The following is a 131,774-nucleotide window of genomic DNA, read 5'->3' as shown; positions in this document are numbered from 1 at the left end:
GATTCGATACTTGGTGTATGCGGTCCTGTAGGGTCAGGAAGCTAAGGGGATCGATACAGATATAACAATACCTTAGAGTGGGCCCCGAAGAGAATGCCACATAAATGGCTAAGTTAGGGGTTAAGTGATCACATGTTGTGAGACATAAGTTTAAGATAAATATCCCTAAAGAAATACTCAAGAGAAGTTCTGTCGTGGATCTTGTAAAAGCAAGCACTAAGTTATGTGATTATAAAAAGGAAGCTATAAGCTGAGAGTGATATTAGTATTAATATTGAAAAGAACTTGAGGAGAATCTAGTTTTAAGTCTTGCAATTTGAAGTACAATTTGTAAATTGGTTAAGGAAGAATGATGTTATATTCGTATGAAAGAGTGAAACTTTATCAAGATAGCGTATGAAAAAGCATAAAAGAATATATTAGTTTGACTTACTATAAGAGGGCAAAAGTTGGATGGCCATGAGTGGCTTGTAGGTAACCCAGGAATGTATAGGTAAGTGTGTAAGGGAGCTATGATCGATAAATAACGGTAGAACTTTAATGATGAGACAATGTTTGCTGCGTTAAACCTTGAACTATAAAATATGGATATGTATCCACCTTATGAATACTCTGATGTGATAAATTCGAAAGACTTTTCGCAATGAGAAAACATTAAAGCTTAAGGAGCAAATGGCTATACAGTCAAGTTAGACTCATGACTGACATGTCACATAAGTATGAGGATGGGATACAAAGCAATATAGAGGCATGAAAGATGATTGAGGACAAAGGAATGACTCTGAGAAATTGTGATACTGCATCGTATTCAATGATCAAATCAAGGTAGATCTTGGAAGCGTAAATGGGATTATAAGGCATATACACATATGTGGGGTTGATATTGTGATCAACTAAAATGAAGAATGATTTTTAATGAATTAAGATTCAAACTTAATAAATGATGTGTGATGTAGGTAGTACAATGATAAGAAATTTTATCAGAAATTGAACTATGTGAACATAAGAGACTTTGAAAAATAGTCAAGGAGATAATATCAAGGAAATATGATCTATAGCATGGTTAAGCTGTACGAGATGGATTAATATGATTAAGAAGATTGATATTTTATACTTGTGAGATAAACAAGAAGTATGTGGAAATAATGGAAGAAAATACCTCACATTTTCTTTGAGTTTGATAAGTGAAATTTTGAGGATAAAATTTTATTTTAAGGGGGGTAGTGTTGTCAAACCCTGTTCTATAAAATAATTACGACGCCATTTACATGCTCAATAGAATGGTTACATATTTAGGAAGTTTGAGAAATCGTTAAAAGACGATATTGCCCCTAATGGTACCATTAAGTCGATTAAGCCTCGAACTAGTTCAAATAGGAATTTTAAGGTGAAATTAAGAGTTTCACAGCTCATGGATGACTCAAAATGGTAATTCGAAGTTCGAGGATCAATTTGGAGTCAAACCGAAATTTTCACTATTCAAGGGCAAAATTATCATTTGCCACTTAGGGACAAAATTAGAATTTTTAGAAAAGATTTTTTGGCCCCATTTGACTTATTGGAGTATGATTTGAAGTTTAGAAGTGAAAAATTTTAATTTCGATATAATTTAGAGTATAAAGGTAAAATGGTAATTTGAAGTTTTAGTAGAAGTCTTTTTCCCTGTGCACCAAGTTGTGTGTTTCAACTGAAGAGGGGAGTGGGCTTTTAGGTAGTTGCGGGCATCCCCAAGGTCCAACCCTTTTGGGCTAATCTTAGCCTAAGCTTTAGTATGTTATGGACTCTTGTTGGGCTTGAACTTTTGATATTGGTTTTGAATGATTTTATTTTTAGAAAATAAAAATAGTGTTTTATGAAAAATGATATGGAAAAATCTAAAAAAAAGTTTTTTTTTCTTTTTTGTAGTATAAGTTTTAGAAGTATGAGAAAAAAAATTACTGAAATAGGAAAATATAAAAATAGATAAGAATAAAAATATAATATTTAGTAATATAAAATAGATTTGAGTAGATAGAAAATAATATATATATATATTCAGTTATATATAAAAAAGATAAAATTAGGTAGAAAAAATATTTAGTTATAAAAACAGATTTAGGTAGATAAAAAATAGAGATATAAATAAAAATTTAATTACAAAAAAAGATTTAGGTAGATATTAAATATAGGAAAAGTAAATATTTAGTGGTAGAAATAGATTTATTTAGATTGATATATATATAGAAAGGAATGTATATTTAGATATAGAATATGTCCGGGAAGAAATATAAAACATGGGAAAAGGTGAAATGTTAGACATAATAATAAAATACTTAGTTATGTAAGTTTATATAGATATAAAATGGGAATGAAAATGAACTAGGAAAAATTAAAATTAAAATGTAATGAAACAAAATATGGTAGTATCAAATTGGTTAAAATAGATAGCTTTATGTAAAATAGGGAGAGAGAGAATGAAAATAGTATAAGATAAAAAATTACTGATATAAATAGGATGATTGTTTGACTTAATACCGATGATAGAATATTCGTTTGAGACACAAGAAGTCGTAATCTTGAATTAATTCTCCTAAGTGAGAGATTTTAATTAAGACTTCACTAGTACGATAGGAGGGATTTAATTTCAAATCTCAATATTATAATCCTAAATAAACATGAAAAACATTAATAAAAAATGTTAATCAAATGAAAAAACATAAGAACAAAATAAAATAAAATAAAATAAATAATAATGATAATAAATACAAAAAAAAACTATAGGTGTGTAGCTCTAAAATAGTGTAGAGTTGCTTTAAGAGAAAAATTAAAACAAATTAAATAATAATAATAATAATTTAGGATAATTAAAAATTAAAATTAAAATCTTGCAAACGAAAAGGGTAGACAAAAAGAATAATAGTAAATCCATTAGATAGACATAAAGAAAAAACAAAATAATAAGTAAGCGAATGGCTTTGTTATTTTAAGAAAAAATATATAATAATATACATATATATACATACGTTAAAAAGGGATAAAAAAATAATAAAAAAGCATAAGATGAATAACAATAAAATAATAAAAGGAAAGCTACAAAAAAGGATAAATTATAGTAATAGTAAATATATGGAATAAATCATGATTAATATTGAAATTTATAAGCACATCATGCACCATCATTGCATTATTTAAATGTCATGGCATATTGATATGTTGTGTGCGCAAGTCAAGGCTCCGATGATGGGATTTTTTTAAGGGACTTACAAAGGCGAGTTCTTTTTGAAAATTCTTTAGGTGAAAGAACACCTTCGAGTCCCACCAATATGATGGGAGGGCTCAGAGAATGTTCTTAATAAAATGCTTTCACTCATATTAGGGTTTGTATTCACAAAACAATATTTTTCACTTATCTACAAATGACTACCCTAATGATGAGATTTACTTGTTAAACTTGTGAGGGTGAAGTTCTCGAGCATTTCCCTAAGTAAGAGAGTATCTCTGGATTTCACCAGTTTGAAGGGCAGATTTGGAAAATATCTTCGATAAAAGGTTTTCATTTGGCATTGTTTAGATTTTGCACCATGTATTTCATACTTGCATCATATGCACGTCACACTCATAAAATCAAATAAAACACTTTTAACTTGCTAATAAAATAAAGAATAAAATCAATAAACAATGATTAAGGAAACAGAAGAATAAAATCAAAAGTTAATCTTAAAATAGGATAACATATGATTAAATGGTACTGTTTATGGAATAAGTGTCACGATGGTAGTAATCTTTCATTGTGCATAACTGTACTCTCGAATCCCAACTCTAAAATTTATAAATTAGGTTATTATTCTTTAGATGGACCTAAAATCGATTTAAGATTTCATCTAATAAAGCAAATTTAATAGGTGACCAATCGCACTTAGATAAAAAAAGATTAAAGATGACTTTCTAAAATTTCACATATAGCGGTCAAGTTCACGGATCTGCACATTACGAGAGCTACGTACGGATTGTATTTATGAGTTTTGTAAAACAATTTCTAATGAGATTATTTTCTTCCTCTTAAGTATTTTGTTTAGGCTTGGCCAGAAGGGTGGGGGGGTGGGGGGGGGGGGGGGGGGTTTGATGACTCAAGCCATAAAGTACTTGCATCAAAAGTGTTAGATATAATCAAAAGAGAATACAATATTGCAACTTCCATTGATTAAGATGATAATTTGATGTACGTACCTGATGTGTTCGCAACTTGCTAGTTGCCTCATAGATGAATTAGTGGTGGAAAGGGCTTTGGGGCGAGAGCTGCAAGAGATGAATAACAAGGGTTTTTTTTTTTCGGTTTTCTATTTTATTTTTATTCTTTTGTAGATAAAATATGAACTTTTTATATGGTTTTTCGAAATTATGCTGACCTCCTGCCTGAATGGGCATTTTTGTCCACACATAAATTTTACCTTGAATTTATAATTTTTTGCCTTGTAGTTATGTTCTCCCTTCTTCATTTATTAGGAGTCTGTATGGATGGGATGCCTTAGCAAGGAGGAAGTTATATTATATTTGGACTCCACTGGGATATTTCTTGGTGTGTTTTGATTTTGAATACATTAGGTGGCACATGTTGTGCTTGATCTGGAATCGGTTTGGTGGAATAGAGTTCAGATTGCTTTGTTTTCCTAATTTGGCGGGATAATGACGTATGGGATAATGATAAAGTTCTGAATTCATTTAAATAAGATTCAGACATCTGTATATGGGTATTCGAACTTTCGGACAGCATTGGTCCGTGTGTGGGAGATAATTACTCGGAGCGTTAATTTGGGGTTTTTGCCCTGGCTTGGACATTTTTAAGCGGCGTTAAGCGGAACACTAAGAATTCAATGGAATGAGGTTAAGACATTGGATTTGGCATTTGAACTTTCGGGCTGCATTGTAGTCCTTGTGTGGGAGATTAATTGTTCAGGTTTGAACATTTATCCACCGCTAATGCGATTTTTTGGTAAGCTTGGACACTACTAATTAGTTCTTTACGTGTCTTGGTCCAGGGTATTAGACCTTGATTAACAACGATTAGGATAATTGATTGTTCTAGATTGGAATATGCCTTCCACAGTTGAAAAGCCTTTGCATAATTGATTCCTCTCAATTACAACAAATATTCAGCACTGCAAAGGAGAAGGATGAAAAGGATATTGTGCTCTCACAGTTGAAATCATTAGTGCTTCAAAATTTGATGCATTTGAAGAGTTTCTGTCCGGAAAACTGTTTTATTACATTGCCGTCTTTGGAAAAGTTGAAAGTGTATAGGTGTCCCCAACTGACTCATTTTACTGGTCAACTACCAGCTACGATGTTCGCTCAACTAAACGTACTTCCTTCTCTCTCACACTCACTGAATGATTTACCTCATTCTGAATATCAAGCTTGCAATCTACTTTCTGCAGAGATCTTCAAAGATGACTTGATTCATCTTAATTATTTAGTTAAAGTTCAAAATTAAGCTCTTTCTATTTTAAATCATAATGATCTCAAACCATTCTTACTCTAATCACTTCGATTATATTGATCCATACAACTTTCAATACATATATGATCTCAAAATTTGTATGCTTATTAAATTCAAGCAATCAAATTGAGTCAGGAATTCATGTTTGAAGGAAGGCAAAAAAGAAATCCTTGCTTAAGGGCTACATATGAGCTTTTGTTAGAGTTCTTGAATTCTGGTCTAGTATTTACTTCTTAGATAAAAAAAGAAGTATGTATTTACATCCAGCATTCACAATCTAGTCTAATTAGAGCATGTTTTTACAGGAGCTGGGCCTCTTTAAGGTTGGGAATAATAGCCAATTGTACAATAGAGTTGGCCCCCAATTGAGACAGAGGTCATCCGATTCAGAATATTTGACAATTGGGAATTGTCAAGAGATATTTAAACTCCAAGGTGGATACCTCCTTCGCAATCTAAAGGCACTACACTTAGAGGACTTATCTGAGTTACAGGTTATATGGAAAGGTCCCACTGAATTAGCAAGCGTTCAAAATCTCACAATTTTGATGTTGATTGACTGCAAGAGTTTGAGATACGTTTTCCCACCTATGCTTGCCCAACATTTATCAAATTTGAGCTTCCTGTGTGCGAAGGGATGTGAGGCATTAGAGCAAATAATTTATGAGGGCCAAAGTTCAACATCGACATCAAATGTTCCTCTTCAACCTACAAGCTTCCCTAATTTAAGAAAAATATGGATCATAGGTTGCAACAGCTTGAAAACTCTCTTCCCTATTAGTGTTGCTCATTGTCTTCTCAAACTCGAACAGTTCAAAGTAGAAGGAGCTTCTAAATTGGAGCAACTATTTGGACATGAAGATGAGACAGGCCTCAAAGATGAGAAAGAGATGTTACTTCCTCAACTGAAACGGTTATTCCTTAAAAGGCTACCTAGCCTCACGAGGTTCATACCGAAGTGTTATCATTTTGTGTTCCCAACACTGGAATACTTGGAAGTAAAAGAATGTTCGAAGATCACTACAAGTTTTCTTGTTGATTCAGAATTTTCGACACATGCCCAAACGAAGGTATCCAATAGGCATTCTTCTAGTTCTTTTTTTTTTTTTATTGTTGATGATGATAATAGCCAAAGCTATCTAAGAAGATCAGAATAGTTTGAACATTTTGATCATAGACATTAGAATTGTTATACAGGTTTCAAAACAAAATTCATAGACATTACCCTAAAGATTTTTATTTTGGTAGGAATACATATATAATGGTACTGGGTTTATTATGTATTCACACGAGTTTTTTCTCTTTAATATCAGAAATAAGAACCAGCAGTGTGCGACCATTGTCCCTGACTTGGGACAAAAGTAACCAAATTTGGAATATTTGACTGTTTGGAATCATGAGAGAACATGTCAGGCTCGAGGTGGACATACTCATTCAAGTTTAAGGGTACTGCGATTGGAGACTCTACCTGAATCGTGCATTATATGGAAGGATCCTCTCCAACATGTAACCCTTGGAAATCTTATTAAATTGAAGGCCATCGGTTGCAGGAGCCTGAGACATGTTTTTTCACCTACGATTGCTCAGAATTTGTTGCACCTGAAATATCTGAAGATTTGGGAATGCGAAGCACTGGAGCAAATCATTACCGAGGATCAAATTTCATCATCCAAAGTTCATCTCCAAGTACGTTTCCCCAATCTGATCAGGTTGCAAATTGGAAAGTGCAAAAACTTGAAACGCCTATTTCCTGCTAGTTTTGTGGGTTATCTTTCAAAACTCAGATATCTCATACTTCAAGAGGCCTTTGAATTGGAGCATCTATTTGGACATGAAGATGAAGCAAGCACCAAAGACGGGGAGGAGAAAAAGATGGTCCTCCCTCAGTTAGAAGTACTATTCCTTGGGAATTTTCCAAGCGTCTTGAGCCCCACCCCTGAGGGTTATCATTTTATATTCCAATCCTTACGGTCTTTAACAATAGAAGAATGTCCCAAGATGGTTCAACTTTTACAGTTGATTCAAATCTTTGTGTTCACGCCAAAACAGAGGTATCCATCAACACTCTTTACCCTATTGCTAGTTTTTTTTTCCTTTATTTATTAAATAATTAAAAACATGACAGCTTCAAATACATTCTAATAATAGAAAGGCTAGTTCATTATTTTTACGTATTTAATTTTTCTTATTGATTACTAACATTAGAATTAACACGCTTTTTCTCATTGTCTCCTTCTAATTAATTGGTTTTAAAGGCATTCCCACTTGTTGAGAAAGATACGAAGAAAAGTACTACCACAATCCACAGAATCGAAGATGCAACAAACAGCCATACCAGCAAAGACATTTATTGGTATCGTTGGTGTCAACCGAATGTACTACCTCCGTACATGGAAGAACCAAGAGAAAATTTCTCACAATAAAGTACAAAAATATTGCCTTCGGAACATAAGGTAGATGTGCCTACTTCTTATTGATTTATTTCCTTTCGTTCATTAATCTAATAGATTTCAAATTGTTACTTTGGATTTTCTTTTTTGGATAGCTAATTAGGCAAGTATTGCTTTTAGCACTTTTACAATTGCTTGTTAATTCTTGGGAGGAGATTAGGCACAAACTGTCAAAGGTGACTTTGCACAAAATTATCCGGTTTCCATACCATATTACAAGACACTCTCATTGCTTGGATGGCAATTCTGGACAGATTACCTATTCTCTACAGAGAATTAGCTCCTGAAACAATGTTCAATCTCTGATACAAATTGTTTTTTCAGTGGTTAGGCTCCAGAGTTCAGAATGCAGAGATCATAAATTCTTCTCCTGTCCTTTTTCTCATCAAGTGTGGTCTGCTATTTTGCAACTGGCCCGTAAAAACAGATCAGTTGGTACTTGGTTCAATGGGCTATGATAATCTCAAGGGGAAGTCCATTGTCCTACATCCAGTTTGCCACTACTTTGCAATATCAGCTCTTTGCCACCTTTTGCAACATTCTGTTTCAGTTCAATGTTCTGTATTTGTAAACTTCGGTTGTTCCCTTCCTTTGGTTTTTCCTAGCAGGTTGTTTTTTTTGCAGCAGGACTCCTTTCTTTGGATGAATAAAATAAGCCTTTTCTTAAAAAAAGGAAAGTTGAAGCCAAATTGTTCGTCCTAAAATGAAAATAGTTTTGCATTGATGACGTGGATAAGTTATTTTAATATTTAATATTTTTTATTTAGTATTTAATATTTAAGATTTTTATTTTATTTTATTTTACTTGGATGATAAGTAAAAATGTGTTTAAGAATTTACTTTTCTTGTACTCCAAAAAAGTCTAGGGTAACATACTTCTTTATTTGAATTTACTTTACTTGCACTTCAAATTTAAGTCCTGTAAGATTAGGTTATTATAAATAATAACTTTAGGTTTAGTTTGTAGACAACTTAATGTCGTAACGTGCGGGTCCGGGAACCCGACCGCCAGACGCGAACGTGAAAAAAACTTACTAAAAAATTAAACTAGGAGTCGCCACCAATCTTTTTTACTAGGTGTGATTGGTCACCTATTAACTTGATTTTAATCGATGAAAACTTAAATTAATTTTAAGCCCACCGAAAAGAACCTTAAACCGGTCTACGATTTTTTAGATCTAGGTTCGGGAGTACAGTAACGCCCGGGAAAGGATTAGCACCCCTGGGATGCCCGTTTCATGAACGGTACCATTTTTAGATTATCCTATTGGGCTTTAATTTTTAATTTCACTATATTTCCTTAATTATTATTCTTTTATTTTATCTTATTTAACTTAAAATGGAATGCAAATTGGTGGCAAGATGAAATGCATAGCGTGAGATAAAAATGCCGGACGAATAACCTTTTATCGAGAATATTTTTCCAAATCCGCCCATCATACTGGTGGGACTCGGGATATTCTCTCACCTAGGGAATTATCCGAGAAACTCGCCTTCGCAAATTCGACGAATAATTCCCGTCATCAGGGTCATCGTACATTTTCTTTGTAAAATAATATTTTTGTGCATAATGAACCTAATTCGGGCAAAAGCCTTTTATTAAAGATGGTTCTCGAGCCCTCCCATCATACTGGTGGGATCCGAGGATATCTTTTCACCTAGGGAACTTTTCGAGAAATACCCGCCTTCGCAAGATCTTCGGAAGATCCCATCATCGGGGCTTAAACTCAAAAACAGAAATATTTATATGCAATAATATGTATAATGCAATATATATATATATATATATATATATATGCTATGCTAATGCAATTATCTATATTTTTAGTTATTATTAATTAATTATTTTTATTATATTATATTTTTCATTATCCTATTTTCTATTCTTATTTCTTATTATTATTATTTTTTTATACTTTACATTTTTTTGTTCTAAGTTCTTATGTTTTTCACTTATAGTTAGACAAATTGTTTATAATTCTATGTTATTTTAGTGAACAAAAATTTTATATTATTTTTTTATATACTATTTTTTATTTTATATATTTTTATATTTTTATTATTATATTTTTTGTAAGCAATCTTTTATTCAAACCTAATGTCTAAGATCTTATTATATATATATATATATATATATATATATATAATTTTTTTAGTTTCTTATCTTTATTTTTACATTTTTTATAATATATATATTAATTTGTAATTTGTGTCATTTGATATTTAATGCTTAATTTTAAATTAGTTGTTGTTTTAGATATTTTTATTTGTTTTATGCCGTGTATATTGCATTTTCACAAATTGATTACTTACTATATATTCGAATTATTATTTTTATTTTCCATTTTTTATATTTTTATATTTTTTTATTTTTATCTATTATTTGTTTATTTACTTTTTTTAATGATTTCGTGTTGTTAATTTTTTTATTTTTTATAAAAAATTTCAGAATCTTGAAATCGAGACCCTCCCATCGTTCTGGTAGAGTCTGAATTCGAATTTCGAACCTAGGGAAAATCGACCCGAGATTGCGACTTCTCGTGTCCCGATCGATTGTCCCATCATCGGTATATTATTTTATTAATTATATTTTTTTTAAAAGAGTTAACTTTCTAATATTGATTCTCATACCTATTTTATTATTTTAATGCTTAATCTAATAATTTTTAATTTCTTAATTTAATCTTTTAGCCTACCATTTGTTTCATTCGTTTATATTATTATTTTATTATTATTATTTTTGTTATTTACCTATTTGTTTATGTTTTCTATTTTAATGATTTTGAATTTTTTATATTTTTAATTTATATTACCATGTTAACATACTATGTTCCCATTATTTTACTAACAAAAGGCTACATTAAGAAAATCATCATAACTATCACAAACAAAAGCCCAAGATTTAAAACTTACCCAAGATTCAAGCCCAACTTAGCCCAATACGCATCAGTCTGGCAGAAAGCCCGTGAGCATGCCCCAAGTATTCAGCCTTCCTGAGCCAAAACACAGTCGCTTTGAATGCCCTTGAGCTGCCCAATCTTAATCCCCAAAACGGCACCGTTTAGCTTTAAGCTCTAACTATAAAACCCCTTCTTCTTTCTTTTCTTCCCATTTCTTCCCTTCACTTTCTCTCTCTACCCACAAACTCTCTGACTTCTCTCTACACTCTTCCTCTGCTGGATTTCTCCTTCTCACGTCGGCGAACTCCCCTTGGCGGTCGATCTGCAGGAGGCCTCACGCCGGCGAACTCCTCCTTGCAGCCGATCTGTAGGTGGCCTCACAGGTTCCCTTACGGTCGGCTCCCCAACTGGTGGTGTCGCTCCCCACCTGGATCGGCTCTTCCTTCCAACGTCGACAGATCTGGTGGCGCGACGGTCGAGCTTCTTCTCTCTCTCCAACTGGAGTCACTCCTCTAACGATCGGCTCTCCCACCGGTGGCTGCTGCTACCTATTAGTCGACTTTTCAATCAGTGGTTGCTGCTCCCCAATCGGTCAGCTTTCTCTCCAATCGGTGTCGCTCAAGTCGGCTTTCCAACCGGTGGCTACTGCCCCCTAACAGTCATCTTTTCAAACGGTGGTTGCTGCTCCCCAATCAGTCGGCTCTCTCTCCAATCGGCGTCGCTCAAGTCGGCTTTCCCCAACCGACGACAAACCCTCAGCCCCAATCGGTCCTCTCTGGCCGGACTTTCCCTTTCACTCTCACTGAACACGTTTCTTTCTTTTTTGGGTATTTTTTTTTTTTGTGGACTGTTTCTAGCTGCTAGAGAACTAAGATGTTTTTGATTTTTCATGTTCCTTTGGGGTTTTTGATTGCTTGTTTTCTTTTGCTTGCAGGATCTGGGATTTTTCTCCCGTTTTTTCTCCTCCCGAATGCTACAGTGCCCCTCCCCTTTATACCCGGTTCTTGGGCTCTGGAGGGGGCACGCTCCACTGCCTTGTCCTTGGGCACTGGGGGGCACGCTCCACTGCCTTGTCCCTGGGCACTGGGGGGCATGTTCCACTACCCTGCCAGACACGAATTTTTCGCGTCTGGCAGGGTGAGGGAGGTGCCTGGCAGGGTGCGTCCGCACCCTGCCAGTCGTACCTCTCTCCCTTATTTTTTCATTTTTCATTTTTTTAATTATTTTTATTATATATATATTTTTTGATTCATTTTTGTGTTTATAATTTTAGTGTCTACAGTTGCCCCTCTTTGCGTATTTCAAAAATTCGAAATAGTGCAAAGACGTAGACACTGTATTTGACTAAATTCTTTAATTCTCTTACCGAATTTTTTAGTAAACTCCTCCAAACTGAGGCCACGAGACTTTTAAAATGAACTCCTCAAAATTGAGGCAAGAGACTTTAAAAATGAACTCCTCAAAACTAAGAAACCGAAACTTTAAAATGAACTCCTCAAAACTAAGGCAACGAGACTTTAAAAATGAACTCCTTAATACTAAGGCAACGAGAACTTTTAAAAGTGAGCTCCTCAAAGCTGAGGCAACGTACCTTTAAAAATGAACTCCTCAAAACTGAGGCAACGAGACTTTAAAAATGAACTCCTCAACACTGAGGCAACGAGACTTTAAAAATGAACTCCTCAAAACTGAGGCAACGAGAACTTTTAAAAATGAATTCCTCAAAATTGAGGCAACGAAACTACTAAAAAATGAACTCCTCAAAACTGAGGCAATGAGACTTTGAAGATGAACTCCTCAAAACTGAGGCAACCAAAGCTTTTAAAAATGAACTCCTCAAAGCTGAGGCAACGTATCTTTAAAAATGAATTCCTCAAAACTGAGGCAACAGAACCTTTTTTTCCTTTTTTGAAATGGTGAAAAATAATCAACTCCTCATCTGAGGTTCTATGATTTTAAAGATGAATTTCCCTCTTTTTCAATTGTTTTAAAATTTTGAACATGGCAATTTATCTTCATTAGTTTCCCCTTTCTTTTTTTTTTTGAGTGTTTTAGAGCCTTCTCTTTGATCAATGGGTAATGAACCGATCACGCTTTCGATCTCTCGTCTTCCCCAGTTCATTGCTCACAACTGTTTTCTTCTTCTATCATATGCATGGTCCAATCATTCTTCACATTTTTACTGTACTCCATGCTATTGCTGTTTCCATTTCTTTCTCTCTTTTTTTAGTATTTTCTCTTTCTTTTTTTTTACATTACCAGACTCCATTTTATTCCCTGTCAATTACGATCCTTTTTCAAAATATTGCAAACATTTCTTACTTTATCATGCTCTTTATTAAGTATCATTCCAATTTTATGACAAATACAATGCAATGTACTCATATCTCCTCTTTTGGCAGAATGGAAATGATGGCATTGTTGGGAGCAGAAAGACTACTTTTCATTAGAAAAAAGTGAAGTTTCTATAATCAAGCATAATGACAAGGAACAGGGGAAAATTGATTAATTTTAAAGGGATACAGTCCTTTCTTAATGACTGTTTCGATAGATATTAACAGTAATCTCAAAATTTTATCCCGAAATAAGCACATTTGTCAGCTCCCTTGTCTTTTGTATGAACATCTCGGATCATGATCTTCACCTTTTCTGTGTTAAGCTTTTGTAGTACTTGGACCTCTTTCGTGTCTAGACCGCCCTTTCGGGTTTTCGCCCTAAGCACATCTCCCAGATTCAAGCCGCCTTTTCAGGTTTTCAACTTGAAATTTTTTTTTTTATGCAAAATATTTCTTGACAGCATCGGCATTCACCGGGTTGGAAAAACTCCCTTCCGTCCATCTCCGCCAAAATTAGTGCTCCTCCTGAAAAAGCTTTCTTCACCACAAATGGTCCTTCCCAATTCGGTGTCCATTTCCCGCGAAGATCATGCTAGTTCGAGAGAATTCTTTTCAATACTAATTCTCCTTCTCGGAACTGTCGAGAATGTGTCTTCTTTCCATATGCCCTCATCATTCTCTTTTGATATAACTGCCCATGGCAAAGTGCCGTCAACCTTTTTTCTTCTATGAGATTCAATTGCTCATAACGAGCATTAACCCATTCGGCTTCTTCCAACTGTACTTCTTTAAGGACCCGAAGGGAAGGAAATTCTACTTCAATTGGCAAAACTACTTCCATCCCATACACCAAAGAGAATGGTGTAGCTCCCGTGGAAATTCGGACTGTTGTGCGATAAGCATGCAAAGCAAAAGGTAACTTCTCATGCCAATCTTTGTATATATCTGTCATCTTTTCAATTATCTTTTTGATGTTCTTGTTGGCTGCTTCCACTGCTACATTCATCTTTGGGCGATAAGGCGTTGAATTGTGATGCTTGATCTTGAACTTGGCACAAACCTCTTTCATCATCGAACCATTGAGGTTACTAGCGTTATCCGTGATGATCCTTTCCGGGAGACCATAGCGGCATATTATTTCCTTTTGGATGAACTTACATACCACTTTCTGGGTCACATTGGCATAAGATGCTGCTTCTACCCACTTAGTGAAGTAGTCAATTGCCATCAGAATAAACCGATGCCCATTTGATGCCTTCGGGGTTATCAACCCAATCACATCCATGCCCCACATTGAGAATGGCCATGGTGATGTCAATACATGTAGTGAATTAGTAGGGGTGTGGATTCTGTCCGCATATATCTGACACTTGTGACACTTTTTAGCGAAGTCTATACAATCCGTTTCCAACGTGAGCCAGTAATACCCTGCCCTTATGACCTATCTTGCCAACTTATGTCCACTTGCATGTGCTCCACAAACTCCTTCGTGAACTTCCTCAACTATTCTCCGAGCTTCGGTTGAATCCACGCATCTCAAAAACGTTTGATCCCTACTTCTCTTGTATAAGATGTTCCCATCTAAGAAGAAATTCATTGCCAACCTTCTAATGGTTTTCTTATCATTTTCTGAGCTTTGATCCGGGTACTGCTGAAATTTGAGATAATGCACAATATCATGGTACCACGATTTCCCGTCTATTTCTTCTTCTACACTGGAGCAGTGTGCAGGGCACTCTCGAAGATTAATCATGATGGATTGGATCTTGACATTGGTACCAACTTTGAACATTGTCGCCAGCGTGGCTAATGCATCGGCCATTTCGTTCTCCTCTCGGGGCAAATGGGTGAAGCAAATTTTATCAAAATTTTCAATCAGCTTTGAAACATACTTGTGATACCGGACTAACTTCGAGTCACGTGTCTCCCATTCTCCTCGCAACTGATAAATAACCAAAGCAGAGTCTCCATACACTTCCAAAATGTGAATTTTCCTTTCGATTGCTGCCTGAAGACCCATGACACAAGCTTCATATTCAGCTACATTATTGGTGTAATAGAAGTTAAGTTTAGCTATGACGGGATAATGATCTCTGTCTGGTGACACTAACACGACCCCTATGCCATGCCCCAAGGCATTCGAAGCTCCGTCGAAAAACATCTTCCAATTCTCTTTCTTTGATTCTTTCCCACTTGTTTGGCATATTGACATCAAGTCTTCATCTGGAAACTTAAACTCCATTGGTTCATAATCCTCTTCCACCCTTTCTGCAAGAAAATCTGCGATTGCACTTCCTTTGATAGCTTTTTGGGACACATATACAATATCATATTCAGACAATAATACTTGCCATCTTGCCACTCTACCTGATAAGGAAGGTTTCTCGAAGATGTATTTAATAGGATCCAACTTTGCAATGAGCCAAGTGGTATGATATAGCATGTACTGCCTTAGTCGATGCGCCGTCCATGCTAAAGCACAACACATCTTTTCCAACGAGGAATACTAGGACTCGTATTCAGTGAACTTTTTACTCAAGTAGTAAACTGCCCTTTCTTTCTTACCAGTTTCATCATGCTGTCCTAACACACATCCCATGGATCCTTCATTTACCGTTAGGTATAAGAGGAGGGGTTTCCCGACCACAGGTGGTACCAATATTGGCGGACTCAACAGATATTCTTTAACCTTGTTAAAAGCAACTTGGCACTCCTCATTCCACGCCCCCGGATTATGTTTGTGAAGGAGTTTGAAGATCGGGTCACATTTGAGTGTGAACTGTGATATGAACCGGGCTATATAATTTAATCTCGCCAAAAATCCTTTAACTTCTTTTTGCGTTTTGGGAGGAGGCAAATTACGGATTGCTTGAACCTTATCTGGGTCAACTTCTATTCCTCTTTCACTGATGATGAAACCCAGTAGCTTTCCTGAAGTGACTCCAAAAGTGCACTTTGCTGGATTTAATCTGAGCTGATATTTTCGTAACCTTTTAAATAATCTTTCAAGATTGGTTGCATGGTCCTTTGTTTTGCGAGCTTTTACAATCATATCGTCCACATACGCCTCAACCTCTTTATGCATCATATCATGGAAGAGAGTCACCATAGCTCGCTGATAAGTTGCCCCAGCATTCTTCAAACCAAATGGCATTACCTTATAACAAAAGGTCCCCCACATAGTTATGAAGGTAGTTTTCTCTCTATCCTCTGGTGCCATCTTAATTTGGGTTATACCTTGAAAAGCCATCCATAAAGGAAAACATGGAATGGCGGGCAGTATTGTCAACAAGGGTGTCAATGTGGGGAAGAGGAAAATTATCTTTTGGGCTAGCTCTATTCAAGTCTCGATAATTCACACACATTCTCACTTTCCCGTCTTTCTTAGGTACTGGGACAATATTTGCAACCCATTCAGGGTACTTAGCTACTTCCAAGAATCCTGCATCGAACTACTTTTTCACATCTTTTTTAATTTTCAACAGCATTTCAGGTTTCATTCTTCTCAACTTTTGCTTAATCGGTTTACATTCAGGTTTCAAAGGCAGTTTATGGGCTACAATGTCTGTATTGAGTCTTGGCATATCTTGATAAGACCATGCAAACACATCTACATATTCATGGAGTAGCTTATTAGTTTTTCTTTTTCCATTGACACCAACGTCATACCAATTCTAACTTCCTTCTTATTTTCTTCATTTCCCAAATTAATCGTTTCAAGTGTCTCTTGATATAGGACAATTTGCCTCCCCTCTTGTTCTACTAGTCTTAACAAGTCCGGAGTTAAATCATAATCCTCCACGTTTTCTGTATCGTCAAGTTCACTGACACTTGTACCTTTTTCAAAATTAACTTCAAAACCACTGTCATTATCATTTTCGCATTCATTATTTGGAATCCTGGAAGGTAAAAGGAATTGAAATATGTAGAGCTATTGTATAGGTAAATAGTTAAAATAAAGGGATGAAATGACACGAATGGAAATGATTAATTATGAGAAGAGATATGAGAAATGCACTACGCATGCCAATTTATTAAAATGATAAATGATAAAAAGCCCGATACATAAAATTCCAATGCTTTTGAGCATAAGCATGGATGTTTAGTTTGCATTACTTTGAAATTGAATCACAAGTGACTGGTAAACTCATGGTGGTCCAGCTGCTCAACTTTAGATTCGGTGGCCCGAGGTATGTAGTAGGAATCCCATCCACATTTCCTGACTGTTCTTCACCTTCCTCTGTTGCACATATTGATAAATCAGAAAAGGCTTCCCCTAAAGTTGACACTGATTCTCGGCTCCCAACGGTGAGTAATTCAGGAAAGATGCAACCTCCAGATCGGAATGTCTCGTAAAGATGAGGATATGTCATTCCTTGGATTTCCAACTCATGCCCCTTAAAGCGAGCCAACCTTTCCTTTCTTCTTTCGGCTATCATTTTTTCTCTTTCCTTCTTAGTTGGCTTATACCCCAGGCCAAACCTTTCTTCATTTTTGGTAGTACGTATAGGACTTCTAATGCCTTGTAGTTCTTTTCCCAATCTTGCCCCTGCTCGGTATCTTTTTCCTAATATCTGACTGACAACCATCTTGGTGGTTTTGGAAAGCCTTGGAATAGGCGATGTGGTTCTTTCTCTAACATATGTGGTGTTAACAAACTCGAAGGATCGAAAGGAACATTCAGGCACTTCTTCCGTCGCTTCCACGTAAGGAGTATCTGCTGGCTTGCTTATGAGTAAGTCCTGTTCCTCGTTAACACAGACAATCTTCCCTTCCACGATGAACTTGACCTTCTGATGAAGAGATGAAGGTATGGCCCCAGCCATATGGATCCAAGGTCTTCTTAACAAATAATTGTATGAAGGAGCAATATCCATAACCTGGAATTCAATGGTAAAGGTACATGGGCCAATTTCTACTGGTATCTCAATGTCTCTTACTACTTCTCTCCTTGTTCCATCGAAGGCTCTCACGATCATCTGACTCTTTCGCATGTAGGACATGTTGATGGGTAAACGGGCCAAGGTCCTTATGGGCATCACATTTAAGGACGATCCGTTGTCAAGCAGTACCATTGCGACGGCACAGCCTTTACACTTGGTAGTGATATGCAAGGCTTTGTAATTTCCTCTACCTCCAGAAGAGATTTCTTCATTGCTAAAGGATATTATGTTACCCACCGAAATGTTCCCAACGATGTAGTCCAAATTTTCAACTGAGATATTGTGATCCATATATGCTTGATTCAGAATTCTCATCAGAGAGTTCTTATGTGGTTCTAAGCTGAGGAGCAAAGATAGTAGTGAAATACGAGTGGGCGACCGGTTCAATTGCTCGACTACATTGTACTCACTATGTTTGATGAACTTGAGGAACTCGGCAACTTCTTTTTTCGTCACCGATCCTTTTGAGTCATCTGTCGATTCCGGAGGTTGTACCTTTTTTTCTATCGGACTTCGCTCTTTTTCCTTTCCCTTTTCATTCTTGAGATTCTCGAATGCTTCCGATGAATAGCAATGTCCGCTGCGGGTAATACCTCCAACACCAGTTATATTTGCAGCATCATCTTGAGATTCAGCTATCCATTTCTCTGTTTTTGAAACTTGTACACTGCAATTGTAGTTCCATGGGACAACTTTGTCGTCTTTGTACGGGAAGGGTTTAGGGACTTCGATGATCATCTTAGCATGGGTTTTGTCCTCCACAAACTCTCCTTTTGGTTCGTAGAAAATGGTTAAAGGTTTTATCTTCATTGGGTGAGTGGACTCCTTGGATATCATGTTTACTGCTAACTCTGAAGCTTCCATATAAAACTCAATCTTTGATTCGTCCATCATTCTTTGCACTTCCTTCCGGAAAGAACTACAATCCTGGATTAAATGCCCCACAGATCCTTTGTGATACAAGCAACATAGTCTTTGGATATCTCCTGAGTCATTCACATTAGGACATTTCGGCCAAACCTCTAGCATATTGGCTTTTACCAAGGCTTCAAATACTTTCTCCATGGAGGTTTCCACTTCCCGAATGTTCCTTTTAACATACACCTCCCTTTCGATTGCATTTACCCCTGCCCCAACATGATTTGGCAGTGGGTTGTTGTTAACATTCTGTTCAGGCTTTTTTTCAAAGTTCAAGATTCCTGCCTTGATCAACCCTTGCACCTTATGCTTAAATGCCGTGCAATTCTCGATCGAGTGACCTTCGATTCCATAATGATAATCACAGTGGGCGAAAGTGTCATACCATCTCGGGAACGGAGGTTTTAATGGCTCTATGTATAAAGGTGCCACTAGATGGTTTGCAACTAACTGAGTGAAGAGTTCAGCATATGGATTGGGATTGGGTCAAACTGCACTTTCTCTTGCTTGTTTCGCCATCCTCTTGATTCACCGGTAGTATGGTTGTTTGAAGGTATTGTTTGTTGTGTGGTTGAAGCTGTAACAGGTGTGGAAGTAGGTGGGTGAATATTTGTGGGGTAAGCTGTCCGTTGGATGAGATTATATGGGTACGGGTTAGGGAAGGCATTTGGCATAGGTGGGTATAGGTATGGGCTTTGTGAAGTGTTGTTCACAGCTGGGTAATAGGGGTATGGTAGGTATGGCTGGTAAGGGTTGTATGTTCCTCCTTAGTGTTGTCCTGAAGTGATGGCTTGGGCTTCTCCCTTTTTCCTCTTGAAAGTTCCCCCTTTCCTTGTGTTTGCCGTATCACCTCCTTCTATCTTCCCTTGCTTAATGGCAGTTTCTATCATTTCTCCCGAAATCACCATATCAGCAAAGTTCTTTGTGGCACTACCAACCAATCGTTCATAGTAAGGGGCTCGCAAGGTGTTAACAAACATTATAGTGGTTTCTTTCTCAGTCAATGGTGGCTGAACTTGAGAGGCCACATTCCTTCATCTTTGAGCGTATTCTTTGAAGCTTTCAGTGGTTTTCTTCTCCATGTTTTGTAAAGAAAGGCGATTCGGAGCCATATCTGTAACGTGCTTATACCGAGCTACAAACGCCCGAGCAAGGTCTTTTCACGTGTGGATTCGATTGCGGTCCAGTTGAACATACCACTTTGCTGCAGCACCAGTAAGGCTATCTTGGAAGCAATGTATCAAGAGTTTGTCATCATGAGCATATGCGGCCATCCTTCTACAATACATGGTGATATGTGTGACGGGGCACTTGGTTCCATCATACTTCTCAAAGTCTGGAACTTTGAACTTTGGGGGTATAACCACATCTGGAGCCAGACAAAGCTCAATTGCATCCATAGAACAATACATTCCCATTCCTTCTACCATGCGCAGTCTTTCCTAAAAAAGGTCAAATTTTTTATGGGTATCGGGATTATCTTTCGATTCAACGGATCCACATTTGAGCTTCTCTTGTTCCTTTGGATCATCCAGATCAGGTACAGAGATGGGATCTGAAGGATTGCCCCAATTGGCCTTTGTTGAGCATAAGTTGGTGGTGGTCCTATTGGCATCCCAAAAAATGGATATTGACCCATGGATGGCATGGGAATAGACGCATTCCTTGCAGGTGGAGGTGTAAATCCTGGTGGATACACAGGGTCTGTATTGGTTTTTGTCTGTTGAACGTCTTCTGGTGTACCAAAACTCCCTGCCGCTCTCTTCCCTTTATCTGTAGATATTAACTTCAAAATTTTTGATAACTGACCCATGATTTCTTCTTGCTTCTTCTCAATCTTATCCATCCTCTCTGAATGCTCGTCCCCCATGATCTTAGAACGGGCTTTTGTATTGTATCTGTGGAGAATTTGTTTTTCTGGAATTTTGTTCTATTAGTTCAAGGAATAAGTTAGAATTTTATGTTGAGTGCATTATTATTTATTACTTTTTTTTAAATCATGCATTATGATGAAAATGAAATGTATTTGAATAGGAGAAATATTGGCCATCCAACATTTACCATAAGAAAATTCGCATCCATAAAACTTAAATATCCGATTACATCATTGTCTAAAACCATACATAACTATCAAAAAGAAAAACTGACTTTGTCATATTGGTCCCTAACCATCTTGAGGTGATCGATCAACCGCTTACTCAATTCATCCTTGGGAAGAATCTCTAGCCTGAGTTCTTCGGTCTTGTCTGCCATTACTCGAGCTCTAAATGCCACTTCTCTCATCTGTCTCAGTATCCATTGCATCTCAACTTCTTTCCTTTGAAGGCTTTGTGTGCATGAATCGTTTCTTTCCCTCATTTGAAAATATTCTTGCCTTACTACTTCGTACTGTGCCTTGTAGCCCTCCACGGCAGTTTTCAACAAGTCGTAGTCATTTTTCAACTCTTGGATGGTTTGTCCTTGTCTTCGTACCTCGTGCTGCAAAGCATTGTTGGCACTTTGGAGTTCTTGTATTCTGGTTAACAGAGAAGAATTTGCCACGCTCACTTCCTCAAACTTGCTTTGCCACTCATCCGGCTCTTTCAAAGCCACTCGTACCTTTCTTGCCGTCTCTTTCTTCACTTCTTCTAGCTCATCCTCATGTCTTTGCTTCATATTCATCATCTCCTTTCCAAGTCTCTTTCTCGTCAACTCACTCTCTAGCAAGACGTTTTGAGGTTCTGGGTTTATGGGATGTTTTGATAGATTTTTCGGGGGGCGTATGACATTTTTCACCCTTTGGTCGTGCCAAGTATGATATCCTGTGGTGACTTCATCGGTAACCCTTCCCTGATCTACTCGACAAGTTTTCTTCTAGTCCTGTGCAATTTCCTCAATTCTCTTTAGCGTTTTCGACTCTCCATATGTAAACTCTAACTGGTCGAGCTGGTGAGTCATGGGCACGAATTGCTCAGATCCGAACTGTCTCCGTACCATTATCGAGGCATAGCTGATGGCTCCCCATGGTTCCATCAGTGGTACCCACGGCTTGTCCCCACATTTATACATTACTTGCATTTGTGGCATCCATGGAGCTCTCTAAGTCACTTCAATGCTCATTAACCTCCGGAGCCTTGCGACCCACTCTTCTTTTCTTTTACAGTCGGGCCATTCGCTTTCGCAAAACTCAAGGATAGGACAACTCGCAAACAGATAAAGCTTTCGAAATTTGCTCTCTTTGCATTCGAAGTGGCTTTTGATCCATATGGTTAGGAGTTGAGCACATCCGATGAATCGTCCCTCAACTTTGCGTCGACAGAAATTCAAGGATCTGAAGGTTTCAGCTAAGATGGATGGGACAGGGTTGATGCTCCTTGTCACCTGATCAAAGAAGTCTATGACTGACACCTCCACATGACCTAGAACCTTCGGGAAGACCACAAAGCCGTAAATTACCATCGCAAAAGCCAAGAGACCTTGTTCATCCTCCATGTGTTTTTTAATATATCCGTTCAAGAAACTCCACGGAAGGCATTATGTGTCTTCTTTCTTCTTCAAATGCTGATCCACTTCTACCGTAGTCATTCCTAACAACTTGGCCAACTTTCGTCGGTGTCCCGTCTTCTGGGCCCTCCAATAGATCTTGTCAGGCTGCATGTGGTCTATCCGAAGCAGAGAGGAGTACTCTTCTATGGTAGGGGTCATGTCCACCTTATTAAAGACAAAGCAACGGTATGAGGGATCCCAAAACTGGACAATGGCTCGGAGCATCTGGTCATCGACAGATACATATAGGAGCCATGCAATGTGTCCATACTTGTTCTGAAAATTATCTCGGTGAGCACGTCTCCACTGTTCCCAAATTCCTACCATCTCTGTAAAGTCATTCTGCTGAAGGTCTAAGTGAACTCTCTCAGGTAAAATTGGGACATGTCCTTGGGTCAAACAGTCTCCTTTTTCTTGTTGGATATGCCCCATCTGTAACTCTATCTCATAGTCATTTCTGTATATGTTGAGCGGACCTGCCGATGATGATGCCATGGATATAACCGGGATCTCTTAGGTTGAATGTTGTGTAGCCAATATTTCTCCTATATGCAATTACGATGCATGCAAATGAACATGTAACATGCGCATGACAAGCAAAATAAACTTAAGTTAGTATGGTAAAAAGAAAGAATGGAATGTTAAAAATAATGAGAGAATAACAAGCAATATCATGGGTATTATTGTCTACTCCACGATACTTTATTATCTCATGGCATAATTTAAAATAGAGGGAGTGGAAGAAATTCCTTCATGTGTACCTACTTATAAGGCATATTCTCACGAGTATGGCCCTTTCTAGGGTTAAGCTGCTCTCGGTACTCTATATGCTGAGCGGGGTTTATAAACAGAGCTAAGGTTCCCAAATCGTTCCTCACTGTCGTCCACACGGACTAGTAAGGCACCTCGGTCCTCACCCATTACAGGCTTCAAACGGACTAGGTTCGATTTGAGTGGGAGTCTTCACTATCCCGTGCGGAGGTTATCACCTCACGAGAGCGTAGCTACTAAACTCCCTCCTAAAAAGGACATAACCCGGGTGGAGGGTTTATGCATGAATGCAAAATGTGCTGTGTGTGTGAAGGAAGTCATGAGTTCAAGGTAACAATCTCACATCCCTCTATCCTAAATCCCCACAATTATTAAAAGCAATAAAGTAACAAATGCGAAATAAACTAATGTACCAAACAAAATATGCAGAACAAATCATTAACATTAAGGAAACATTGGATTATTTAAAGCCTTGGATAACCTATTATTATTTAATGGTTCGACTCTCGGAGCGTGATCCACAATGGAGTCGCCAGCTGTCGTAACATGCAGGTCTGGGAACCCGACCGCCAGACGCGAACGTGAAAAAAACTTACTAAAAAATTAAACTAGGAGTCGTCACCAATCTTTTTTACTAGGTGTGATTGGTCACCTATTGACTCGATTCTAATCGATGAAAACTTAAATTAATTTTAAGCCCACCGAAAAGAACCTTAAACCGGTCTACGATTTTTTAGATCTAGGTTCGGGAGGACGGTTACGTCCGAGGAAGGATTAGCACCCTTGGGACGACCGTTCCATGAACGGTACAATTTTTAGATTATCCTATTGGGCTTTAATTTTTAATTTCACTATATTTTTTTAATTATTATTCTTTTATTTTATCTCCTATTTAACTTAAAATGGAATGCAAATTGGTGGCAAGATGAAATGCATGGCGTGAGATAAAAATGCCGGACAAATAACCTTTTATCGAGGATATTTTTCCAAATTCGCCCATCATACTGGTGGGACTCGGGATATTCTCTCACCTAGGGAATTATCCGAGAAACTCGCCTTCGCAAATTCTACGAATAATTCCCGTCATCGGGGTCATCGTACGTTTTCTTTTTAAAATAATATTTTTGTGCATAATGAACCTAATTCGGGCAAAAGCCTTTTATTAAAGATGGTTCTCGAGCCCTCCCATCATACTGGTGGGATCCGAGGACATCTTTTCACTTAGGAAACTTTTCGAGAAATACCCGCCTTCGCAAGATCCCCGGAAGATCCCATCATCGGGGCTTAAACTCGAAAACAGAAATATTTATATGCAATGATATGTATAATACAATATATATATATGCTATGCTAATGCAATTATCTATATTTTTAGTTATTATTAATTAATTATTTTTATTATATTATATTTTTTATTATCCTATTTTCTATTCTTATTTCTTATTATTATTATTTTTTTTATACTTTACATTTTTTTGTTCTAAGTTCTTATGTTTTTCACTTATAGTTAGACAAATTGTTTATAATTCTATGTTATTTTAGTGAACAAAAATTTTATATTATTTTTTTATATACTATTTTTTATTTTATATATTTTTATATTTTTATTATTATATTTTTTATAAGCAATCTTTTATTCAAACCTAATGTCTAAGATCTTATTATATATATATATATATATTTTACTTTCTTATCTTTATTTTTACATTTTTTATAATATATATATTAATTTGTAATTTGTGTCATTTGATATTTAATGCTTAATTTTAAATTAGTTGTTGTTTTAGATTTTTTTATTTGTTTTATGCCGTGTATATTGCATTTTCACAAATTGATTACTTACTATATATTCGAATTATTATTTTCATTTTCCATTTTTTATATTTTTTCATTTTCCATTTACTATATAAGATTGGGCTGCCCAATCTTATTCCCCAAAACGACACCGTTTAGCTTTAAGCTCTAACTATAAAACCCCTTCTTCTTTCTTTTCTTTCCATTTCTTCCCTTCATTTTCTCTCTCTACCCACAAACTCTCTGACTTCTCTCTACACTCTTCCTCTGCTGGATTTCTCCTTCTCACGCCGGCGAACTACCCTTGGCCATCGATCTGCAGGAGGCCTCACGCTGGCGAACTCCTCCTTGCAGCCGATCTGTAGGTGGCCTCACGGGTTCCCTTACGGTCGGCTCCCCAACCGGTGGCGTCGCTCCCCACTTGGATCGGCTCTTCCTTCCGATGTCGACAGATCTGGTGGCACGACGGTCGGGCTTCTTCTCTTTCTCCAACCGGGCGTCACTCCTCCAATGATCGGCTCTGCCACCGGTGGCTGCTGCTCCCTATCGGTCGACTTTTCAACTGGTGGTTGCTACTCCCCAATCGGTCGGCTCTCTCTCCAATCGGCGTCGCTCAAGTCGGCTTTCCAACCGATGGCTGCTGCTCCCTAACAGTCAGCTTTTCAAACAGTGGTTGCTACTTCCCAATCGGTCGACTCTCTCTCCAATCGGCGTCGCTCAAGTCGGCTTTCCCCAACCGGCGACAAACCCTCAGCCCCAATCGGTCCTCTCTGGCCGAACTCTCCCTTTCACTCTCATTGAACACGTTTCTTTCTTTTTTGGGTATTTTTTTTTGTGGACTATTTCTAGCTGCTAGAGAACTAGGATGTTTTTTATTTTTCAGGTTCCTTTGGGGTTTTTGATTGCTTGTTTTCTTTTGCTTGCAGGATTTGAGATTTTTCTCCCGTTTTTTCTCCTCCCGGATGCTACAGTGCCCCCTCCCCTTTATACCCGGTTCTTGGGCTTTGGAGGGGGCACGCTCCACTGCCTTGTCCCTGGGCACTGGGGGGCATGTTCCACTACCCTGCCAGACGCGAATTTTCGCGTCTGGCAGGGTGAGGGAGGTGCCTGGCAAGGTGCGTCCGCACCCTGCTAGTCGTACCTCTCTCCCTTCTTTTTTCATTTTTCATTTTTTTAAATTATTTTTATTATATATATATATTTTGATTCATTTTTGTGTTATAATTTTAGTGTCTACACTTAATTTATCTGTTTTTGAATTATTGAAGGATATTAAATTTTTTTTTCAAATTTCGATTGCAAGTTTTTGCGTTTGAAACTTAATTATCAATTTTAAAATCTCTGTCGAGTGCTAAGTTTTGTTTTCACGCTAACTCGCTGCGTCAATTGATATGTTTGTTCATCAACAATTTGCCATCAAATATTTCTTTTTTGCTTTTGTCAATCATGATTTCTATTATATACTGTAAATAAAATTTCATCATTATTTCATATCTTTTACCCAATGTTTCATTTTCATCAATGATATTAATTAAAAACTCAATTTTTTATTTTCTACTAGCGAACTTAAAAGATGGTGGATGGAAAAATAGATTTTTTAAGTCATAGATGAAAATTAAACATTACAAAAATATCATGAAATAATGATGCAATTCACTCTATAGAGTATAGTATATGTATAACGCATTGAACCGTAACAAGACAGAAAAGCGTTGAACCTCTTCTAAAAGGTATCCATTCATATGATCCAGAGGAAAATAAAAGTAACCAAATAATAGGAATTACTTTTGAGTAATCAAAAGCAATATCATAGTGTATGTACTAGTGGTTGTTATCGTACTCTAAAATAATTTTTCAATCCCAAATTTGAGGACATTAAAAGAATGAAAAAAGATTTTAAAATTTCAAGAAATATTTGTATATATTATCAGACTAATCTGTGTTTGTTTTTTCTTCAAAAAGAAAAATACTATAGGCAAAAAGATGGAAAACGCATATTTTAGATTTTCAGAAGAAAATACACCGTAAGGCATCTAACATCTTTTTTAGGTTGTATATTAAAGGAACTTCAAGGAATAAGGGGAAGAAGCAATTCAGACTTAAGTTCTTAACCCAAAAGTAATATCTAACTAAATCTAAATTTGCAACTTTTTTTCTTAACTAACCTAAAGTAAAACCATCAATCCTTTTTTTTTATTTTACATGTGATAGTAAACTATACAATGAGAGATTATCCTATTTCATTTCATAATTAATTCCACCTGTCCATTCCATACTTACGAGCATCCATCATTTATCATTCAAATATAATTCACTATATAAAGTTCATATTAAGGACATAAATTAACATCAAGTTACCTGTCAAAAGAAACTGTCACCTATAAATTATAAGGATAAAGTTGGGTAAGACAAATTCATCTTTGTTAATGTAAGGCTAAAACTAAATTATTAGTATTTTAGCACGTCACACAAAGAAAAGTCTTAATCATCATATAGTCTAAAATCATATAAAAAAGAGCAATAATTACTTAAAAATAATTTTATTCAATGGAAAATCTTTTGTCCAAAGCAATATGTCAGATTATCCATAGATGATATAATTTGCAGCCATTTTTTAATATTTTTCAATTAATTTTTGATGAAATTTCTCAACAAAAAAGAATTGATTGGAAACATGATAGAATGTGACTCGCAATCAGAGCCGGCCCTTGGGTGAAGCCACCCAAGCAAGGGCTTTAGGCCCCCAATTTGGAGAGGTCTCAAATTTAGGAAAGATTTATAATTTTATAATAATTATAATATAATTAATTATAATAAAAAAATATAAAAGTAAAAATAATTAATAATATTATTTGTTCTCTCATTTTTCTAATTATGTGCCTAATAAATTTTAATTTTCTATCACTTCCTTATTTCTAAAATGTTATTAATTCTCAATTATATTTTCTTATTTCAATCAACTAACGGTCATATGTATTTAATCATCTTCAACAATTAGTTTTTTCTTACTTATTTCTCTTATTTTCAATCAACTCATTTAATTATTTTCAACAGTTATTTTTTTTCTATATATAAAACCAATTTTTTTTGTTTTCTATATAGAGGTAAAAAGTTGAAATCATTATATGATAATAGTTTGAAATAATATTGCCTTAATCTTGAATGTTCCTTAAAATATAATAACTATTATGATATTGATAGTTTAGATTTATTTTCAGAATTAAAAATTTTAAAAGAAATTATACAGGAAGAAAACAATCCAATTGACATACTTAATCATATAAGAAGACTCGATTCTTTTTCAAATGCATATATTACTTTTAAAATAATGTTAACAATTTCAATAAGTGTTGCTTAAGGAGAAAGAAGTTTTTCAAAACTAAAATTAATAAAATCTTATTTAAGATTAACAATGTCTCAAGAAAGATTAAATGGATTGACTATATTATCAATTGAAAAAGAAATATTATAAGAACTTGATTATAAAACTTTAATTAAAAATTTTGTATCTCAAAAGGATAGAAAAATAAAATTTTAATAATTTTTTTTAATTTTAATAAAAAAAATTTATTTAAATATTTTATTTTAAACTTTTGAACTTATTAAGCCTCTGCTCGTAATCACGTGTATGATTTTAGGATTAGAATGCCTGGTGGGTCTTTGCTTGTACCGACATCAGAGCTTGCATGTGGAGGTTCGGTGGTGAATGTTGCTCATCCTGATCCTCTCCAATAAAAGGTGTAGCATCGAGAAGAGAACATTGTTGACATTCGCGACACATTGAACAAGAGTAATGAGAATGTTCTCCAGATGCCATAGAAAATAAAGAAGAACAGTGCGACGACGAAGACAGTTTAGACCTTGATGGAACAGATGATGCGGATTCAGTCCCTCCACCACAACAAGCGAGCACTTTCAATTCGAGGGAGAGTCTGCAAGAGGTGACGACAACACGTTGTGAGGCATTGGACTTCTTTTATGTCTATTTACATTATTTTTAAAACATTGAAACATTGTATACTTTGAATATAAATTAATATATTTTGTATTTTTTAATATTTTTAATTGTATAATAATATTTATTTTTAATTATTTTAAATTCCATAATAATATTCTCCAAATATCTGATAATTGTATAATACATAAGTTTGCATACATACATATTTTGTAGAATTATCAAAATATCCTTTTATCACCTATAAAATACCGACTGAATAACCAAAAATTTTTTCGATTGATTTTCTAACCAACATCTAATGGAATTGTCGATGGATTACTAACGGAATATCTCAAATCATTGACGAAATACTCTACCAGAACGGTGACAAAAGTAAGTCAATAAATGAACCGTCATTTCACCTTTTTAATGATGAAATATTACAAAAAATTGTCTACCAATTTGAGTTTCATTACTTTTTTCGATAGAATAGTTTACCTATTAATGTATTTTCGACAAAATTTAACCATCAACAATTCTATCAGTAGTTAATTTTTTATAAAAATTAAGTTTTTTTTTATAAAAATTTTCATCGTAAATAGTTATATATTTTGTAGTGAATCGGACTAATTTTTGGAGTTATGGAGGCACAAGTGATGCCTCCGTGGAGCGATTAGTGAGTAGGGACAACTTATCTCAATGCTCTGGCCTCAAAAGGACAAAAACCAAAAGCAAAGGATAACGGGATAAAGCTAAGCAAATTAGAAAAAGTGCATCAATAATGCAAAACATAGCAATCATGCATGAATAAATTAGAAAAAAATAATCCAGAATTAAGGATAAAAGGCTAAGTCATATGTTAATTTTAAAAAAATGTTGAAAAGTGAAAAGGGATAAAACAACATAATAATCAGACATTTTATTGAGAAAGAGAAGACACGACCATGCAGGATATACATCTGGAATATTGCTGGGATCCAAGATAACGATATTAAAAAAAGAAACTTTGCCTTTATGCGGAAGAGAAAATGGTGGTGCCCCTCAGGGGCCGGAGCGTCCCTTTGTAATGAGGGGCCATGGCTCCCGCAAAATTTTTGAAAATTTTTATATATTATATAGTTTTAATAATTTTTTAAAATAATTTTTTATTAAATAATTAATATAATTAAAAAATAATAAAATGACCTTACAAGTTTCATTTAATTTTATTCAAATTCTTAATTTTTTTTTAATTTTTTAAATTTCTCCACCCATCTTTCTCTCTTTTCTTTTTTGTCCTTATATTGTGAAATTATAAAAAGATAAAGTTTTTATTTAATTTTTGTATTTATATTATTATTATTTATATTTTTCAATTATATTCTATTTGCTCATATATTTTAAGTTTTATAGATTTTCTGTTTTAAATTTTCACGAATCATCAACTATACTCTTTTTTTGTTATGTAGGTTATATCTCCTAATTATCATGATTTTTTTTTGGTTATGTAGATTTTATTTTTAATGATTTTAATATTTAAAAATTAAAAATTATGTATATGTAATTCTCAAATATAAATTCTAATGTTGTATTTTTGGTTGTTGTTTAAAATTTTATTAATATATTATTTTTTATTAATCCTAATTATATAAGAAAAAATTATCTTGAGTATATGTTTTTAATGTGGTTTACGTTTTATATTTAGTTGAAAGGAAATTATCTTGAGTATAAGAAGAAATTATTAATTCTGTATATCGTATTTAACTATTTATATTTTATGCATTATAGTTTAATATTTAGTATTATAAACATAAATATAGTAAAATAAGAATATTAGATGTTGACTACATTAATTTTTTAGTCGTTTATATTGAGCAAGATAAGATTTCGAAATAAAATGGATGATAAGTTTCTTACAAATAATTTAGTTATTTATATTAAAAAAGATATTACCATTGTCAAACAAAACTTTTCTAAAGTACTATTATAAATTTTTTTTTTACATGTTATATAAAAGTATTATCTATTATAAAATTTTTAATTAATAATGATTAAATATAATATATTAATTTTAAAAATTTTTAATTTTTATTCTTCTTAATCTTTGACCCTCTCAATAAAAATACTAGCTCCCCCCCTTGCCCCTTTAGGTAAAGCGGAAAGAAAAGTTGCAGCAAGAAATAGTATTACAGGTCAAATTCGTTTGTCTACAATAATGAAATTATGGGAAATATTATGTTATTGTATCCAACATAAAATAATTTCTAATAAGCGTTGTAAGATATTTTAATAGAGCTTTAGGAAATGTCATATCACCCTCTAATAGTGGTGAACAGTGATAGGCTTTATTGTATGATAAAGATAAAATTACCCTTCTCAATATATTGAAAATCTACTCTTTCCCCTTAAATAAATTTCAAGCCGCAAAAGATAAAAAAACAAGCAAATTGATCTTTCCCCTCTCGACCGAACTTGAAAATGGCTAATGTAACGGAAATCGACGAAGAAATAGTAAAGCCTCGAACAGACAAGAGAGAGTACAGGAGGATCGTCCTCGGAAACTCCCTTCAAGTTCTCCTCATCAGCGATCCGGACACCGACAAGGCAAGTGCAATTCCCAAAAATTAATTTCTATCTTGTTCTTTTTCTTTGTTCCAATTTAATTTAATTAATAAATCCAAAAATTTCTGGCTTTGATGTTGCAGTCTGCTGCATGTATGTATGTCAGCATTGGCCACTTATCTGATCCTGATGGCTGCGAGGGCCTTGCTCATCTTCTCAGTACGTACATATATTTTTCTTCTGATAGAAAGTCAAATATACTTAAGGAGAAGTAGTCATTTCTATGCTATAAACCTTACCTGCTAGACGCTCAAGGATCGACTGGGTTTGGTAAAATATGTAATGCGTTTTCTGACTGGAAATTTGATGTCTTATTAAGATTTTGGCTATAATTTCAGGGTCCAACTTTATTTGATCTTGAGCATTTCTTTGGGTAGAAGAGGGACTCGTATGATTTCATTTGAGCAACTCAACAATTCTTTTTCTTATTCCAAATGTTTCTTTTTTTTTTTTGTTTCATTTTTTGTAGTGCGCGTGCTACTGCTGGCTTATGCTAGTGAAAAATATCCTGGGAAGGATAGTTACTGTCAGTACATAGTCGAGGTACTGTTCATCTCAAATGTACTCTTCTATATGTCATTATATATGAGTTTAGTTACTCAAATTATAATGTTTTTGAGTTTCTAACCGTGGTAGATCTTTTATGCACACGAGTCTATTTTTGTTGATTATCTTAAAAAAAAAACAAAATAAACAATCACTGTTTGGTTAATTTTTTTTTGCTGTTTAAATATTTATCACGCAATAAAGATAACAAATAAAATGTAAAATTATAATTGAATAAAGATGAAAAATAAATAAATAAATAAATAAGGCATAATATCAGTTCAAATTTAATTAGTTTATATAATTAAAAGTAAAATCGTATATTTTTCCTTATATTTTCCCAAAAATATTACATTTTTTGCTTAATTATATATGCTTGGTTTACTTTACTGATATTTAGCATGGAGGCTACACAGAAGGCATTCTGTATCCCAACCGGACCGACTATCATTTTAACATTAACAATGACTGTTTTGAAGAAGCTTTGGAACGGTAAGTGTTGTTTTCTCAGCTTTCTTTGGTGTTATTTCCATCAAATTAATGTTCATGTAAAGTTTGTGAATTTCGTTGTTGTCCTGTAATTTTCCCCTTTTTTTTTTTTTTTTCTGATTGGTGCAATACCATTCAGCTTTTCCCAGATCTTTATTAAACCGTTGATGTCAACTGAAGCAGCCATGAGGGAAATTAAAACTGTTGAGTCTGGTGAGCCTTTTATTTATCTTTGTTTTTTAATTTGTATAATATCATGTTTAGTTTTTATATTTTAAGAAAATGTCTAATATAATATAAGTACTAAAAAATTATTGAGTGTGATATTTTTATTTCATATATCGACGCATCCCAATTCTTAATTCCGTTTTAAAAATTTGATGACACATCAATTATATGTTAATCAAAATCCGTGCATGATCAAATACTCTCAACACGGAACAGTCATTGTGACTCTATTCCCAAACTACACTATGGCTCTTTATGACCAAACCTACTCTCAGCATTGAAAGTTCATATCCAAATAGTAAGTGCTCAACAAGTTCCCTCAGCCATAATTGCCACACTCCATTACCAGATGATTTATAAGATTCAAGACCATACATTCAATCTTTCCAGACTCTAAATCAACTCTGATGATGCTTTGGTCCTCTCCATAAATACCACTTAGGTCCCTACCTATACTTTTGTCCCCAAAAGAATTCCTAAGTAGGACCTCGCCATACTTTTGCCAAAAAAGTGGGTGACTAATGATGAGAAGCTCCATGAAACAGCAAACTCCATCCAATCCACAGAAACTCATTTCACTAGAAAGTCGGATGGGATAGTAGAAATCAAATTTGATCACTCTCATTTAAAGGAGCCTTTTGCACCATAAGGGGCGGAGTTAGAGTATTTTTAAAAGGAGACCAAATAGAGAGAGAGACACTAAATAATTAAAGAGAACTTTATATATAATTCAATTATCACTCATCCAAAGGCATAAATAAAATTCAAAAAACATTAGATATATATATAAAAAATACACATTAACAATAATAATGATATCATTTATAAATATGATTGAATGAAACTATAAATAGAGTCTCTTTCATTCTTTACGGGCAACAGTGAAAGAGAAAACAGTTTTTCGAACTCAAATAAATTACCTCTTTGCTTTGTGTGTTTTAACTCTCCTTTTATTTTTTATTTACCTCTTGAATTGTTAATTAACATATCAAGTTATTGGGTTGAACTATTAAAATATAATATATTCTGATAAGCTATTAGGTTGGATTGTTAAGATATAATATGTTATGATAGGTTTCAATTTATATTAAAACTTAATGACTTGGATTAGTAGACTTACTTTTATATTTTTAAAAAATTTGATAAGCTTAACATATTAGTTTAGAATTTATTTGCTAAGCTTAACTAGCAATATGCTAGCCATAATGACTTTAATTTTATCAAACAGCTTGACGATTAAAACTAATTATTAAATAAAAAATAATTTTGAGAGCCATTAAAAATATATAATCAATAAAATTGTATTGAAAAAAATACAATTATTTTTTTTGATCAATATGTATGTATATCCTTATTACTTAAAGTTTGCATCATACATGCCAGAATGCATTGGTTATTTTAAATAAAAAATGATATATTGATGAAATTCTAAGCAACTGTGCAATATTGCAACTTATATTTGAAAATTATATAATAATTTATTTATTTTTAACGATTAAAATCATAAAAAATAAAATCCACATAACACAAAAAAAATATGACAAGTAGAAGATATAATTCACATATGGTATAATAAAAAAGAAAGAAAAAAAATATGATTGATAGTTCATAGAAATTTGTAAAAGAAAATCTATAGAGATTTTAAAATATATGAGTGAATAAAATAAATAAATAAATAAATAAAAATAAAAATAATATAAATTGAAAGGAAAAATAAAAAAATCTTTAAAATTGAGTCAAACATATGAAATTATTTTGTTGTTCTTCATTTGTATTAATTATCAAATAAAAAATTATTTTACGGGGCCATTAAGAAAATTTATAAAAAAATTAAAAAATTTTATATAATATGTAAAAAATTCTTAAAATTTTGAGGGGGGAGGGGGGGCGCCCATCCCATAAAGTGGCTTTACCCATATGCACCACCCATTTTCCTTACCATGTTCATGCTTAAAATAGTATAAAGTGAAACTAGTCCAAAACAAGCCCTCATCCAAAGTTTTGATTTGGAGGGTAACCTTATTTTCCATTTCACATATTCGTCCACTGGACACTGTCCATGGGACATCAACTATAACTGCAAAGGATGCCAAAAGACAGTCTTGAGGCAGACTATGAGTTAGATCATGGCCTTGCCAAGAAATCAAAAAAGAAAGAGCAAAGTTGTTCCTCTGACAAAGTTATGTGCAGGAGATATCAAGACAAAAATCCTTCAATAGGACCTTTGGGAGAACATGGAGGAAAATACCAGTATTTAGTTAAATATTCTCCTCTGGGCACAAAGAGAACCTTTTGCACCATGAACCACCATCTCCAAAATCTCTAAAACCTGTTTTACCATGTTACAAAAAGATCCAAAGGTGGGTACAAAAACGAAGTTGCTTTCAAACTTATCACCAATCTCAGCAACCTCCACTAGTACACTAGGTTTGCCTGTTTCAACCAATAAGTCCTTCTTATGACCATGATTTTCCTCCACTAGAAGAATTTACAGAAAAGGAATTCAAACATGCACCTAAAATTCTGACCCCTCTCCAAGCTGATGCTATGGGAAGACTAGTCAAAATCAGTGCAGCAGAAGCTACACTAAACTAGCAAACAATAAATTCTCTCGTCCAAAATTCTTTGCTGAAAGGAATTGACCAAGAGCTCAGCAGCATCTTAGGACAAAATCCAGAAGGTGGAAAATAAAGTGGATGAAAATGCCAAGACCACCAACGATATGATCAAACTTCTCCAAAATAGACTTAGACAACTCTCCAAGGAAATACCAGAACAAGGTGTTCCATTCCAACTATATATGGAACAAAAGAAAGCAGAAATTTAGAAGCTTAAAGCTCAGATAAAGCTCCTTCAAGAAACCAAGAAAATCCAATCTCCAAACGGGAATGATCCATTCCTACTATCAACTTGCACTCCAAAAATACCAGAAAAACTGCCACCTCTATCCAAAGAATTGACTCTTTTTAATCTTTACGAAAAACTCAAAGCCTAAAAAGAAGAAGAAAAACAGAGGAAATGAAAAGAAGTCGAAGAATCCTCTGAAACATAAAAGCTTGAAACATTGTCTGCAAAAGCCCAAAGGAAAAAACCTGTACGGTCACAAGAAGAAATAGAAGTTCCACAATCAAAACCAAGATTTGAAATAAACATCAGAGGCGTTGAACCCAAAACATTGATGATCAAGCAAGAAAATTCTTTGGTTTTTTTCCTCAAAGAATACAAAGAAAATACAATTCCCAAGATCTTTTCTGCTCAAGCAATCCAAGACGAGCCAACATCTCCATCATCCTACTCAACGTCTTTTAAAACTTTAGAAGCTATGACCAGTAGTGATGGAGAATCTCATCCTTATCTTGAAGACCCTTTGCCAGAACCAGAAAGATCCCAATTCATGGCAAGCTCAAAAGTAAAGGTCGAGGAGATGGATGAAGATGACACGGAACCCAATAATGCTCTAAGAAAAGCAACTCCAACAATCTCAAAGTTGACATTCACCATTGACGATATCCCACCAACAAAGTGGGCAGAACAATTCTAAGAATTCTATGCATGGTTAGAAACCAGGAGGCTAACTGAAGATAATCACTATACTATCTTGATGGAATTCGTGTCAAGGTTTACTGGAGTCCTAAGATACTGGTGGAATACCTTCAATCAAACTGGCTAAATGCAGTTTCTGGTCATGTAAGATTTCAGCCAAATAATCCAAATCCTTCGTAGATATTTTATAGGAGACATTGAAGATGTCAAGATTCTCCATAGGAAGGAATTTTCCAAAAATAATGTTGCTCCCATAAGAAAGAAGATCTGGATAAATATTTCCAGAAGATGATGAAACTCTTCTATACCCTTGGTGCCTCTCCAAGTTTAAAACAAGTTTTTGTCTCCTTAATCCCAAAGCCCATCCAGACAGTAATTACAAGGTCTCTTCAACAACAAAGAAAAGACATTTTGTTTTTAACCCTTGGAGAAATCCAATAAGAAGTCCACATTGCCCTTGAGGATATCTGCAATAAGCTCAAAGTGGTAAAAGATTACCTTAAAGGGAACAGAGACCTAGATAAAGCTTGTGAAAAAACTGATTAGTTGATAAAATGTCACAAAACCCAAGATTGTGACTACAAATCAAAAAGAAAGAAGCATTTAAGGAAATTCAGATTTTTCAAACAAGTTGCTTCTCATCACAGATACAGAACAAAGTGGAAATATCTGAAGAAGAGGAGGCTAAGCAAGAGGACTAAGTCAACCAAGTGTTATATCTACAACCAGCAAGGACATTGTGCAGAACAATGTCCTAACAATAAAAGGAAAGGAGCAAAAATGTTCTAGGAGATTGAATGAAAAACAAAGGAAAATCTTAAGGATGATAATCTGGAATCCATTTTTCCTCTCGAAGATGAACCTACAGACAGAACTTTGTTTGCCATCCAAACTATAACCTCAGACTTTGTCTCTAACCTTGAAGACATGTTCATAATCCAACCCTGACCAAATATTCCTTCCTAACTTAAAGCACAAAAAATCCCTGCACCACTAATAACCTCAGTACCAGTCTCAATCTATCCTTCCAAATATAGCCAACCGATAACAGTCATTACCTTCTTTGATGTAGGCGGTGTTGAAACAGTCATGAACCCAAATATCCTTCCATTTGAATGCTAGATACCTTATGAAAGGCATTTCAAAATTGCTTCAGATCATATTTTCACTACACACTTGATAAACGAACCTATCACTATCCAGTTATTCCCCTAGTGTTCTATCACCACCCAAGTACTAGGGTCTGAAGGAATTGGAAAAACATAGTGATTGGATTTGACATTTATCATGAATGCCAACATTCGAGGATTCTCCCTGAAGGAATAAGGTACAAATATTCTTTCAAACCATGTGTACAAATTCCGTATCTTTATCCTATCCAGCAACTGTCTGACCAGGGGCTGCTTACAATTGATCTACTTAGAGAAAAGGCATGTGCCAATTCTCATTCATAATTCATGCTTAAATGCAACAATCCCCTGTGGAAGAATCTAGAATTTTTTGTTAGGTTACCATTCAAGCTTAACGAGGATATTAATCCCACAAAGGCTAGCCACTTATCAATAAATCTTAAACAACAAAAATTAGCTGAGCAAGGATGAAATGTGTTGGAATAATAGATATTTATTGAGCTTTCAGATTCTCAATGGGCGTGTAAAACTTTTATATCAGTAAAAGAGCTGAGCAAATTAAGGGAATGTTAAAACTAGTTATCAACTACCAGCCTTTCAACCATTTTCTCCTAGATGACAAGTTCCCACTTCTAAACAGAAACTCTTTATTCTCACGTCTTGCTAATGCCAGAGTGTTTTCTAAGTTCGATCTGAAAGCCGGGTTCTAGCAATTGGGCATCTATCTTGAAGATAAGCCCAAAACAGGTTTCTATATACTTAATTACCACTATCAGTGGACTGTCTTGCCATTTGGACTCAAAAAAGCACCATCATCTTGGTTGGCTCATGATTTGGCTCATAGTCTGCCTCAAGACTATCTCTCTAGCATCTTTTGTAACTACAGTTGATGTCGCATGGACAGTGTCTAGTGGATGAATCTGTGAAGTGGAAAATAAGGTTACCTTCACAATTAAAACTCTGGATGAGATCCTGTTTTGGACCAAGTTCACTTTTTACTGTATTTTAGGATGAACATGGTAAGGAAACTCTTTTAATGAAGGAGAACTCTTGAAATGAAAAGGCAAAACACCTTTGAGTAATAAAAATCCAATGTTTCTTCAACAAACTTTCTAAGCCTCTTTCTTCTTTCCTAGTAATTATCAAGGATATGTAAGTATAGATCTCTCATGAGTTCAAATCCTTAAGTATGCTCTGTACTTGTCATCTTAGATGAATCTTGTGCACCAGAAAAGGAATTTGATCTCAAAGATGTCTAAGTATCAGTATTGACAGGGTTGAGCAAAAAAGATAAGTTGCTCATATCACTAAGGTTGTCCTTGTTGCTAAACGGCCGTGCCATCCAGAAGGTAGTTTTTGACTCCTAGTAGCCACGCGTATGTTGCATGGTAGCCCTATCAAGTGGCGTAATATTTTTCCTACCACCCTTCATTTTTTGATTGGTCAAAAAACATGTCAAGTATTGGGGTATATATGGAATTAAAATTCATGTCTCCACAAATTAATGTAGATATCTCATTAGATTTTTTTAAAGTTTAGTATAAGGACTATATTTATTTATTTATTTATAAACACAATGTTTTCTAGTATTTAGACTTTAATTCATTAGTACCATTTTTCTTTTTGTCTCAGCATACCAGAATTACTTATTGTCTGATAAGTGGAGAATGCGCCAGGTATTAGTTTTACTTTGATCTTGAATCGTTTTTTTAAACTAACCGAATGCCTAAATATGTTAAAGTAGCGATAAAATAAATTTTATATCAATTAAATTTTAGATATTTTAGAATTTTGAATATAATAGAGATCTTTCTTCTTGGTTAAGCTTGTACTTGTTAATGTTACTTCGTACATGTGTTGCGTGACAGGTCGATAGGTTCATGATAGATTTCTTATCCCTATATTTAAAGAAGAGTATTAATTAGTTATAGATTGAATATTTCACTGGAAGATTTAACTATTTTATTGAGGATATTTTCTAATTTATATATAAGCTAAATACATACATAAGTGTCAGTACTATATCAAGAAAGTCAATTTGCTCCATGTCTTTATTTTGTGTTCAAATAAGCCTCTGAATTTTTATTTTAGATCAAAGAATTATCTCTCATTAATTGTTAACTAACTTTCGTTAGTCAATGGTAAAATTAGCAATTTTTGATGCGTTAACGTGTCATCTTGATGATGTCAATGTCACGTGGTAGATGACGTGACATAAAAAATTATTAACTCAAAATTGGGTTTTTTCCTTTTCAAATGTTCAAAAATCATTGGCTAGGAATTTGAAACAAAAATTTTAAAAAAAAAACTAATTGTTTCAAATTGATTACCATAGTTTCTTAACTGATTATCATCTTCGTAATTGAAGTCATCCTTCCAAGCAAAAAATCTAATCCAACTTTTTCTATTTGATTGAAGCCCTTGTTGCTTGATTGAAAGTTGGTGTAGAGAAATCCGAAAATACCCAAAAATGATTTTGAGAAAAGGAATAGTAAAGGTAGGACACATAACAATATTGTGTTGGTCCCAAATGAATGTGCTAGAAGGGGTGAATAACACTTTTTGGCTCTTACTCAAATTGGCTCTAAGTTGAAGAAAAGTTTTAAGATCAATAAAGACTTGTTCTATGCAAGATGCGGAAATGATTTAAGAAGGAATAAAAAAAAAATCAGAGTAGACAATACACTAGAATTTAAAGTGGTTCGGTCCAAAACCTACATCAATTATCTTGATTATTCAGCCAAAGATTTTCCAAATCAATCTACTATAAAAGGTGAAATTCACAAGCTTTCACCAAAGCTTTAAAATGGCTTTTACTAGGCTTAGCCAAAACCTTTCACAATATTTTTTACTAGGATCAAGTAAAACCCAACACCTAGCTTTTCAAGGCTAAGTTAGAACCTATGCTGAATCAAGCAATCCTAGCTTGAATCAATCCCTTAGAGTGATCTGTTTACTCTAAGAATACAAGAAGAGAAGTGATAAGAGTGTACCTATGATCACAAGGTTGATTTAAGTGGCACAAAGTGAAGTGCAGATCACAATTACAAAGATAGGAGTTGAGTGCAGTAAATAAGAAGAGAGTATTTTCTGGTTTTTGAGCTTTTTTTTGTTCTTGGAAGCCTTAATTACATTTCTAGCCATTGGAAGCTTCTTAAATACTTGGAAAATCAGCTCTGATAGATGTTAGGCAGTTTTTTGACCGTTGAAAATAGTTTTGTTGCAGTTCTATCCATTAATCTGTCTTTTAGTGCCAATTCAAAGTTTTTGGCAGAATGCTCTTAGTCGACTAACTGTGCTCTTAGTCGACTAAGTTGTTTTTGTTTTCTGATCCCAATTTCTGGTAGTGAGCACTTAGTCGACTAACTTCCTTTTTAGTCGATTAAGTTGGTTCTATCTTGAAATCCAGATTTTTGGCAGTAGGCTCTTAGTTGACTAACCCATTTCTAGGTCAACTAAGTCTTTTCTATTTCTCAATACTCTTAAGCCCGCCAACTTTTGATTCGAATTTTAGCTGACTAACCCTTCATTATTCAACTATGGAGCTTCTGTTTGTTGATTAGTTGTGGCTTCTTATTCATATACCTTTTTGATATGTCCCATGGAATTATTTAATTATCATTGACATACAATTCTTGTCCTGCACACTCAAGTAGAATTAGTAGATACAAATGAATGGAAATGTTTTACTATCATCAAAAACTAATGGAGCCAACATATTGTTCCATAATAAAAGAAAAATCCTTCTTTTCTCTTTCCTAAAAGTTGTAAAGGAAATATGATGCTATTCTCTTCTCTAGAATCTGTAAACGAAAGTCAAATCCTTTTATTCTCTTTCCTAGAATCTATAAGGGAAATCTAATACTCTTCTCTTCCTTAAAATCTCCAAGGGAAATTTGATGGTATTGAATTTTATTTACTAACAATAATAGATTCTCTCCCCACATTTTTTACAGTTTTTGAAAATTCAAGACTACCTAAAGAATGATTTTTAAAAGAGGAACAGGAATTTACAAACAAGGAGAGAACATTCTAATTATAAGGTAGTTGGGTTTAGGGAATGTTGAAGAAAGTGAAGGTTTTTTTTGTTGGCAAGGATGACTTCAATTAAGAAGATGGTAATCAGTTAAGAAATGATGGTGATCAGTTTAAAACAATTAGTGTTTTTTTGGTTAATTTATGCAATTAGTCTTTGTATTATACAAAAAGTATACATTTAGTCCTGATACAATAATTTGTATGAACTGGTTCCTTATACTTTATCAATTTATTAATTTCAGTCTTTAACTGTAACACCATTAAATTTGATCGTTAAGTATGCTGATATGACATTTTCACCAAGCTGACATAACACTAATACAGATGATGTGGCATAATGCTGACATGGCACAATGTTGACATGGCTCATCTTTTGGGGAGATCTCAAATAGGTTTCCCTTTTCCTGAGTAATTCAAAAAGAAATATGAAACTCTTCCCTAAGTAAACCATACTGATAGAAAAAAGGCAAAAAAGATTTGCATTATTGTTGTAAATGTGTTCTTGGCATTCATAGCAAATCTGGAAGGTGTTCTTTTGGGTGATTATCTCCAACTCAACTCCCTCTATTTCATCTATAATATTGATTTCAAATTTTATAAGAAAGGCGGTAAATCTCTCCACCCAAGCCTAGCCTGACTTAAGTTGTGGCATGGACAAGATCTTTTAGGCTTAAGTTCGACTAGGCCAGACTTGAGATATTTATTATATGAATAATTTTATTTATTTATTATTTAATTTAATTTGAAAATATATTTACAAATATTAAAAATATTTATATAAAAAATAATTTTTTAATATTTTAATAATAAATAAAATTTAATTAATCAAGCTAGGTCTAAACTTGAATCTAAATTTTAGAGGTGTCAATCAAGCTTGACTTGGTCCATAAGCACCTCTAAAAGGGGGTAGTTAAAATTTTTGTAGGGTCAAAGCAAGAGTTTCCCTTTGTTATGTTGAGAAGCTATAGCGTATATAAGACCTTCAAAAGCAAAGGCATTCGAGAATTAAATGGGATAATGCCGACAACAATTTGTTTTAAAGAAAATTCTAAACACTAATTGTTGAACCAACAGAATAATGGTACATTTGTAAATAGCTATGCATTCTTGGGCATTTATGATGCAAGAGCATCTACGATTCTATTTAGTTTTTCTAATTGTAGTTGATATAGGATTTATTTTCTTTATTCTATTTAGATTAGGATTCTTTTCTTATTTTTATTAGAATTTTAATACTTTTAAGAATTCGTATTTGATTAGGATAGTCATGTTCTATTTAGGAATAGAACACTTATTTTATTTAAATCTTTTGTTAATTATTCTAATTGTATTAAGCAACTAAAAGTAAAGTTTTATTAAGATGTGGGCCTATAATACTATAAATAGGACCCTTAAGCTTAGTTATGAAATATTACAGTTGAGAGTTAATAAATAATATTTTTTTAAGTAAGAGTGTTTATTCCTCTAGGCTCTTTTTAAAGAGTAAGAGGTTTTTAGTATCTTTGTCCTAACCAACCAAAGTGAGATTTTAGCTATTTTTCACCTTAGTGGAGTTTTCAACCTTGTCAAGATTGGTAATTCACCTTAATGAGGTTTTCAATCTCGCCACGATTGGTGTCTTTCACAACGTCCAGATGTCTTTACAATGGTCCGGCATCAATTTATTATTCTTGTAATTTTGTTAAGTAGTGCAACTTATTATAGGATTGATATTCTTTTATTCTTGTTTATAAAAATAAAAGATACACTGTACAATTTTTTTTTATTCAACACAGATATGAAAATTCTTCCCATATCATTTTCTCTCCTAACTTTTGACATGGTATCAAAGCAAGTTGGGATTCTTCGTTGAATTCCTTGCTTGGATCCATTTGTTTGTTTAATCCTTTTATCACAGATATGAAGGAGGCTTACTATCTAATGATAGGGGAGTAATCATAGAGGAACTAACCTTTCAATCACTGCCCAACCTTGAGTTATCTGCCATAGTTGTTACACAAGGTACAAAAAAGAAGCAAAGGCCTTATGTTGCATGTGCACACTACAATAAAAATGTCATACAAAGGAGAAGTGTTATAGACTAATAAGATTCCCCAATGATTTCAAATTCACTAAACGTAAATTTGATCCAAAGAGATGAAAGGCAATGGTTAATAACGTGATGTGTAACCCTCAAGATGATGAATCATAAGAAATGCCTATCAACTCCACTTTACCTATTTCTTTCATTAAGAATCAGTTCAACAAAATTCTAGCACTAATCAATGAACCTGCTACAAACTCAATTGATGGTGGACAAGCCTCACCAAATCAGCAAAACAGATCCTGTCTTGTTAATTTAGTGTTGGTTGGTATATTTCTCATCCATCTTATTCATTAAATTCAATTAAGTTTCATAATGATTTCAATTTTCATGGTAAGAATGATACTTGGATAATTAACATAGGTGCAAGTGATCATATAGCGTGTTTCAGTAAGTCTTTTATTTCTTCAAAACCTATTTATCAAATGTATGTTCATTTACCAAACAAAGTCAAAGTGCCTGTATCACATATAGGGATAATCAAAATAAACTCAAGGTTTATCTTGCACAATGTTTAGTGTGTACCCTCATTCAGCTTCAATTTTATTTCTATTAGTAAGATAACAAATACAAAGAATTTTTATCTTTTTTTTATTGATACATATTATGTAATTCAGGACAGCAAGTCATGGACAGTGATTGGGCTTGTTAAAGTGACAGTAGGTCTATACCTCTTGCAAGATAGCTGTGATGCACAATACTTTGATAAATTTAGTATTGAAAAGTTTGCCAATTCCATTTTTACTGGTTTTGTTAGCTTTGTGAACAATTGTGAACCAACAATTACTGGTTCAATTTCCAAGGATTTTTGTGAAACAGTTTCTACTTGTACAATAGCTCCTAGCTATTTTGACCTTTGGCATTATAGATTAGGGCATGTCTCTTCAAATAGGATAAATCCAATAGGAAAAGTTTGTTTTAAAGTTCATTGAGTTGATGATTTACCTTGTGAAATTTGTCCACTAGCAAAGCAAAATGTTTACCTTTTCTTGTTCATGTTCAAAGTTCAAAATTTGCATCTTATTTAGTGCATGTAAATATTTAGGGTCCATATTTTACACCAACAATTAATGGTCATCGATATTTTCTTACAATTGTAGATGATTACAATAATTTCAAATGGACTTTTCTTATGCATGCTAAATCTGACACAACAGGTTTGATACAATCCCTTTACTATATGATATTCAACAAATTTCGTAAATCAATTAAGTAATTAAGATTTGATAATGGTCAAGAATTTAAACTTGTTGATTTATTCTTCTAAACGAATTGTGCATCAACGATCATGTGTAGATAGACCATAGCAGAATGGTGTGGTTGAAAGAAAACCGTTGATAGACCACAACAGAATGGTGTGGTTGAAAGAAAACACCAACATCTGCTGATAGTTGTTAGAGCTTTGATTTTCCATTCCTGTCTGCCTTTAAAATTTTGGGGTGATTCAATACTTTGAGCAGCCCGCATTATCAATCGAATACCTACACCAATCTTGAAAAATAAAACTCCATATGAGAAATAATTCAAAAAACCACTTTCTTATTCACATTTCAAGGTATTTGGTTCCTTTTGTTTTGCTATCACTTTGTTACATAATAGAAAAAAGTTAAACCCTGGAGGTATTTCTAGGATATCCTACAGAAGTGAAGGGATACAAGTTTTATGATTTGAGCACTCATAAAATCTTTATATGTAGGGATGTCATCTTCCATGAGAGCATTTTTCCCTTCCAAAAGCCAACATAAACTATCAATAAAGAAACAGTTCGTCAAACATCTTGTGAGTATAATTTTATCACCAATAATCTCAATATCAATATTGATAATTATTCAAACTTTAATATTTTTGTTCATGATTATAATCTTGTTGGTAATTTTCTGTCATTGACAGATTTTATCATGACATAAATAATTCAAGTCCATTAAATTCAGAATCTATTTCCAATACAAATACTGTTTCATCCTCTTTAAATATCTAATTCCTATGATGATCATTTTGTTGTCTTTATTAGTGATCATGAAAACTCTCCATCGAGGAGAAGAGATAGAATAAGAAGACCTTTAAAATACTTAGAGGCATATCATTGTGATTTACCATCTGCATCATCACATAGTGTCATTAAATATCCTATTCAAGATTTTCTATCTTTCAATCTATTATTTGATTCTCATAAAACTTTTATTGTTTCTTTGTCCGATGTTGATGAGCCAAAAACTTATCATCAAGTGATTCAGTTTATCATTAAAAGAATGCCATGAAAGTAAAATTGATGCCTTGGAAGACAATGGCACTTGGAGTGTGGTACCATTGCCTTCTGATTCACATTTTATTGGTAGTAAATGGGTATATAAAGTGAAGGTGAATGCTGATGGCAATGTGGAAAGATATAATGTTAGGTTCGCGGCTAAAGGTTACAATCAACGAGAAAGCTTTGACTATCAAGAGACGTTTAGTCCAATGGCTAAACAACCTATTGTCAGAACGTTTTTAGAAATAACATCATTGAAAAATTGGCATCTATAACGTCTAGACCTCAATAATGCTTTCTTAAATGTAGACCTTGATGAGATTATTTACTTGGACCTGCCTTAAGGTTATCTCATCAATGGGGAGTATCCTAGTGGTGTGAAGTCTGGTAGCAAACTACACAAATCACTCTACGAGCTCAAACAAGCATCATGGCAGTGGAATTGTAAGTTCACTGAGGCATTACTACTTTATGGTTTCGCACAATCAAAATCAGATTATTCCTTATTTACTTACACAACTAAAAATAATGATTTTGTGCGATTACTTGTGTATGTTGATGACATAATGATAGGGAGTTCTTCTGTGAAGGCTACAAATGATGTTACGCAATATCTTAGTTCCAAGTTTAAGTTGAAGGATTTAAGATGTGTGAAATATTTTCTTAGTCTAGAAGTAGCAAGGTCAGACACTAGGATTACAATCTACCAGCAAAAGTATACTCTGGGTTTATTGAAGGAACTTGGTTTACTAGGTGCTAAGCTTGTATTTGCACCTATGGACTATAACCAAAAGTATCTAAGGCTAATGAGAAAGATAAACTAGTAAATGCTATAACTTATAGACAATTGATAGGTAAATTAATTTATCTAACCTTTGCTCGACCAGACATTACATATGCTATTCAAGTACTATCACAGTATATGGACAAGCTTGGAAAATCTCATTTTTATGCAGCACTTAGAGTACTTAAATACCTAAAAGGAACTTTAGGGAATGGCATTTTGATGTCTTCACATTTAGAACTCATCTTAACAGCTTATGCATATAGTGATAGGGAGACTTGTCTAGACACAAGAAGGTCTATTATAAGAGTCAGTATATTCCTTGGAAAATCCTTGATGAGCTAGAAAGCAAAGAAACAAGCTGTGGTAGCTCCTTTTGTGGGGGGAGTATTATAGAATTAAATAGGATGATGCCAGCAAGAATTTGTTTTAAAGAATTTCCAGACACTGATTGCTGGACCAACAGAATTATGGTACAATTGTAAATAGCTATTCATTTTTAGGCATTTATTATTCTTGTAATTTTGTCAAGTAGTGCAGCTTATTATAGGCTTAACATTCCTTTATTCTTGTATATAAAAATACAACATACATTGTACAGTTTTTTTATTCAATACACAGATAAAAATTCTTCCCATATCGTTTTCTCTCCCAACTTTGAGCATTGTGGTCTCTGACAAGCCCTTATAGCTTTGCCTCTAAGTACATGATTTATTGTTTGTTTTTTGAACTTTTTGGAAAAGAAAAATAAATAGAAATAAATATTAAAATTATTATAGAGTTTAATATAACAATCACTAGAACTCACAATTTTTTCCTTAAATTGCATGCCAATTAATTAGTATAGACATTCAATTTAAAATAAAAAGAAAGATGCTAATCAAAATAGTTTGAACCAGAAATACTATGATCATTCGAAATACCTTAGAATCAAAGTGATTTAAGTATGAAACAAACTAGACTTTGAGAAACCCTAATAGGAAATAATCATATTCAAAGTGATACTATTATCTTTCAAAGTCAATTTTTAACTTTTAAATTATTCAAAAAAATTTAATTTTAATTTAAAGTTATTTTTTACTTTTTATTTCCTAAGAAAATATGATAAGCAAGAAGCATAATAAAATGAAGTTTAAAGCTATCCATAACTATTTCGTTTCCATTGTAACTCTTTTTCTCCTATGCAGCTTCAAAACCATCTCAGCTGGGAAAGTCATCCTTATCATAGATTTGGTATAGGTAAAGCTTTTATGTAATTTTATCTTCCCCCTACTCTTGTTTTCTCTTTCATTTTTTGAAAATAGTATGTGCTTTGGCAAATGACATGGTCATTTGGCATGCATTGTGCTTGTTGACATTATGCAAATTGAAATATTGAAAAGACTTGTAGTAAAATAGAGCATTTTGTTGGTTGTTTTAAGTAAACTATATATACATAGAGAATTGGTATACCTTGATTATTAATTTAAAATAGAATTCTTTTGTATAGCAAATAAATTTGATTAATTTAAAAACAAAATAAATGATGGTGTCCTTTTCTTTTCCAACAAAGATTTTACATACATATATGCATCTTATATTGTGTTTGTTTAACTTGTTAATATATATGTAGGGAATTGGTATACCTTGGATGTTAGACCAAAAGCAAAAGGGTTGGATATAAGACAGGAGCTTTTAAAGTTCTACGAAGAAAATTATTCAGCCAATCTCATGCATTTGGTTTTATATACAAAAGGTTAGTGAGGTTTCATTTAGTTTGTTATATATGCTAGTTACATTTTCTTTTGAAAGCATAGAGGAGTTTATTATTGATATAACGGGGAGTCCAAATGTTTCAAGAAATTGATATAGTCACAAAATAACCTTAATTGAAAACAAATAGAAGCCCAAAGCTCAAGTATATAAAAAATTTGCCTACCTCAAGTGAAAAAAATGACCCTAGGAAATCTACAACTGAAACACCCGTAACAATATAGACTTTGAGAGTAGACAAATGAAGATTGTAACTAATCCAACAATAACAAATAATAAGGCATATGATACTTTTAATAGCACTAAAAGAAAGCCATGGAGAATCTAGACTTTGAACAAAGGAATGAACAATACTATAAGATTTTGAAATAAAAGGTCAAATGCATCATTAGACAACAAGAAATACCTAGTTACAATAGCAACAACAAAAACACCTAGCATTATGTACCCTAGGTTGTTCACTCTAGATAGAAGTAAAAAGGCAATGGTTAGTGAAAGTTATGAGGAAATGAGAAAAATAAAGTAGGAAGATAGAGTTTAGTAAAGGCTTTTTGCACGAGAAAGGAGTTAGAGAAACAATTGATGATGAAGCTTGAGGGTATAAGGTGAGTGGGAAAAGAGAAGATAAATTGGTTTTGAAATTTGATGAGCATGAAAAATTTTCAATTAAAAAATTAAGCAAACTTTTAGGAGATTTACCGAGCCATGGAGTAAATGAGACATTAATGTGGGCTTGGAAATTCAAAGTACCTCTTAAGGTACAATATTTTTTGTGGTTTGCATACTTAGGAAGGATACCCATAAAAAAGTTCCTAGTTTCGAAAGGGTTAAATTTAGGGAAAAATAAGTAAAAGTGTTTTTGGTGTGCATCAAAAGTTGAGGAATATAATCATCTTCTTTTTAATTGTAAGGGGAATTGGGAATTTTGGGGAGATATTATGAAGTGTTAGGGAGTGTTTGGGTGACTACCAAATTCGGTACCAAACTTTTTCAAACAATATGGGTGAATTGAGGAGTATGGTTTATGGAAGATTTCTGTTACAGTGGCTATGTTTGAAAACCTATATGTGTTTGTAAGTCTAATTATGCTGAAGTAATGGCTATCAAAGTGGCTTTGGAAGATTTCTATCAATCGAAGCAGGTGGTGAAAAATGCATTAATGGTGGAGTTTAATCATTGTAAGTTGGATTTTGAATCCCTTAAGGTAGCTATGGAAATGGTGGAGAATCTTTCAATTGGTGGACAAACTAAGGCAACTGATCGAGTGTGTCTAATTTACAAACATCTTTAGGGAAGCAAACAATTGCATTAAGGCATTTGCAAAAAAAGGTGTGGAAAAAGAAAATTTCTTTGTGGAATGAATCTAATAGTAGGTAACATGTATAGTTCTGGATTTGAGGCTAAACGTGGAAAATGATGCTTGTGAACTTGTGTTTTGTGGACGAATATGTGGATATAGTTGAGATTTTTTTGTTTCTTGGACAATGACATTTTTGTAACAATTGTAACTATAGGGATGACAAAGTGAACGAGTTAGTATGTGGGTGTATACGGATTACATTGGGAATGAGGAAAATCTTGTGCATAGGGATTGAATGAATGGTTTTTTTATGCAAAATGACATAGGCCCATTAATGATGAAATCTTGACGTAATTTCAATAATCAATAAATTTAGGCTTATAAAAAAAAGAAGAACATCAATTTAAATGAAACCATAAGCCAAAACAATAGCAAGGAACATTTTTCACCACATGTTAGTCCTCAAAACAGGCATATAGATACCATATGTTTTGTAAATCTGGAATCAAACCTCCAAAATAACACTTTTTCTTCTAATCAAAGTGTTGTTTTCTTTTGTATTCAAAATAGTCACAAACCAACTAATACAACTATTCAAAAAGTTTAATATAAAAAAAGAAATTAGATAATATTTAGACATTTAATTTTGCTAGGTCATTGGCTAACTCATTAGCAAGGTGAGGGATATAGTGAATTTATCATTTTCTCAGTTAAATTTTTAACGCTTCAATATGCAAGATAAATTTTCTTAACTTCCATTGAGCTGAATGCGAATTCAATACCAATTGATCGCATTAAGAGAATTGCTTTCAACCATTGAGCATTATGAGTTAGCTCACTTTGAAACTGTAAGGATTATAAAAACTTCTCTAATATAGCAAGCAACTTAGTGATATTTGAGTTAAAAATACAAACAAACTTGGAAAACATGATCTTAACAAAACCAACCTCATCACATAAAGCCTTTCCAATTCCGGCATCACCAAGTTTTCCTCTTGACGAACTGTTGACATTAAATTTGAGGAAGTTGCACTAGAGGTAAGCCCAAACAATCCCAAACTTTTGTGGTTTAACATTTTAAGGAGCTAAAACAACATTAGGAATCTAAAGATATTAATAATCAAGTTATAGTCTGTTGGTCATCTTATTTGAAACCACCAAGCAATTCTACATTTAATGGCATCAATGAGTTACCTCAGACCAAAACTCTAACCTTTGAAGGTTGTTGTGTTTTTAATAATCCAAAACAAATAATAGTAAATAAAGCCATTTGTCATACCTTGTTACAAAGATTATTGGGTAAAGTAGAGTTGCAAGCTAATAAAAAAAAGGTTGTATCTTTTGAAGTATTGCACGAAATCCCCTAAATGTTATAGCTCAAAGCCTAAATCTTCCCAGATTTCAAAATAGGTAAAGAAAAGATGTTAGTTAAACCTATTTATAGTCCCTCTTATGTAAGATGCAAAAAACTAAATTTAGATCTAGCATGCCCTTTTTAACAAGTTTTTCTTTTATTTCTACTCTACATTTAACAAACTACCAGTAAAAGATTTCAACTTTTTGCAACGCAAAGCTTGCTTATACAAGTTTCCATTGATTGAATTTTAGAGAAGATGAAGAAAAGAACTTTTTACAGAAGGACTTGTTACAACACTCGTTATTTGTTGACCTTTTTCAAATTATCTTATCCTAAAAGTCATACCCAAGGAAGAATTCCTTCAAGATATTGATGAGTTGTTCCCATTGATGGATATCCCACTCAAACCAACTTATTCTAAGGTCACTAATCCAAGTCCACATTTTATTGACCTAAAATCTATATCGATTAAACATGTCTGATTTGTTTACAACAAGTGCAAAAAAATTCTAGAGAACATTGTTTTTAGAACAATGCCTTTAATCCATTCGCCAATCCCAAGAAAATTTTTTTGTAGTTGCCTACAGAAAAAAATCCCTATGGAGGCTTAAGAAAAGAATTTGTTACAAGGGGCAGATAATATTCTTCAAGAGAGAGGAGACTTTTTTGTTGGAGCAATAAGGTGGGATTAAACTTTCAAGGTCCCAACCAAGCTTCTCTAAGATGATAGTTCTCCAAAGGCTATTATGTTTCTTTTCAAACCTCCAAATCCATTTGTTGAGCAAAATTTTGCTTTTAGTTGCAGATCCACTGAACCAAATGTCCCAAATTGTTTGTAAGAATAAATAGTTTTCTACTAAATGAAATGGACTTTCTTACCAGAACTTGATCCATTCCAAAAAAATTTTCTTTGGATTTTATCCAAAGTTCCCTTAACGCCTATAGCAAGTTGAAATTGGGTTATGAAGAATATAAGAAGGTTAGCAAGAATTGACTTAGCAGGGTAACCCTTCCACTTACAGAAAACAATTTAGATTTCCAACAAGCAAGTCAAGCTTTAAATTTGTCCACAACTAGATTCAATATCATCATAGAATTAAGGTATATACCCAAAGGAAGCCTTTAATGGAATTTAAAGTCTCGGTTGCAGAGCATGGCATTAGCATTTCAAAGATAAGGATGTCCATATGTCAAAACACATGACTTGGAATTTTATCCTTAAGTAGTTTTTTTTTTTTTATGTTAGAATAAAGGCCACATGTTATGAGCTGTGAAAAGGCAGCAATTATTTAACTAAGTTGTGTTGTCTTTGATCCCTTATTTTTAGATTAATTGTTTCTTGTTCTTATCCTCTCAATATTTATGTATAAATACATTTACTGCAGCAGTGACAATAATCAATCATTCTTTTTTTTTTTCTATTTAGCTCTTTTATGGAATTTTCTCTTATAAATATTCTCAAAAGATCAACATGGTATCAAAGCGTTTTTGAGTGATCTTAAGGGACCTTGGCAAAATTGTTTCAAAACATCTATCTTTTACAAACTTTTTTTTTCCCTTTATCTGTTCTTTCTGTCTGACTTTATAAATAAATGGCTTCCTCCAATTACAACATTGCTGCTCTTCTAGTTTTCAATGGCAACAATTATCCCATGTGGGCTGTAAAAATGAAGGCATATCTAAAGGCCTTCGACTTGTGGGAAGTTGTGGAAGTAGGAGGAGATCCTCCTGCCCGACAAGCCAACCCAACAATTGCTCAAATGAAGCAATACAATGAAGAAGTAGCAAAACGATTTAAAGCTTTGTCTTGCATCCACTCTGCTGTCACGGATGCAGTCTTTGTAAGGATCATGGCATGTGAATCTGCAAAGGAAGCTTGGGACAAGATAAAGGAAGAGTTTCATGGTAGTGATCATATAAGACAAATACAGATTCTAAATTTGTTGAGAGAATTTGAAGTGCTAAAAATGAAAGATGAAGAAACGATGAAGAATTATTTTGATAAAGTTTTAAGAGTTGTAAATCAGTTAAGACTGCTTGGTGAAAATATAATAGAAAGAAGAGCTGTTAATAAATTTTTGGCAAGTTTGCTTGATAAATTTGAATAAAAAATTTTCTCTCTAGAAGATTCTAAGGACTTGACAACTATGTCAGTATCAGAATTAATAAATGCTTTACAAGGTCAAGAGTAACATAGAGCATTAAGGCAAGAAGACCATGTTGAAGCAACCTTGGCTGCAAGAAGGGTTAACAAACGAACCAGTAGTGGAAGTCACAAGAAGTCTGAACATGAGAAGAAAGACAAAGATAAGAGGTATGAAGAAAAGAAACAAGGAAAGAAAGGGTAATTTCCACCATGTTTCTATTGTAAAAAGAAGAATCACATTGAGAAATATTGCTGGTACAGGCCTCATGTAAAATGTAGAGCTTGCAATCAAAAGGGACATGTTGAAAAAGTTTGCAAAAACAAAGAAAACGGGGTTGAAGAAAAAGCTGCAATTATGGAACAAAAAGAAGATGCTGAAGAAACACTATTTATGGTTATTGAATCAAATGACTTAGAAAAAGACAGTATTTGGTTGATTGATAGTGCTTGCTCCACGCATATTATAGGTAAGATTAAGAATTTTCTTGATCTAAATAAAGCTTACAAGTCAACTGTGGAAATTAGAGATGGAAATTTGCTAGAGATTGAAGGTCGTGGCACTGTTGGTATCACTACTAAGAAAGGTATGAAAACCATTGCAAATGTTTGCTTTGCACTTGAAGTTACTCAAAACCTTCTAAGTGTAAGGTAGTTAGTGAAAGAAAAAACTTCACTTTTGTTCAAAGATGAATTGTGCACTATTTTTGACCTATCTGGTAGAGAAATTACAATTGTAAAAATGAGAAACAAATGTTTCCCATTAAATTTGAATGAAGCAAATCATAGGGCTTATAAATGTGTTTCAAATGAAGCTAGGTTGTGGCACAGAAGATTAGGCCACATCGACTATCAGTCGATAAAGAACATGGGATCTTTGAATCTTGTCAAGGATATGCCAGTAATTACTGAAGTTGAGAAAACATGTGAAGTTTGTCTACAGGGCAAGCAAAGTAGGCATCCTTTTCCTAAACAAAGTCAAACATAAGCCACGAATCGGTTGCAACTCATACATATTGATATTTGTGGTCCTACTGGCACTTTATCACTCAATGGAAACAAGTATTTCATTTTGTTTATTGATGATTTCAGTAGGTTTTGTTGGATATTTTTTCTTAAGAAAAAGTCAGAAGCCATTCAATACTTTATGAAGTTCAAAGTTCTTGTGGAGAAGCAAATTGATCAGAAAATCAAAGCCTTAAGATCAGATAACGGCTCAGAATACACTTTTAATGAGTTTAAAGCCTTGTTAACTCAAGAAGGAATCAAGCAATTTCTTACAGTACCATACAGTCCTCAGCAAAACGGTGTAAGCGAGATGTAGAATCGTACTATTATGGAGATGGTCAGATGCTTATTATTTGAGCAACAAATGCCAAAATACTTTTGGGCAAAGGTTGTAAATTTTGCTGTGACTTTGCAAAATTTAATACCCACTACAGCTTTAAATTCAATGACACCATTTGAAGTTTGGCATGGATATAAACCATTTGTTTCAAATGTGAAAGTATTTGGCTCATTGCATATTCCCAAGTTCCCCAGTAGAAAAAAACCAAACTGGACTCAAAAACCCAAATCTCAATCAACTTGGGTTATAGCAGTGTTTCGAAAGGATATCAACTGTTTAATGTTGAAACAAAGAAAGTTTTCATAAGTCGAGATGTAGTGTTCAATGAAGACCTTCACTGGAATTGGATGAAGAATGAAATTGCAGAAAATAATAATGATAATGTTGCGGTAAACCTGGATGTTTTTTAAGAAGAAGTAGGACATGAGTTAGATGATAATATCGATGACATACCAGTAAGAGGAACTCGATCTTTACAAGATATTTATGAGCAATGTAACATTGCTATAACTGATCCAAGTTCCTATATTGAAGCTGCATCTGATGAACAATGGAAACTTGCTATGGAGGCTGAAATGGCAATGATTAAAAGAAACCAAACCTGGATTTTGGTTGATAGACCAAAACATCAAAGAGTTATCAGTGTAAAGTGGATTTTCAAAACCAAGCTAAACTCTGATGGCTCAATAAATAAATTGAAAGCTAGGTTGGTGGTGAGAGGTTTTTCTCAAATCCATGGTGTGGATTCCTTTGAGACCTTTACTCCGGTGGCAAGGCATGACACCATTAGACTTCTTGTAGCACTTGCAGGAAGGGAAAAATGGAGGATTTGGCACATGGATGTTAAATCTGCATTTTTAAATGGGACTATAAGTGAAGATATTTATGTCGAGCAGCTTGAAGGATTTATTGAGAAAGGCAAAGAAGACAAAGTCTGTAAATTGATCAAGGCTCTTTACGGTTTAAAGTAGGCACCAAGAGCTTGGTATGAAAAAATTGATGGCTATCTAAGGAGTAACAAGTTCTTTCATAGTGAAAGTGAACCCACCTTATATGTGAAGAGTTCATTGGGTAAAATCCAACTTATTGTCTCAGTTTATGTAGATAATTTACTTATAACTGGACCGAATAAAACTGATTTGAAAAGCTTCAAAAATAAAATGAAATCCGAGTTTGATATGAGTGAATTGGGTGAGATGAGTTATTTCCTTGGTTTGGAAATTCAGCAAAGGTCAGACTTCATCTGCTTGCATAAAAAAAAAATATGCAAGAAAGCTGTTAAAAAGATTTAAGATGGAAGGTTGTAAGCCTATGTCTACACCGCTTGCTACTGGAACCAAACTGTGTAAAGATGATGGAAGGACTTTGGTTGATGTCACTCAATATAGGAAATTAATTGGTTGCTTGCTATATCTCTCAGCATCAAGGCTAGATATAATGTATACCACTAGTCTACTTTCTCGATTTATGCAATCACTTGTAAAGACTCATTTAACTGTTGCAAAATGAGTTTTGAGGTATGTGAGAGGGACTCTAAATTATGGTTTTTTGTATGGACAAGTTGAAAATAAAGAATTGGAAGGGTATAGTGATAGCAATTGGGCTAGGAGTTATGATGATTTGAAAAGCACCAGTGGATACTGTTTTTCTTTTGGGAGTGCTATGTTCAGTTGGAACTCAAAGAAACAAGACATTGTTGCTCAATCCTCTACTGAAGCAGAGTATGTGGCTGCTGCGTCTGCAACAAATCAAGCTCTGTGGCTTAAAAAGGTACTTTTGGATTTGAAGTTTGAACAAATAAATCCAACTGTTCTCTGGTTAGACAATCAGTCTGCTATTGCTCTAGCTAAAGATCCAATTAATACGAGAAGTTGTGAAGAACAATGAAGTTGTTGTAAATTACTGTGGTACTGATGATCAAATAGCAGATATTTTTACTAAGGGGTTATGTAGAGAAAAATTTGAGTTGCTTTAAAGCAAACTGGGAATGGGCAACGTCGACTTAAAGGAGGTGTAATGGAATTTAAAGTCTCAGTTGCAGAGCATGACATCAACACTTCAAAGATAAGGATGTCCATATGTCAAAACACATGACTTGGAATTTTATCCTTAAGCAGTTTTTTTTATGTTAGAATAAAGGCCACATGTTGTGAGCCGTTAAAAGGTAGTAGTTATTTAAATAAGTTGTGCTGTCTTTGATCCCTTATTTTTAGATTAACTGTTTCTTGTTCTTATCCTCTCAATATTTGTGTATAAATACACTTACTGCAGCAGTGAAAATAATCAATCATTCCTTATTTTCAATTTATCTATTTTATGAAATTTTCTCCTATAAATATTCTCAAAAGATCAACAGCTTTAAGTACATTGAGGGAAGGGTCTTAACTTGACAAAGAATTCTGTTAGACTAAGACCTTAAAGCATGCTAATCCACACCAATACCATATAAACAACTCTTTTGGGAGTTGATTCTTAGACTTGTGATAACTTGAAACTTCTTAATATTCAACAAGTCATTCAAGGTCGGTTTATAGTAGATAACAGTATTTTTGGCATACTACATGTGAGATATCTCAAAGCTATTGTGCCCAATAGTAATTCTTTTGAATATGTCAATTGAGACAACTTTATTCATCAATAGAGTGTAAGCCTCGGTAATGATTTTAAACAAAAAAAGGGAAAGAGGACATTCTTATCGGAGTCTTTTTTTCAAGCTAAATTGTTTCATGGGGGCACTGTACTCACGAGATGAAAAATAGAGGTCAATGAACTACTGGTCTTGGTCGATCCACTCCATCTCTTCTCACACCTTATCTCTTTCATTACCAAGTCTAAAAAATCCAAATCCACACTTGAAAAGCTTTTTTGCAATCGAATTTAAGAAACAAACCTCCTAAATCATTCTTCTTCTTAAATTAATAACATTTTTTGCAATAAAAAAACAACCTGTGATTTGTCTACCTTTTGAAAGCAAATTTACTAACCACCACAACTTCCTTTATCATAACTCACAGATGGTTTTCCAAGACTCTTGCAAAAATATTATAAATACTCCTCACCAAACTAATTGGTCTAAATTCAATCAAACAACTAAGGTTAGCACAAACTTCATTACATCACCTTTCAACATTTCTCATTATTTCTTGGAAAGTTTTAAGGTTATTTCATCCAAACCTAACACATTGTTGCCAATGCACTTTTTGATGGCCTCTAAAACTTTAGCTTTGATAAATGGATTTTGCCAAAGATAAAGCACTTTGCTCCTTAAGGGGTTTGAAATTACAATTGAACTCCTTTTAGTTGACAGCATTATTTTGGTTGTAGAGGGTCTCAAAGTGTTTGGCAATTTCATCTTTAAGAGAAACATGATATTGGTCATCTCATCTTGAATCATAAGTTTTCCAATATAATCGGCCTGTTGCCTAGCAGAGGCCATTGAATGAAAAGAATTATTATTCATATCTCTCTGAAGTAACTATTTAGCCTTTGATTTAATTGCCATCATCTTTCCTCAGCTTTATAGAATTGTCATAACTTGGCCTTCTCAACGATGATTTGCAATCTAATGTTGTCATTTATACTTCCTCTTTGTAACATTAGGTGTAAATTGTGAATAGCATATTCGAGCTTGCTAATCTAAAATTGATCTACATTGCAATCCTACTTTTTCCATTGTTTAATGGCAAATTTGATTTCTTTAAGCCATAACCAAATTCTAGAGTTCTTGAGATATTTCAGATTTTTTCAACTTCCAAGCCTTGAAAGCTATCTACCATAAGCAAATGGTGGTGGAGACAAAATGGTTTTAGACCTTAATTAACACCATCAATATCCAACAAAATTGGATTATCGTTGGACAGAGAATAAGGAAATTTTTAAAATAAATTTTGATGTATCTAGTTTATTGTATGATGGGACAAAACTATTGTTGCACCAACTAAATTTCTTGCCAATTAATGGAAGATCAACCAACTTCGCGCCTTCAATGAAGTTAGCACTAAAAGATTCACAAAAATTCTCATATTGCCCTTGAAATTTTTCACAATATTAAAATTTCCCATGAGGCACCATGGCATAAGAATGTCAGTAAGCTACTCTCATAAGGCTTGGCTAGCACTATTGTCATTTAATGTATAAATATTCTCAAACCCACAATTGAAATTTAGTTCTTTAATAACCCATATGAAAGGAATCAATCTTTGAGACATAAAACAAGATTTGAGCTTAAAAAACTCGTCTTTCAAATGGTAATCGTTCCCCTTGAAGCACCATCAGGAATAAAGAATTTCCCTTGTATATCATAAAAATTAAATGGCAAGTAGTGTGCAAATAGAAGGCAAGGAGTAGTTTGGGCAATGCGAATCTATAGCGCAAAAATCTTGCCCGCTTAGGGAAATAGTAGTGGAGATATGGAGTGGAGGAAAAACATGTTATGGAGTCATTTACTAGTAAAGAAATATGAAGAGGACAAATTTTGGTGGGTTCCTTCATCAAATATATGGCCAATATGTCTATGATGTGATGACAAATAGTTAAACTTGCAAATCAAGAAGGGGTAGAGAATCATCTTGCTACGAAAGGGTGTAGATGGGTGATGGCAATGACGAAGAGGCTTGTTTTTGCTTGATAAATGGCTATTCGATGACCCACTTAATGTATCTTTCCCACAATTGTTTTCTATAACATGAATAAAGAGTGCATAGTATGTGATTTGTTTACTATAAAAAGGTGAAATATCTTTTTTCGAAAGAGCTTATATGATTGGTAGTTTGACTTATATAGGTCTCCTTAGACTGTTTTAAGAGGTGGTTTTACAGAATGACAAGGATGACTGATTGATTTAGCTGCATAATTAAAAAAAAAGTTTTCTATTAAGCATTTCTTTCCCACTCTTGATAATTTTTACGCATAAGGTGAACAAGAGGTGTGATTTAAAGACATTTTAGAGGGTGTCTATGCTTCCAAAGGTATAATCCTTCTTATGGTTAGCAATTCTGCAAATAGTATCTACAAAGAAATTCTTAGATTGCATAAGGGTACCCTTTATAGTGGAAAATTATATTGTTGTAGGTGTAGTTTTGTGGAAGAGACATGTGACCACTTTTGTTCATGTTACTATATATAGCTGGTGGTTATGGAGTGCAATACTAAGATGATAAAGCCTTGATTGGGTGTTGGCACAAACGATAAAGGGTATTATTTAGTCATGGGATAATTATGGGTTTGGTGAGAGAATCAAATCCTGTTGGATGGCAGCGTGCAAGTCATCCTTTCGATCCTTGTGGTTGGCCCATAACAAGATTATTTTTAATGGGAAGAAATGAGATGGTGATGAAATTATCTTCCTCATCAAAATGTAGTTGATGTTATGGATTAAGGCTAATAAAAGTATTGGAAAAATTAAGGAGAATAGGTGGTGGATGGAAAAGTGGAAGCTTAATCCAATGGCAGTGTGCAAGGTACCTAGGTCGATCAGTATTTATGTTCCTTCAGAGCTCAAGTTCAATGTGGATAGCCAGGCTCATGGTAAACTTGAATCGGCAAGATGGGTAAGTGTCCTTTGAGATTCAAATGGGCAAGTACGAGGAGTGTTTTATGATCCCTTGGGCATACAAGGCTCAAATTATGTGAGATAATGGCTATTTTCTATGCAATCAAATTGTTTGCTGCTATTTCATAGGTGGGTTCTAATGGGCTCATTGTTGAGTTTAATTCAAAAATTACAATTTCAAAGGTGAAGGAGAGCAAACTTTGCCCATGGAAAGTATGGAAAACCTAACGAGTTAGACACCTTATGTAGAAATATTGATGATATTTCCTTTTGTCACATATTTTGAGAAGACAATACATTAGCTTAGTGGTGAAGCCAGGATTTCATGTTGGAGGAGCGAAAACAATTTCTATAAAACAATCATACTAGAAGTTCAATGTTTGTAAGGGCAAAACTATAACAAATTTTTTTAAAAAGTAGGACCAAAATTATAAAAAAAAATTTTAAAAAAAAGAGAAATTGTAAAATTTTAAAACTTTTGGAGCAGGCAAAGACCCCTACTAACCCTTTTTCCCTCTGCTCCTGCATTGGTTGACTCTTTAGTACTGTTTGGAGTAGAACGAGGTGACACGTTCTATGCATGGTGGTAACCACATTATTTGATATGTTCATGGCATTTTTCATCTTTCTTTTGTGTTTATGGAGAATTGTTTGTGGAATGTGGTGATTCATGGCTTCATTGTCAAATACTAGACTATTATGTTTTGTGCAACGTTTGATTGATAAATGAAAGGTTATCCCTAGCCTCTATTTCGAGTTTTATTGGCAGTTGCTATGTGTGTTAGAAATACTATAGCATGTTCGATTGGGGAAATAGTTAAGTCATTCACCCTCTATTCTCAAGAAATATTTGCTCCTTCATTTGGTTGTCAAAGGGCCCAAGGAATAGCCATTCTCTTGTAATCTCTTTTCCCCAAGATCACCCAAAATCAAAGGTTAACTAATCCCAACCTCCTCCCCCATGGCATTTGCTATTCCATGGGTAGGGAAATAGCTTCTAAAATTAATAAGACAAAACCGTCCCTTATAAGTGAAAATTGAAAGAAAAAGAAAAAAGAATTTAAAATAAAAATTTTAAGTTTTTAATTATATATTATAAAAAATTAATATTTTAAAATTTAAAAATAATTAAAATTATTAATATTTTAACCATAAGAATATTTAAATTATAAATAAAATATTAATATTTAAAGTATCAATTATTAATATTTTAAATAAATTAAAAATTATTAATTTAAAAAATAAAATAAAAAAATAGATAATCATATATTATAATAAAAAGTTTAAGTTTTTAATTATATATTATAAAAATAATATTTTAAAATGTTAATGATTAATTAAAAATAAAATATTAATATTTAAAAATATTAATATTTCAAATATCAAATATTAATATTTTAAATAAATTATACATTATTAATATTTAAAAAATAAAATAAAATAAACATGTAATTATATTTTATAATAAATGGTATTTTTATCTTTTTATAATATATTCTTTTATTATTCCAAAATTATATCTAACAGCCAAACATTGTGATATGTCATAATAGCAAATTCTACCTTTACCTATTCCGTCAACCAAACTACATAATAATATTTTTATTTTATTTTTATTTTGTTATATTGTCATAGAATACCTATTCCATTCCACTTCATTCTATTTTGTGAACCAAACGTACACTTATTATTTTAGGTTTGCAATGTGCGGGATCTTTGCAAGGCCATTCAGGCTAATGAACTAGCTTGCCTAGGTTATGTAACTCTGTTTGATTTTAATAAAAATTCATTTGATTGATTGAGAAAAAATAGTAAAAGAAAAAAAGTCTTATTAAATTAAAATTGAGCATATGATATAAACAAAATATTGTTTCAAACATAATAGTTTCATATAAAATTCATATGTTCTGTTACCTATCATTCGAAAAATAAAAGTAGAAAAAGGAAAATCTAAATTTGCTTGTAATTTGCCATATATAGTTTTACTAGCAATGCTCTTACCACAAAATACAGAAAAGCTTAGAGTTGAATGTTCGATTTGCTTAAATTTTCAACAAATACGATTTCTTTGGTTCTATTTTCCTTTTTTCATAACGCGATTTGTTGTGGAATTCTAGAAAGCCTTGATGAAATTCAAAGCTTGGTGGAGAACAAGTTCCAAGCTATTCGAAACTCCAACCAACGTGGTTTCCAATCTACGGGTCTGCCTTTCAAGTCAGAACATCTAATGGTATGATGAAAAATGAATATGTTGTTGTTGCCAAGTGGACTAATAATAATGTCAATTACTCTTAATTTAACAAGAGAACAAACATATTAAATTGGAGCATGTTTCTTGAATTAAAAGCACCAAAATCATATAAGTGGTTGAAACTTGAAAGGTTTATTGATGTAGCTGTCTAATTTTGATTTGATTTCAGATTCTTGTCAAGGCTGTTCCAATAAAAGAAAGGCACAAATTGACCGTTGCATGGCCAATAACTCCAAGCAGGCATCATTACAAGGAAGGGCCGTGCTATTATCTTAGTCGTGTCATTGGCCATAAAGGAGAAGGATCCGTGTATCACACCTTGCAAAAACTAGGTAAGTTTGCGCATCTTTTGAAAAGAAAAAACATAAAAGGTATCCATAATCAAATTATTAAACAAGTTTAACATATTATTTAACTGAGACTTGAGATTAAGTGTATAACTTAATAGTTGATGCATATAATTTTATTTAAAAAGGTAAGTTCAAAATCAAATTTTCATTCTCCAAATCAAAAAGATTCAAGATTAATCATGTTAGAATCATTACGGATGTTTCTCTCTAAGCATATTATCTTAAATACATTTGATTAAAGTGAGACACTAACTCCTTTGAAAAATCTTTTGACAAAAGATTTATATTCAACATAAAGAGTTGCAAAATGTGTCGTGGCAATAATTAAGAGTTTGTAAAATGTGCAATCATTAGTAGTAATATATAATAGTATGGTTCATATTGTTTGGAAACTTTGTGTTTGGATTTATTTATATATATATATATATGATATCAGAAAATTAATCGAGGAGAATTTAGGTTCTTGCATGAATCAGTTTTGCCTTCGTAAAAGGGAAAAGCCACTTTAGTAAGTTCTCCTTGAACTTCTATTTGTATGATTTAGGTGCTATATGTAAATTCAAAAGGGCTTTTTTGACCAATTCTTCTGTAATGTGGGGATTAGGCTTTTTATGAATTTATAGAATTTCTTGATGAATTAAAATGGATGTTATGGTATTTAACCCATAAATATCATATTGGCATCCAATTTCACATCATGACTTTATTGAAATTCTTAGAAAAGGCATTATTTAACGATATAGAAGCATGGAGGAAAAGCTTTGTGGATTTTCTTTCATGGTTCTACCCTATTTCTCATTGGAAAGAACTTGTCACTTCAAAGGATGAAAAAGGGAACAAAATGATCATATTCATTATGTACAAACCTCAGTACTTTGTCACTCATGGGAAAGCTACTCAGCGCGGAGCATTCCCTTCTACATGGGTTTATAGAACTCTCCAATGTAATATCAGAGAGTTGGACCAAGAATACAGGACGTTCCAAAGATGCGTCTGCCAACACAATAGGGTTATCCTAGATCACATTTGGCCTTCCTTGGAAACTGAATTGTCCTGGGATTATTTTCTAAAAACATTTGGAATTTATTACGATCAAATCATGTAGGCATTTAAAGCATATAATGAAGGAATCCTTGACCCCCATGAATGGTCTTAAAACCTTGGGATTATGGAGAAATTGATGAAGATAACGTTGCACTACTTTCCACAAAACTATGATGTTAAATATGCAACGAACATTGTGATACTGACCCCGAGGCATCATTTTTACACATGTACATCTATAGAGAGAGGAAAAAGCAGATGATTGAGGACCTCAACAAATCCTCTGACCCAGGAACAAACTATGATTAGAGATGACCAATAGTTTTCTCTTTATTAAAGTGCATCAGTATCTTTCTTTATTAAAGTATGATAATATCTTTCTTTAAGTGGCAGTGATAAACGTGTCCATCACTTTAGTAAAATATGTAAATTGTGTGTACTTGTGTTCTTATTCGATCACTATAGAAAGTTTTTCATTTCTCTCCTCTTCATATAGAAAATGAGGTCTCTTGTAATGAATGGGGCAGAACAAGCTCAAGTAATAAAAATCCTGTGTTTTCTCTCTATCATGAGTTTCTAAATATTTCTGTTCCTTTCTAGTAACTAACTAAGAAAATGTAAGTGTAGATTTCTCGTGAGTTCAGATCCTTAAGTATGCTTTGCATTTGCTATCTTAGATGGATCTTGTGCATCAAAAAAAGGTTTCGATTTCAAAGACGTCTAAATATTAGTATTGAAGGGGTTGACATATGTGAGTTGTTCAAGTCTTAAGAGGAATTCTCATAGCTAAAAGGTCGTGCCACCTTGCCACCCTTAAGGCTAGGAAAGTCGTGTTTTATAACCAATGAATACCTACTGTAGCAATGTCCCTCTTAAGTCTCAACTTTTCCCCTTGATAATCTCTTCCATTATTGGTATCCAAGCCATAAACTCCTAGATCTATCTTACATTCTTCTACTAAGAAGCTAGCAAGGACTTTCTCAACCATGACATCTACAAGTAAAAAATCAGCCATTATAAATAATGCCCCCATTTCTTTAAATCCTTGGTCTCTATCTGGTAAACTCTCAATTCAGTTCTCAGAAATTCAAACTTGTCTCTACTTAAACCCTTAACAAAAATGTTTGTGAGTTGAAGATTAGTATTGCAATATTCAAGCTGAATTTCCCTTCCTTTACTACTTCTCTTAAGGCATGAAACTTGAGACAAATATGCTTTTTACGTTCGTGTTGCTTAGGGTTTTTGGCTATTGTTATAGTTGACTGATTATTAACCTTCAACAAAGTGCCTTTGTTTTAGTTGAAACCTAAATTAGATAGAATTTTTCTAAGCATTAAGCATGGTTAGCTGCTAAAGCAATAGCAATGTATTTAACCTCAGTTGATGATTGAGCTACTACTTTTTTTTTATTAATTCCAAGAAAAATTGCACTACCAAAAAAGAATAGAATCCAATTGTGCTTCTTGAATCATCAATTGAACCAACCCAATCACTGTGACTATATCCTTGAAGTTCATTACTATCTTTGTTACTATACCTTAAGCCATAGTTCAAAGCACCTTTGATGTACCTAAGAACAAGTTTTGCAGCTACGAAATGCAACACTAATGGAGATTGCATGAACTTGGATACTAGACTTGTTGTAAACATTATGTCTGGTTGAGTTACAAACAAGTATAGCAATGAGCCTATCATTCTTTTTTATGCTATGCCATTAGCCTTAGAAGAACCATCATTCTTGCTTAGCTTACTCCTAGTGGTGAGTGAAGTGTTTACAACTTTACAAGAATTCATATTAAATTTCTTTAACAGATCTTTTGCATACGTAGTCTGATGCATAAAAATCTGATCAGCAACTTGCAGAAACTCCATCCCTAAGAAATAAGTCATCTGCCCTAAATAAGTCATTTCAAAACATTCATCATTTGATGCTTGAATACTTTCAAGAATTTATTATCAGGTCTAAAGATGAGTAAATCATCATTACATAAGGCAATTATAAGCATAACTAAAGTATTTGAACTCTTCACATAAAGTGTAGGTTCATTTGTAATGCGATTAAAGCCTTGGCTTCTGAAATGATCATCTATTCTCTCATACTAGGCTCGAGGAGCCTACTTATGACCATAAAGGGTTTAATCAGTTTGCAGACTTTACTTGTCGATTCAACCTTTTCAAACTCTTTTGGTTGCTTAATGTAAATATCTTCAGTTAAAAAACATTTAGAAAAGTTGATTTGACATCTAAATACCAGATTTCCATCTTTCTCTAGCTATTAGAGCATCAAGTAATCTGATAGTATCCTGTCGTGCAACTGGGACAAATGTTTCCAAGTAATCAACACCATACACTTATGCATAGCCATTCACAACTAACCTGGCTTTGAACTTATTAATTGATCCATTTGGATTCAGTTTGGTTCTGAATATTCATTTTACCCCAATTAAATTTTGATCCGTTGGTCTGTCAACTAGATCCAGGTACCATTCTCCTTGATCATATTCATGTCTACATCTATAGCTACTTTCCAATTCTCATATAAAGAAGCTTCATTGAAGTTTATAGGTTCAGCTATGGCTACATTGCACCTGTTGTAAATCTTTTACAGTGATCTTATACCCCTAACAGCTAGTTTTCCATTTTCAATAGCCAAAGACTCTTCATCATCTTGGAATTGAACATCATGAGTACTAATCACATTATCTGAGCTTTCAACTAACTCTTTTTCCTAGTTCCATCTTTACCCTTCATCAAAGTTCACATCTTTGCTGACAAACAATTTCTTTGATTCAATATCATACAGTTTATAGCTATCGAATGTTTCACTATAACCAAGATGGATAGCCAATAGTGACTTTGAATCAAACTTGGTTCTTTTCTCATATGGAATTTTTGCATAACAAAAAAAACCAAATATCTTTAAATGAGAAACACCAAGTTTGTGTTCATGCCACATCTCATAAGGATTTTTGTGTGTCAATGCCTTGGTATGAGTCATGTTCAAGATGTAGTTAACTATATTGACAACTTCAACCCAGAATTCCTTTGTCAACTTCTTCTGAAACATCATGCATTTGGCCATTTCAACCAATGCCCTATTCATCCTTTCTGAAACACCATTCTGATAAGGGTTATAAGTTACTGTAAGCTGGTGATTGACACTAAGTTCCATCAAGCATTTTTTAAACTCTGCAATTGCATCTTCTGACACATTATCACTTTTCAAAATTTTGATATTAAGGCTTGCATGATTCTCAAACAAGGCCTTGAAGTTAATGAAGTTCTTCAAAGGTTCATACTTTGTTTCAAAAAGTAAACCCAACAATATCGAGTTAAATCATCAATAAAAACTATGTAAAACTTGCTATCATTTAATGATAGAGTTCTTATTAGTCCACTGATATCAGTATGTATCAATTTAAGTTTTTGATTTGATTTCCATCTGTTTTTTTTTTTTTGGAAAAGGTTGCGACTTTGTTTTCCGTATTGACATATCTCACATAGCTTCTCTAACTTAGTTATAACTAGAAGGCCTTCTACTAAGTTAGTAGAGGCCATTCTCATAAAGGAACCATAGTTCACATGTCCCATTCTTCTATGCTAGAGATCAGAGGCATTATCTTTACTTTCAAAAGGCCTATGCTCAATGTCTATCAAGTTTAATGGATAACACTTATTCTTCATTTCAACGGTTAACATTTCTACATCAGTAGGATCAAAAATTGTGCAATACTTGTCTTTAAACAATAATGCATAATGTTTATCAATACGAACATAATAGACATCTGTAATGTATTTAGTACTTGAAAGAGTCTCAACCACAATAATGCTCGTGCCTAGAATCTTCAAGTACACTCTATTTCTAATCTTTACTTGAGCCTTAAAGCTTCTATCCAAATTAGTAAACATTTCTTCATTTCCAGTTATATGATTTGAACATCCACTATCAATAAGCCATAATTTTTCATCATTGAATTAGCTTTTATCCTAGCCATGAATAAGAGTTCTTCATTTATAACCTTGCTTAACAATGGTAGCCTTCTCTTCAAAACTAGCCTATTTGGCATTGCAAACGTTTTTTACATGCCCTAACTTGTTGCAGGCCCTACACTTGACATTAGGTTTATACTAGCAATATTTACTGGTATGGTTTTTTGAAGTGAGGGCAAAGAGCATGTTTATAACTTTGTTTACCTTGCTTGCCATCATTAGCTTTGTTTCCCTCTCCCTCGAGCTTCTTTGAACCACCTCCCTTGACTCTCAAGCCCTTAGTTATAGCTACTAAGACATTTTCAATAGAGTGTTCATTTTTTATGGCCTTCCTTTGCTCTTGGGCTAGCAAAGCTTTCATCAATTCTGTCACTATTATTCTTGACAAATCCTTGAAGTTTTCCAAAGATAAAATCTTAGCTTTAAACTTCTTTGGTAAGCTCACCAATACTTTGTTCACAATTCTTCTTGCAATCAAAGCTTTCCCCAGCAATCTCGGTTTATTCATAATCCTCATTACCTTATTTGCATAGTCCTTAATGCTTTCATCCTCCATCATTTTCAGTACCTCAAACTTTCTCAACAAATTCAAAATGTGAATTTGCTTTGTATGATCATTACCTGAAACTCTTTTTTAAGTCTATCTCAAACTTCCTTAAAATCATCATAAGCCATGATTCGAGTAAAAATTGAATATGAGACAACAAAATGTACACAGGAGAGTGCTTTGTACCTTTCTGCTATTTTTTCACTGTGTTCTTTGATTTGAGCCATTGTCGGATTTGCATGCCTTTAAATTGAAGGGTCACCTTCTACTTCAACCACCTCCCACTGATCAGATACCCTCAAATATGCCTTCATTTTCATAGTCCAAATGGGGTAATTTTCACCTATGAAAATTAGAGGAGCTGAAATTTAAAATTGGAAAAAGCCATTAATGCTAAGTTACTCACAAGTGAAGAGTATCAAGCATGAATGAAAAAGACAGATAAAGATAATCTTAGGTCCCTTAAGATGCTTCAAAGCTTTGATACCATGTTGAGAAAAAGGAATAAATTTATAAAAGGTATGAAGAACTGAGAACTTTTTTTCAGAGAAGAATGAAGAAGAAGAAGAAGAATATTCGTAGAATGAAGAAATTGCTGAGCAGTAAAAATTCTTTTTCCTTTCAAGTGTAAATACCTAAATGCAAATGATATGACACTTGTACATTCATCCTAGAATTTAGAAAAATGGAAAAGCAATAGATTCTCATAGAATTTTATGCTCTACAACTCTTCCCTTGAGAAATAACAGAACAACAAGAATAAAAATGCATGTGGCTTTAACAGCCATTCGACAACCTAATAACTAAAACGGCATGAACTCCTATGTTGAAGTAACATAACAACCATTTGCTAGATGACACCAAATTCAGCATTTCACTAAAACCTTAAGGAAATAATAAATGCATGGGTAAAATACCCTCACCTTTAAGTTTCAATTGAAATTTCAAGCAAGACACTCTCTCAAGAGTGCAAACACTGTTAATAGAAATTATGAGAAGACTAAAATACCCTTTTTTCTTTATTAATTTAAAAAATTGTTATTATATTTAAAAAAAATAAAAAAATGATCGGTGCTCCTCAACTTCCTAAAAGAAAAAAAGGCACCGGTCAGTGCTCCCAAGGGATCGGTGCTCCTCAAAGGAGGGGAGCACCTTGTGCTCATTTGAGAGCCTCGATCAGGCTCCCCGAGCTCCCTAAGGGAGCTTTCATGTTCCTTAAATGGGAGCTTTTTTTTTAATTAATAAATAAATAAATAAAAATTAATAACATTATGTAATAGTAATTTTAAAAATTAATCAAGGATAAAATTATCTTTATACCTTTATCGCATAATCAAATTAACAGAAATACTAATAGTTGACTAACGGTTAGAACTATGTGTCCAGAGAAACTTTTTTTAGGGCAGAGCGTCCATTTTAAAAACTAATGGACGTTCGTGTAATTTCAATCAAAACTTAGAAAAGTGAGGATATTTTACTTAAACGGATTGGTAAAGTTATAGTGATCATGAGTGTCTTACATGTGACTGCTTCTTCTTCCTCTTTTGAAGTTGTTTGTTCCCACCAAATTCCATTTAAGACTAAGTCAACATTAATTCTACTAGATTAAGATCAAATTCTTCAACAAAGATGACTATTCATTTTCTATTTTCTCTGCCTAAAACACATCTCTCTCTCTTATTTCTTTCTTTTCTGATTTCTTGACTAACTCTGCCTTATCAACCCAACATATTTCCTTGAGCACATCTTTTTCCATGTTGTCACAATCATCGTTTTCTTGTGAAGCATTTCTTTGATAGTGTGGGTACAGCTACTCAGGCATAGTAAGTCTAATAAAGTTTCACCTAGGAAAGTTTTGGAGTTTTGATTGAGAACTAGACACCTCTATGAATGAGTCACTGATAAATTATGTGTTCCTACTTCCAAATCACAATATATCTTTTTAACTATTCCTACCATTACTCAGCGAACTCATAAACCAAAAAAATTTACAACAAAGGCATCGAGATTAGGAGATATTTTTGAGGGAGCAATGGCTTGGCACAAGGAATGGATGAAAGACCCTGGCGTAGCGGAGTGATTAGCAAAAAGGGAGAGGAGGGAATTTGGGGACTAGGGATTTCAATTTAAAAGAGACAGCCCGATTAAACTTTATATATTTAAGAATTTATGAAGAAATTTTGATGAAAATATAATAAGAAATTAACACATAACTAACGGTTATATTCCCTCGACAATTGGTCGACTTTCAACGGATACAATCCCTCGAAAATGTTGGTATCATTACAAATTTTTTGCACCTTCTTTTTTCTGATTCCTTTCTAATTGAATTAAGTCCCTCAAAAAAAATTATAGAGGATTGAAAATACATCTAAAATTATTAGAATTATAGTCTATCAAAATTTTAACATATATTCATTTAAATATTTCAACCAACCTGTAAGAGGGAGCGTTTTGATTTTAAAATCTAAGGCGGACTGGTTGAAGTTTGGTGATCGTAATACCAGATACTTTCATCTTCGAGTGAAGAAAAGAAGCTGCAAGCTAAAAATTTTACGTCTCAAGATCTTAAATGATGAATGGTGTAATGATCAAAGGCAATTATAGTTGCATGTTGTGGATTTTTTTCAAAGTTTATATTCTAAAGAAGGCAATGATCTCCCACCATACCCTATCTGGAATAAATTCCCCATTTTACTTGAGGAAGCTCATGAATTTATTAGTCATCCGGTTGGCAAGGGGGAAGATAAAGAAGCGTTGTTAGAGATGAAACCCCTTAAAGCACCAAGTTTGGATGGTTTTCTTGCTTCTTTTTTTTCAATCACAGTGGAAGGTGATGGGACAAAAACTAATGGAACATATACAAGATGTTTTTAATGGCGTAGAGATTGGTCATAAAATGTATAATTCCTTGATTGCTTTGATACCCAAAACTGGGGCTTTTGAGCATATCTCATAGTTCAGACCCATTAACTTATTGCCAGTCACTTTCAAAGTTTTAATGAAGGTGGTAGTTAATAGATTAAAATCGTATATCAGCTTATTGATAGATGAACCACAAGCCAATTTTATTCTTGGGAGACATATCATTGACTATATAATTGTTGCTAAGGAGGTAGTGCACTCTTTTCAGAAAAAAAAGGGACAGGGGGGCTAGATGATGATTAAGATTGATTTGGAGAAAGCTTACGACTGATTGAGGTGGGAATTTATCCATGATTCACTCGTGGAAGCTAGAATCCCAAGCACCATTATTGATATTCTAATTAGGAGTTGGAACAATGGTAGTTTTCAAATATTATGGAATGAGAGGCACTTGGATAAATTCTCCATTTCGAAAGGAGTGCGACAAGGAGATCCATTAGCCCCCTATTTGTTTGTGCTGTGCATAAAACGACTGGCTCATGGTATCAGGCAAGCTATCAATCAGAAAGTGTGGAAACCGATTAGTTTGAGTAGATAAGGACCAGCTTTATCTCACTTATTTTTGTTGACGCCTCATACTCTTCGCGGAAGCCTTGGAAGTCCAGATTGAGGTAATAAAAGACATTTTAGATGATTTTTGTTCCTGTTCAGGAGTGAAGGTGAGAATTGCAAAATCAACTTTCTTTTGTTCACAGAATGTATCTAAAGAGGTAATTAATCAACTAGTGGCTTGTTCTGGCTTTCTTATTCTAAAAATGTGGGCAACTATCTTGGAGTCCCTTTATTAAAAGGCAAGAAGAGTATTAGCATTTATAAGTATCTTGTTGATAAAGTTAAAAGCATACTAAGTGGATGGAAGGCATCATCGTTATCTTATGCAGGCCGTTTAGCAATTGTCAAATCAGTTCTTTCGAGTATTCCTCTATACATAATGCAAACAATTTCTATCCCATTAGAAATTTTTAAAAAAATTGAATGTTTGTGTAGAAACTTTCTGTGGCATGGTGAAAGTCAAGACATGAAGGTAAATTTGGTGAGGTGGAATACACTTTGTCAACCTAAGTCATAATGAGGGATAGGCATTCCAAGATTATCTTTGATGAATGATGCTTTAATTCTAAAATTATGTTAGGGACTGCTTTTTAAACCTAATGCATTTTGGGTAAGGGTTCTTGTGAAAAAATATAATTTTAGTAGAGCAAGTTACTTAAATGATCCTATGTGTTGTGGGTGTTCAAATGTATGGAGATCAATGAGTAGATTATGGGGTGAATTCATCAAACATGTGAGATGGTCAATTGGGGATGACGCTCTCGTTAATTTCTGGATCGATATTTGGGTAAGTGAAGTGTCATTGATTAATTTTGTAACAGATATAGGTTTCATGTTAAACCCAAGTGCACAGGTAAGGGATTATATCATGCCTAATGGAGATTGGAATAAAGAGAGGTTAGCAGCTACCATACTAGTCGAAGTGGTGAATCAAATCCTTTACATTATTCCCCCCACCTTATCGGCCTCACCAAATATGCCTTATTGGGCTCTTTCTCCTTTAGGATATTTTACTATTTCCTTAACATATGAGCAATTAGGGAGTCCTGTTGATTCTAGTCAAGTAGAGAACAAAAAAATGTGGAACTTGGCTTGGGATTGGAAAAGTCCCCAAAGAATTTGCTTTTTCCTATTTCTTTGTCTACACAAACACATCTTGATAAACGCAGAAAGAGTTAGACATAGGCTTTCATCAGATGGGTCATGTCCTCATTGTCATGGTGTTAAGGAAACATGTCTCCACTTGTTTAGAGATTGCCCTATAGCTGAGGCTCTTTGGAGGTGTATATTGCCTCAAATTGGTATTAATCAATTCTTCCAAGCACCATTGATTGATTGGCTATCTAAGAACTTTAGTCTTAAGTATCTCTATACCTTTGATGTCCCCTGGAGTATTGTTGTTGGTATAGTGTGCTAGTATATTTGGAAATGGCGAAACTTGTCTATATTTGAAGGTTGTGAACTCTCCATTGAAGGCCAATTGAGTATAATCAAAAGCACGGTTGTGGATACTCATAACACATGGACAACCCTTCCCTTGCTAAGTAAGGGTTTGAGTCGACAAGAGGAGATCCTAGTAGGATGGACACCACCACCAGAAGAATGGATGGTAATGAAATAGGATGGGGTGTACAAGAGTGTAGTAAGGACTGCTTCTATTGGAGGAGTTCTAAGAGACACACATGGTACTTGGCTAGTGAGATATGCATGCAAGTTAGATACAAGTTCAGCCTATCGTGTGGAGTTGTGGGGGGTTTACAAAGGTCTCCAACTGGCTTGGGAAGGCGATTTTCGCAAAGTTAAATTACAAATTGATAATAAGGCAGTGGTTTAGGCGATCAGCTTTTCTTCTGCTCATCTTTGCTTTAATCTAGATGTAATTAGAGCAATTAAAGACTTGTTAAGTAGGCATTGGGAGATTAGTATAAGTCATATATATAGGGAAGGGAACAAGATTGCTGATTTTATGGCTAATCTAGGATTTGAGTTAAATTCTGATATTACTTTGTATGACTCTCCACTAGAAAAGGTATCATCTCTAGTCTTGAATGACATGATGGGAGTCTGTATTGCAAATTTGATTAATCAATAAATTTCATTTAAAAAAAAAATTTTAATTGTGTATAACGCCAAGAGATTTACCAAGTTGCTATTTAATGATTCTACTTGGTTCTACATATGTGACACTACCTACTTCTTTTTTGCAATATAAAGTTATTATTTGAAAATAAAACTTTTCTTATTAGGGATGGGAAGGTCTGAAGGAAAGACCTGATCAAAGAAGAACTAGTTACCAATTATTCTGTAGCTCAAAAGTTGAAAAAAAAACCATTAAATTATGCCTATGTACGAAAATTGCAGGATGGGCTACTGGATTGAAAGCTGATGAATATGCGGTGACATCGGAGTTTTCTTTCTTTCAAGTAATTGTTGCTCTTACTGATGCTGGTCATGGTTAGTATGTTCTTTTACCAATGATAGTGAGTTATCTGTTTTTAAACTTGGGAATTATTTATGTACATAAATATATGGTAAACGTAAGAAGTAAGAATCGATGACGTCTTTTTAACCTTGATAACAAAAGATAAAAAGTGGATTTAGATTACATAATATCATCTTATCTTATATTTGACATGTGCAAGAATAAAAAGTAAAATAAGATGATTTTTATGTTATACTAATTTTTTGTGTGTAAATTAAGACTAAGATAGGATGAATTTTTTAATGATCAAAATTACCGTTTTCTTAAGGTAAATATGATTTAAATTTATAAGTTTATTGTTAAAATTAAATTTTTTTGAACAAAATATATTTAATTTAAATTTGTATAATTTTATTTAATTTTTTGTTATAAAAAAAAAAGGGTCAGGTTTGGTCGCTCCCAAAGTGGATCAGCATCGGGAGCTCCATTTTGACCGTTCTTCAGTCGGATCCGACGCTGGGGAGGGCTCCAACCCCGGCGTCGGTATTAATGCTGGCTGACAGCGAAGGATGAGGAAAAAAATATTTTGAGCTAGCCAAACAAACACTGACACTTGTCATCTTACCATTAGCTTAAGTCAATTTTTAAATATAAGTTTTAGAGGTGAAATGGGAAATGTAAAGCATTTATCATCCAATCTCATGAGATTAAAAATAATCTTTTCTTTTTTAGAGGATTGAGTCATTCTATTCTTGGAGGATGAGTAATCCACTTTACAATCCAATTTTCTCTTTTGAGTACACACCAAAAATGAAATAGAACAATAATTATCCTATCTATCATCCTGTGCACCAAATGCATCCTTATTACATCACTAATGTTGCTTCCCCTTTATTGAATTTCAGAGCATATGCAGGATATCGTAGGGTTGCTATTTAAATATATTCAACTCTTAAAGCAGACTAGTGTTTGTAAACGGGTATTTGAGGAGGTATGCATATCCTATGAGCTCTAAGAATAATTAATTTTAATTTTTTCTTGAAAATAAATTAACTGTAGCTGTAAATAGGCAGAACTTAAAAGGTGATATTGAAATATACTGATGATCTAGCTGTCCATCATCGTTTTCATTTTTGATATCATATATATATATGCCCTTGGTGCTACTTCTAATAAGAAAAATAATCTGAATGGATAAAAAGAAAAATGCTGTGATCATCTTCGAGCTAGGTGCTCCATGCATTAGTAAGTTTTTTTTTTTTTTAGAAACATAATTTTATTCATCCATTACCAATTTGTCATACCAAGGTTTTAGCTTGTTTGATAGAAGATTTTACCTGGCATGGAAGATCTGACATGGGAAATCATCAGTGCACTTACAAAACATCATGCATTGGTTAGTTGACGAATTTCATATTTAAAATTCGCACATCTTATCGCCACCTAGCTTAAATTCATGTTTATCAATTCTTTCTCCCTAGCTGTGCTTCAATTTGATACAGCAGTGAAGCTGGAAGTGTGGGACGAATACTATCTTTCTAGTTCTACACATGTTGAAGAGTCTTATAAGACATTTTTATTTTTCTATATGAAGCTTTCAGCTGTTTGCGAGACAAAATTTCACTATCCAGACAAAATCCAACCTCTTAATTATGTTATTAGAATCGCATCAAATATGGAGGTAATTCCTCTTATATTCCTTATTATTAATTGGTTTTTATCAATTAATTACTCCTCTTGTTAATGAAAAATATGTATATAAAAAAGAGTCTTATTTCTACTGAGAATCTTGTGTTAGACAATCTACTGGTTAATTTTGACTCCTTTTAAATTGATACTCAGAAATATCCTCCCAAAGATTGGTTAGTGGGCTCATCGTTACTTTTAAATTTCAATCCTGATGTCGTCCACATGTTTCTAAGAGAGTTCTCGCCAGAGAATGTCCGGTATGTACTTAAATAAGTTTTAATTAGACATATCAAATATTCACTTCTGTTACTTAATTATGTTAGTTTCTTGTCTTTATCTCTTACTTCAATCCAAATATACATATACCCTTCATTTCGCCTTTTGTTTAAGCTAAGTTAAAAGATTAAATTATCACAAAACAATATAAGAAAGTTTGATCATAAACTAGTCATGCTTGCAAAGTAGCATCATGAAATAATCTCTCAATAAACAAACCCTTGATTCACAAAACCAATCACATTGATACAAGAACCCGTAAACTTGAAAAAAATAAAAAGTGCCAACACAACAGCCCTATACCTTAAATTTCCATCATCAACAAAAATCAAACACCATCATCCAATCAGCACTAAGCTACAAACATTTCACTTCTATTCACTCCCATTTCTACAAGACTGTCAGCACAATGGTTAGCTTACATGAACACATGTTCAAAAACAATACATCGATCCAATGACTTCACGCAGCTTATCAATATGTTGAAACAGTCTCCTTAACGTCCAAAGTCTCTTACAACTATTTAGCACCTAGAGTATAACAACAGTTGAATCTAATTCAATGATTAGCGATCTTTTCCCAAGCCATACAAAATTGCCAAATGATTCTAATGCCACTTCAATGGTATAGACTTCAATATAGTTAGAATCAAATACACCAATAAAAAACATAACAATAAAAGTACCATCAGAGTTTCTTAAAATACCTCTACAGCTAGCAAGATCTTGCTTACGTCTAGCTGAGCCGTCCAAGTTGAACGTTAAGAAGTTTGCTTGAAGTTGTTTTTCGTCGATCTTTCCTCAACTTTGACACATATGGCCTTCAGTCAACTCCCGGATTTGCCCACCAAATCTCGTCTTCTATATTGTCTTTCCCCTCCTCCACCACTTTAATCCAATGAAAAGACTGAAGTTTAACTGGTGAAACCAAACCCTTAATCTCCCACATCTTCCCTTTAAAAGGATTTTGTTTCTTGCCCCCCGTAATGACCATAAGGCAGCTCCACAAAGCATAAACCAATGATTATTCCTCTCGATATGCCATAAAAAGGACTCACACTGTAGCAAAACAAGTTGAATAGATTTTGGAAAGCACCCAACCACTTGCTACCTTTCCAGAATATTTTCCCAAACACCTAAGTCCGTGAACATCAAAGAAACAGATGATTTCTATATTTAATAGTAGAATTACACCAACGGCAAAGACTACTCTCAACGAAATACAAATTCCACTATCTTTTGGAAAGGTTTTGTAGGCAGACAATTATGAAAAGCAAGCCGTAAAAATATCGACAAAAATTTCATCGGTAAGTCGATCGCTAATGTTTTTAACCAAAGGCATTATCGACAGATATTTTGTTAATAATTTTGTCAACATTTTCATATCTTTATCAACTGGAGGTTTTGTCGATAGTTTTGGTCTGTAAATTTCGTCAGTAACTCCTTTACCAATGGAATTTCTTGGTCGGTAATCTTGCTGCTCCTTTCATTTGCTTCGCGCCACTGGATTATCTATGGAATACTGACAAAATGCATTCCATCGATATATTCCCTTAGTAACAAATAGGAGACAACTCTGTCAGTATTTGCTAACAAATTTTACCGATAGAAAATTTTCATCGGTAAAAGCTGTTTTTTGTATTGAGATCATACCATTTCGTAAAAGCCACAGCGACCATGTAATTGCAAAGAAGGTCATGGTTCAAATATTATATTTCCTTCGCTGAAATTGATTGATCTCCATAGCCAGAAGAAAGTTTGAGGATTGTTAGTTGTCACCCAACTAAAATTCCATTCAAAACACCTAACAAAATGTGGTGCTTGCATAGAAGACAAATTGTCTGCTCTTCTCCAATCAATCCTCATTTTCCAAGCTCATGCTTCACTGTTATCTTTCTTACATTAGTTGCTAGACAAATATTTCTACTCTAAAAGGTGTGTAGCCCATCTAAACCATGCGCCAAAGCTTTGTGCTGTCACACTGTATGGTTGTCACTAGTCGACATAAGGATTAAGAAGAGAATTTTCCACTTGTAGTAGGCTTCCAAGTGACCCCATCTAGCATGGAATCACTAATTGTATGTTCTTGTAGCTGACTTGAAAGTCCACTCCACTGCTCCAATTCCCACCCAAATAATTGTTGTCAAAGTTCAATTTTCTATTGCCATACATTATCTTGCCATTCTCCAAAATCACATAACCTACCATCTTTGTTGGTTGACAATGCAAAGATATGTGGAAAGTTTCTCTTAAGAATGAATCCTACCATCCATTCATCTTGCCAAAACACTATTGAAAGCCCATTACGTACAACAATTCCAAAATTTGCTGAAACCTGCAAAAAGACATTATCAGTAGGCAATAATGGTGAAGTAATATTTTTTCAAAGATTAGAACTTTTACAAGTAACATCAGTGTCGGGCCAAAGGGCATTCAACTCATAATCATTCTTTGCTATCAAGGTTTCTCTCCATAGGCTATCCCGCTCATTTCCATATTACCATAGCCATTTATTAAGCAATGCTTGATTTTTTATTTCCAAATCAACTAGACCAAGTCCACCTAAATCTTTGTGTTGGAAAATTGCATCCCAATTAATATAATGTTATCTTCCTCTTTAAATCATTTCCCCCTCATAGGAATCTCCTTTGGATTTTGTCTAAGTCTGTTTTTACCCCTTAAGGCAATTTGAATAATGACATGAAGAAAATTAGTAAACTACTCAGCACTAATTTTATTAAAGTAACTTGATCACAAATTGAGAGCATTTTACCTTTCCACCCATCTAATTTAGCTTCAAAACAATCCACCATAAGCTTCCATATTTCCTCGATGCTTGAATGGCCTTTAAAGGGAGGCTAAAATAATTTGTTGGGAAAAGGCCGACGTTACATCGAATTCTTGTTGCCTATCTCTTTAATAAGTCTGCATCAGTACGCACTCCAAAAAAGTTACTTTTCTTGGAATTGATTTTCAATCCCGAAACAATCTGGAAGCATTTTAACACTTTTTAAATTCAATAAACATTCTAGATTAGGCTCATAGAAAAGAAGAGTGTGAAAGGCTCAAACTTTTTCACTAATGGGAATATTATTGCATATCTGTTCTTTCCCAACTTTAATCATGAGACAACTAAAAGCTTCAGCCATGATGTTGAGCAGGAATGGAGATAATGGGCAGCCTTGACAAAGCACTCTTTGTAATTTATAAGCTTAATAGGTGAGCCATTGACCAAAATCGAGAATAATACCATTGCAACACACTCCGTGATCCAATTATGCCATTTTAAGCATCATTAAATCAAGAACATCCCAACATGCATTATCATACACTTTCTTAAAATCCACTTTAAGTAGCAAACCTCCCTCCCCATTTTTCCGTGACATATCAATATCTCATTTGCTATTAAGGAGCAATCTAAGAGTTGTCTAACCTTAGCAAAGGCAAATTTATGCATCCCAATTATTTCTCTTATCACTTTTTTCAACCTATTAGCTAAAACCTTAGCATGTATTTTATAAACAATACCCACCAAACTGATTGGACGATACTCACTTACTATAATGGGGTTCTTCACCTTTGGGATTAGTGTAATGAAAGTCTCATTAACTCTATCACTTCATGCTATACAATCCTCCATTGCAATTTAAGAAAATTAAAATTATATCCATCCGGACTAGGCGCCTTATTACCATCAGAGTCATGAAAGATTTCTTAAACCTCATTCTCAGTAAAAGACGCCTCTAAAGCCTCTGTTGACTCACTCTTCAAACTTCGTATTCCAAAGTCCATATCAACAAGTTTCATTGTTTTTCTATTCCCATACAATAGTGTGAAGTGCTTAGTAATCTTTTTTTTTTTTTCAATGGTTCTTTAATCAACTAATCATTAATTTTGAGATTGACAATTCTGTTTGATCTCCTTTTAGTCAATGCCATAGCATGAAAATATTTTATATTTATGTCTCCATCATTGACCCATTCGACCCTTGACTTCTACTTCCATTGTCGTTCTTCAGTTTGATAAAAAGACTACAATTCTACTCTTTTTTGCATACTAACTTCACGTTTTCCAAAGTCTCCCATTATGGAATACTATTCTGCATCCAAATTATGCAACTCATCCTCTAGTATTTCTATTCTACAATGAATCTCTCCTAAAGTTCTGTGTTACCAATTTCGAACCAAAAGCCTTAAGTTTTTGAGACCCCAACAAAGTGAAAGACTACTTGAGCTACCCATTTTCACCTCATTCCTAGTTTTCTTTAATTAGTTACTGGAAATTTCTTTCTCCTAACCAATAATTAAAGACCTTAAATGGCTTTGGTCCATAATTTGTGTCCTTCACTCCCATTATCACCAGATTGTGGTAAGATATCAAACATGGTAAACATTTTTATAAAATATCCAAATAGCATTGTAGCCAGTTATCACTAATAAGAAATCTATCTAACTTGCAAAAAGTAGCCTCTTCTTTTATGTTGCACCATGTAAATTGTCTACCAAACATAAGTAAATCCATCAAAACAATACTTGGTATAAAATCTTCAAAGGCTTTAGTTGACCTTGTGACATCACATCTTCTAATTTTTTCTTCTTCATTTTGAGCTGTATTAAAATCTCCTCCCACATATTGAGATTTTCACTCACAGACTTGTTGGTATCACAACATGTATAGAGCTCAAGATATTCACTCATAGACCTATTGGAAGGTTTATTGAAATATGATCCATCTGAACGTCTCACAACACATCAAGCTCTAAATCATCCTTTTTTTAAGAATCCAAGTTAAGCGAAAACAGTAAATCAATGATTTCATAGTGCTTGGGATACTTAGAAGAGAAATGGCAAAGGCCCTGAATTTTGAGATTCCCATGTACGTGCTGATGTTGGTTTTAGTGAAAATATAGAAGTTGCATCTTTTGTTTTAAAGCCCCTGTATCGATACCTTTTTTTTTATTATTGAATTTAAGGGAAGTAAAGGGTAAGGCTCTTATTTGAATTGTTCAAAAGATGTGCTCAAAATGAAAGAAAAAAGGAAAGTTAAGGACTTTATTGGGATAATAAGAGTGAAGGGAACAAATTATTATCCTTTCTGTTAACATCAGATGAGCAATTTTGTTGTACAAATAAAAATATTTGATTCAATTTGGAAAGCAATCCAGCCTTTTCTTTCAAAAAAAAATCTCTTCCCACAGATCATTATATACTCTATTCTGAATTTCGTGTAAGTCAATCACTTAGAATTCATTCTTTTTTGTCTCATTATTAGGGGTACACATTAATGAATCCACATCGTCTTGATAATCCTCTTACCCTACCAACTACTAAAATGAAATTATTATGCAAACACTGTTCCTTCAAGCTTGATCGTTTGAAGAATATGGTATCACAACATGTAGAGATCTCAAGATATTTACTTGCAGACCTGTTGGAAGGTTTATTGAAATATGATCCATCTGAATGTCTTATAGCACATCTAGTTCTAAATCATCCTGTTTTTAAGAATCCAAGTTAAGCGAAAATAGAAAATCAATTATTTCACAATGCTTGGGATATTCAAGAGACAAATGGAAAAAGCCACAAAATTCTGAGATTCCCATGTGTGTGTTGATGTTGGTTTTAGTGAAACTATAAAAGTTTCATCTTCTGTTGTGAAGTCCTTGTATCGATAGCTTTTTCTTTTTATTGAATTTATTCTCAAACACATTACATTCAATACGCATCACATCCAAGTTATGACAAATGAGATTCGTATTCTAGTAAGGTAACTACCAAAAAATGCTCTATTTCACCCAATTACGAGTTTGACTGAAACCCAGAAGCTTGTGGCCACCATCCTTTATCCCAAATGTGATATTATGAATTGAATCTAACCATTCCAAAATCTCTTTGACGGATAATTGAGGAAATGGAGAGTTGTGTTCAACATGTTTTTAAAATTATTTTTTTGTTAATGAAAAGGATGGTCAATTGGCAAAAATTGTCGATGACAATATGAAAAATAAGGCTTCTTCCCATACTTCAAATGAAACTTTTCCCTTATTCCATGTAATAAAGATGATAAATATCCATGAGTGCTCCACCCGAACAACATACCATATGCAAGAAAATCATTAATTATCCATAAAACTGTTACTAGTAAAATAAAATTTTGTTTCCTAAAAGCATCATGTGCCTTACACCTTCGTCCCACAATACTTTCAACGTATCCATCAAAGGTCGCAAGAAAACATTAATGTTTTGTTTCGAACTTGTCTTCCCCAAGATTACCATATTAAGAAAGATATATGATTGTCTCATGCACATCCACGAAGGTAAGCTATACATAGTGAGCATTACTAGGGACACAAAATACTATTTTGTAGCCAGCTCAAATGGATTGAAACCATCTAAATATAATTGAGTCTTACACTACGAAGCTCTACCTCAAAAGACTGATGAATGCAATTAAAATGTTACCAAGTCTCACCATCAACAAGATGTCTAAGAATTTCATTAGTAGATTAATTAGTGGCACGCCATGTGATGTGTTTTATGATTTTTTCTGACATATAAAGCCTCTGTAATCTCGGTATAGGGGGAAGGTAACACAAATCTTATACAAAATTTTCATTTCCTTCCTCCACTTGATTTACTCAGTTTATATTGAGGATGACCACAACTTGAGCAATAAGACAATTTGATATTTTTTTTATAAAATAACATGTAATTGTTCTTACATGCATGGATTTTAACATAAGCGAGTCAAAGTTTATTGAGCTTGGTCTTCATTTGATAAAAGTTTTTTGATAAAGCTTCACTCGATAGCAATATCTCCTTCACTAGATGCATGAGACAATTAAAACAAGACTCGTTAATGTTAAACTTTGACTTGACATTCAATAGTTATGCCACTATTGATAATTTGTATGCTTCATGCAACCGAACCACAAAAGTGCATCCGCATCATTTAACAATGAATAAAAGTTGAAGCATTTGGATTAGGATCTTTTTCATGAACCACTGCGTCATTTTATTTTTCGACATTGAATTCAAATTCTGGATGTAAAGCATCCATAACCATTCAAACATATAGATTTTCTACTCCAGCTTCATTAACTAATTCTTCAACATTATCATCACCACTTCTCGATGATTACCCAACATGGAATAATTCACCATGTGAATCCCATATTGTGTATGCACTGATGAAACCTTTTATAGAAAAGGTGCTTCTAAACCTTATCAGTAATTAAAAGCCTACTATTTATGTTGATTGAAAACAAAAAAAATAAATTCTTCGATGCCATTCACAAATTCCATCCTAATGAATCCACGTGAATCTACTCGAGAATATATCCAAGATCTATTTCATTCCATTCTGATAATTATAACAAACAGATGATGTCGTCTATTATAAAATGTAAAAGAAACACCTTAATTATTGCTACTATTACTTCATGCAAATTTTGATTGATTTAAAAAATTGCTTTTTATCTAACTACTACTATTAGTATATATGAAATTCACGATATTACATTACAATATTAATTTATAGAATTAACTTATAACAATTTTTCAAATTAAGAATATTAAATTATAAAACTTTTATGAAATTTAACAATATTAGTTACTAACAATATTAATTCTTAATTACTACAATAATAATTATATAATTATATAGTTTAACATTTTTATATTATTAAATTATAAATTTTTAATACTTTAACAATATTAAATTATATAACGTAACACTACTAATTATATAATTTTTATGAAATTATATAATATTAATTAGTAATTTAACACTACTCATTAATAATTTATATAATAGACGTACAAAATTTTAATTTTATGAAATTGTCCTAATTCCATTACAACATTAACACAAACTTCAGAATATTAAATTATAAAAATTTTATGAAATTTAACAATATTAATTACTAACATAGTTAATTTTTTTGAAAAATAAATTATTAATTATTAATTTAACACTATTAATTACAAATTTATATAATTAAATTACAATAATATATTACTAATGTAATTATATAAGTTACAATTAAATAATTAATTAAAAAATTAGGTTTTTAATTTAATTTAATTGCCAATTTTTTTATTACATTTCAGATTTTTGTTCGTATACTTACATTAATAATTTATTTTCAGTTAAATAATGTTATAATGTAATTAACACAAAGTACTTAGAAAACAAATTATTCAAGTATTTAATTAATTCTTTAAATAAATTAATTCCTTACTGAAGAATATTAATTATTCCATTATCTAGATAATTACTAATTTAGACCCTAATTAAGTTACAATTTGTTTTAGTAAATATGCAATTTTATTGCTAATTGCCAAGCTAAAATTAGCATTGGACTTATTTACGAGAAAATGAAATAAAGAAATACATGAATAAATAAAACCCCTAATTGCAATAAGGCTGAATGTGGGGATGTCCAACCCTTAGCAGCCTTGGACATCATTAAACACACCGCTCTAAGCTTTGGATGTCCAGATACGCAAAAAAATATTCGTCTGCTCCCGTTTTCATGTAACCTGACCTACATGTTTTCTGAACCGTGAAGGAGTGCCCTACCTAGGATAATTATCAATGCATTCACGTTGTGTCCGAATTTCAGCCACGTCATATTTGATTATGTCCGGAACCAAGGCAATATTTGCCCTAAGTTCAAAACAGTCCAGATTGATTAAACCTTCAGTGGCCAATCCCGTTTCAAATTCTGCCTTTTCTAAATCTCTAGCTAGAATTTTTATTAACCTCAAACTCCAACACCCAAGCTTCTCTAGATCACCTACAACACATATATTGGATTAAAATTCAACTTCTTGAAGCGCCAAAGTTTAGTATTCAAGAAATTGAAATTTATCGTGTTCTTCGTTTCACTTTCAACTCAAAGTTTGGAGTCATGCTGTCCCGTCATGTCAAATATTCTAAATGCTTTCAAGATGGCTATAATTTCAGCACGCTTCTCTTATTGCTCTTGAGAATTTTAGAATCACACTACCACTATGATCCTTCATCACACCTCCAACTCTTGACAGTCCTGGATTTTCCATTGATGCAACGTCTACATTGAGTTTTACCCAACTAATTTGCGGGGCTTGCCATTCCACCTTCTAGTTAATTTTCCTTATAGGTCGTGCCATAGATACTAATTGTGGATTTCTGAAAATATCTTCTATAGTCTCAACCAATTCTAGCCATTTAGCTTTACTCCATAAAGCAACTCATACCTTGATTAAATCATAAAGCTGTACCGCATTCCAATTTTTTCTATTAAAAACAACCTTATTACGACCCAACCGTATGGACCAAGTAATTACATAAAAAGCTAAAATCCACACTTTAGATCCATCTCACTAAACACATAATTTTTCCCAAGGTAAAAAGAACACGTTTGGATCAGCCAAGGTTACCCAACTAACCTTCCGGTCAGAACACCACATGCCCCACACCTTCCATGCCTTCTCCCATGTGAAAAATAAATTTTGAACTGTTTCTAAGCTTTTATTACATAGAACACAGCTTCATTTTCACTAATTAAGTTTCTACGTATTAATTCAGACTTAACAGCCACATGTTCCCACATTAGCTGCCATACAAAAGTTTCAACTCTATAAGGTGCATATCCAATCCAAATTTGTTTCCACAAATCCTTACATACAGATTCTTGACGGTATGCTAATCTACAGATGGACTTTGAAGAATATATACCACTTGTAGAATTCTTCTAGACTAAGCCATCTTTAATCTCATCATCTATTGAAATCTCTCGAAGGATACCTCAAAGATTCGCCCACTGTTCATACTCCCATTCAAAGAGCTGTCTTTTAAGCTCAATTTTTCAGCACCATCCATGTTCTGATTGTATGCCAAAATCTCGTACTCTCCCCTCCTTATTCACTGTCGGGAACTGAGTTTTCGAACATGTATCATCTAGACACTTACCATGCCAAAAGGCTATTGATCGGCCATCACCTAAAACCATTCGAAAGGTAGTTGAAACTTGCAAGAAAAATTTATCAGTAGGCATGAGAGGAGAAATAATATTTTTCCATGTGTTTGAGGATTTAAGAGTTACAATTGGGTCAGGCAACAGGGCTCTTGATTGGTAATCATTCTTTGCTGCCACCACTTTCCTCCATAGACTCTCTGATTCATTCCCAGACCTCCATTATCCATTTTGTCAAAAGTCCCGTATTTCTAACCTTCAAATCCACAATACCCAACTCTCCATTCTCTTTGGCATTACAAACATCACTCCACTTCACATAATGCACCCCCTTCTTATTATAAGAGTTTTCCCACAAAAATCTCTTTTGAATCCTATCTAGTTCTTTGATTTCACAAGGCATTTTGAATAATGACATGTAAAAAATTGGTAAGCTATTAATGAAAGAATTCAATAATGTAATTCTTCCTCCCGCGACAAAAGCTTAGCTTTCCAACCTACCAACTTAGACTCCACTTTATCAATCAAAGGACGCCATACTTTCAAAGCATTCTGGATTAATGATAAAGGCAATCCCAAATAGTTAATTGGAAGACAGTCTCCCTTACAATGAGTTCTAGCCGCCCAATTTGCCACATCATCCTTACTAGTTCCAATACCAATCAAACTGCTCTTCTAGTAATTTATCTTTACTCTAGAGACAATTTGAAAACAACGTAGAAATCTTTTCACTTTTAAAAGCTCATCCAAACTTGCTTGACAAATAACGATGTATCATCTGCATATTGAAGGTGCATAATTTTCATCTCTCCATTTGTCACTGCCACGCCTCTACAATTTAATTAATTATTAATTATTAATGAAAATTTACATATTTTTTCTGAATCATCACAAATACATTTTTAGTTACATTTCATAGTTTCTGTTTTTTTTTTCACATCATCAACATACACAAGGAAAATTTTTTTCACAATAATAACACAAATCACCAAGTTTTTTAACACAATAAAACAAACAACAACAACTACTGCACCAATTTTTTACTGTATTCAAATCATGATAATAAAAACAATTAAAAACAAATAACACAATAAACAACAAATACACATCACCAATTATTTTTCACACAATAAACAACACAAATCACCATGGATTTCTTTTTTACACAAATCAAACAACAATAACTACACAATCATCAACAATTTTAATGCATATTTTGAGGAGTTTATGGGTACCAAGGTCTGGGATGTCAAAGGGTAGCAAATTCAACTGGCAAGGAGTAGACCAGCGGTGAGGTGGGCTTGGCTCGGAGACGGAGGAGGCAAAAGGGGGTCAGACATTGTGGTGGGGGAGGGGGGGAGAGAGCAAATAGAGAGATAGGAATAGAGTGAAATGGGGGACGCTACATGGGGCCTCTTAATTTCAAAATTATTGACAGAAATTCAGTCGATAATTTCAAAAACACTATAATAAGGCCTTTCTCAACAAATTTCTATTGGCAATTCCGTCCATATATTCCAACAGTAAAAACCATTATCGACAGAATGATTAGTTGGCATTGTTGGCACCTTTCCTATTCATTTCGCACCAAACTATTTCCAACCAATTATCGTTGGATCCACTTTTGTTGATAAATTCCATTAATGATCCGTCGATATTTCATTGGTAACATGCTTGTCACCTGTTGTTCAGCAATTGGTCGGTATTTCATCAGTAACTATTGATGGATTTTTATCGACGAAAATGACTCCGTTGATAAAGAGCTATTTTTTTAAAAGTGAAAATAAAAAGTTTAGTATCCATAGGTGAGATTTTAACCCCAAAAAGCAAACATTTACATCAATGTTATTATTTTTGTAGAAGGAAATAAAAATAATACATATATATTAAAATAACGCGTGGGAATGAAATTCCCATAACATTGCTTAATAAAATTGAAGCACTGTCCCTCAGAGGATCCTTGAAAAGTTTCGGGCCAAAGGGATATTGAAAAGGCATATTCGTAAGAAAATTTGCCAAACGATTGGATCCACGATACACATGAATGATACTTATTTGTCATTCTTTCCTCAAAAAATCTTTAATAGCCAAAGTCAAATTTAAATTAGCATTTAGTTCATCTGTTTCCATTTTAATCACTTTTACAACAGTTTTGTTATCCATAGCCAAAATCACCTTACAACATCTCTCATCCTATACCATTGACAAACCTCAATAAACACCCCATAATTCTGCTCGATATGCAGAACAGTTTTCAAGATTGACTAAGAAACCACATTTTGAATTCCAAAAATGGTAAAGAAAAACACCTCTTGTAATGGATTGATGGCATGGAGCTCAATGACCTCTATTAGTGTTGATTAGCACCCAATCTTGAGCTTATGGAGACCATCTAATCAATAACTCCACACAGGATCTATTGACACCAGCATCTATGGGAATAAAGTATGACCAAGAATGAATAGTATCTTCAAGATACTTTTTAATGAGGATGATCTTTCTAGAGGCAAATATGTTGTGGTGGTTAAATATTGATTCATTCCTCCACTTCCAAAAAGACCACACAACAATACCAAACGACACACCGCCATGGGTATTGCAAGACAAGAAAACCCCCCCCCCCTAAGATTTTGGTAAAACCAACCAAGTGTAATCTAGTTGTAAAAAGACCATGAAGATCGACAGGAACAAAAGAATCCCAAACAGCTTTAGTGAAAAGGCAATCGCGAATAACATGGATAACTTACTTATCTTCTATATTGCATAGTGCAAAAGGAATTTCTTGAAAAATGACGATGTGACCATTCCAAGCTAGTTAAAAAACAATCTTTGTATGCCAACCATAAGAAAAGTACGTGTGGAATTAGCATCAGGCCACTTCCAAATTAATCTCTAAATCCAATTCTCCATCAAATCGATGAGGCTTGCAATATAGTTGTATGCTGATTCAATAGTAATTTTTTTCAATTTCTGTTGCTGCCCAAAATACTCTATCTTTGCATGCATTTAGACCAGAAGGTTTTTGAGCCAAGATACAATTTGTTGCTTCTTATGGGATGAAACCTGACACCATTTGAAGGTCCCAAACACCATTTTCATAAATATAAGCACTCATTGGTTTATTTATTTCATCTTGAGGGATGTTATTGTTGGTCCTAAAAGGAATGTTAGAAGGGGTGAATAGCACTTAAAAATATTTTGGAGGGGAGCTCTTGAAATTTAAAATCCTTTTAGAAGATTTAAAATGGATGGTTTGAAAACTTGTTGAGATTAGCAAACAACAAGTGAAGAGAGATTAAGAAAAGTGGACAAAACGCAATATTTATAGTGGTTCGGCCCACTTGACCTACATCCACTTCTTTGATCTTCCTAACTAAGGATTTTCAACCCAACTTCACTAAAACCAGTGGAATTAACAGCTTTCACCAAGCTTTTACAAGGTGAGCTTCTAACCCAAGCTCCAATTCTTTTGCAACAAGTCTTAAGCTTATCCTAACTTAGACTATCCCTTAGAGTGTCTTGCACACTCTAAGTAAACAAAAAATAAAAGATAAAAGGAGGTACAAATGAACAACTTATTGATCTAAGTTGTACAAACTTCAGCACAAACATTCTTACAAAGATAAGAGTGAAATACAAGTGTTAAGAGAAAGTTTTTGGATGTTTTTAGCTTAAAATCACTATTGTTAGCTTTGCTATGTGATTTTTGATTGTTGGAGAGGCTTTAAATACTTGGGAGACTGATTGTAGCTGTTAGAGATAGTTTCTAGCCATTATTTTATCTTATAGTGGCTCTTTTCAAATAGGCAGATAGTGTTCTGTTAACTGGTTACAAGTAGCTCTATCCGATTACAACTTTTTTGCCTTACACTATCTGACTATTGTGTTCTCGATTATAACCAATTAAAAGATCTTTGTCTTCAGGCTTCTCTTCTTCAGCAAACTTCCTCTAATTGGTTAACTCTCCCCTTAATTGATTAGAGCTTTAATTTCTTTAGCCTTAATCGATTACCACCAGCTCTAATCAATTAAATTTTTTTTGAATTTGCACTCCTTCGTTTTAGTTCTATTCAATCGTCACCTTCACTTTGAATTTGAATTTTAGTGCTTAAAGAATCTTGAAGTCTTGTGCTCTGACTAATTAACCCCATGTCTTAACCGATTAGCACACCTCTACTTTGCTTTGTCCAGCACCTTCTTAACCAGTTAAGTCTAGTGTTAACTGATTAACATTTTTTTGTTCTGCTTTAACTTATAGCCTAGCCATTCCTTAACTGAATAAAGCTTTTTGATAATCAGTTACAAAATCCTTGTCTTCACAAATTCTTTCCATTTTTCTCACTTTAACTGATTAGCCTATTTATGATATGATCTTGCTTTTAATCATTCATCTCATTGAGGGAATTTACTTTATTCTACACACTTAATTAATAAAGTTAGGCATTAATGAATGAGGAATGTTTTGTTATCATAAAAAATTGTTAATTTTCTTTATCTTCTTTGTTCTTGAAGTTCATTTTTTTCATTTTCTCCGTAATATCATCTACATAATCATCATACACTACCTTTCTTGGTGCAACATTAGTCTCATAAAAAATAATATGAATAAATTCTTTTATAACTAATTTTTTTTGTTAAATAATCTATAAGCTTTAGAATTAATTGCATAACCTAAGAAAATAGCTTCTTCACTCTTAGCATCAAACTTTTCGGAGGTGTGTTTTCCATTTTTTAAAATAAAGAATTTACATTCAAAACTCCATAAATGTGAAATGTTTGGTTTTCTTCCTTTGTGAAGTTCATAAGGGGCTTTTGAAATCATAAGCCTAATGGAAACTCTATTTAAAATGAAGGAGACTTTGTTTATAGCTTCAATCCAAAAGTATTTGGACAAATTGTTTTCTCAAAGCATTGTTCTTGCCATTTCCTTCAATGTCCTATCTTTTCTCTACAACTCCATTTTGTTGTGTAGTTCTAGGGGTTGAAAAATTGTGATCAAAGCCATGTTTATTGCAAAATATTTCAAATTCACAATTTTCAAATTCACCACCATGGTCACTTCTAATGCTAACAATTGAAACCCCTTTGTCATTTTGCACTTTCTAACAATGTTTAACAAAAGCATGCAATGCATCATCTTTATGAGCAAAGAAATACAACCAAGTATGCTTAAAGTAATCATCAATAATAACAAAACCATATGCTTTGCCCTTATGCTAATAACATCAATAGGTCCGAACAAGTCAATGTGCAATAGTTGAAATCACTTTCTTTGATTTAAAAGAACTTTTTACTTGTTTTCCAAATGGACATGCATCACAAACTTTATCATTTTAAAAAGAAATATTTGACAGTTCAATAACCCAATCCTTTTTTTTAATCTTTGAAAATGTGTCCATTTTAGTATGTCCTATTCTTCTACACCACAATCAACTATCACACACATCATTGGCCATAAGATAAGACTCATTTTGGATATTAATTTCATCAAGAAAAATCACTTAAGCATTTTCAAATCTTATGCCAATGAATACAACTTTGTTAATGTCAATGTCAATGTCAATCACATGGCATACATGACAATCAAAGCAAATTCCAAATCCTCTATCACGAAGTTCACTAATACTTAACAAGTTATGTTTTAGACTTTCAACAAATGAAACATGCTTGATTATAGCTTAAGAAGTGTTACTAATGGTTCCAATTCCTTGCCTAATTCCTTTAGAGTTGTAACCTAAAGAGGCACTACCGCTTTTCTTTTTATCAAGCTTCACAAACAAATTCTCATTTCTGGTCATGTGCCTTGAGCAGCCATTATCCAAGTACCAAGGCTGCTTCTTCTTTGGTTGAGCTTTCAAACATTATTCCTTTTACTCTTGCTCAACCTACAAAATAAATTTTTTTTTTTCAAAGGTACCCATACTTTGATAGGTCTTTGAGGATTAGTAGCACATAAGAACCTTTAGGCACCCAAACCAACTTAGTTTTAGGGAGGTTATTACCCTCACGATAACAATCATAAAAGATATTACCTCTCTTGCCGCAAGCATAACAATGGAATGAAAATGCATCATTTTTCCTTCTAGAAATAACATTTCTTTTTTATTTTTGTTTTTTGAAATACTTTAATTTTGATCTCACTTCTATTTAAGTTTTAAGAGCAATATTCTCATCCAATGACTTTTGCAAGGCCTCATTTTTGCTCTCTAGTTCCAACTTCAAATATTCAAAATCTATTTTGGAATGCTCCAGCTTAATTTGAAAAACATTTCTTTAATCAAAAGCAAATTTGAAATCACATTTAATATTTTCTAATTCATCATTTAAAGATAAAGCTTTCTTTTTCAAAACCTTATACTTTAAAGCTAACTTCTCAAATTCAACATATAAACAATTATACTCATTTTGAAATTCATCAAAGGAAATATTAGAAAAATCAGAAATTACCTCAAGTTCTTCATCTTTGGCCATTAAGCAAAAGTTAGCTCTTACTTTTATTTCTTCCTTAGTTTTCTTCCTTTCTTCTTTTTCCTTCATCTCTTACTCATATATGAGGAGTGAGCCATATATCTCATCTAGGGTGATGCCATTAAGATCTTTGGCTTTTCGAATTGTTGTCACCTTTACCTTCCAAGCCTTTAGTAAGCTTTTAAGCAACCTTTTCACCACTTCATGTTTAGGAATTTCCTTCCCAAGTTGCTTGAGCTTATTGACAATGTTGGTGAACCGATCATATATGGTTGTGATGTCTTTTCTTGGTTCCATTTTGAACATCCCGTAGTTGTGAGTAAAAAGAGCAATCTTGGACTCCTTAACTTGTGAAGTCCCTTCATGAATGATCTTCAACTTCTCCTAGATTTCTTTAGCTATTGTATAAGTAAAAACTTTGTTAAACTCATTAAAATTGAGTGCACAATGGAGAGTGTTTATCGCTTTAAAATTTATTTGTACTTTTCTCATTTTAGCTTCAATCCACTCATCTCTGGTCTTGAAAGTGACATAAGGACCATTAGTGATGACATCTCACATTTCATAATCAGCAGCTCCTATATAAATAGAGATCTTAATACTTTAAAATCAATAGTTTGTTCCATCAAATAGAGGAGGCTTATTTGTGAATTGACCCTCAACCACATTAAAATTTTGGGCGGCTATTGGATCTTGCCTTTGAGATGTTAAACCTTTAAAATCAAAAGTTTGCCTCTGATACCACTTGTTGGTCCTACAAAGAGTGCTAAAGAGGGGGTGAATAGCACTTAAAAATATTTTTGAAGGTAACTTTTGAAATTTAAAATCCATTTAGAAGATATAAGATGGATGGTTTGAAAACTTGTTAAGATTAGTCAAATATCAAGTAAAGGGAGGTTACGAGAAGTGGACAAAACACAATATTTATAGTAGTTTGGTCCACCTAATCTACATCCACTTCACTAAAACTAGTGAAATTAACAACTTTCATCAAACTTTTACAAGGTGAGCTTCTAATCTAAGATCTAATTTTTTTACAACAAGTCTTAAGCTTACCCTAACTTAGATTACCCCTTAAAGTATCTCGGACAATCTAAGTAAATAAGAAATAGAAAATAAAATGAGGTACAAATGATCACCTTACTGATCTAAGTTGTACAAGCTTCAACATAAACATTTTTACAAAAATAGGAGTGGAATACAAGTATTAAGAGAAGGGTTTTGGATGTTTTCAGCTCAAAATCACTCTTGGTAGTTTCTTTATGTGATTTTTGAATGTTAGAGAGGCTTTAAATACTTGGTAGACTGATTTTAGTCGTTAGAGACAATTTTTAGCCATTACTAGCCATTATTTTATCTTCTAGTGGCTCTTTTCAAATAGGCAGACAGTGTTCCATTAACTGGTTATAGACAGCTCTAATCGATTACAGCTTCTTTGCCTTGCACTATCTTACTATTGTATTTTTTACTCTAACTAATTGCAAGATACTCTAACCTATTAAGAGATCTTTGTCTCCAATCTTCTCTTCTTTAGCAAACTTCCTCTGACTGGTTAACTCCCCCCTTAACTGATTGAAGTTTTACTTCCTTTAGCCTTAATCGATTACCACTAACTCTAATCAATTAAAAATTCTTCGAATTTGCACTCCTTCATTTTGGCTCCATCAACGGTCACTTTCATTGGGAATTTGAATTTTGGCACTTAAAGATTCTTCAAGTCTTGTGCTCTAATCGATTAACTCCACGCTTTAACTGATTAGCACACCTCAACTTTGCTTTGTCCAGCACATTCTCAATTAGTTAAGTCTAGTGTTAATTGATTAACATTTTTCTGTTTTGCTTTAACTTATAGCCTAGTCATTCCTTAGCTGATTAAGGCTTTTTGATAATCAATTACAAAAGCGTTGTCTTCACAAATTCTTTCCATTTTTCTCACTTTAATTGATTAGCCTATCTATGATATGATCTTGTTTTTAATCATTCATTTCATTGAGGGAATTTACTTTATCCTGTACACTTAATTAATAAAGTTAGACTTTAACGAATGAAGAATGTTTTGTTATCATAAAAAACATATGGAGTCAATAGTTATTCTTAACAAAATCAATAATCTTCCCTCTTGTAGTCCAATAATCATGCTAGAAATTTACTTCTCTACTTAAGCTAATTGACCATCGAGTATTCTCCACTATTGCAAGCAAAATTCGATCAATGCCCGCCATATGTTAGTGTATTTTCAAAATAAAAGATTGTCTCACATAATAGAAAACTATGTTAACTCAAAGGTTATGTCACATAAAGTGACGTAATGTGACTATTAGGTTGTAAGTTTTTCATGCGACTAGTTATGTCTCTCGGTAAAGTGACATATTGAAAACACACTTCCAAATCCAAAGGTTATGAGACAATTGGAAAAATACCATAGCTTAGAAGTTTAGATATGATAAGTTATCTTTTTATATTGTAACTCAAAGATTATGTCTTATGGAATGAATGATTGTCATTTCATAAGGTGATTATTGATACAATACCAATATCCAAGGATTGTATCTTGTAGAATGTAAAAGTATCTTTAAAACAAAAAGGTGCTTTAATAAAAGGGTTATGTCTTCGATAAGAACATTGCAAGCCTATACAAAGGACTTGCTACTAATCATTTTGACACACCAAAAACAAACAAGACAAAAGCAAAAGAGTTAAGAAGCAATAAATGTGTTATGTTCTGCAAATAAACATAAACACTTCAGTTCTCATCATTTATCAAAGAAATCCAAATTCCTTATAATCTACTTGCTGTAGAAAGTAAACTTTAAGACTGAACAACTTTACAAAACCTCAAGTGTATCTAGCAGCCTACTCTCATAAAGTGTAAAGATGAAGTTAGACGATGGCTACATTGTTTCTCTAAGGCTATTCCCATAATTCCCCTTTTGCATACTAAGTGGTTGGATGAAATAGGTCTTAAAAATAACATCTATTAAAAGGCTCACCTTGAAGTCAATTTTGCTAATTCCTTGAATTCCAACTAAACCCCATATGCACCAATAGTTTTAAAATTTATAATTCATGGAATTGGAATTCAAAATGACTTCACTAAAAGAGATGGATATCAACATTGTCAAGCTGGACCGCATTGAAGAAGGAAACTTTATTCGTTGGAAAACGTTAGATCGATTTGATGTTAACAAAGAAAGATCCATGGACTAGATTTGTTTGTGGAAAAATGTTTGTATATCGAATTGTAAGATAAGTTTTCTTTCCTTGATATGAATGATATTGTGTGTGACATGCATAATAAAAGCACATTGGTTGGAAAGAAGTATTTTTGTCACACGCATAGATGATCATTTTGAGATGAATCAATTTTTTGAGCTTTAATGCATACTTAATAGCTTTTAGCAGTATAATTTCAATATAGATAAAGTTGTTTTGGTGTCTTCTATAATTGATAAACTTCCCTATTCGTGGTGAGACATTAAGAAAACCCTAAAACATAAGAAACAAGAGATGTCTCTCAAGGAACTTAGCAATCATCTTCAAATAAAAGAAGATTATCGCAAACAAGAAAAAGTCAAGCAAGATGTGAAAAAGAAAAAGATTCGAATGGAAAGAATCTTGAGACTTCAAAGGTCCATATAATGGAACACAAATCATCAAACAAGCCGATTTCATACAACAAAAGAAAACATTTTGTTGATATGAACGATAAAAGTAATAAGATCAAAAGAACAAAAAAGGCCCATTCTTTGGACATTTCAAGACAGAATGTAGACTTTTGAAATAAAAAACATAAGGTGTGAACAACAACAAGTTTGTTGCTATAATTTCTGAGGTTAATCTTCTCCAAGATGATGAAGCATGGTGGATTGACATTGGTGCAACTAAGCATGTATGTAAGGATAAGAGTTTCTTCAAGTCCTGGGAAGCGGTTAATGATGGAACCGTGTTGTACATGGAAAATTCCTCCACTACACAAGTGAAAGGAAAAGGCACTGTGAAACTCATGTTTACTTTTGGAAAAATACTTAAATTAAATAATGTCTTTTATATACCAAATGTTAGAAAAAAATCTTGTGTCAGGTGGCTTGCTAAATAAGTATGGCTTCAAATTAGTATTTGAGGAGAATAAGTTCATTTTTACAAAAGGTGGATAATATTTGGGAAGTGGATACTAATGTAAAAACATGTTTAAGCTCAATATTAATAACAATGCTACCAATTCTACTGATATTGATGCCTCATTTAATGCTCATGATACTAAAGTAGCATTGTCTAATTTATGGCATAATATATTAAGTCATGTCCATTATAGAAGAATGCATGATATGGTTAAATTAGAGTTGATACCTAATATTGATGGAAATAATGATATGTGCAATACATGCATGGTTACTAATATCACAAGAAGCTCATTTCCTCAGGTAGAAAGAAACTCAAAATTGCTTGCATTAATATGTTTCGATGTTTGTGACATGCATAGTACTCCATCTATTGGTAGAAAGAAATACTTTGTAACATTTATAGATGACTTCTCTAGATATTGTCATGTTTACTTTTCGTGTGCTAAAGATTAAGTAATGGAGAAATTTAGAATATATAAAAATGAAATTGAGTTGCATTGTGAATTGCATATCATATGTGTACAAAGTGATAAAGGAGGTGAGCATTATGATCCCAAGTACTTTGAGTCCACTAGTATTATGCATGAGATTACTGCTCCATACGCACCAGAACAAAATGATGTAGCAAAACATAAGAATCAAGTTCTTAAAAATGATTAATGCATTGCTTTTGAATTCCAGTTTGGGAAAAAGATTTTGGGGCAATGCCTTTTTAATGGCTTGCCACATACTAAATAGAATCCCAAACAAAAGAAGTTAAATTACTCTTTATGATTCATGGAAAAGAAAAAAGCCAAACCTTAATTATTTAAAAATTTAGGGATGTCGAGCCATAGTAAAAGTTCTAAAACCAAAGAAAAGGAAATTGTATGAAAAATGAATTAAATGAATATTTATAAGATATGCTGAACATAGTAAAGCATATCAGTTCATGGTGATTAAGCCCAATGATTCATATCCCATTAATACAATCATAGAATCAAGGAATGCAATTTTTGATGAAACAAGATTCAATTCAATTCCAAGACCTAAAGAACTAGTAATGGAAAGTGATAAACTTTTGTAAAATGATAAGGAAACTGTTGAGCTTTAAAGAAGCAAAAGATGTAGAAAAGCAAAGACATATGGATCCTATTTCCTCATGTACTTAGTAGAAGGTACAAGAAAAAAAACATATGAATACTTACCTTATTACTTTAATATAGAAGGTGAATGTGATCCTTAAACTTATGAGGAGGCAATGTGGTCTCGAAATGCTTCATTTTGGATGGCAGCAATACAAGATAAGATAGACTTGATAATTGGAAATAAAAATTGGAAATTGGTAGACCTTCCACCAAGTTCCAAGCCTATAAGTTGTAAATGAATTTTCAAAAAGAAAATGAAAGTTGATGGAACCATAGATAAATTTAAAGCAAGGCTAGTGGCCAAGGGCTTTAACAAAAAGAAGGTGTTGATTATTTTGGTACATATGCACTAGTAGCAAGAATAGCTACAATTAAAGTGCTTATAGCACTTGCATTTATACAAAAGATGGTAATTCACCAAATGGATGTTAAAACAACATTCCTAAATTGTGAGTTGATAAAGAGGTGTATATGGACCAACTCGAAGAATTTGTCTTTCTTGGTCAAGAAAGGAAAGTATGTAACCTTGAAAAGTCTTTGTATGGATTAAACACAATATTTATACTAGTTCGATCTACCTGATCTACATCCACTTCACTAAAACCAGTGAAATTAACAGCTTCCACAAAACTTTTATAAGGTGAACTTCTAATCCAAGCTCTAATTCTTTTACAACAAGTCCTAAGCTTACCCTAACTTAGACTACCTCTTAAAGTGTCTCGTACACTCTAAGTAAACAAGAAATAGAAGATAAAAAGAGGTATATATGATCACCTTATTGATCTAAGTTGTACAAGCTTCAACATAAACACTTTTACAAAGATAGGAGTGGAATACGAGTGTTAAGAGAAGGTTTTTGGATATTTTTAGCTCAAAATCACTCTTGGTAGCTTCTCTATATGATTTTTGAATGTTATAAAGGCTTTAAATACTTGGTAGACTAATTCGAGTCATTAAAGATAGTTTCTAGCCATTACTAGCCATTATTTTATCTTCTAGTGACTCTTTTCGAATAGGTAGACAGTGTTCCGCTAACTGGTTACAGATAACTCTAATCGATTACAGCTTCTTTGTCTTACATTATCTTACTGTTGTGTTTTTTGCTCTAACTAATTACAAGAGACTCTAACCGATTAAGAGATCTTTGTCTCTAAGCTTCTCTTTTTCAGCAAACTTCTTTTGACTAGTTAACTCTCCCCTTAATTGATTAAAGCTTGACTTCATTTAGCCGTACTCGATTACCACCAGCTCTAATTAATTAAAAACTCTTCGAATTTGCACTCCCTTTTGGCTCCATCCAACGACCACCTTCGCTAGGAATTTGAATTTTGGCACTTGAAGATTCTTCAAGTCTTGTGCTCTAATCGATAAACCCCACGCCTTAACCGATTAGCACACCTCTATTTTGCTTTGTCTAGCACGTTTTTAATTAGTTAAGTCTAGTGTTAATTGATTAATATTTTTTTGTTTTCCTTTAACTTATAGCCTATCCATTCCTTAGTTGATTAAGGCTTTTTTGATAATCAATTACAAAAGCGTTGTCTTCACAAATTCTTTCCATTTTTCTCACTTTAATTGATTAGCTTATCTATGATATGATCTTACTTTTAATCATTCATTTCATTGAGGGGATTTACTTTATCCTGCACACTTAATTAATAAAGTTAGACATTAATGAATGAAGAAAATTTTTTATTATCATAAAAAACATACGGAGTCAACAGTTATTCTTAACAAAATCAATAATCCTCTATCTTGTAGTCCAATAATCATATTAGAAATTTACTTCTCTACTCAAGCTAATTGACCATTGAGTATTCTCCACAATTGTAAGCAAAACTCGATCAATGCCCCGCCATATGTTGGTGTATTTTCAAAATAAAAGGTTGTCTCACATAATGGAAAGCTATCTTAGCTCAAAGTTTATGTCACATAAAGTGACATAATGAGACTATTGTATTGTAAACGGGTTTTTCATGTGAATAGTTATATCTCTTGGTAAAGTGACATATTAAAAACACACTTCTAAATCCAAAAGTTATGAGATAATTGGAAAAACACAATAGCTCAAAAGTTTGGTTATGAAAAATTATCTTTTCATATTGTAGATCAAAGATTATATCTTATGGAATGAATGATTGTCCTTTCATAAGGTGATTATTGAAACAATCTTGTAAAACGCAAAGGTATCTTTAAGACAAAAAGATGCCTTAATGAAAGGGTTGTGTCCTTGAGAAGAGACACTTACAAGTCTATATAAAAGACTTGCTACCAACCATTCTGACACACAAAAAAACAAACAAGACAAGAGTAGAAAAGTTAATAAGCAATAGAAGTGTTATGTTCTGCAAGTAAACATAAACACTTTAGGTCCTATCATCTATCAAAAGAATTCAAGTTCCTTATAATCTACTTGCTACCGAAAGTAGTCTTTAAGGTCAAACAACTTTGCAAACCCTCGGATATATCTAACGGTCTACTCTCATAAAGTGCAAAGACAAAGTTAGATGTTATTCATTCTATCCCTAAAGCTATTTGCATAATTTCCTTTTTATATATTGAGTGATGAAGACGAAATAAGTCTTCAAAATAGCGTCTATTAAAAGGCTTATCTTGAAGTCAATTTTGTCGATTCCTTAAATTCCATCTAAACCTAATATACACCAACACCATATAAGGGAAGCCCAAGGAATGTTCCTAACCTCAGGAATCATTGCCATTGTAACTTTGTATTTAGCTCTCATAATGCAAACCATAGTTTGTGAGGGTTATCAATGATGGACCACCCTAGTTTCATAAGAAAAGCATTATTCATCTTTCACAATTTTCAAATTCTTAAGCCACTAAACTTTTTTGGCCTACATATCTATGCGCATTTAACAAGATGAATTTTCCTATTAACCCCATGGAGCCCCAAAAAAACATCATACAATTTTTTTTTCCTATTTTCTCATAGATAGCTTGAAGTATTACTAATGCTTTCATGACATAGCATGACATTGAGAGCAAAATTGATTGAACCAATGTCAAGCGGCCAACAAAGAATAACGTATTGGTTTTCCACCCAGTCAACTTCTTTTGCACCCTTTCCACCATATATTGATAATGCTTGAGACATCTCCAACCATGGTTGATTGGAATGTCGAGATAAGTCCCTAAATCATGTGTTAGAGAGAAACCTAACCTCTGTTCCAAGTGGCGCAATAGATTATTACCCACATTTCGAGCATAATAAAAGACAATTTTACTATGATTCACCTTCTCCCTCAAGCTTCTACCAAACGTGTCAAAAACTTCCATTATGACATCTAGCTATTGTTCCGAAGCTTCATCAAATAAGTTTAAGTCATTTGCAAAAAGTATATGCGATTTCGTTAGTCCTCCATTTTTGAATTGGAACGATTTCCATAAACCAGTGTCGACTACCAAGTTAATGCCATGTGATAATCTTTCCACACATAAAACAAAAAAATAAGGAGAAAAGAGTCCCCTTATCGTATTCCTTTTGAAGGTAAAAAGGAGTCTATAAGAGAACCATTTCAGATAATTTGAGTACTACATCCTTGCGAACTTTGTGCAATAATGTCAATAAACTGAGTCGAAAAGCCAATATCGCATAGAGTATCCTTTATGAAATCCCATCTAAGCTTGTCATATTATTATCTAGTATATATCTTAATTTGGATTATATTTTATATACCCACAATTGAGTTTTTAAATTCTATGAGTTAAAATATTGTCATATCTATATATATTTAATTAATAAGATATATATATTTGATTTTGGAGAGGAAGGTTTAAATCTAATTGAGTTAGCATGATATATATATATATACACGTAGAGAGAGAGAGAGAGAGAGAGAGAGAGAGAGAGGGAGGGAGAGAGAGAATCAAATGCGTAGATTCATTATATTAATTTTCTAGTTTTCTTAAATATAGATATGCATCAACTATCTAATCCGTCGATTGTGAAGTTTAGATACTCCACCGACCATGTATAAAATAATAGTTCAATTAATTTACAAGTGAATCGGTTTTTGTTTTGTATCTAATACGATCTCTGTTTAACAGAATATTCTGGAAGTCGAAGAAATTTGAAGGAGACACAGATAAGGTTGAGCCATGGTTCGGTACTGCATATACTGTTGAAAAAATCACTACTTCGATGATTCAGGTCTGCTGTTGATCTTACCGATTATATTTTTATATAACAACTTTGTAGAGTTCCATTTGTTTACTACCCTCTCTATATATTTTATAAGTCTCCTGTGAAGAGAAAGGTTCTTGATGGAACCTTTGATTTGATTACAGAAATGGATGTCATCAGCGCCAAGTGATAATTTGCAGCTACCAGCCCCAAATATGTTCATACCCACAAACTTGTCTCTTAAGGTTGCTCAAGAAAAGGTTTGTTGTGATCGTTTTTATCAATCCCAACTCTAGCCACTCTGATATAGCGATGAATTAACCTTTAAATGGATCCCATTGAGCAGGTCAAGTTCCCAGTATTGTTAAGAAAGTCATCCTATTCAAAACTATGGTACAAGCCAGATACAATGTTCTCCGTACCTAAGGCATTTGTTAATATAGAATTCAACTGTCCCCATGTTAGAGATTCTCCTCAAGCTGAAGTTCTTGCCAACATTTTTGTACAGTTGTTGGAGGATTACTTGAATGAACACGGTAAATTACTAGTCTCATGCAGTTTTGGTTTCTTGGTCTTTTCTCAACACTCAAAAGCTCGATCCCCCTTCTTGACAAAAGCCTTGTCTTATCCTCTATGTTTCAGCTTACGACGCTCAAATTGCTGGCCTTCATTATTATACATCACGCACAGACATAGGTTTTAAGGTAATTTTGCTCCTTTCATTTTCCATTTCGCATTTGTAATATAGGAGTAGCTATTGGTATATGGCAAAGCCTGGATTTAATTGAGGATATTTTATATAAAATCTCAATATATGGTGCTAATATTGACAAGATTTTTTTTTATTTGAAAAAAGAAAGATGTGAATCTAACTATTTGAGTTGAAATATATATATATTTATAGTATTGAACTAAATATTCAAGTATATTATTATGCAAGATTTTGAAGAAAGGAGAATAAAATTATATGATATCATCCTATCCTACAAGCTACATGTAAATGTGCAAAATTTAGCAGGATAGGTGCTCGAAACACTCCTTAATTTGAAAATTATGATCTAAGACTATTTTATTATTAAAAATTAGTAAAGTAAACTAATTTCTTGCTCATTCACTAGATGTGTTTGTGCATGCACATGTCCAAGGAATGTAGAATTAGTATGCATCATTTCTTATATATTTTCTAATATGTTGTATGTTCCTAACTTAGTGGTTTTCTTCTATATATAGGTGACAGTGTTTGGTTATAATGACAAGTTGAACATTCTGCTGGAAACTGTAGTTGATAAGATTGCAAATTTTGAAGTGAAACGCGACAGGTTTGCTATAATCAAGGTAATGATTGAAAATTTAGGTGTTTTTATATAATCTCATGATTTCTCTCCTTTCATTATTTCACTTTTCCTTGTTAAATGATATATATGAATTCAAAATAAAACAAATAACTCATAAATGAAAAAAAGAAGAATTGAAAAAGGTAAGGAACTAAGAAATATTTTATTCAATTAATGATAGAAGCCGGGATCCCCAATCAAATATGTCATTAATCCGCGTAACGAACGTGGTAAATTGTAAGCTAGCACTAATCATAAATCAACGTATTTTAGCTGACTTTTAACTTTTAAACACTTTCTTGACAACACGGTTTAGTTAAAATCGAATTTCTATGACAATATAAAGTCATGCTACAGTAACAAGATACGATCAGCTTAGCTACAACACTAAATCTGTAGTAATATAGTGATTGATAATCAATTTCATGAAATTTTGATGCAAAGAATCTATCGAAGTGACAATTATAAAACATATGATTAATGTCATTCTTACTAAATATGAGCAATAATTTTTATACTAAGTCACTAGTAGTAGGAAAAGGTAAACAAAAGGGAGAAATTTAGAAGCACATTTTTTATATTTCACAAGAATTCTTACAAGCTTAGAAAACTAAAAGGCGTTTCGTACATAAGGAAAGAATTACCTCATATAAGCATTAAAGAGTTACACAAAGACACAATAATTACTATTCATTCATGTGGGTGAAAGTAACTTGACAAGACATAAAAAAAAAAAGCTCATACATATCTTTAATAAAGTAGATTCTAAAGCAAATATTAGAGGACAAATGAGCTTCATCTTGTAGTACAATCTTTTTGACATGACACGTTTTGCAAGGTGACATTTCTTTTGATACGCTTTTCTCGTCTTTTGTTGGAGGCGCGTTTGTTGTGTACAACAAGAATACAAACTTCATGCCATTTGATGTAGGAAAGGCAAGGCCCACATACTTAGTAGGTCACACTTAACGTACTTAATCACATTGGCACACTTAATTTAACATATTTTAATCTAAAAATTTCCTTAATCACGGTCATTTGGGAGGTTGAGGTGAGAATTATTTGCTCTTGGAGTAAAATCATATCCCAAATGTCCAAGCTAATTTTGATGGGAGACCATCAATTTATTGTTCAATAGGAATGTCTTGTTCCATAGTGTTTGGTTGAGAAGCATTGGAAGATGCTTGGTTAGGATTGGCTTTAGGAATGGCGATGGGTATGCGCGGGTACCTGACCTAGTTATATAGGGCTAAGATACCTTATAATCAAGTTCAAGTAGGATTTGAGCAGTAATTTCACTACTTATATCGGATTCAAGTACCACCTTTTAGGTACTCTATACCTAAACTTGATTATGTTTTTTTTTTAATTTCATGTAATTAAAGGCAAACCCATATTGTTAATTAAATTAATTCATGAAACTATGATTAGTAATTTACTTGTAATATCTTTTAATATATATTATATATGTTGTGTTAATTTATAAAGAATATAATTACTATTATATTTTAGACTTTTAGTATATATACTTTAAATATAAACATATTTACTTTTTATTTTGTATTAACGTTACAAAAATTATAACTTATAAAATTATTAATTATAATGTATATACTTTTATTTATATAAACTTATAAAATATATACTTAAAGAAAAGTTCTGAGATTAGAATAGTTTTGGAACTTAACTATTTTTTTAATTTCATGTAATTAAGGACAAACCCATATAGTTAATTAAACTTGTAATGTTGCTTAAGTTGTTGTTTGGATATTCGTTTTGATATTTGTTTTAGTTATTTAAGTTGATATTTGAGATATTTGTTTTTGATTATTTAAATTTAAATTTTATTGTTTGTATGCTTTTATAAATGTAATTATTAGTGAATTATATGGAATATGGATGAAAATATTATTATATATAGATACGAGTACGGATTCAAGTTCGATAATTGGGTACCCATGAAAAACATTTTAATAATATTTTTACATAATTGGGTTTTTAAATGGATTCGAGTAATGGGTATGTATTAGGGTTCGAGTTAGGATAGTAAATTTAAAAAATATTTGGGTAATTGTAGGGTTCAAGTAACCCATTTATTAATTAGGTTCGAGTTTGGATATTTCAAAATTAGCAAATACTTTACCCGTTTGACATCTCTAATTGGATTGTTTCTTTGGGTGTTTGGTTGGGCCTCATCTTATCTCATTAATGAAGAAGTCATTTTGGTCAGAGTCATCACTAAGGTCATATGGGTCTTAGGAGTCTTCCCAATAGATGTTTGGTTTTGGCTGCAGCTCCTTATTAGCGGTGGCTACCAATATGGGTTCCATTCAAGTGGTTTGAGGCGAGAGAGGTTGAACTCAAAATTCCAATGGAATAGCCTGATTGTTGGGTTCGTGAGTCGTTGCTCAAGCCTATCTATGTTGAGCTACTTTACATAGTCGTTTAGGTAGTCCTTCCATCGTACGATATCTTATGAATGAGTTCATAATTATCTAGACATGCTTATCCAGCAGAATTTTGGAATTTTTAAAAATTCCAAAATTTTGACCAATTTTAAAGCCAATCTAAGTTTGAAGAGCTTTCAGCACGTTTCCATTTAACTACTTTAGATTGGCGCTGACCATGGTTGGGAATTCACATAAAAAAAAGGGAAATTAACTTATTGGCTCCGTAGCTAATAAAACATCTAATATGACAAGTATCATCATTATGGCAAGTATTAATTGAATGTGTTTGTAGCCTTTTGTTTTATCATGTCGTTTCTTCTTTTTATCAGGAAATGATGACAAAGGGCATTTCCAACTTCAAATATGAAAAACCCTCTCAGCTAGCTACTGAGTATCGATCATTAATATTGAGGGATATAAAATGGCCTTGGAAGGAGAAACTTGATGTTTTACCTAATTTGGAAGTAGAAGACCTTGTCAAATTTACTCCAATTATGTTCTCAAGTGCTTTTTTGGAGTGTTTCATAGCAGGTTTGTTCTATGCTTCTTCCCTATGTTGCATCAATAAAAAAGTTAGAAATCAAACAAAAATTTTACATTATATTTCATTATATTATACATATGTGTGTGTACACACACACACATATAATCTCTTTAAAAGAAATAAGTTAAAGCTTTATTGGAAGTGTCCATGAGACGACCCAAAAATTTTTTTTTTTGAAAAGTGGATTTTATTATTGACCCATAAGCTAGTATGCCATAACTAGTCTTGAACTGTGTTAGTCTAGGACTTCTATGGGCATAAAAAATCTAGCTTTGGTGAAACATAACCCTGAACACTTGCGAAAACAAAGTGGTTGCTCAAAAAGCAATTGACAACACCAATCAAAAGCACATCCTTTGTAAGATTCCTTCAAAGCTCAAAAACAAAAAACCTTTTCAAAGGACTATTGAAGACCTAAGTGTGATGATCAAAAGACAAAGAAAACAAATCCAAGGTAGTACAAAAACTACACCTATAACAGAACCCAACAACAGCTTGAAGAAGCATAAAAGAAGCTTGACTGCACTGCCATGCCAACACCATTGTCATCTTTCCCTCTGTCTTCTTCAGTTTCCAAATGCTTTTTTCAACTTGCCCAACTCTTTGAAGATTTAACCACACCAAAATACCTCTATGATCAAACTTGTAGGTCGTCCCACTTTTTCCTCCAACCATACAAAAAGGTTAAATCATCAACAGGGTATGTGAAACCCTAAACCTAACTAACAAACAAAAGACCAAATAGAAATTCACAACCCCATAACATTAACCAGACCATATCAATAGCAAATTCAAGAAAGTGCAAAAAAGAGGAAACTCTTTTAACTCATAATGGTCTCTTTTAATCGAAAATAAATCATTAAAGCCAAAAAACACCCTTTTTTAATTAAAATGCTAAGTGAACATCTTCCATGGACCTCCACCCTTGCATTTGTCAACTTGGACAAGGCATAGCTACTCATCTTGAACTGACAAGCTCCTCTAACCCCCATCTGTCGAATCTAACTAAATAATTCATAATATCACCTCTTTCTTGTCTTTTAGTAAATTTAGGCATAACTTTTTACTCAATTCCTAAATCTCCTATGCCTCATTTATGAGAGCACAAAGTTTCGTTTCCTAATGTTTGCATCCGACTCATAGCCTTTACCAATTCCACTCTTCTTTGTGCTACATTGTCCCACTTGCTCTTCGTTCTTCATCCTTCTTAGTTTCTTTCTAAAGTTGCTTGACCTCACTCTTGAAGATGTTGTTCCACTCATCAAATTCCCTTTTTTTCTTTCATTTTATTTTTCCCCCAACTCTTGGCTTTCTGTCCACTCACCATCACTGGCGAATACCTAGTAGCATTACTTTTTCCCCTCTTACTCTAAAGTAACTTGCTTTTCTCCTATTCCTCTTTGACTTTTGTTGTGAAAATTGTGGAATTATCTCTAAAGAGTTACCCAAGATGTTACCCAATCAATAAAATAAAGAAAGAAAGAAATCAAGCACATTCACAAGAACACAAGAATTTACATGATTCAGCCTTTTGATGACCTACGTCCACGAGCACAGCAATAAAGAAAGATTCACTAAAAGAAAAAATCAAAAAATTATAAGAACAGTCTTAAACTCACAACCCTTATCCCACGTACACTCAAATCACTCTCTCTAAATCTAAGTGATAAATATTCTTCAACCCTATAAGGTTCTTTTATAGGGCCCAAGTACAATAATCTTATCCTAATACAATTAGGATATGTTATTCTAGTCTAACTAGATTTAAAGACTATTTTAATAAGGTAGACTAGTTTATTTAGAATTAAACAATCCTAATTAAATCACAATTCAAGACTATCCTAACAAATCTCCACGTTACGCTTGAATTCACCAAGCTTCACCTTACGAACCAATCTCTGTCAACACGGCTATTGCCCCAAAGGGTCTCAAGCACTATGAGCACCGATCAAGTCCAAGCAATGCTTGAACTTTATTCCAGAAACTGACTTAGTCAGCATATTTGCTGGATTTTCAGTTGTAACTATTTTCTTCACTATAATCTCACATCTAGAAACAATCTCTCGAACAAAGTTAAACTTGACTTGGATGTGCTTGGTTTTCTCATTAAACATTTTATTTTTAGTCAAGTGTATGCACTTTGACTATCACAAAACACAAGTATATATGCTTGTCCAAAACCAAGATCACTAGCCAAGCCTCGAAACCATAAAGCCTCCTTCACTGCCTCGGTCACAGCCATATTTTCAGCTCCAATTGTAGACAAAGCAACTAATACTTTCCAACTAATTACAGACCTTGAGAGAATGAACACATACCCCATTCGAGATCTTCTACTATTTAGATCACCAGTAAAATCTGAATTGGAGAAGCTAATCACATTATAACTATTGTTTGCACTTCCTTCACATATTAAGCCAACATCAATAGTACCTTTAGGTGTTTTCACAAGCTCCCATGTTTGATCCTAATATAGTGAGTCAATCTTCTTAAAAGACTCGATATATGTAATTGTCTCATGATAAAAGTAAGGCTCATCCATCTCTACTTCCACAGATAAAACATAAAAATCAAAATCATCATTGATACAAGTAATGCTTCGTTGATATACCAATTCTTGTACCTCTTGCAATTCATTCTAGATTTCACTATCATCCCACAGTGTCACAAAAGCATTGATTTCAAGCTCCACCTGCTTGCCAACTTCTTGGTCTGATGTGTTTGTAATTCTAGACTTTATCCCACAAAGTAATGCAAACTTGTCAAAGGTAACATCCCGACTCACCATAAACTTGGGGGACTTACAATCAGTACACACTACAACCGATAACCTTTCACCCCATATGCATAGCCTAGGAATATGCACTCCGTCACCCTCAACTCAAGTTTACCATCACTTACAAGAGCATAAACAGAACAACCAAATATTCTTAATAAAGAGTAATAACATGCTTACCAGACCAAACTTCCTCGGGAGTCTTAAATTCAATTGCAGTTGATGAAAACTGATTTACCAAGTAGCAAGCTATGTTGATAGCTTCTGTCTAGAATACTTTGGGTAGGCCAAGATTAGAGAACACGTATTCTGCTCTCTCCAAAAGTGTTTTCTTCATCCATTCTACAATGCCGTTTTGATGTGGTGTTCTGACGACAGTGTGATGTCTAACGATATCCTCATTTTGTAGAATAGACCAAACTCACCTTTGCAAAATTTCAAACCTTTGTTTGTTCAAAAGCTTTCAATCCTTTTCTTAGTCTGCTTCTCGATCAATGCCTTCCAATACAAAAAGGTGGTTAACACTTCACCTATAGCCTTTAGAAAATATGTCCATACCTTTCTTGAAAAATCATCAATAAAGGTCCACATATATAATGATCCACCTTTTGATTCCTAGAGAAGGACAGCACAAATCTGAGTGGATGTGGTCTATTATACTCTCGGTTCGATGTGTAGTTGCTAAATTTCACTCGATATTGTTTGCCATAAATGCAATACTCACAGAAATTTTACTTCCTAGTCTTTTGACCACATAGTAAACCATGCTTACTCAATTTTGTAATTCATTTCTCACTCATATGACCCAATCTCATATGCCATAAATGTGTAACATTATCGTCAAAATCATGGGATAAGACTATAGAAGCAGTTCCAATAATCGTGTTTCTCACTAAATGATAAAGGCCACCGAATAATTTACCTTTCATGATAGTGAAGTCTCCTTTAAATACCTTCGAAACACCATATTGGCCACTATATTTGTAACCCTTCTTATCTAACAAACTCAAAGATATCAAATCCTTTTTCATGTTAGGTATATGTTTCAACTCAAGTGCCCTTATTATACCATTAAACATCTTGATTCGAATTATGCCAATCCCAACAGCTGAAAGAGAGAAATCATCTCCTAATTGTACAGTGCTCATATCAACAGATTGATAAGTTGTAAACCAATCACGCCTAAGACATATGTGGAAGCAACAAGCCGAATCTAAGATCCATGTATCCTTTAGGTTACCATTAGTAACCACAAGAACACTATCAGCTTCCTCAAAAGTATCAAAGTCATCTCCAACCACGTTTGTAGTACTTCCAAACTTATTGATATTTTCATCATCCTTGAATTTGGTACAGTCTTGACGAAAATGCCTTTTCTGACCACAATTTCAGCAAGTTTTCTCTTTTACTCTAGATTTACCTTTTCTGTTTATACCCTTATCTCTATCTTTTCCTCTATTCACAATCAAGCCTTCAGCTTGATTTTCACTCCGGATACCTCCAACTTTCTTCTTCAATTCTTTGAAATTTAAATATGCCCTTACATCCTCGCAAGTGAAAATGTTTTGGCCATATAACATAGTATCCACGAAGTTTTCATACGATGGTGGCAAAGAACATAGAAGAGTTAAGGCTAAGTCTTTATCTTCAGTTTTAACATCGATATTGTTTAAATCAAGAATAACTCTATTAAATTCATCAATATGGGTATTAACGGACGTACCTTCACTTATCTTGAGAGTATACAATCGATGCTTCATATAAAGCTGATTCGTCAGGGATTTGATCATATAAATACTCTCGAGTTTAAGCCACATTGCAACAACAGATTCTTCATTCGTGACTTCTCTTAGCACCTTATCAGACATAGCTAGGAGAATAGCACTATGTACTTTTTTCATAAAGTCATCTTTCTCACCATTAGATAAATTTGAAGGAAGATAGTTTGTTCCCTTCAATGCCTTCAACAGTCTTTGTTGCACTTGTAATGCACGCATCTTAACACGCCACAGGCTGAAATCGTTTCTTCCATTAAACTTTTCAATCTCATACTTGGTCGACGAAGTTGCCATAACGAGATTCAAATTGACTCAATACCTTAAAGCTCTAATACCAATTTGTTGTGAAAATTGTGAAATTATCTTTAAAGAGTTGCCCAAAATCTTACCCAATCAATAGAATAAAAGAAGAAAGAAATCAAGCACACTCACAAGAACACAAAAATTTACGTGGTTCAACCTTTTAATGACCTACATCTACAGGCACAACAACAGAGAAAGATTCACTAAGAGAAAAAATCAGGAGATTATAAGAACAGTCTCAAACTCACAACCCTTATCCCATGTACACCCAAATCACTCTCTTCAAATTTAGATGATGATTATTCTTCAACCACATATGGTCTTTTTATAGGGGCTAAGTACAATAATCTTATCCTAATATAATTAAGATATGTTATTCTAGTCTAACTAGATTTAAAAATTATTTTAATAAAGTATACTAGTTTAATTAGAATTAAATAATCCTAATTAAATCACAATTCAAGACTGTCCTAACAACTTTTCTACATAATTGATCATTATCACCTTCATCTTACTCATATTCCCCAATACTAATTTCCTTTTTTTCTTTACTTTCCTTTATTTCTTCCTCGAATACCCTTCTCTTTGCTTTTTCCTCATATCAATCTAACCCTTTTGATCATTCTCATCATTTTTTCCTTTCTTTATTTGATTTTCATTTTTCTATGGCATTCCTTATGCGAGGCCTTTTTTTGTTTTAACCTGAGCATTACCCTTAAGCCATTCTTTCATCTCATTTGATCCACTGATTAGGTCATTACTTCAGGCTTTACCTTTAAATTTTTTTCTTGCCCTTAAAAGGCCCACATCATCTTCTTTCAACCTGCGTTCCACATTGCTTTTATCTGTGCATTCTATGCCCTTTACTGTGCATGGGTTTCTCATCTCTAAGTTCCAAACCCCACAATTCAACCTATATGGACCTTTGTCCTATCTTTGTTCATTACCATTGAGCCCCATAAGACTTGATTTCAAGGCCCTTTTCTTTACCATTCTATATTCCTAGCTTGACTCTTCTCTAGTTTTCCCCATTGACTTTTATTCATAGTATTTTTTTATTCCTAGCAACTTTTTATCCTAACTCCTTTTAGTCATTCTAGAATTATCTTCTTTCTTCTCCTTTTTTTTTTTCAATCTTAGACTTGGTGAGTTAGCTTTTCTCTTTTCCTGTATCCCTCTTTCTACATGCTTTTCTCTTTTCCAATACAATCCTTTGTTTCTATCATCATTTTGTAGCCTATAAACCATATCTTATTAGAACACCCGTTTATGCCCATTGTCCTTTGTCCCCTTACTTTTATCTACTCCTTTGAGCTTTTTTTTCAAAAATCTCTAGAGCCTCTACCTTTCGCCGCCTGACAATATTTGATCCTTAGGTTGTCTCATTCCTTGTGCCATCTATTCAACGACACCTATGCCCTTCTTTCTCCTTGCCATCATCACTACCATGACCCATCTTTACATACTTATTCTTTTCCATGGATTGAGCTATTTCCTTACCTTTAAATAGCATTCTAACCCACAGTTCCTTTCCATCCCTATTATAGTTACTAGGTTGTTGAACACTTGACCTTCAACCTTTACACTCACCTGACTAGGAATGTTTACTCTACTTTTAACCTTAGTAGGCATGAGTGCTTGATCAAACCTCTCTAATTTATAAGTTCTTTTATCAACTCCAATGGATTTTCCCCAACATTTTGCAATAACTTTGAAAGTAATGAGATACCAAACTTGTAAAGGGATTTCACACAATTTAACCCAAATGCCAATTTCTTTTTCTTGACTTGCATAAGCTACTAGAACCATCAACTTCAACCAAACCTCAAAAAGTACCATATTGCACTTTAAGATTGTTTCGATCATTCCTTGTTCCTTAAATGTTAGGAGAACCATCAAACCTTCTGGTATTCTTACCCAAACATCAATCCCTTCATTAGCTAGCTTCGTTTGCATCACACTACATGCTACCTTTTTCTTCAAGCTCCCTATTGCACTACAACTCACCCATTCCATTTCTTCATCTAGGATGGTTGTATTGACATTGACAATCTTTTGATCCTTTTTTTGCTCATCTACTTGATGTGTTTGCTTTTATTCCTACTTCTTTTCAATTTTTTCCTTACCCACCATAGCCTTTTGAGCTTTCTCCAAACCTTTCTCTCTTCCTGTCAAATCCTTTACCTCCCCTTTATGACCATTACCTTTTTGGTTCTCTCCTGCAACAACCTCCTCGAAAGTTTGACCATCATTCCTTTGAATGCTCTATTTTCGTCTTGGTTTTTCCTTAATGCTCATTCTCGGGCCATTTGCATTCTTCTTTAGTGGCTCCTCTCTCCTAACTATGATATGTCTTCCATCGATCCACTGGTGATTAACCCATTTCATTGCATTCTCTAGTTCACGCTTTTCTCTGTACCTCACAAATGCAAAGTTTGTTGCTCCCTTTTAGGTGGCCTTTTGATACTTTACAATATAATGTGATTACAGATAAGGTGATTGCCAGTAATGTGATTGCAAGCAATGTGATTGTATGGAGGATAACATTGCAGTATTTGGTATATAAGCCAAGTAATAATTAAAATGTAGGGAAGATAACATTGTTTGGTATGCAAGTACTTTGCTGAGAATATAATGTCAATTTTCATAATTGCCCCTATTTTTTAAAATGTAAGTTTAATATATTTGTATTTTTTTATTGTTAATTTTTTTTATAATATCATCTCTTAAATATATTTTTAATATCAAATATTTTATTTTCATTTCTTATTATAACCTTATATATTTTATTTTCATTTTTTAATATAATTTTCTATATTTTTATTTTATTTTAATTTTTTCCTTTAAAAGGAAATATAAATTTTATTATAGTCACCATGAATAATGAGAATAATAAAAAGACATTTCTCCAAATCTATATAAAAAACAAATTATAACATTGCAAAATATTTTTAACAAAATAACAAAGTTGAAGGATAAAAATGTCTTTAAAAATATTGCAGAGTGCAATGCAATCTGATTGCATTGCAATCTTACGTTACAGTGATTTGTTGCAAAAAGAAACACTGCAATGTAATTTAATTGAGCACGTTATAGGGAATGTGCTCCAACTTCTCTCATACTAAACGCTACCTTATCTTGTAAACTTCGTTTAGGAATAAACACATCAATGACCCTACCAAACTCTTCAAACGCTCCGTTAATCGCTGATCATGGTGTTCTCTTGCTAAGGTTGTCCACAAAAATGGAGTACAAGCTAGCCAACCAACGTCGATCTCCCATCTATAACCAAGATCCTTAACAATCTATCTACCATTCATCAGTTCTCTAATAACCTTTACATCATCCCATCTTCCTAGAGAAGAATGACGACCCAAATTTATGCCTTCTAAAGCCAAGTTCAAGCCCAAATTGACCCACCAATTTAATTGTTATATTATTATTAAAATAATAAAATAATATTTTATATCAATTTTTTAATGTTTTTAATATATTTTGAAAATTAAATATAATAAAAATATAATTTTTATTAATAAAAATAAGTTAATCGAGTCAGGCTCATATCTAAAAAAAAACAATGCCCAAACTCAGCCCATTGATACCTCTAAGCTTTTTAAAAAATTTCATGATTTATGGTTTTTTTTTTCAGCCAATGGAGATTTATAAAATGTTCCAAGAATACAAAACGCCCAAGTAACAAACCAAAAACTAAATAGTTAATTTCAATGTGTGCGAGTGGTGGTTTATGAATCATGTTTTAATAAGAGTCTTGATAATATATTGAAATACGGAAAATATATACACTAGGGATGCACCTGTATATTGATATAATCACACTGTTCTTTCAATATATATATATATATATATATATATATATATATAATCACATTGTTGGTTTTGATATTAATTTTTGCCTGTTAATTAGGAAACATGGAACGTGATGAAGCGATTTCGATAATTCAACATGTTGAATCCATTTTCTTTGAGGGTTCAAACCCTAAATGCCAACCATTATTTCCATCCCTACATCTCACAAATGAAGTTGTTAAATTTGGAAGAGGCGTGAGTTACCTCTACTCTGTGCAGGGCCTAAATCCAAGTAATGAGAATTCCGCCCTACTCCATTATATTCAGGTAATTATATATATCTATATAATTTTGATCCCTTATAGTTATTACTAAATTATCAAAGTTTAACATTTCCTATAACATATTCTTAGCTCTCTTGTCTCTTGTTGCTGTGGACCTTCAAAATTTAGCTTCAAGCCTAACTTAGAGTTAATTACTTGAAACTCTCACAAATGGGGCAAAATAAATAACAACTTTATGAAATGGTATATTTCTTTTAATTAACTGGGAAAACTAAGCCTGCATTTAATTTGTTACTTTTGTCACCTACCTTTACTTTTAGAAACAAAAAAAAAGCGTTTGGAATGAAATTAAATATTTAATATTTTAAATATATTTTATAATTTAAAATCAATCAAATTAATTTTATTCATATAATAATGTCCCCAGCTTGGGTAGGGATCCAAGGCTTGATTTAGGTTGGGGTAGGCCCGTCAATAAGGATGGCAATGGGTACCTTGTTACAAGGTATTCGCAAGTACTCAACCCAGTTGTATAAGGTTAGGGTACCCTATAATCAGGTTCGAGTAAGGTTCGGATAGTAATTTCATTACCCCGTATCGGATTCGGGTAAGGTTCAATTACCACCCATTGGGTTTAACCTGATTATGTTTTTTTTTTAATTTCATGTAATTAAAAACAAACATATATATATTGTTAATTAAATTAATTTATGAAACTATGATTATTAATTAACTTGTAATATCTTTTAATACATATACTCTATATATTGTGTTGCTTTATAAAGAATATAGTTACTATTATATATATACTTTTAGTATATATACTTTAAATATAAATATATTTACTTTCTATTTTGTATTAATGTTACAAAAATTATAATTTATAAAATTATTAAGTATAATACATATACCTTTGTTTATATAAATTTATAAAATATATACCTAAAGAGAAGTTGTGGGATTAAAATAGTTTTGGAACCTAACTATCTTTTTTTTAATTTCTTGTAATTAGGGACAAACCCATATAGTTAAGTTGTTTAAGTTGTTACTCGAATATTTGTTGTTAGTTATTTAAGTTGATATTTGAGATATTTGTTTTTAATTATTTAAATTTAAATTTTATTGTTTGTGTGCTTTATAAATTTAATTATTAGTGAATTATATGAAATATAAATGAAAATATTACTGTATATAGATACAGGTATGGATTCGAGTAATTGGGTATCCATGAAGAATATTTGAATGATATTTTTACATAATCGGATTTTTAAATGGATTCGAGTAATTATCGAGTAATGGATATGTATTACGGTTCGGGTTAGAGTAGTAAATTTAAAAAATATTCGAGTAATTGTAGGATTCGAGTATCCCATTTATTAATTGGGTTCAAGTTCGGGTATTTTAAAATTAACTAGTACCTTATTGGTTGATATTCCTACCCATGAACCTAGCAGGTCAGCTGACTGTGGATAGATCTAGAGATAACAAAATACATGATTTTACTTTTATATGCATTTTAATAAAATTACTTTTATATGATTAGTATCACATTTTAACTAGACTTGTCTGCGTTCCGAACTCTGTACCTAAAATCTCAAGTTCAAATCTTGGAATGATAGGAAAATAATTCATAACTTATAAAATGATAAGATATATGAAAGAGACTTCTTTTTTTGATTCAAGGTGCGATGGGTTTCATGATATGTAGTAAGAAAACCATCTTTACTTTTTTAATTAACTAAATATGATTTTGTTTTTGATAATCGTTTACTTAATTATACTTTATAACAACTTTTGCATAAGAAAAAATAGGAAAAACAAAACACAAACCCTTAGTGATAAGCAAAGAAAGTCTAATTTTTTCAGCCTCAATATACTCATGGTTATATAGCGGTAAATCAAGGAAAAAGAATGAATCGATGCTTATATATGATGTATATTAGTTCTGGAATTATATACCCCTTGCAACTAACGAACTTTAAGTTAGATTATTTTATTAGATCATTATCTTTACTTTATCCTTACCCCATTCCCCTTATTCAATCTCCTATACATTGTTTGCGTTTTTTCATTTGTTTTAAGGTAAGGCTACCATTTTATCTAACTTTTCATGCAATTTTAATGTGAATAGTGTTTGGATGTTAGGTTCATCGAGATGATTTTATATTGAATGTGAAACTTCAGCTTTTTCGCCTTATTGCAAAGGAACCAGCCTATCATCAGCTTTGTTCTATTGAGCAACTTGGGTACATAAATAATTTCTATGGAAGGTATAAGAATAAATGTAATCATACATGAATGTTATACTCCGATTTGACTTTCATTTTTCATTTTACTACGTTAAAGTTTATAATATATGTTTTTATGCAATTGAATTTGATGTTCAATAGTTACTATTATCAAAAAGTAAAAAAAAAAAAAAGAGAAGGAGTTATTTGCATTTAAAAAAGGCCTACAAATATAATTTTGGGAAATCTTTAATATATATATATATATCTCAATTTGAGAAGCAAGAAGTTTATCTTTGGTTTTACTAATTTTCTCTCATTAGGTATGATTTTGGAATCCATGGAGTGGAATTCCTTATTCAATCCACAATGAAGGTACGTAATGTGGTCCTTTCTAATTTTTCTGTGGGAACTTAATTTTGTTTTTTTATACATATGAGTTTTGGGTACATAAATATATATGAAAGTAGGTCTCTTATCCTATATTTTGTATTGCTTTGAACTTGGATGGATGAAAATGAGAGGGGGACCCTTGTAATTAACTTCTTGCCTTACATTGCTTGATTTGTTACTTCATCTTCTGAAGAAGAGCTTGGGCATTTTTAACAGAGCCCAAGAGACATTGATTTGAGCATTGAGGCATTCCTCGAGATGTTTGAGAACAAAATTTATGAAATGACCAACGATGAATTTAAGGTAAGATGGAAAGTTTTCAATTGCACGTTATTATTATTTTCTCTATATGTAGTGGACATTGTTTTAGCAAACATAACAAAGGTCAATAATTCGACTTTAACCTACATCAAAGAAGTCTAATTGAGGTAATAATTTGTGAATATGGTATCTTAAAGAGAACAAGTAGCTCTTTTGTTTTCTGATATTTTAAAGTCTACATATCAATATGTAGTTAATTTTTTTCAGATATAAGTACCGAACAACTTGTAGGATATATTGTAAGTATAATTCAGGCCAAAACTTGCAAATAGATTTTAAATTAGACAAAGGAAAATGAACTGCCAAATTACATATGAATGTGTTCTTATTATTGGTTTTCTCATGTTTGTGAATTCGTTATTGTATTTCTTAATTTTTATCCTTTTTAATTGTGATATGTTTATAACTATGCATAAATTAAGTCAATAGTTAAAAAGTAAAACATAATTCAGTTAAAGTTTCCACATGAAGGAAATCATTCTTTCTTTTATTCATAACAGCCAAATATTTTGTTTTCTATTCATAAAAAAGCAAAAACTGTTAGAATTTTCCATAAACGTGAGCTGCCATTAATTGAAATTTTGATTTAGTCTTAATGGAAACATGTAAGCAAAGTGGTCTGGATTTTATGCATGTCATTTGAGCCAGTGTGGTAGACGGTATATAGAGGCCTCAATCCAATGGAACCCATGATGAGGGATCCTATCAGGGTTTATGTAAGTATGGCTTTGTCTCCTCTTCACTCCTAATGCTTGGATTTTATCCATTAAGGGCTGTCTAAAGGAGGAGAGTGAAGAGAAAGACCTTAGCCCTAACTTAGGAATTTGTCCTAGCTTCCATTTGTAATTAACAATGATTTTAATAGCTCTAACAGGTATGTTACATTATTTAATTAGTTGGTGTTCTATCTTCCATATATGAGATCAGGGAATTAGTTTACATGTGGTTTAGAACGGTCATATGCGAATTTAGGATTTATTTAAATTTATTTATGTTATTTGTCATGAATTTGCCAAGTTTGGAAGGAGAGTTTTGGACAGTTGAATATTTATTTTTCGAGTAAATGTACTTGATTAATGCATCAAATATTTCTCTTAAATTCTGATGATTTTAGGTTAGTAACTTTTTTTTTTAACTTATTGTACAGGGAAATGTAAATGCATTGATTGATATGAAACTGGAGACGCACAAGAACCTATGGGAAGAATCTCTATTTTACTGGCAGGAGATTATGAATGGCACCCTCAAGTTTGATAGGAAGGAAGCCGAGGTAAGTAACTCTCTTTAGATTTTTACTTATAAGTAAAGAAATGAACAACATCCGTTCACTTTTACTTTACGTAACATTGACAGGAACAAAATACGTGTAGGTGATTCAGAGGCTAATTAAGATGAAAGTTTTGATACATGATATAAATATTTTAACTAAAAAATAGTTGTATGATCTTACAATTTTGTATTTGAGCAGGTTGAAGCATTAAGACAGGTTACACAACAAGAATTCATTGATTTTTTCAATGAATATATAAAAGTTGGTTCACATCGAAAGAAGACACTAAGTGTGCGTGTATACGGAAAGAAGCATCTATCTGAATACGGATCAGAGAAAAGTGAACCACTTCAACTGCATTCCCTTCGAATTGATGATATCTTGAGTTTTAGAAGATCACAACCTCATTATGGTTCGTTTAAAGGAAGCTTTAGTAATATGAAGCTATAAGTAAATTAAGAAGAAGGGATTAGATGGATTCGGAGCCAACCCCCCTGCTGATCAACAACTCAAAACAGAAATAATGTTTGGCAAAATATATATATATATATATATATATATATATATATATATATGTATGTATGCATGTATATATTTTCACATCTTATCGACTCGCAGTCCACACAAACATCTTTGTAACATGAAATGCCAATTTTATGCTTATGGCTACACTTAGTTGTTAATTATTGAGTTGTTTACATACCTTTCAAGGATTAGGCTAACCATATTTAAAATGCAATAGTGGCAAATCAATCCATGTTTTTTGATAACCAAGAACATTCTCACTCATGTCAAAGGAGTAAATCTTGTATGGTGAGCTTGAGCACATGCCAAATGACTATAAGTTCCTCCACATTGGGTCTACACAGTCCATGCTCCTTCACATATACAAAAGCTTATGCTAAAGGAACATTTTTCCCTAACGATTAGTCTATGCTTTCACATGCTTAGGAAAAAAAATATCAATGTTTTACACATGCTAGAAGAATCCCTTTTTTGGACACATAATGTGTCTTATCTTTTCATATATCCACAAAAACCTATGTTCATGAACATGATAAGGAAACCCCTTTTTTTTTCTATGGGAAGCCTTAATTTATGCATACACATACTTTTTTTTTCTCAATCGAAAGGAGATTATATTAATGAAAAAGATGAAAAATATTTGATGACCGTCCATGCATGCTAGAGTATAATTTGTAATACAAACAATGAAAACAGGAAAAAAATACAGCAAACGAACAAAAGTGTTGTTGGTCTCAATGGAGTTCTAAAGAGAGGTGAATAGCACTTTTTTAAAAAATCTAAAGGAAACTCCTAAAGTTGAAAAAACTTTTGAAGGAAGTTAAAAACGAGAGTTTAAAACTTACTAAGGCAAAAAGACACCAAGAAAAGAGAGGGTAAAGAGACATTGACAAAATACAAATATTTATGATGGTTCTGTCATGGTTTGGTCCCTTTGACCTACATCTGTTACCTTGGTCTTCCAATCAAGGACTAGATAACTCTATTATATAGAGTTATTTTGTCATATTTTGGTACTTAAGTAGCTAAGTCTTTGAAATTTAGGTCTAAAATTTAATATTTTAGTAATTTTCTTAACAAAGTTAAATGCATGTTGACTAATTTAGTTAAAATTATTCTAGTTTAATTTTATATTATATTTCTTTAAATTACTTTAACTTTAGTTATTATTGATATCTTTTATTTTTTTGTAAGAAATTTTATAAAATGGCTTTATTTGATGATAATCCGTGCAAATATGTGATAGCTTCATTTGCATATGCTCAAGTATTTTAAGCATAACTTTTTTTACAGAAATCCAAATGACGTGATTCTTAAGCTATTGGAAAGATAAGAGCTAGGTCTACAACTTTCATATTTACCACTTTACTTAGTTTGGATCAGATCGAGGTGTAAATCGCATTGAAATAGACTAGACTATTGCAGTTTCTACACAAGGCAGCATGTGAAAGTGAAGGCTGCGGCCTTGAATTGCTCAAGGTTGCAGCACCAAAAGGCAGCAGAGCACCATAGTAAACCAAAGACAGGAGCACCATGGCGCTAGTGATGATCCATGCTCCCAATCATCACCTGAGTGCATGGCACCACGACATCGCGGCGCCAAAGAGACCAAGGCTATGGTGCTGGATGTGTTTCCAAAAATGTGTTTTTACAAGATTTTAATTCTAGGGTTTTTTAGGAGCATTTAAAGGGCCTTTTTCAGAGCTTTTCAAGGGAAGATAGAAAGCAGCTATTCTGGAGAAAAAGAGGCCAAAAGTAAAGCATGAAAATAAGAGAATTCAAGGAAGATTTGAGATTCAAAGGCTTCAATTCTTAGTTTCTCTCTCCATTTTTGTTTTTCTTGTCTCTTTTTTTTTTTACTTGGATTAATGGTTAACTTTCTTTGGATGGTGTTTTCTATGGATATTATGAACTAATTTACCTTTTCTAGAATTATGATTGAACTCAACATATAATTTGGATTTTTAATTTCTCTTTTGCTTATTTTCAATGGAATATGAGTTGTTTATTCCAATTTTGTATTTAATGCTTCTAATTTCTTGATCACAAATTAGATTGATTTGAATATTTAAATAAAACTTGAAGAAGGGGGTTTAGATTAGGCCATGAATAAAATAGCGTGTGTTCAATATCACTTAGTTGATTAGGTGATTTGATTTGCATATAAGATAGACATATACCTATGTGTCTTATGTAGCCAAAATTAGAGCACAAACTTAATGAATCTATCTTTAGTTGAATTTACATAGATACATAGTGAATTAATTGATATAGATATTTTTATGAGCGTCTTGGTAGAGACATCTAGATAGCTTGAGACTCTAGGTTAACAACTCACTTTATTGAAATAAGTTTAGAGAAAGAAAGAAAATTCATATGAAATGTTGAGGGATATCATAATCTTAGGCTTTTAATCAATTGCTTTTCTAGTAAATTTTGTCATTCAATTATTAGTTTTGGTTTGATAGTTCAAATTTCTTTTAATTAATCATTTAATATTGATTACTTGGATAAAATTAGTTTGCTACAATTTTAGTACTTAGCTTAAATGGTGCAATTCCTTGTGGGATTGGACATTCTATTTACCTCTATATTATTTGTTGCAATATGTACACTTGTGTGAAATAAATTTAACAAAAGGATTTTCAACTCAACTTCACTAAACTAGAGGAATTGACAGCTTGCACCAAGATTTTACTAGGTAAACTTCTAACCTAGGCTCAAAACTCTTAAAAGATTCCTTAAGCTTTCCTAAGCTTAGTCTACCCCTTTGAGTGTCTCTCACACTCTAAGTAAACAAAGAATGGAGAAAAGATAAAGTATAATTGATCACCTAGCTGATCTAAGATGTATAAAGTTAAGCTTAAAGCTCTTTCACAAAGATAAGAGTGAAGCACAATAAAAAAGAAAACTCTAAGATACCTCTAAGCTCAATTCTTGCTCTTGGATCATTTGCTTTTAAGCTATGAATGTTTGGGACATTTTTTATACGTAGAAGGTGAATTCTAGCCATTAGGGAGAGGTTAGGTGAGATTTGCCCTTTTTTCTTGTCCTTTTGCGATACTTTAACTCTGGTTAACTAGTTTGTTTAATCGATTAAAGTGAGCTTTAATCAACTAAAGTCTTTATGCACTGTCTCCATTTTCTTCATGTTAATCAATAAATCTTGGCTTTAATCAACTAAAACTTCTCTATGTCCTCTTTAATTGGTTAATCTAATCTTTAATCGATTAAAGTCTTTTTGAATTCAAATTTTTTCAAGTGGCGCCTTCCAACGGTCATCTTGTAATCAATGAATCTTCCTTTTAATCGGTTAAATTCCTTATAAACCTTTGTTAATCGATTAAACCTTATGTTAATTGAGTAATATTCACTTTGAAGCTCTAAGGTGCCTTCTATTGCTACTTTAATCGATTAAACCCTATGGTTGATTGATTAAAGTGTTCCATGAAGCTTTAAATCCTTTTCCAAGCCTATTAATTGATTAAACCTTAGTGTTAATTGATTAAACTTGTTCCTTAAGTCCCAATATCTCTTCAAGTACCTCTTTAACCGATTAATCCTTGTGTTAATTAATTAAAATCTTCTTTGAAGTTCTAAACCTTTCTTCCAAGCTTGATTAATCAATTAAAATGCTATGTTAATTGATTAAACTTCACAAAATACCCTCTACCTTGCTTGAATCACTTTTTTTGAGCTTGAAACTTATCTTAGGGTATTTGGGGTGTAAGATATATAATAAAATACTAATTTTACCCTTACACACTCAAGTAACATAGTTAGACTTGAAGAAAATGAATGTTTTGTTATCATAAAAAACATATGGAGTTAACAATCTCTCCCTTTTTAATGATGACAAAACACTCCTGGATTTAAGTGTGTAATGTCTTTAAAAATATGTTAGGTATGTTCATGATTTATTTACTATTGCAAAGAGTACTGTATGAACAATTTAAGTGTAATTCAAAATTTTGAAGTCTTTTATGCAAATTGGGAATCACTCCCCCTTAATGAGTGCATCTAATTTTTTAAAAAATTTTGTAAGAATTCCCCTTATAATTAAGACTATCCCTTTGCATTTCAAGAAAATTTACAAGTATAGGCAACTTCAAATACTCAATTGCATACCACATTCATATATCAAGATAATTTGCATATCCAACATATCCACAATTGCAAAAGTTCCAAAAGGTTAAAAATATCTAAATTAATCACAAGCACCTATGTAGCTTTTCTCCCCTTTTTTGTCATAATCAAAAAAGGGGTTAAAAGTAAAACAAGGTTAATTCAAACACTTCCCTTTTTACATTAAAAAAAAAAAGACTTTTTACAAAATGTTAGAAAATTAGAAAGTAAGACACCTTACAAAAAATGAGTAAAGTAATGATTTGAAATTAAAGGTCTTGAGGTGAGGTTGGTTGGTTTGGTGGTGAAGCTAATGAGGTGAGTTCAAGTGGTTAGGAAGCGACTGGTAGGTATAACAGGCTAGGTTTTAGGTCTTGATAGATATGCTAGAATGAGGTTCTTATGATGGTGGCCTCAATCTCTTCCAAGGTGACCTTTTGCTCATCTTCTTCAACTGCCTCTTCTCAAACCTCTATTTGCCTGCCTCTGAAGGTGTTGCCTCATGAATTCTTTCTTCATTTTCCCATTGGAAAAGCACAAGATTTGCTAAAATTAATTCTCAAACTAGATGTAACTTCAAAACAGTGGAGAACATGTCTCAAAAATGTGGTACAAAAAGGATCCAAATCCATAAAGATGATAGTATCGTCGGCAAATTGAATATGAGAGATAGAGAGATCAAAAGCAGATAAAGGGATACCATAGAATAACTAAAAAGATTTAGCTCTAAGGAAGAGTAAATGTAATACCTCAACAGCCATAAAAAAGAGAAAAGGTGATAAAGGATCATTTAATGGAGACCTTTTTTCATTGGAAATTCTTAAGTAGCCAAACCATTAATAAAGATTGAAACCCAAGCTGTGGAAATACACTCATAAATCTAAGACCTTCATCTATATCCAAAACCCATGGCCTCCAAAACACATATGAGAAAATTCCAATCAAAACAGTTGAAAGCTTTCTTAAATTCTAATTTTAGAACAATACCACTTTTGTTATGAAAACCTTTTTTCATGCTATGAATCATCTCATTTGCCAACATGATGTTGTTCGTGATTTGAAAACCACTGATAAATGTTGATTGAGTATTGGTTATCCCCATGAAATGAGTCTCTTGAGTCAATTAGCTAGAAACTTGGCTAGAATTTTATATAGACAATTCATTAAACTAATCAACTTATAGTTTCTCAAAGTTATGGGATTACTCATTTTGGGGATAAGAGTGATAAAAGAATAGTTAAGGCCTTTTCCAATTTAATGGTTGACATAAATTCAATGATAAAGTTAAAGACCTCAATTTTAACAAAGGGCCAAGAGAATTGATAACTCTATTACATATAGTTATCTTGTCATACTTTTGGTGCTAAAATGGCTAAGTTCTCGAGTTTTAATTGTGATTTTAAATTGTTTTAATTATTTGTCTTAAGTTAATAAAAGCATGTTGAGTCAATTTAAGTTCAATTATTTTAGTTCATTCTTATGTTAAAATGCCTAATTTTAGCCACTGTTCATTTAGTTCTTTGTTTTTAAAGGTCCACAAATGAAAAAGGCTTAAGCGACAACGAATTGTGTAAGTATGGCTAAGTGCAAACTCTCACTGAACAGACTGTGGTATTTTGAGCTAACTCTCACTCCAAAAATTCAATTGACATGATTCTTGGACCATTAAAAAGATAATAGGTAGAGCTACAACTTTCATGTTTATCACTTTGACTAGTTTAGCATTGAAATAAAAGAAAATTGTGTCGTAAGTGAAGATACTACAGTGATTTTGCATAATTGCAAAATGAAAAAGCTAGGGTCAGGACACTGGCCACCGAGTGCCTAGACACCGAGATGCCCCCATACAAATTCCAAAGAGCTTAGAGCCTAGGTGCTAGCCACTTTATGCTTAGAATCCAGCTCGTGACTTAAAAATCTGCAACTTCCAATTTTTTTTATCTTTGGGCTTTTAAGGGGGTAGAAATAGGACTTTTTGAGCTGAGAAAAAAAGGCTAGAGCAAAGTAGCTTTTTAGAGAACAAAAAAGACTTTTACAAAAGAAGAAAAGAAGTTAACTTGATGCTTCCAATACATAAAGATCTTTTCCCTCCAAAGAGATGTGACTTTTACTTAAATGGGATGAAGTTAACTTATAACTTTGTATCAAAAAATTATCTTCTCTACCTGGTGGAATACGAACTACTTTGGCACCTCCTCTAAAACTGTTTGAAGAACCATCAAAATATATATTCCACTCCCCCTCTTTTATATTCACTAAACATACTACCTCATGAAATTCAGCGGGAATGGCATCAAGAATAACTTTTTCAAATTAAGATGGAAAATATGCTAACAAATCTAAAAGAGCTTGAAACTTGATAAATTTTGGCTGAACAACTAATATATCGAATTCTCCCAAAAGAAGCCACTTTGATATTCTTCCAAATAAAGTGGACTTAGAGAGTAAGAATTTGATGGGGTCTAACTTTGTCACTATTATGAGCTTGTGAGCCAAGAAATAGTGTCGGAGCTTCTAAGTTGCATACACCAAAGCAAGCAACACTTCTCCATTGGTGGATAATTCAACTCACTTTCGTGTAAGCATCTACTGAGGCAGTACATAGATTTTTCTTCTTCATCCATTTCTTGTACCAGTAAAGCACTAATTGCATGTGGAGTAGAAGTTAGGTTCAACATCATTAGCTCTCTTTTGATGGGCATGATCATCGTTGCAAGAGAAGTAAGAGTCTTCTTTATTTTCTTAAATGCTTGTTGTTGCGATTCAGCCCATGTGAATGGAACACTTTTCTTATGCAAGACTTGGAAACGCATAATGATTTCTCCTAAAGCTAGAATGAATCTCCTAATATAAGAGACTTTTCCCAACAAGATTTTGAATTGATTTTGATTCTCTAAAGTTGGCATGGATTGAATCGTATTTATTTTTGCAAGATCAACATTTATGCTTTTTTAATGAACCATAAAACCTAAGAATTTCCCAACTGTTACTCCAAATGCACACTCAAAGGATTCATTCAGAGATTATACTTTTTACATTGTTCACATTCTCTCTTGAAGTCTTCAAGGTGATTAGAAGCCTTATTGGACTTCACCACTATATCATCTATATAATCTTCCATATACTCATACATCATGTCACAGAAAGAAGTTGTCATGACACGTTGATAGGTTGCACCTACATTCTTTAATTCAAATGGCATTATAGTGTAATAAAAATTACCAAATGGAGTTCTGAAAGTTGTTTTCTCTACATCTTCTTGTGCCATCTTTATTTGATTGTATCTAATGAACCCATTCATGAAAGAGAACATCTCACAACCAGTTGTAGCATCCAATAAAGTATCAATATTAGTCAAAAGAAAGTCATCTTTTGAGCATGCCTTGCTCAAATCTCTGAAACCTACACACACCCGAATTATGCCATTCTTTTTCTTCATAGGAACTATATTTGTTAGCCAAGTAGGATAATGTATACGTTTGATGAATCCAACCTTGAGAAGTTTGTTAATCTCCTCTTTTATCTAGCTTTCTATCTTATGGCGGATTACACGAGCATGTTGCTTCACTTGCTTACTTTGTTGAGAAATGTATAACTTTTGAGTAATGAGATTCTCATCCAATCCAAGCATCTACTCATAAGTCCATGTAAACACATCTTGGAATCTCTCAATAACTCAATTAATGCAACTCTTTGCTCACAAAAAAAAAAAAAACTCTTGCTTATGAAAAGTGGCTTAGTTGTCTCTCATTCTTCCGCCATATTTATTTCCTCCAAGTCATCACCTTGAGGCTTGGGTTGATCTTAGAGTTATTCTTCCGCAGGTAATAATTCTTGTACTTTATTTTTCTCTGCTTCCACTTAAAGACATGATGATGATGCCTTAACACTTGTACTTCAGGAAAAGTTAAAAGAAAAACCTCTTAACTATCCTCACATCTGAGCCACCAAGCCAAACTCTCTGAAACATTCTAAGATGAAAGTAACCCATGAACCCTATCACTTATTTTGAGTTACTTTCACTTTCATCCATGTGAAGTGGTTATTCTGTGCGAAATAGTTGTTCTACTTGTATTAGTTGTTCCACATGGAATAGCGCTTCACTTATTTTAAATGTTCCATGTGAAATGCTACTTCAATTGTTTTAGTTGTTCTGTGTTTCACTTGTAATGGTTGTTCTCTTTATTCTCTATACAATATTATGCTGTAAAATAATTCTTTAGTGAATAAGTATTAACCAAAATCAAGTATCTATACACAGTATTCAGGCAACTTGATTTTAAGTCATTCTACAACGTTTAGAAGAGATACAAGGATTTGCTTCAACATTGCCTTTATCATGGTGTACCTAAGAGACTTCAAGTTCAAACATTTTACAATGGTTTGAATGGTCATTTTCAGACTACTATTGATGTCACTGCTGGAAATGCTTTTATAACAAAGTCTATTGATAAGGCTTATGATCTGTTGGAAGAAATGCCATCAAACAATTATCAATGGCCATCAAAGAGATCAATGCATAAACGGGTAGTTGGAATTCATAAGTTGGATGCTATCAATGCATTAACAGCACAGGTAGCTACATTAACCAAGAAATTTGATTCTTTTAGGGTTCATGCAGTTCAAAGTTCATTTGTTACTTGTGATTATTGTGGAGATGCACATTTTAGTAATCACTATCCTGTGAGTTTTGAGTCAATTCAGTTCATTGGAAATAAGCAACAGAATAACCCATATTCCAACACCTATAATCCCAAGTGAAGGAGTCATCCAAACTTTTCTTGGAGCAATAATCAAGGTTCTTCATCAGTTCCAAGGCTTAATTTTCCACCTAAATTTAAACCTCAAGCAAGATCTCTTGTGTACAAAAAGAAGCCATCTATGGAAGAGTTTCTTATGTAATATTTGGCTAAGACTGATACTTTCATTCATAGTCAAGTAGCCTCATTGAAAAACCTTAAAACTCAGGTTGGGGAACTTGCCAACACCATTAATAATAAGCCTTAAGATACCTTACCTAGTGACACTAAAGCAAATCTTAAAAAAAAGGTAAGGAGCATTGTAATGCAATCACTTTCAATAGTAGAAAAGAGTTTGGAAGTAGTAGTAACCAAACTGAACATCAAAATAAATCAATTGAGAATGAGATAGCGATTGAGAGTTTTGAAAAGCAAGTTCAAGAAAAGGAAGCAAAGGCAAACCCATCACCACCATATTTTCCTCAGTGTTTCCAAAAACAAAAACTTGATCATCAATTCCAGAAGTTCTTAAAGGTATTTAAAATGCTGCACATAAACATTCCTTTTGTTAAAGCTTTGGAGCAGATGCCAAGCTATGTTAATTTCCTTAGAGACATCTTCACTAAAAAGAGGAAATCTGAAGATTTTGAGATTGTTACACTTATTGAAGAGTGTAGTGCTATTAGTCACAACAAGTTTCAACTAAAACTTAAGGATCCAGGGAGTTTTTCTATCTTTTATAATATTGGCAATGTCAATTTTCTAAAGCTTTCTGAGATTTAGGTGCTAGTGTTTCAATTATACCTTTGTTTATTGCAAAAAACCTTGGACTTAAGGAGATACAACCTACTACAGTCACTTTACAGTTAGCAGACAGAACAATTAGGTCCCTTGTTGAGATTATAGAAGATGTATTGGTTCAAGTTGGGCATCTCTACATTCTAGTGGACTTCATTGTGCTTGAAATGGAAAAGGATGTGGAAATTCCTCTAATCTTGGGACGACCATTCCTGGCTACTGCAAGCACAATAATTAATGTGAAGGAAGGAAAAATAACGTTTAAAGTTGGAGAAAAGGTAGTTGAGTTTAATATTTTCAACGCAATTAAGCATCTTACCTCTACAGATAGTTGTTACAAAGTGGATTTAGTTGATGAGGGCTAAGGTAAGCCTATTTCTCCACTTACAAGTGAGCAAGCACCAACCTTTGAGTTAAAACCACCACCTCCACATATCAAAACCAAGTAGTTGCATGAGGAGCATCTTCCACCACATCTCAATTGTTTTGATTTTGAGGTTAGACAACAGGTGTTGCTCTCTAATTCATGTTTCAAGCTTTTTTCCATGGAAACGCAAGGCAAGATGGTTGGGTCTTTCAATGTGGTAAAGGTTTATCCTTGTGGTATAATAGAGATTAACAGTAAGAATACTAGTGCATTCATGGTTAATGAACTAAGCCTCAAGCATTATTTTATGGATGAAGAAATGCAAAAAGAGGTGTCATAGTCAAGCTAATGACTACAAAAGAGTACTTCTTGGTAAGCAACCCAAGTTTTTGAAACTCTTACTCTTTTTATTTGAAGTTATTATTTTTAGATTTTCCCATTAATTTGTTTTTGTTCTTTTTCTTCTTTAGATTTTTGTCATCTTAACAGATCCTCTTAACAACTTTGGATATAATGAGGGTAAAAAGGAATATTAAAAAATCTCCGCTACCTAGAGGAATTTTCATGACTTTTTTTCTTTACTTTTTAACATTGAAGAAAATGTTAATTCTAAGTTTAGGGGGGGGAACTTTTTGGTTTTTAAGCTTTGTTTTCTTCTTTTTGCATTTATGTTTTTAAACATTAAGTTTAGTTAAGTTGTTCATCATTTAATTTTCTATATATTATAAGATTTTGAATTAGATTTAGTTGTGCCAATTTCTTTGATTCACCTATCCAATGATGAAAATTAGTTATCTTGTTATCTTTTGCTCTTAGAAAATGTGAATATTATTTGAGTATTATGTTGAACTCTTATGTTAAGCGTAATTGTAAGATGAGATTTTCCACAACTTGAGCACTATATCTCTTACTTTGAATTATTGTATACATTGAAAGAAGATATATGTGAATGTAAATTTTTTAATAATGTTTGGAGTTCTAGAATTTGTTTAAGTTTTTTTAGAGGCAAAATCCTAGAGTATACTTAGTTAAAGAAATGACTTATGCCATCTTTGGACCGATTAAGCCTTTCAAGCCACGTTGCCATATATTTATCCCTAAAAGACCCCTTTGAGCCTAATGTATCATTTTCTTTGTTTAAACACTTAATTATTAGCCTAGACACGTACATAAAAGTTTCAATTTTTGCATCTCTCACCTCTAAGTTCATAAGTCAATTTAGGAAGTGTAATGAGCTAAATAGTGAAAAAAGTAGTAAAGATGAAAGTGATTAAAAGCTTGAAATATGATTTTATTCATTTCACTACCTAATAAAAGAAATAAGTTTGAGGGTGTGATATTGAGAAAAAGAAAAAGGGAAAAAAAGAAGAAAAAAAATGAAGTGTTGAACAAAAGAAAATTTTGATGAAAACGGATATACTTGGTGAAGGAAAATAAAGCTCTAAATAGGTCCTAGAATGATTACTAAGGTGATTTGAGCCACATATTATCCCATATCCTACCTTGACCTTAACCATATATTACAAGCTGAATAAAGTTCTAAGAATCATTGATTAAGTGTTAGTCTACATTAGTGGAGAGATCGATGAAAAACAACAATATGAAACTCTAAACTAATTTGAATTTTGCATGAGCATAAATTCATCCAAATAGCATGATGTTCATTGTCAGA

The 131,774-nt window shown here is 33.1% G+C and overlaps 1 protein-coding gene and 1 long non-coding RNA gene across 4 annotated transcripts; both read left to right on the top strand.

The window, feature by feature from the left end:
* The first annotated feature begins 5,782 nt into the window (after window positions 1–5,782).
* On the top strand, window positions 5,783–8,644 carry LOC148762812 (uncharacterized). The gene is made up of 4 exons (XR_016026251.1): window positions 5,783–6,546; window positions 6,790–7,527; window positions 7,732–7,929; window positions 8,251–8,644. It is a non-coding gene; the product is annotated as an uncharacterized LOC148762812 (long non-coding RNA).
* A 22,743-nt stretch (window positions 8,645–31,387) lies between these two features.
* On the top strand, window positions 31,388–120,188 carry LOC18598935 (insulin-degrading enzyme-like 1, peroxisomal). 3 transcript variants are annotated; one of them, XM_018120656.2, is made up of 26 exons: window positions 31,388–31,633; window positions 31,735–31,810; window positions 32,121–32,194; window positions 32,598–32,689; window positions 32,826–32,899; window positions 39,220–39,263; window positions 47,928–47,979; window positions 48,353–48,475; window positions 62,309–62,421; window positions 62,612–62,774; window positions 74,212–74,304; window positions 75,178–75,263; window positions 75,867–75,953; window positions 76,115–76,218; window positions 101,985–102,087; window positions 102,225–102,320; window positions 102,407–102,596; window positions 102,703–102,764; window positions 103,291–103,395; window positions 106,174–106,375; window positions 115,171–115,379; window positions 117,482–117,606; window positions 117,888–117,939; window positions 118,174–118,260; window positions 119,426–119,548; window positions 119,747–120,188. In XM_018120656.2, exons 1-26 carry the CDS (start codon window positions 31,508–31,510, stop codon window positions 119,996–119,998), a joined length of 2,913 nt encoding a protein of 970 aa, XP_017976145.2. In that variant the 5' UTR covers window positions 31,388–31,507; the 3' UTR covers window positions 119,999–120,188. The 3 variants fall into 3 exon arrangements, with proteins under 3 accessions (XP_017976145.2, XP_088662197.1, XP_088662196.1); XM_088806071.1 differs by lacking the exons at window positions 106,174–106,375; window positions 115,171–115,379 and having other exon boundaries at window positions 31,389–31,633; XM_088806070.1 differs by lacking the exons at window positions 31,388–31,633; window positions 31,735–31,810 and having other exon boundaries at window positions 32,166–32,194; window positions 32,614–32,689.
* Window positions 120,189–131,774: the final 11,586 nt, after the last annotated feature.

This window comes from Theobroma cacao, chromosome 5 (assembly GCF_053813885.1).
Source record: "Theobroma cacao isolate CCN51 chromosome 5, ASM5381388v1, whole genome shotgun sequence".
Lineage (NCBI taxonomy): Eukaryota > Viridiplantae > Streptophyta > Magnoliopsida > Malvales > Malvaceae > Theobroma > Theobroma cacao.
This window is presented reverse-complemented; position numbering and strand designations above follow the sequence as displayed.

Coding starts and splice junctions, on each gene's coding strand:
- LOC18598935 (XM_018120656.2), top strand. CDS start 31,508: ATGGCTAATGTAACGGAAATCGACGAAGAAATAGTAAAGCCTCGAACA. Junction 39,264..47,927: donor ATAAGTGGAGAATGCGCCAG/GTATTAGTTTTA, acceptor TCTCCTATGCAG/CTTCAAAACCATCTCAGCTG. Junction 75,264..75,866: donor GTAAACGGGTATTTGAGGAG/GTATGCATATCC, acceptor TTCTATATGAAG/CTTTCAGCTGTTTGCGAGAC.